We start from the raw sequence: 144,179 nt of genomic DNA, 5'->3' as shown, positions 1-144,179 counted from the left end.
TTTACATTTAGCACCAAAGCTGGCTTTGTACTTGTTCCAGTGGATCAATTCACATTTCAAAAACTTCAAGGTCAACCTCTAAGCATTGCTACTCTGTTGAACAACTAAATGTTTCATAAAGTTTTCCCTATGACTGCAGCACTTGAAAATATGTGCTGGACACTGTTTACTTGTTTATATCTGCCAAAATGAATACAAGTAACTATTGTTCCTCTCTGCTAAAATTAAATGACAGATATAGAGCTATAAAATCCAAAGAATTACAATAAAATGAATAAAGATCACTATTTTAACACAAGGAAAAAAAAGATTCATTTATTTTCATTAATAGCATTTCTAAATAACAAATAATTACTATTCAATTGGCAGCTGGTTGTAATTTATATCAGGTCAAGAAATAACATTTCATGGATGAAAATGTTTATTAGCTCACTACATGTGTATGTGCATTTTTTGGTTTATGATTATGCAAATTCTATACTTCCTAGGAAAAATTCTAATAGTTGTATGTAAACAAAAAACAGGCAAAGGCATCTTTAGAGAATAGCAGAATAAATATAGTCATGACAAAACACAAAATTAATTCGCAGCCATTTAATTTTTATCCTCCGTAGAAAACTGGGTTTTGACAAATACTAGGGCTCATCAGTAGCTGATGTTAGTTACATTTTTTACTGAAAATTTACTGGAATTATCTGTAACCAATCATAGCATTGGGGTAGAAGCTTTTGTGCTTGTGACAATTTCCTTAAAGGACAATAAAGGGAAAAGGAACTTTTAGTAACTGACGATTCCTTTATTTTTTAATTCAGATTCTTCAAATTAGGAACTTCAAATGGAAAAGATAGTATATATGACATATAAAAGTATTTTATTGGATGAAGTTTCAAGAGCTTTTTTTTTTAATTTGGGGAATTTCCTATGCTTTTGTCTCATTTAATTAAGCTGTAGCAATATGTTGCATTAATTATCATTGTCATGAAGTTCTGCAGTAAAAATTAGCAGATTGAATTATAATTTTATCCTCTGATATCTCCTGATCCTCATCATATCCTTTTATTATGTTAAATTTATTCTTCCCCCACCGCCCCCCCCCAAATCTGTGCCATAAAGACTTTTCTATCCTAGTCCTTACTTCAGACTTCCCATCTGGTACTACTACTTCACCCTTTACATCTAAAACTATTTCTTATCTGTATCTCTACCCATTGTTCTACTAAATTAATGTTTAGGCATTTCTCAAATCAAAAATGGGTTTCATCTGAGTAGTTCACTTGATTAATCACCAGAAGTCAATGAAATGTTGATCTTGGGATAAACATCTATGCCATGGAAAATATATATGATACAAATATAGCAAAAAAAAAAAAAAAATCATCTGTTCTGATCCTATGAACCTTAATTTCAGTAGTACTGGGGAATGCCTTCATTTCATTTGAGGAACTACAGACATTACAACTGTCAGTCATGCTAACAAAGATGTGGGGAGTACACAGACAACACATGGTCACAACTATTTCTGCAGAAATCAGCCTGGAAATCTTATAAAGAAAAGGTTACAAAATCTCAAAAAACCTGTCTGAAATGATGCTGACTTGAGTTATTTATCTGTTCTAGATTTGATATTTTGCCACCCAAACCCATACACCAATCTATATTTATAAAACCTTGAGCAAATAAGGCTCAGAGTAGAGATGACTGTGTCATTCAGGAATGTGTAATGGCCTTGCAAATGCACTGCACAGAGCCTTCCTTTTCCATAGCTCTATCAGCAAAAATAAATATAGGAGATGAATACTAGTGGGAAAGCATGGATTTCATCTTATTTTTGTTACATTATTATCCAGGCTTACAACAATATTTATCATCCTACGGTTTGATTTGTTATAATATATGTTTACCTTTTATCTTAGAAGAAAAGAGTATCAGCCCTCCAAGGATAATGGAGAAGCAATGTTATTTAATTATTCCAAACTATCTAGTGCTTTGGTACACAAAAGATAACAGTCAACATACTGCTACAAGTGTGCTGATATGCAAGCTGTGGTCAAGATAAAATATTTAACAGCAGAAAAATACACTTTATAGTGCAGCTGCTATAATGGGATTTTAAATAAGGAGAAACAATTCTGTTTATTCTCAGTTTTGAAAATATGTACAAAGCTAACTACATTCATCCATAAATTAACTTGATAAAGGCTGAAGATTGGTGTATAATGGAAGTTGACCGTTTAACATGCACACACCAAACAGGTGCCGGAGAGAGAGCACATGCAGGTAGCTGTCAGCAGCACACTATCAACACATCCAGAAAAAACCTGATGTTATCATGGAAACAGTGAAAGTAAAGCTTAAAGAGCTTGCACAATCATAGTGCCCCAAGGTTCATTTCCAGACTCAGCATAGCTCCACCTGTACATGGTGCATGTATTTGAATGTTTAGGAACAGAAAAAGAAGGAAAAAAATTAAAAATAATAACATGGACCACATTCTTGTAAACTGGCATCGCTCCATGGAAACAAATGCAGCAATGCCAGCTTGTGCCATCTGAGGATCTGACATTACATGGAAAAATCCTGAGGCACCTGCAGTTCTGTGGGGGTGAATAATTTATGAATACATGCAATGTTCTCAATAACATATTTTTGAATATTTTTTCATTCACTCCATCCTAGTTCTTTCACAGCCCATGTTCCTTAAACCCATTTATTACAAGCTTCACAGTAGGATTGTGACAATGCCAATTATTTGGCCAATCCCCACCCGTTCAGTTTCTTTGCCTACTGCAGTTTTTCTGGGAGGTGAGGAGGGGTTACTATTTTAGTGTATTCTTCTTCTGGCAATTCTTAGAAAGTGATAGACAAAGGATAGACAGGTAATCCTTCCTGATTAAGAGGACAGATACAGTCTTTTCAGGCTTCCCTAATACCTTTGGCTGCCCTATAAATGTTGTTTCAGACTTTTCTCAAATCCACACTCCATTTTTACACCTAGAACCTATTAAATATTAGATATTTTTTCCAAGTCTGCTTCCCCTGACAAGTCAGAGAAGGTAAAGGTAGAAGGCAAGGCACAACATGTCTCTAACTGAGCACCTCACTAAAATCCTTCTCCTAGGTTCCCATATGCAAGTTTAGAGATTCATAACAAAAAAAGCAGTACCCAGCACTACGCCAAAATTCATTCTTTTTAGAAGAAGGGTCTACCTGTTGCCTATGCCAAGGGCCTGCTGCCAGTTAAAACATCACACATGAAGGCTGGCCTTCACCAGATGAGGAATTCACAGCCCCAGTTCACAGCTCATCCATTACCAATTTTCTCAACAACAGCTGAAATCCTGGCAAAGCCTGGGCATTCACTCCCTCCAGGTACAGCTCCTCTAGGACAATACTGCTCAGGGGGCCCTGAAAAACAACCAAGAGACTCACTAGAGCTTATTGCATTTCCAGATGCCAGGATACAATGAAGTGTGCTTCCCAATGTGGAAGCATAGATGCAAAACTCTACTGCAGCAAAAGCATTCTGGCAGACAGGATTTTCATTCCCTTCCTGCACACAAACACTTTTGTGGATTTGTCTGTAAAATGTCATGTGAACCTCCTTAGACAGCCAATGTCCAAATTGATGCTGCCTGTAGTGGATTTACTATCTCAAGTCCAAACTTGAACAGCTCCTTAGACCCCCTGTGTCCCTGCTGAGATGGGCATGAACAGATTGTGTTGGTCCCTCCACCCTGCCACAACCACCCATGTGATTTGCATGTTGGGGACACACACACACCTGCAGCAGAACCACATCTTTTTCTGGGCCATGTGAATCCTACTCCAGCCCCTCAAGCAGAAGCCTTTATTCCCATTGCCTCCCTTTCATCAAGAAATCCTGACTCTTATGTACACCTTTACAGCAGTGCTAGAGGAGCTGTGCTCTCCTTGCATGTGCACAATTTCCCATTTGTCTTCCTGAGATTTATGTATGCATCCAGGGAGGAGAATGGCCCTCTATTAACGTTTTAACAATCAGAACAATGAAGCATTGTGCATCAGACTGTTAAAAATGTTTCTAAACATTGTGTTCAATACACACTGCTTGATTTCCAAAGCTACTCTGGACAAAAATAATTTAGAAAACAACTCACAAGTAAACTAAAGCTCTTCTAATAAAACAAATATTTCACAGTTCATTTAATCTAAGATATTGAAAAGAACTGCCAGTACTCAGGTACGTGACCTGAAGCACAGAATTTTATTGCTTTCTCCACCAGGGATTAGAAATGTTTGGAGTAAAACAGTTGCTGCTAGGCAGGGCTCCTTTAACCTAACAGTCATATCCCAGGAACACTTATCCTTTCCCTAGCAGTCGGTAAAAGAAGAGGGGGAAACTGAGGTCAAGAAAATGTCTTTTTTTTTTCCTTTTACCTATCACATTACAGAAAAAATTCCAAACTCACAACTAAATAAGAGAAATACTTTAAATAATTTACATTTGTTAGAATGTACCAAGGGCTTTACATTTTCTCACTTTTTTTAATTCTTATAGGAAATGTTCTACAAGACACTTTGCCTTGTTGGTGCATGGTGGTCTCTTCCTTTTCTTACAAAAATTCTCTCTCTCACCTTTTTTCCTCCAATATTCCTCTATTTCCCCTTCTCTTCCATTCAGGGAAATGCTTGTTCAGAAGGCACAAGGCTGTCATTAAGTGGTCAGTCTTCAGAGTCCTGATGGTCATGCACCATGTTTGCAATAGATGAAGCCCCCAGCACTCAGACAATATTAGTGAGCAATGCCCTGGATATTTTGGGGGCAGTTAGGACTCAATAGAGCTTTCAAGTGTCAGGCTAGCCACACAAAGTATACATATGTTTTCAACAAATTGACTTTTCAGGGAGTAGTGCAGCTAGGTGTTCTTACTGCATGCTGTAATCTGTTTCACATTCTAGCATGCTAATAAAAATCAAATTACATTCAAGGAACTACATCTCTTCTGCATTAATCACAGCAAGCCAAGGATTTATCAAAACTCTCTATCTCTAATCTTTAGATGAACTAAAGACATTTTGCAGTCTGAACTAATGAATGCATTCACAAGTAAAAGAAAGTTAGTCAAATTAAGTATTCCTCAATTTTTTTTTAAATTATCAAAAAATTTAATCTGATTCTAATTACCAGCATCCATGCTGTCTGTAAGTACATAAATTGCACAAGGTCAACCTCAGCCAAACACATCACAGCTCTTCTCCCACCTAAAGAAGGAGCAGATCCATGATAGTATCCTTTTATTATATTAATCTCCAGGGACTGTTGGGAAAACCCTTGCAGAAGGGTGTTCTCATGGAAAATACAGCTGCATATTCCAAATATAGATGTAGCAATGGTGAAACTTCTGAGGATCTCACCAATCCCAAATAAAACCACACCTCTCCCACTATTTTTTCCACAGCATTAATGCTGCCTATAGAATTCACTCCATCAGGAGACTCAAAGGCTGTTGCTGTTACTTGCTCATTGTCTTCTAATCAAAGATAATTTGACTAGTGAAATTATATTAAAAAAAATCCAATAAAACCTAGTCCTCTGAACTCATGTAGAAATTTAATTCCAATTTAAATCAATGGGATTTATGGGCATAAGTGCCTTTGGGAGTTTAAATCTTAGAATACCTTTAATACAATGTAATAATCAATAGTTCTCAAAGCAAAAGGACCAGCAATGCTCCAGATCCCCTTATGAAGATGAGGGTACTTTTTTATCAGATGTCTCTGAAGACACTGAAAATAATTATTTGCTTTCTTAATGATCATCAGAAAAATATTAAAAGTTAAACAATTTTCTTTTAATAAACACATGGGAATGAGAAAAGTGTCAATCATTGGTTTATTCATGTTTATCAGATATAGTCACTGAGTAAATCTGTCTTGTTGGGAGATCCACAGACAGACATCCATCAACAGCATGGATTATCATGAAGCATTAGCCCTTGCATTGAGAAAATACATTGAAAGTTTCACAAGACATCAATAATGCACAGTCTTAAGAGAAAAGAAAATCAAGTAAAATTTATCTTTTCCATGTTACATTAAACAAAAATTTATAGGGACAAAAACTTTAAAAAAAAAGGAATATAAATTACATTAGGTAGAAGCATAAAGTTTATCTTATATCTAGACTCTACATAAATTTTCTAGTTTTTATTATTTGGTATACTTGTATGGTCAAATGTGTAAGACACTAGGATATTTCAGTAATTAATATAAAGTAAACCAAGAATAATAGAAGGGCTTAGATTTACTTGTTCAGTAGGCAAACTGCATCATGTCCCTGTACTGTTTTAGTTAAAAGAATAAGAAATATCTATTTGAGAAAATACTTTGTTTTTCTAGTCACATTACCTATTATTTACACTGAACTCTAGATAAAACCTTAGTGGCTTAATTTTCAAGCACTTGGTATAAGGAGTCCACATTCTGACAAATATGGGAGTTTTACTACAGAGCTCAGCTCTTTTGAAAAGCAGACCTTTACCCATGTAGAAATTTTGGGTATTTATTTTGGTGGATTTTCCACCAAGTCATTTCAGTTGGAGCAACCTTCATAATTTTGAAAGTCACATCTTGGCAAATTTCTTTTATACACATCCACACAAACAATGCATTGCCTTTGGACATGGACACTAATTAATCAGAAATTACATCCATCCATTAGTGTAAGAACATCTAAACAAAAAGAAATCAAACAAAAAGAGCACTGGTTAGGGAAACCTCTAGCACTTATCCTGTATTAAGAGCTGATTCTAATTGCTAAAAACAAATTTGAAATTGCCGAATTTTCAGTGGAGTTACTGGGCCAAATCTGTTTCCAATATAAATCTAGATAAATTGATTTACTGCACCAATAACTGACAACAGTGGTGTTTTACTTACTCCTCTATATGCTTTTCATCTCAATTATTTTCAATTTTCTATGGAACACTGCTAATAAAGATACATTTTGTATGTTTTAAATGTATTTGAAGGCCTTCTGGAAAATAAAAGGCAGTTTTAATAAATTTTAAACTTCCATTCCTACAAGTGATTACATTTAGAAATATATAATCCTACAAAAAATTACACTGCATATGTACAGAGTCAGAAAAAACTATGAGACTGAGTAAAACCTTGTAAAGTACACAGCATAATTATGCAAAGCTGCAATGTGAAGCAATTTATGCCATGGCCAATAGTGGGGGCTAATACTAAGAAGAATTTAATTTAAAAATAGCAGAAAAAGAAGATCATACACCAGCTATTCAAACAGAAGCAACAAAAAGCTTTATTTTGAAGGATACCTTTACATAAAAATTCTGTGGTTTCTCTTAAAAGAGATCTTGCTTTTGTTTTCCTTAGTTATACTTGGGATAGAGTGAGGCAGCCTCCACGTAGCACCTCTTGCCACCTTACAGGTGCTGCAGTCACAGGCATTCTTTGTGGAAAGTTACTCTGGATTCCTCAAGTTCCAGCCTGGCCAAGCCCACCCAGCTCAGCCAACTTGTACCACACTGGCATCAGTCTCAGCACAGACTGCATGAGCTCATTGCACACTGAGCATTTATTTATGTAGAGACACATCAAAACAGGTTTTCCACACAATTTCAGTTTCAAATTCTTGTACTTCTTGAAGGAATAAATCAAAACCAGAAACCACTTTGACTTATGCTTTGGATACTGCTCAGGGATACAGCAGCTCTCTTGCTAGACTTTTTAGTGATCTTAGCAGTTTAAACAATCCACCTGGCACCTCACTTTCCACATGTAAAGGAAGAGATGTGTGATTTCCTTTTTTTTCTGACTTGCCTGTTTATTTCAGAACAGTGAAAAAGATACATCAAAACCACAGACTTCAGGGAACTTTAATCTGTCAGGCATATAAGAAACTTTACCCCTAATCAAAGTATCTATAGACACTATGATATTTCAGTATATTGAAAAGGCTTCTATATTCTGTTGTGATTAAAAAGAGGAAAAGACAACATCCATAAAATTCCAGTTAGAAAATTACTGATTCCAGGAGAGACGAGTCTGGAGAATACACCTTTATCAAAAGGGATTTATTAAAGAAAAAACTCAAGACAACTCTACCATGTATATCAAACCAGTCTGTCCCCCACTTCCAAATAATTCTCATTTATTTTTGCAGCCTACTAGCAAGAGCCACCTTACCTTATTTATACTGACTCAGAAAACCATACCAAAAACTCTGTATTCAATTCCAGCCAACAGTAATGGAAAGTGTAACCTAAATTGCCTTACAAATACTTCTTGCATCCAGAAGTGAATTAAACTAAACTTCTGGGAAACCTGTCTGCTCAATGCTATTGTGCAAAAGACGAAGCAGATCTGAGGCAGGAGCAGGGATGGGGGATATCCCATTTGCATAAGGAAGATAGCTCCTTTGTAAACACTGATACAGAATGGCAAGTCTAGCAATGACTTTTTCCCCCCTAAACTCTCTCCCCTCTGACTTACACATCCTTGTAATATATACTGCTGTTTTGACTTGAGCTATGCACCCAAATAGACTATTTGTGGAGCATTTGTGATGCACAGATCTATTATGCACAGCTATCAGAGGTCAAACACAGAGCAATTCTATACCTCTGATGTCAGCCTGAACAGAAGCATTGTTCTTGGCAGTGACAGGAAAAAGGCACCACATCCAAATTACTGAAAGCCTTCTCATGCCAGAAGAAAAAGCTGTCAGTTTAACAGCTGAACACAGAAGGTTCAACCAGTATATATCCTTCTCATTCAAGTAACATGAAACCCTGGAAAAAAAAAAAAAAGAAAAGAAAAAAAAAAAAAAGCTGGAACTGTGTCAGATTTTTTAAGTTGGAAAAGCTCTTGTCAACGCTGAACAAAGAAAACCAGCCATTTGTGTTGCCAAGACAGTGCTACTGAATTACAAAATAAAAGAGAAAGAAGGAGCCTCGATATAAATATATAATGTGCATGTCTGTACTGAGAGATAAAATATTCTAAATTTACTATAGTTTCATATTTACACTGCAAAGTAGGCTGCAAACTGTGCGAATATCTGTTAACATGCACATTCACACATAGGTATATGCTGATCTATAGTAAATCTATAAAATTTGTCCCTTATGTATATTTCCCTCCTCGGTATTTCATTACTCAAAATAAAAATAGTTCTCTAATTACCACGCTCATATCTTATTCATGCTCAGAGTATGTTCCTTGAACAGCATCCCCAAACTGCACTGGTTGTACTTAAAGAGAGGGGAGACATCTCCCTGCCTGGGGTGAATGACCCCTCCACACATCTTTGACAAAACAGACCTTAGCATGTCAACAGCTATCCAATAATGACACAAGAAAGAATCCTCTGACTCTGGGCTGTATGAAATCAAGGTGTGGGCTGTGTCACACCCTGAGGCTACAATCCCCTCACCATTCCCCTAGAACAAAATGCTGCTCAGTGTAAGGGAAAGCTGTTTGGAACTACAGCAGTGATTACCAAACCTTCACTTTTTCTCCTCTTGGTTTTAAAACATACACTGGGTGAACAGCAAGCATTTGTAAGAGTTAAGTACGTAATCCAGCTTACAGGCTATATTTCATTTTCTAATGCATAAGTAAGAGAGATTTAAAATTCCAGTAAATAGTTCTAACCAGCTACATCAAACAAGTGAAGCATTAGATGGGGAATGTGCACAGATCTGTCATCTGATCTGCCACATAGTCCTTGAAGAAATATCAATCCTGATAGGTGCTTTACTGGTTTTGTTTTCCACTGCCACTGGATAAGCAGTTTAAAAAGTGACGCTAATTTTTAGCAGAAGAACCATGAGAAGTAATGCGAGGAGACAGTTGTACACAGTCACAGGATGAATCCAGAATATTAACATGTTACTCTCTGCCAACATTAAAGAGAGAATTGAGGTTAATTTCATTCCTGTGGGTTGCTCTTGCTTTTTTGTCAATACAAAGCAAAAATAGATCATTTTAGCTGATTAGAAGTTCCCATGTTCTTCTTATTTATCTCACACTTGAAATCACAACACTCAGTTTGTGACAACGTAATTGTCTCCATAGAAACTGGTTCCCACGAAAGGGAGCATTTGCACAATATTTGGACCCTGTTTACTGAAAACCTGGTAAAAACGTGTACTGCACAAACTGTCACCACTGGCAGATTTCACAGAAACCCACAAACCAGTTTAGTAGGGATTTATTAAAACAATATTGTTTTCTACCTCTAACCAGCCAAAAAAGAAATCATTCACTACATGAAGACTAAGTAAACTTCTCAGAATCAGGACACATGGCTCAGTGTTCTTTTATGCTCAGGTGTAGCTCTGCTCAGCCTAAGCTGTGCTTTAGGTGTCTGATTACTAGGAATGGTTGACACATGATACTGACTCACAAACCAAAGTAAACACTGTGAATACTCTTTAGAGTATAATGATGTATACCAAGTTTTCTGAGGTTAAATTCCTATTACCTTTATTTTTCATCTGCTTCTAATTTTAGAACTTTAATCATCATTGAGGGTCGCTTTAGGCCCAGCTTTGAAATCAAACTAAATTTCCAAAACCTCCTCAAAACCACAATTTTTATAAAAGCTTTTAGGAAATAGTGGAATTTTGAAATTGTCTTTATTTGACTGCAATAACAGTTTAAGTGAGGCTGTATTCCTTTGCTATATCCATACCTGGCACTGTTTGTGCTCTTAACAGTGAGTGGGATACATCTTGCCTAATTTCATTCTTTGTAGTCCCTGTACAGCAGTCAGTAGGTACTGGCAGGTAACAACTCAATCTGCATGCTCAAAACAAGTATCTAAGAGTAAGGTGGTGTCTGGAAATGAAGTCAGAGACAAAATTTTAATTAGCCTTCAAACTAGAGCACATCCTCCTGTGCCACTGACCTGTGTGGTCACCGTGACCATCCATCCATCCTCCTGGAAGAGGGGAGGGCACTGCTCATCAGCATTTCCAGGGATTTAGAAAGGTGAATACAGGAGAAATCTAGTGATACTCTTCCCAAACACCTTATTTAAATTTTTCATTTTGTCTAACACATAACATTCTGCTAAACCGCTCAATAGAAAATGTGTCTTGTGGCTTTTGGGGCAGGGAGAGTTTTTTGTTTGTTTTGGGATGTTTTTTGGTCAGGCTATGCAAAAAAAAAAAAAAAAAAAAAAGGAAAGACAGAATTATTGAACATCTACTGATCAGTACAGCCTGAATACCTCTGGACCAGCCATTTACATGTAGGATCCTACCATTTGAGGGTGTCTTGCCAGAAAAGAAACAGATGGTGACAATAAAAAGCAAAAATGAACTTCATTCTTCTATAACATTCTATAAAAAGGCAATAAACCCCAGCATAATATTATTATTTTCCATAAGTCTGGTCTTAACACATCGGGGGCAAAAGATGAAAAAACTGAAAAAAGAAATCTTGTGCTTTTGTTCCAAGGCTTTGATGTCATCACTGTTGGTTTTTGGAAAAGAGCTCGCAAAACTCTAAAAATCCCTTTTAGCCTTTAGGTTGCTCTGCTTAGGGATTTAGAAAGGATGTCAGGGAAGGGTTACAGACCAGATGACAATTCTCTTTGCTGCCAGGTGTATGCAGGCTGGAGGGATAAATAAGATGCATGGAGATGAAGTTTGTAGTTATCTCTTTTCCCATATATTGACAGAATACATTTCACTATGCACTGACTGAGGGTTTTTAAATTTCTCTCCTATCTCTACAATCCCTTGGGTATGTGAATGTTTTTCTTTCTCTCTTATTTCCCAATTGTGGCTTGCAAGTTTATCCCACACACCTGCAAGAGCAGGATCTTTCAGTCACAAAGAGCTGCCAGAGCTCTCATGACAAGGAGGAGACATAATTTGGAGCATCTTTTTCAGCTTCATTAATAACAAAACACCTGTGAGCTAGGGAGTTTAAGAGATTGTGTCTTCATCATTTATGAATCTTCCTCCCTGCTGTGGAACTTAGTTCTTTGCCAGCTCAACCTGGCACAATTCCTCAGCATCCAAAATTAAAAAAGGAAAAAAGTGCACTTTTGTCTCCAGTGAAAGCAGCATGGATGGTGAAGGCAGGGAGAAAACGCCACCAGGAGCTGCAAGCCTACCCTTGCTAGAGCTGCTAAGAGTGACAAGCCTTGACACTGCTGCCTATTTATTCTCCATTTGACACTTTCCCGTTGTTGTAAGAAAAATAATGGACAAGGGAAAATACCATCCTAATGATTCAAGTATAGCTGCTCCTCTCCTCCACAGTCCCATTGCATACTTACCATAGCGCATAGAATTTAAAATTTTATTGATGAATAAAATAGCTGTGGCAAAAGCAGAGAACAGCTTCTAAGGCTATCTTTCCATAATACATTTCTAAAGGGAAGAACTGCCATGAACACATTCTTGCCATGAAAGGTTAAACCCTATCAAAAAGATTTATTTTTTTAAGTCATTGTCTCTACTGGAAAGCTTGGATGAACACTCTCACAAAATGTTCCATTCTGAAGCACTACCAAAGGAAGGACATTTGATTTGCAACCAAACTAACAGCAGCTATACAACATGGTGTGGTTAATTTGACCTCTGAGGACACTGGAGCACTTTGCAAACCATCCCAGACTCCCAGGCACTGAAATGGCCTTTTGATATCATCTGAGTTATTGCCATCCCCCATGAGCCCTTTGAAATTCTCTCAATACAAGTGTTAGGACCCAGGAGTCCTTTGGTAGACAGCATAAATGCAAGCCAGAGATCATGGTATAAATCAATTATTACATCTCACAGTGTTGTTCAATAGGATTAAATAACCTGAAGATCTGATAGATATCCCTATCTAACTGCAGCAGACACAATACCAACCACCATCAAAGAATTTACCTGATGTTATAGTATTAGCATCAAATCTTGGATGAGAAGCATCTTTAAATGCCAGAGTCACTAAACACAGAAATGAATGACCAAATCTGTCTTTTGTGCCTTTTAAAAAACAAACTACAGCTTCTGAAATTGCTTTTGCTTTTACTTTGGAGATGGTGCAGAGGTGCACCATCTTCACACTGATCCTGAGTATGCCCTGCCCCTCTTGCCTTTTGTACTATACGTGAGTAAAAACCTCAGATTCTTACAATCTGAGAAATACTTTTTATTTTAGCATATACAGATTTTGCATGCTGTGTTTTATGTACTCCTTGCAGAAGAAATATAGTAAAAACTATTATCTGAAATGCAAAGCCTGAGCAAGAGCTGATGTGCCATAGGTTTCTCTCAGATCTACTAATGGACCTCCATGCAACTAACAGGGTTTTTCCTTTTTCTTTAGCAACTCATTTCTGTCTGCCCTTGAGTTGTGCCACTCTGTGATATAATCACACATTCTGCAAGCAGAAAATGAGTGCATCTGTTATTCATACTCTGGTGCTCCATCATATAAACAATGCCTTGAACCTGCCCCATCAGGGCTGCTGTCCCAGCAATGGGTGTAGCCCTAACAGGAGCAAGTGTCTCTCTGGGATGTTGTGCCTGACTTACAAGTTCAAATTCAGACACAAAGAAATGCAGCTGAGACCTTTGTTCGTTTCTCATGTGGCAAGTACTGGAAACCCCACTGGGAATTCAGAAAGATAGATACCATAGGTTTCCTCAATGCTCAGTGCTTGGAAAACCAGGTTTCAATAACCCTCACTACAGATTAGTTGGTAATTTTGGAAATTCATATATTAAAATTTCACAACAACAACAACAACAAAAAACCCCAATAATTTGAGAAACATGCTATTAAAAAATTCACTCAGTTCATATGGTTTTGAATATTCCCAAGCTCATTTTTATAGCATAACTAAGACATGGACAGAAAAACTGAACTGCTTTTAATGGTAGGACATTCCACTGCTGTACTGGCTGAAAAGTATAATTCAGAGAGCTTATTGCTTCATTCTGAGTCACTGTTTTAGTCTAGCTTGTAAAGAAAACTAGAAACTTTCTTAAATATGTATTCTTTTGTGAAAAAAATAATTTAAAAATCCCTGCAGGATGGAAAACACAGAATCCTGGCTCAAAGACTAATATCAAGAAGAAAAATATTGAAGATATAATATATTGAAGAAAAAAAACTGAGACATATACAGTGAAAAAAAAGGATGAAAGAAAACAAATGAGTAAAAAAAATGGAATGCGAAGGAATTTTCTGCTTATTGTTGTGTCTCTATTCTCTCACTCTAATTACCATATACTTTAGCAAATAAAAAGACAAAATAAGCAGATGAGATCCACAAGAGCAATAAGCCTCACTCACAGATTAAAAGCAGGTGGCAGAGTGAGAGAATAACATGAATGGGGTAGGACTTCTGCTCTGGAGGAGAAAGAGGACGTGGACACAGCTCTCACAGCCTGGGCTCCCAGCACCTCTGGGGAGTGGGGCAGCCCCCACAGCCAGGCTCCCACAGAGAGCCCCAGCTCACAGGGCAGCACTGGCCAGGGCTTCTTTCTCACTCAAGTAACATGAAACCACAGAAAGCAAGCTAGAACTCTCAGATTCAGTGTAAAGTTACAAAAGCTTTTGTCAGTGCCAAACAAAGAACACAACTGAGGCAGTGCCACTGAATTAATAAATAAGAGATAGAGTTTCAGCTTGTATTTATAGTCTAAGTATACAGTCTGCTACCTGTGTAATGCATATATCTCTCCTTACCTTCTAATATTTACTTGCAACTAATATATTTAATGCATAAGTAAGCATTACATAGAAAATATAAATTCTATGAGTACAATATGGATCTCCCACTGAGTACAGATAATCACCCTGCTGAGAAGAGTGTCTTTACATTACAATCTCCTATGCTGGCTTTTCTACACTCCCAGCATATGAAGGTCTTCCTAAAGCCAGCTCAGCTCTGACAGCCCTGCAGCAGGGTGACACCAGGGGCCTGTGCTCAGGCAACTCAATTGGACTGTTAACATTTAGAACCACAATCAACAACACGTAGCAAGTCATTTACATGTAATGGTGTTGAGTGGCTTCTAAATTTAAAAAACTGAGCATATTGCCCACTCAAAGGGGATGTTCCTTGTTATTTTGATGTTAGATGTGATTTACAAGGCCAACAAGTTAACAGCACAACCAATAGCTAACAAATCTGTACCATATGGATGTGGCTCTACAGATGACAAACATGCTTTGACTCACCTGCAGTTTATTTTCTAGCATACATAGATGCCTGCACTCAGGCTTTATTCAGACTCTTTTCCAGTACTGTCAACAGATTAAAAATTGAGATCAATTTCAATCAAGAGTTTTACAGACCAGCACTGTAAATAGTCTTGGGAAACATGACATCCAACTCTTTCACAAGCACTAGTCATTAACTTATATAAGCCTATGGCTGGAAGGGGAGGAAGGAAAGAATAAGAAAAAGAAACTCAAGTGCAACCTTACTAATTAACCAGAATGGTGATTAAAACAGTACACAACACCCTTACAGCAAGGAATTGGTTGGGCCACTAGTAAGTGCAAAGCTTGACCAAACTATTGTCTCAAATAACTCAGAGGGTTGGAGGGAATAACTACTTAAAGGGAAAAAAAAAAAATCTATCAGATATCTCTCTTCTGTTTATATTATTGACCTGATCACTTGGCAGGGTAGGTGAACAATGTTAAGTCAAATTCCCAAATGGTTTAATTCAGCTTTAATTTAGCACAGTTTCACTGACTGCAGTCCAGCTGGGCTGATTTATTCCAGCTAAAGGGTTGGCCCCACTCTAGTGTAACTGGTGAAAACTATTATCCACTGAAAGCATGATCATAAAGAAAAAGGTATTGAGAGGCATAGTATGAAATACAGGGTGTTGATATACTGAATGCTAACAATGTTTACCGCAAAGACAGCTCACTCTTTCACGGCTGTGATTATAGTTGCCTTTTGTTACAACAGAGCAAAAGAAGGACATCTTTATTGCTTGGAAGTCCATGTGCTCCTCCTATTTATCTTGCACTTGAAATCTTTACCCTTAGTTTGTGACAACATAATTATCTCCATGGAAACCAGCTAAATTGTCATGAAATAGAATACTTACGTAAGCCTGGACCCTGCTTCTTTCCCAGCCAGCACAAGCACTGTACAGCCTGACCTGGGCACATCTACACAGGCCTCTCTCCCCCTTGCAGAAATGCCAGAACACACTGCTTTGCCTGTGCAGCCAAATTATACCACTTACTACCTTAAGGATTCATAAACAGCTTTCCTAAAAGGCTTCATTAATTGTTCAATGCAATGACAAATTACTCTGGTTTATATTCAGGTATCTGTATGTCTACCTAAGCTGGGCTTAGGGTGATTTATAGAACAGTACAGAGTATGGAAAGTGTCATGGAAAACATCAGTGCTTTACAAAACTGAATTTCCAGTTTCACAGTCCGAAGACACAAGTCTAGCAAGGCAAGTATTTCCTAACATGAGTTAGAATGTTCATATCATGGAAGCTTAGCAACAATGAGAAGATTAAGTATGGGAGTTCTATTAAAGTATTTTTTCCCTTAGTGCTTTTGAAAATCCCACTGCACACTATTAGCTGCAACTATGCTGGGCCAATCCTATTAGCTCTCTCCATTAAGTGTTCACAACTTTCCCTGGAAGATGTATTCTTCCATTTCAGCAGATATTTTATAAATTAATTGCAGGCTTTTCACAGTTAAATTGTATTCATTTTATTTCTAAATTCAGCATGCACTGATGTTTGTATAACATTACAGAGAGACCCTCAAATACTCCACCATGTTTAATAAATAAATAAATGTGTGTACACAAACACAGACTTTTCTGGGGATAGAAGAGAGGGATAGGAATTGTGTGGTAACATACCATGCATTTGTAACATATTGCAGATATCTAAAGGCCAAATTATTTTTATCCCTCTTTCCTAAAGAAATGACTCTTTTATGCTTGTGCCTCTGCCTGTTCCTTTGATTCTGCTGGCCAGTTACTCTCAACAGACAGGCAGTATTATCAGAGAGATTATTGCTAAAGATGTCACAAAAGCCAGAGCCAAACTTTGTCCTCATTAAGGAGATGCTCAGAGGACTTTGTCCCTGTACATTCTCACAGGATCTCTTCTGACTGCTCATGCTGAGCACAGGCTCACTCTGGACTAGCAGGGGTATGTGCTGTCTCTGTCCCCTCTACACAAGAGCTTATGAGTCATTGGGGAGCAATTACAAAACACAGAGTTAACTTCATCAGGAAACAGGGCTGAAACATAGAAAAGACTCTAAGGTACTGCCACAGAGAAGACTTGATGAAGAGAAATGATGCTGATGCCATGACAGAACATGTGAAGAAATTGGACAGAAATCAGTAAGACTTTATTAGGGAAGGCTCATATGGGAGCTGTTCCTGGAAAAACAACTGCTCTCTTATTGTAAAGCAATTAACTGGAATTCACTGTCAAAGGTATTGCAATTTTGCAAATTATTTCAAGAGAACAGTCATCTAAACTTACTAATGCTTTCTGTTTCAGGTGAATACACCAGGCTTTCCTCCCCCAAGCTACTCATTTCTGAAGCTGTCCTGTGCTCCAACAGCAGCAATTTCATCCCACATTGTATTTAGTAAATTGCACTGAACTGCATGAAGCCTTCCCATAATCTCTGTAAACATGGCTGTATATCTAAAGGCAACTCTTACATATGGGTCATTATCCATTCTAGGGCTTGATAGCTCCCATTCATGGCCACGTCATCTCAGTAAAAATGAAGTTGTTCTGCATTTAGATGCCAAGTAAGATATTCTAAAATATATAAAATATAGGCATTTCCATAAACATAATTTTCTCTACATAGAGTAGATTGTATTATTCATATAATGCCTTTAAAATAAACAAAATACATATCTGGAGATTTAAAGAGCTCTACAAGCACTAGGTATTTTGCTTGAAAGCATCATTACCTGTATACCTATATTGTCTTCTCCTGGGCAGTGGGAACAAGTGAATCTGAAATGTTAGGCTGCTTTGTCACCCATCTGAAGTTCAGTATAAACTGAGTCAGGAAAACAAGAGGCCAGACACAACAAATTTCCTGAAACTAGGGTTGGTGAGTAACACAGCTTACACATATGGTGTGGCACCTGGTGCTCATTACATACAAATCAAACAAGCTCATCATTCTTGTAAAGCATTTCTCCAATATGAGCCTGCTAAACCCCCTTCTCTTCTATTTCTCTCTCATTTTTAGGTGTCATGGTCAAAAGGTGACAACCACTAACAGCAACATAGCAGTTTGCCACCAGGGAATAGGCTGCAGCTGAGTTCCCTGTTCCTAAAGACTTTCCTTTTGTGGTCCTGGAATATTAGGGCACATGACCCACCCACACCAGCTGAGAGCACTTAGCAGTACCCCCCCCCTCATTCCATGCTATGGGATGCATTTCAGAAGCTCTTGACTGGACTGAAAAAAACCCATAGAACTCAAAAAGAACTGACAAGAGTAGCAGAAAGCCTGCAAAAAGCACATAAAATAGAATTGTTAATAGCTCATATTTGAATCAACATGATAGAAGCATTACTGCAAGAGTGGGGCAGCCTCAGCGGTTACCCCAGTCAAATGTACCAATTCCAATTCAGAATATTCTCCAATGCTGTTTAATAAAATGTGGCCCCAGAGTGTTTCCATAAGAGAGGATGTGTGCAGTGCAACTACTAAAGGACTTTGGGCTTCTCCAAGTTCTCCCACAGAGTTTCCCATAGCCTTTTCCTTAGTTTGCAGGAGGCAGAGCACATTTAATGACCTAACAATTAACAAAGAAAAGATTTAATTATATGACCATTTAATGGCTGGGTTAGAGAGAGCTTGTGTTATGAAATGAGACGTCTTACAGGAGCACTCTGATGAAGTGCACCTCCAAAATAGATCCATTTTTATCTGCATGTGCTTTTTGGTCTAGAATACCCGCTGAACCCTGCCAAAATGACCAGCTGATGCTGTGGCAGCCTCGTGATTGTACCAAATAGCACAAGGAAAAGGAACTATCCTGCTTCTCTGAGCAGCTGTGGGAGCCCAGCAGCTCTGTAGTACAGCATATCAATTAACCAGTAATTACCCCCCCCCCCTCAGATTCCTGTAACATCAAAAAAAAACCAAAACAAAACAAAACCACAAAAACTCAAACTTTGCATCTAGGTTTCATATTGAAAATATGATGCTGGAGGGAAAGAACAGCATTTTAATAAGAGTTCTTTTTTCCTAAAGGTCAGAGTCTGTAAATTTTAACTTGTATAAGAGTTTGGATTCACTAAGTCTTCTGAAACAGGTCAAAAATAAAAGTGGAGTCAGGCAGAGAATAGTAAAATAACAGTATTCAGAATAAAGACAATCTGAGATGATACATAAATCTCTCTAAGAAGCTACTATCTAACAGTTTAATTAAAAACCTCATCATAGTGCTATTTTGCAATATTTTTCAAAACCTACTTCTTTTACTGAAAGAAGAAATATTGCATTTTTTTTACCATAGAAACATCTCATTGCACTTAACTATGATGTGAGGGAAAGCAGTTATACATGAGTAATACATCATCAAAACCAGAAAAATAAAACTATTGGTAGCAATTAGCTTTATGAAAAGATTTTGTGAGTAAGTGAACATATATTTAATCTCTGCTAATGTTTTCCCCCTTCAGCTTAGAGAAGGAGTTTCTCTGTCATTGCAACACTAAAGTATCATCTATCATAAGAGGAACAAAAGACCAAAGCACTATTCAAAGATGATAACATGAAAGACTTGGAGAGCCTTTCATGCCTCCAGTCACATAGTCCTGAATCCTCCCCTTCTCTATTATTTCTGTATATTACTATATAAAACCATGCATCTATCCAATGGAAGATCTCATCTGGAGGTCAGAATTTAAAATGACACTTATATAAAACTACAAATTTTTAGTGTGCTTTCTCAAATTAAGACTCTTTTTTTTCCAGTTTTCATAGCAGTTATACCAAACAGGTGAAGGGATCTGTCATTTTCCAATCTATCCTTCACATCAGAGAATTTAGGCCCAGTTGTAAAATCTCTATAAAATAATACTTCTTTTCATGTCTTTAGTACTCTTCTCTGAGGATCTCAAAGTATCGCAGAAATTATAATCAACAATTTCCTAATCAGATTCATGCTCTTCTTGCCAACAGAAACATAGGCATTTTTTGCAACTTTTTTTAAGCCTTAAAATAAGCCCGTGGCAGAGTTAAGAACAGAACCTATTATCACAGATGTCCAATTGCTTTGAACACAAAAGCATTCGTTCAGAATGTGTCTTGTTCTTGTTTAGAATTGTTTTCTATGCTACGAATTTTGTAGACAAAATGCAGCAGAGCAGTGAAGTCTTTCAGGGGGTTTTGTATAGCCATAGGTACATGAAGTATTTATTCACATGTTGACATGAATTGTTTCTATGTAGCCTATGAGAATTCTTTCTTACTCTGTTTTCTTTCTACTACGTCTTCAATTTTTCCACCTCTCATCAATCCTCCAGAAGTACAGCACATGCATTTTAATGGAGAATACATCAAAGGTCGACAATGATGCCTGGCTACTCAACAGAATGCCAAACTGGTGAATCACAGCTCACAGGCTAAACAAAGACCAATCTACACACTCTACACGGGCTTGATTTTTAATCTCTGCAAGCAGGAATAAACTCGATGTATTTGCCTGGGCTCAACAACATTTAGGTCTGCTTCTACCATTCACACACAGTTTTGCAGCCTTCTAGAAATATCAGCAAAATCTCTAACACCTAGATCTGTTAAAAGTTTGTCTTTGCCAACCCTCCTGAAAGTATCTTTAAACACATTAAAATTCTACTTGAAGAATTAAAGCAAAAATTGAGGTGGAAGGATTTTTGCAGGAGAGTGTACGAGAGAGTTAGAGTCTTTTGCTTGCAAAAGAGACTGTAAAGGGAAACCAATTTATTGAGAGGAAATAAGCTATATCTTAGATGAGGTCATGCTTATACAGCATTGTTTGTTTGTCTGCTGGAATTAGAAGCAAGGATGAATGAATGAGATGGCATGAGGTGTAAGACAGCTCCAGAATTTCATCCATATCCAATATGTGCCATCCATTCAGTAATAGCGCTGTTGTTACAGAGTGCCTCTCCCCTCTGTAGAATCATTTCATTTTTAATGGAATAAATACATAAATTTAGAACCTGAAAGCTTGCCTGCAGCCATTAGCAGCCTATTGACAATGTCCATGCATTTCCAAAAGACCCTTCCTTATATCCCTCAATACTGGCAAGTCAGAAGGCAGAATAAAATGAGTAAAATGGAACCAAAAGATGAAATTCAAATTTCTAATGCATGGAAATGTTGTGCTACCTCAAAACTGTGTTGAATATTGTCCCTCTTCACATGATGACTACCAGCAGAGCTCACAGTACTGAAGATGACAGTTAGCAAAAAATAAGACAACTCACATCTCCAGGGCACCTCAAGCACAAAAATCTACATCTTTGGGTGATCAGAAATGGCAGAAATCTACTGAAAAAAGTCATTCTGTAGCTATTTGACTTAAAAACAGATGGGCTTGACCCAGGGTTAATACATCAACACCAATCCTGTGCAAACAGTGACCATAATCCCAACACTCCTCAGCACTGCTGGAGGTGTGGAAGAGGGACAGGTCTGTTCCCAGGACAGACAGTAGGAACGAGGATTCTGGTGGCTGGGTCACAAATTCTTCCTCCCTTTGTCTCATGAGTGCCACTTACTTCTCCTCACTGCTGCCCAGAGCACCAGAGAAGGCTTCCAGGATACATAGACCCAACAAGCCTAGCAGAGTTCTGATGTTATTTGTGCATCACATGCTGCAGATTCTGTTTGGTCAAAGGCTAAAAGATATTTATTTCTAAGGCATATAGCCTGTCAGGAGCTGTTTGGACCTGGAAGCATGAAGTATCAGTAGAAAAATGAAAATATTTACATATTTTAAAGTGTTTAGAGACCAGCAGATGCAGTTGCAGCCTTCCTGCTCGCAGACAGCAAGGTGGACTCACACTCATTCCCATTTTCAGCCCAGTAAATACCTCAGCCCACTGGGAAATGAGAGGGGTAACCAGAGCTGAGCAGAGGCAACAAACCCAAAACTTTGGAGGAAAGAAATTTGTAAGAACTTCCAAAGTCCTTCTCTGAAGACACACCCACATATGACACTGTCATGAAGACAGCATCCAAGCCAGCCAGAAGTAAATAACACATTAGAAATAAGAGTGCAGGGAGGGAAAAAAGAGTTGGATTTTTTTAAAAATTAAATACTCTTGCCTAGTTTTCCTTAGCTAATTAGCATCCCTTCTTAGCGGTTTAAGTAACTGCTCATTTAGATCAGTGAATGATTGCTCTGAGATTAGGGTGTGGGAAAAAATTTTCTGTTGGGAATAATCTACTTATGCTACTGTTTATTTGAAGCAGTGATAAACATAGAGATTTTCCTTCCATATGTGCCAAGTATAAGAGAAAGCAGAATGATTAATGAACCCTTGCATTTTACCAATAAATTGCTAACTTCAGTCACAAATTTATAGTTTTCATTAGTACAAGTTTCATTAGTTTCATTGCAAGCTACTCTTGCTTTTTTTTAAGAATGTTTATATTATTTCCCTTTGATCTGCTGGGAATGACATTTTGCACACCATTATTTATAATCTACAAAAATTAATTATGCTTCTAATTAACAGTGTGAAAATAAATTAATGCTCAAGGAGTTATTTATTCAGTTGCAAAGCAGGAGCTTTAAGACTGTATATACATATACACATTTCATTTGTGCTTATAGCATTTTTTCTTTCTTCCTTTCTGTTTTACTTATTAATTTCTTCCCACATTTCTGAGGTCCAGTAAAGCTTGGCCTTTGTGAAAGTTTGCAGAATCTTAAATTTGCCTTTTCTTCTTCTTCAATAAACAAGAACAGAATATACAATTTGATACGCATCCCCCTTCCTATACAAAGGCTAAGACATCAAAAGTGAAACTACTTTGGACTTATTAACGTACTCTCTTCTCATGGCCATTTAATGAAATTAGCAGCTGTAGAAAATGCTAAAGGTGCCTCCAGAGGCTGACATCTTGTCACAGCACATGCCACAGAACACACCACAGTTGAGATGGCCACAATGCACAGAATATCACCATACAAAAATTCCAGAAGGCTTTAAGCACTCCCCCAAACAGAGTAACACCTTACCTCAACAGAAGGCTTCAGGTGCTGCCCATACAGAGTAACACCAAACCACTCCAGAAGGCTGCAAGCATCTGCTCCTCTTGTTCTTTAGCCCAACCTTTTATCCCCTCCTGTTGCTGCCCTGCCCCTGTGTGCCCTCTGCTCCCTTTGGTGCTGGTCAGTGCCCCTGGGCACTCCATGGCTCATTGCTGTCAGTGCTGCTCACCTGCTGCTCACAGCTGTGCCCATGGGGATGGGGCTGGGCCAGCCACACTCCCAATCACCACAAACTGGGTACCTATAACATCTGATTATCTAGAGAGCACAAAAATGGGACCATCATGATGCAAACTACTTTTTTTTTGCTCTCCAATTTTATTCAGGTGCAATTAGGAGTCACCTTGCAGCACAGGTAGGACACCCTGTCCCACTCCATTCTCCCCTCCTTTTTTCAGGTGTCAGTTTGTCACTGGACCTGGTGGCCTGTCCCTGTGAAGTGGCTCTGACAGCAGCTATCTCCTCTCAGAGCCTCCCAACAGCTGCTGGGTGACAGAAACTCTCAGGTACAAAAGGGCCCAGCGACTGCAACCACACAATTACTGTGCTTGTGCCTGTTTTCCATACATTTACAAGTTAATGGTAGACACGGTCATAAAAATATTATGAACTGATTTTGCAGAATATTCGGAGAAAATGCTCTTTAAATCATAAATATTCATTCACCCAAATATTAAAAGTATTCCACACAGGATGTCAGGGAAATTGGTGGTGGTGTTATGTCCAGGAATACCACCTCCACTTTTCAAATGTAAAGAGCCAGAAAGCCATTTCCAAACATTTTATGAACTGCAGTATGCTCACACAATTCCTTTCAAATAAGTGAACCCAGGCTGCCTACTCCCAGACACACCCATTTTTGAACTGTTAAGCCAGACATAACTTTTTTCCAGAAAAGATAACTACCAACTAGCAAAATAATTTACCTGAGATTCAATTAATCCTTTTTAGCCTTTAAAAAATAAGGACTAAGACATCTAGTACAGTTTTCAGCAACATTTCCACGGTGTGTTTTAAACCACGGTGCACACACGCATCTGAGAAATGAATATTGCTTCACCACAGGCTGTCTGGATTTGTCTTTCTGCCCAAGCCCCAAATCTCAGCTGAGGTTCAGCAGTTCAGTGAAGGTGCACAAGCAGTCCCTGTGTTCCCTGCAGACACAGTCCCACCTGTTCCTGCAGAGCTGCTCTCTGCTTTTCCCTTTCCCCTGGGACAGCCAGAGCCCCCCTCTCTGCCCCCAGGTGCTGCTCTGCCAGGGCAGGCAGGGCTGAGGTGAGCACTCCGTGTCCCTGGCAGGGGACTGCCCCAGTCTGCCCAAAGCCTTCTGCAGGCTGGTCCTAACACAGACCTGTCCTGAGCAGGCTGCAGAAGCAGCTCAAGGCTTTGGGACACGGCCACAGACCAAATGAAGAAGATGATTTAAATAAAGCAGGTTTTTGAAAGAAGCAGCCTTGTATTGATAGATGGGGCGGTCACTGCTGGAAAAGAATGAGAGGCTATCAGCAGTGAGGGGTTTGTGCATGGCAAACACAGCAACGACTGAGGGTGACTGATCCCTTCCACCAAAACATCCAGCAGCTCCTCCTCTCCCAGCCCTGCAGCAGGCTCCTAGGGGCTCTATTTCCCAGGGAAAGCTTTTATTAGCTGCCACTGTGACTCTTGCTTCAGCCCTGGACACACACCAGGGACCTCAGCAGGAAGGGGAGCACAGGGTGCTGATGCATCCAAAGGAAAGTGGAGAGTGATGGCAGCAGTGTGAGGGGAACCTGCTGGCAACGAGAGGGACAGGAGAATCAGAGCCTTCCATGGCTAAGCCTTTGTGAAACTGCTACACACAAATTCCCATGGGTGAATATTATTTCAGGCTTCCTGCACCTGCTACGGGCTGGAATTGTGGTGGGGATGCTCCTGCTTCATGGGAGGCTTCCCTCTGCAGAGGGGAGCAGGTGCAAAGCCTCACTCAGGGGTAAGGGAAGAGGCTCACCCCAGATGTACCAGAGGACTGGCAGGACAAGACCCAGCAGCTCTGTTTTAACTGGGGGGCAACATGTGGAATTACTGAATGTAAAGCACTGCCAAGGACCAAATGCACACAAGAAGGGTCTTGTAGAACCACTGAGCACTATGGCACTAAGACCATCTTGATCTGAAGATTTACAATAATGGGGCAGCACTTTTGCTTTGAATACACAGCACATCCAGAAGGGGAAGCCTTCCTTTTCAATCCTGGTCCTTAGTCATCTGTTTTTTTTTTTTCTAGTTGCCATGTGGGTCATGTTGAAAATGTAATGAGACTATCAAAAGGTATGTTGGACAGTTTAATAGAGAAGTCTCAAACAGATGTTAGTAATGAACAGCTACCAAATAGATTAACATATCTTCTTTCTAATAAAATGTAATGTAAAGTAGATAGATTGTGATACTCAACAACCTCAGCAGTGGAGTTAAAATTGAATTATATGGAAGAAAAACCAGCTCTGGTCTGATTTCAAAATTATGATGATCTACTATTATGATCCATCACTAGCAGAGCAGTAGGTGAAACAATAATAAATCACTTCTATTTATAATGCAGCAAATCATAATAAGTATCAAACGGAGTTATAATTCATTTTCACTTCAGGTCATAATTAGACATCTACTGCATTGTATTTTTCCATAGGTATATCCCTAGCTCAGTAATTCATATTCCATCACACAGAACCAAAACAAATGTAAACTGAGTAAAAAACTATTTCTCTCCCCAATGTATTTAACATAGGTATTAAGTAACTGCAATAAGTACAGCTGTGCAGTACACACAAGTGATATGCAGTATATTTTTTTTTTCTATTATGCTAATATATTTCAGTAATTCTTGCAAAATTCCCTAATGGCTTTTGAGTTTGAGGACTTATTAAAAACAACTGCATGCTTCCAAGCATATATTTACCAGTTATTTGCCAAGCTGTTTGGATAACACAGGGGGTGATTTGTCAGCCAGATACTGGCTGCTGCTTTCCTCTTAGTTTCTAAGTGCACAGCTATTCAAGGGAGATTAGTAGCAAACTGGTATAAATTTGCATTTGAGGGAGAAATTCAGTTATTTCACCTTCTCCCTTTTCTTGTTATTCTCCCAGTGTGAGAAATTTTGCTCCATGGATCATGCAGGAAGTGCTGTGCTGCTAAAAAGCAGCAACTGTGATACACACCTGCTCAGATCAGTGGAGTTTATTATAGGAAGGATTAGAGAGTCTTAGGCATATTTACAAAGAATTTCTCTCCAAAGCAGAGTGAAGCCCATGTAGCTTATTCTTCACAAATAAATACCTTTATTTAAAAAAAAAAAAAAAAGGCAACTCAAGATTAGTTTGGACACAGAAACCTTGTGTTTTACTTTGAGATAGTGTGAGATCAGCCTTGCTGGAAGGAAGGTGTTGTCTTCTGGAAGCCAGAACCAAGCCTCCAAAGTCCAGGGCCAGCACACTCTTTTTTTAACATGCACAAGGCAGGGGTTTTTGAGGCACAGGGACTGTTTATTCAAGATGAAAATAGGACACTACATTGTACTTCTCTCATTGGCACAGCCAAGGCCGACGGGTATCCTGCAAAACCCCACCAGATGCAAGGCACAAGTTCAGAAACAGCTGGTGAAAGTTACAGCAAATTGCTTAAACTTCCTATGGGTTGTGGAGCTACTGCTGCCCTGGGTTACTCAGCTTGTCACATTTCCATCCTCTCCTGCTCTGACCTTTTGCTCTAGCTCTGCCCCTTGACTCGGGCTCCTGACACTCTGACCTGCTCCCAGCTGTGACAAACAGCACATTTCAGCCCCAATTCACAGCTGGCTGAGGTCAGCCTTTAACACCTCTAGCCATTATTCTACAATCCTGTTGATTATAAAGTTATTCCATGAGAACATCTGTCTTCCACTTACAACACATCCTCCCATTATTTTGTCCCTCCCAAGACCACAGCTGGAGAAAGCAGCCACCCAATATCAAAACAAGGCAACTTTGGAGGAGCACTGTAGGAAACATGAAGGAGAGCTGTGCATCAGCAGAGTTACCTGTACTTCACAAGCCTTCAGCCAAGGAGAGGTTATCAGCATCCTGTGGTGGTCAGGGCATTCTTGGGCACAGCTCCTTCAGCCCACACAGGTCTTGGAGCCAGCAGGGTTAAAAACACCCCCCTGCCATAAATAAAGCACCAGGGGCAGGGGGGGACCTGCCCCTCTGGATCTGTGCATGCCAGCTTTGGTAGAGACATCTGTCTGATAAATAGCTCATTTCGCAATCACTATCATATAATTTAGTATTTTGACAGGTGCATAAACTTAACATGAGCTTTATATAAATATTAAACAGTCTTTCTAAAAATGAAAGCTCTGAAATGAACACAGTTCCCTAGGCCTGCCTTAATAATTATTCTGAGGAAAGCTTTTGCTGAAGAAAGGAAAAGAGATTTCTCTAGTGAAAGAGCACTGGAGTCATTTGGTGATATTGTAGCTCAGCTTTGTGACTGTCATTTTCAGGTGCTATTGAACCAAGCCCTTCTACCCTTTGTTTTGGGATTCTTGGTTTTTTTTTTGTTTTGTTTTGGGACTCATGTTTTGTTTTGTTTTCTAGTGGGGTTTGGGCTATTTGTTGTTTTTATTTTAATTTCTTTTACAGTTCAGACTTATCTCTTGCTCCTTATCCTGGAGGGAGATGTTTACTATAAATTAGCAATGGTATCACAGAATGGGATCAAGGCTGAATGGACACATAAGAAGATTTAAGAAAGCAAATGCATGATAGAATTAATGAAGATGTTCCCTCCTGATGCTCTTCCTGTTGTGATACCCCCTTCACCCCACGATAGCCCCTCTATTGTCCACCTCCTCCTTCCTGGCCACTGTTCCTGCCCTTGCTGGGTAAGGCTTTGTTCCTGGAGAAGCACTTAAAGGATAAATCCTGAAGCCTTTGTGCTGCTTTTTATTGTTTTGGTTTTTTTTTTTTATTTTTTCCCCCTCGCAGACATTGATTTTACCAAGAACATACTCAGCTCTCAGCACTTAGTGCAATCAACATGAAAATAGTGTGGTACCCCTTCTGAGGGTACCTTTCTTGTCTTGTGTCCTGTTACAAAAGATCATTTAAAGTGAATGATACAGCTGAAATCTGCTGCTTATCTCCTTGTGAAAATGTTCTCTTATTTTTCATCCTTAAATACAGTATTTAAAGTCACCTTTTATGAGGCCTTTCTCCTGTCATGAGGAAACTAAAAAACAGTGAGCTAAATATACTCCTGCTATGTCCTACTAATGACAATTAAAAGTTACCCAAAATGCATGCCTTATTTTAAAGATTTTTTTAAGGGTCATCAAATAAACAAATTGTCCAACAACTGAGAGAGCCAGTCTTGGGACTGAAAATTCTGACCCACGAGATCCTGATTCCTAATTCTCCTCTGTGGTTAAATCTAAAGTTCTTAGCTAAAAACAGCATGCGTGCCTCAAAACCCCAACAGATCCTGTCCAAGACACCAGAAACCTCAGCTGGAGCCACAATGTAAATCACACAGTTTCTGACTTCTGCCTCCATTACTTTCTTGTCCACCACTTTTTAAAACACCACCACATTCACCACGACATAATTTATCTATTAAGTAGATGAGTAAATTCTTTACATCCCATGCTACATTGGTTGTTTTTCTTATTTCTTACTTTTCCACTATAGGGAAACATTTTTGGAGTAAACTTAGCTCTGTGATGAGGAGTTCTTTTTTTCCCTCCTATAACTTCAGCTGTATTTCAGTCTTTTATGCCTTCACTGAAATCCCTTGCAGATACAAAGAGAAAAGAAATATTCAGGCATCACTTTTATAAAGGATTAAATTCTGCTGGATATGACACTGAAGGTGAAGTTTTCAAAAGATAAACTTTCCCACAGGACTGAAGGACATAATTCTAAAAATGCTTTCTTAAAATGGCAGTTTATTAATAATGACTTTATGCAAACAGTTGCTGTGGAGTTTATTTTTGTGACACATCTGAAGTAAAGCAAGCCCATAAAATCCAGGATGTTCTTTTCTATTGCTCTTTAGTATTCAGACACTGAATAGATTTTACTTTTTTTTTATTTTTAATTTTAGACCAGTGAGTTTATCTGATGAGTTGATTCCTGATATCACACTCCAGAACCATCTTCCTTTAAGCTGCAGGGCAGGGCTTTGAGGATGCACTGGATATGTGACTCTGCAGCTCTCTGTTGAGCTGACAGAGTAAATGAGGAAAGCCCCTCTGAACTCTGCTTTCAGAGTCTAGTAAAATTAACCTAGTGTTTAATCAATTTAGTTTGTTATTTAAAGGGAGGTGTGAGCTGCTTTCCTCAGGTTTAGGTCTTGTGAGTGCTACTTTAATGCACAAAAAGATCTCATCCATGGAAAAGGGTGAATTAACTAGAAATAAATTTCACTGTAATAAATTAATATGCATCACTGCTCCTTGTGTCACATTTTAACACCAGAAAATACAGCCATGGGCCCAGAAGTTGGAAATCTATACCACCTATAAATATAAGACACTTTGAATTCAAAATCCAGTTAATTTAATGCAAATACCAAGTACCTTTACCAGAAGTTTTCAGGAAAATCCCATTCTTGTAACTACGATGGCAAATCAATTCCAGTTGCTACAAACCTCTTTTTGACTATTTCTGTACCATGTTACCTTTCCCTGGTCCTTATACAAACAAACCCCTGAATACCCTTATAATTGTTTGATCAGAATAATTCAAAATAAATAGAATTTACATGTGTTGAAGTGACTTTTAGAGACAGATTTTTCCAGTACAATAATATGGACCTCAATACAGTAACTGAGCTCCCAAAATATTTAGCAGTGGTTGTTTTTAAGACCCATCTGAATTTCATGGACAGGTTTTATCATGTGTGATTTCCATTCCATTTTCTTCATCTCTGTTATAGCATAAAATTTCATCAAGTGTAAATGTCAGATCTTTTCTTTATTATTTGCTAATGTCATAAAAAGCTGAATTGTTTGCTTTGTTAAAGGGCTTACTGAGCATTGACTTTTCTTTATTTGTATTTTACTACCAAAAATGTTTTAAAAAATAAAATAATAATAAAAAAAATCCCATCTGAAATGGAATTTAAATAACAGAGCAAGGTTTGCCATTATCATAAGTGTATAAAGTGCTTTGTGAGTAATAAAATGGATCATGGATTCTGGATAATTCAAACTGAAATGTTATGTTCAGTATCAAGATTAGATTACATTAATGTGGTTCATTTTAAATGGTTTAAAGGCCATCAGATGCATGTGAAAAGAATCTGTATCATAACTTAGAATAAATAGACTGAGACATTTGTTTATAATGTCAGTGCTAAACAAATCTATTACTACATTTCTGCATGTAACATTATGTTTCCACTGTTATTAAACAGGCAGAGGATGAAGATAAATTATAGCTTTAATTATAAACATTACCTTTGCATATTTATTAATTTAAAATGAAACAATGTTCACTAACCTCAGATTATTTATCTTTTCTAATATTTTAATTAACTTTGGTTTATTTATATAACTTCTTTGCTGCTGGTCATACATTGCCACTTAACTTGTGTAAGCTAATTTATCACACTACATAATATCCAGGAGATCACACAATACTGTCCTGGTTAGCTTTGCTGCAAGATACACAGAGGAAAAGGAAGAGTTAATGACTGATGGGAACCCCCATTTAAGCTCACTCTTAGATATAAACTCCAGTCTTGCCTTTTTTTTTTTAAATTACACCCATCTAAACAAGATTCAAAGAAAACTCTGCTTATCCTGAAACTACTCCATCTGACACTATGCCCTTGATTCAACATTGCTAGCATTCATTCTTAAAGAGATTTGGGGAGGAAAAAAAGTCCTTGAAGGACTCCATGTTTATTATAGCTCAATAATGAGCAGATAATGGGCAAAAAGGAGGAATTAAGGTCATAATGCAGCCTGAAAATTTTCTTTGCCTGGTTGAAGTATTTCAGAGGAAGAGAAACTGCTGAAGTTTCAAATCCCTGGATGAGTTTCAAATCCTTCCAACTTCCAGCAAGAAAATAGGAAAACAAGCTTAACAAGTGAAATTCTTACTGCTGCTTTACAATGAATGTCTTTAAAACCTCCAGTCAGCCAAACTTAGCTAAAGTCAAAATAGGACTCAGATGACTTCCCCAGCAACTCTGGCAGGCCCACCTGCAGAAACCCCGTGGCAGGAGGGATGGACAGGGTGGGTTTTGCCTGGCTCTGATCCCACTGACCTGATTAAGGCTCTTACACAGCTTTTCTCTTAGGATAGATGTTTATGTGTGGCTGGGGAAGTGGCCAAGTGATGAAGACATCCCCATAGAAATTCTTTCGAAATTCATGTTAAATACTATTAAATATTGGCTTGTTCTTATATGGGTTCTCTTTGTCCCAGATATCTGGGTGAAAATTTCTTTAATGTTGATTCCATTTTAAATATTGGTTTTAAATCTTTAGAATTTATCATATTTTTTGTAATTAAAAGTTTTATAAAATAAAATTTATCAATGCATTATCTATCTTTAATATTAAAAAATCTTTGCATCAGAAATGTCTTTAAATTAAAGTAAATAACACATTTTTATTGTATTCCTGTCTCCAAAGACAGAGTTGCCTTAGTAACCATGAGTCAGAGACACTAAAGGGAACCAGCTAAAGAGGCCTTAGAGTGGAATGAAATACTAACACATTTTTAATATTAAATAGAAAGCTTAAATTAAGTTTTAGAAAGGCTTTAAACTCTGTGATGCTTATCTTTCATATGCTACAGCATCAAATATCCTGAAAAAATAGGAATCTTAATATGCCCCGTTTTCGACATGTTACCCTGCCAAATGTTACCTGCAAAATGCTGAGTGTGAGTGGAATCAGCACCAATCCTGTTGGGATGTAGCCAAATTCAAAGGGAAGCCATGGGTGTCCTCCTCCTCACATCCAGGTGCATCATCAGGACAGCAGGGTTTAGGGCTCTGGTCAAAGCCTATCCCATCTGAAAGGAAATAAAGAGAAGGAAGTCCAGCTCAATCCCTTTTAATAGTGGAGTAGCAGAACAAAATTGAATGAGGTGGGCCAGGGGGAAGGGGCTTGAATTATTTCTAAGGTTTCTATTTCTAAAGAGTTGGACACTTCTCCAAAATTTCACTTCTCCAGTCATAATGTAACTAGTTGACCATAAAGCCAAGATTCTACTTTAAGAAATTAAGTTGTTTTTTTTTTGACTCTGACTCCCAAAAAAGGGGATTATGCATTTTTAATTGTTGTCTTAACTACAAGTAAATGAGCCCAAATGTTGTCATTTTTCTGTCTGCACCCAAAGCCAAAATTAGACCTCAGTCTTTATCTAGGACCATCTAAACATCTGTGTCCTTAAAAAGTATGCACCATACTGAATTACAGACCTAGCAATGACAAAAAATAACCTTCTTAATTATAAACCACCCCTTTTCCAAAAGCTAATCACTAATCCAATCTAAGAGCAGTTGAAACTTTTTAGTGAGATCACATGTTAATTTCAGATAATCATCACTAAAACTGTCTAATTATTCCAATTCATTATGGTGACTGAAACCTCCTTTGTCAGCTCTTTTGACCTCTACAGTTTTATTATTCTTTAAATCATTTATAGCATGTCTCTTGCCATAGCTGAAATTGTAATTAACCTTAGCAATATCATCAAACATTTTATCAAGTTCTTCATCCAAAACTTTGGAAAAGGTTAAGAGTAGTAGGCAGAACTAAAAATAAAATGTCCTCAATGGTGGACCTTGTTCATCCAAGTTTGTTGTGAAATAATGATGTAAACCCAAGGTTATATATGAATGATGAAGTAAGAATCATCCCTCTTCCTTTAAGAAAATATTGTCTTAGTTCCAGCATAAGATGACAGTATTTTTAATGGTATCCAATTAAACTCAATAAACCAATTAGCATTAACTCTCAGGGTAATTACATCCCTGGGCTTGACAAAGATCATACTTCAACCAACATGCTAGCAGAGCTTAGAGACTGAATAAATGTGTGGTTTACCTCACAAGGTCATCTCCCTGATGTTATTATCCCTGACAAAGGAGTCAGCACTGCAAGAGCAGAGCAAGATGGCAAATGTGCACACTTGTCTGATCAGGCTCTTGCCCAATTTTCTTGATAGGCAAGAAACATCTCCTGGAAAAGCTCAGCAAAACTCTGCACCATTCCAGCCCTTCTTAACAAAAATGGAGGAGAAAAGCAATCTAGCCATGCAGAAATTAAAATAGGAAGTGCCAAGATAATGCAAGTTTGCTTTGTATATGCTGGAAAGGCTGGCAGAGCAGAAACAAAAGCTATCCATGCGTGGCGTACCTGGGGAGAGGCTGCAACTGTGAGACTCTCGTATCTGCCTTAGAAATGGGGAGTTATTCAACTCTCAGGCTGCATTTACCAGAAATTCTATTCCTGTGCCAATGACTTACAGGAGAGGAAAAGACCAAAACCTTTTGTGCTAATTCAAAAACAAATTCTGCCAAGTTTATGACACCATCTTAAAATACCTCCGAAAATGTTTGAAGATTGAACAGCTATCAGCTTCACTGAGCTTAGTTCCAATTTCAAGCAAAAAACATTTTCTTTAGATTTTATTTAGCATTGATTTTGCAGAATCATTCTCCTACTAATCAAACGTGCAAAATGTTATTAGGAAAAGACAAGGAAAAAGAATGATCTTATTTTGATCCATTTTCTACTCCACAAGAATGATTTATTACACAGCTCTATAACAGTTCCTGCTGGTGTTCACAGATGTCTTAAAATGCAAAACTGAAAAAGGTGATAGACATTTATTACTGCAGTGTATATAATAAATTTATTTCTGATTTGAAATTAAATTGATCCCAAATTTAGTTGTATTTTCTTAACTACTTCACCTTTCTCTAATACCTTCACTTGCTCACATCAAGAAACATTAGGAAAAGCATTTGAGAAAAGATAATAACAAATCTGCTGTGACACATTTAATATTATGCCAGATTTGACAGCTGGAAAAGAATCCTGTTTCCAGCATGAATATTTCCATTGAATCTTAACCACAAGATTTGACTTTAAAAGATGTTAAAAGTGACATTTGAACTTCTGTGGCCAGTGCTTTATATTTGTGAAAACAGAAGAGATGAAGCAGTGCTTGTGCTTCTGAAGCCCCAAACATGCAGGGTCCTGCTCTGAAATGCATCCAGCCCCAATTCCAAAGGCTGTTGCCATTTCCCTGGCTCCAGTGGGAGCCTCCCCAGTGGCACAGCCTTCTGAAGAGGAAAGAGGAGAGTCACTGCTGCACCTAAGCGCCTTCCACCCAGGTCTCCTGCTGTCATAAATAAACCCAGCTGTCATAAATAAATCCAAGATGCACAGGGGCTTTGTTATGTAGGTGGGGTGACTTGCAGGACTTGCTCAGGCCAGACTGTCCAAAGCTTTGGGGTTTGTATCCAACATGGGGGAGCAGCATTTGCGTGGTTGAGACTCCAACAAACTTCTTTTTCAATTTCACAGCACATATCAGAGATGCTGTTCCACGGATGCTGTGTATATAAACTTACTAAATCACCAATTTAATCAGGCCTGCCACAGTACCTTAGCTATCATTTAATTGAATGTGATTTATATCTCGCAGATTTAATAGCTATGTGATTTACCCACTTAACCAAAAAAAGACAAATATTAACAAATGTTCTACTGTGAACTCAAATTAAATATGATGGGTTTATTTCTCTGGACTTTTTATTGTACTAAATAAAGCTCACAAGCTGAATCTGTGGAGGAAAAAAAATGTTCCTAATTATACCTTTCTAGTTTCTATCAAGAAAAATCAAAACATCATTGCTGATACAGCTAAAAAGATCTCATTAAGTCCTGCTCATCCTTAGCACCAGATCTTTTTCTAGTAGCAGGTGATCCTTTATCTCCCCCTTTTCCCTTCAGGTTAACTGCGTTTAACATTTGTCCAAAAGACTGCAACACATCTTGTGACATCTCATAAGCTTTATAAATTCCGTTTTTCCGTTTTACTTGTTTCCTCTGGTAGTTTTAGAGCAGTTTATCTCTCCCACAGAGCAGAGGTCCTGACCTGACACGGACCTTTGACCGCCGCAGCGCTAACACAAGAGCTCACTTATCAGATCCGAGTGCCTTGGAAACCCAAAGACAGCTGGCACTTACTGAGGCTGGGAGCTTAGTAAAATTAATGATGTTGCACTGAAATGCACAAGGTAAATATTTTGATATGTTAGAAGAGCAGATATTCCCATAAACCTCATCCATATGGACATTGCACAAGGAGGGCTGAGCCGGAAAGGGAGAAGCGACGTTCAGTGCCAAAAAGTGGCTGCTTCCTCTCCAAAACAAGTTTGATTTTTTCCTCCCAGATTTCTGTTTTCTGTAATTGAGCTTTAAAGTAAAAGGGAGGTCAGTCTATTTATCCTGGGCCTCCTTGGAAAATTATTGAAAGTCAGATATGTGGAAAGTACCATGACCTCTTCTGCACACCCCACGAAGGGGCAGCCAGGTGAAATTTGTAACTCAATTTGTCATAAAACGTATGAAAAACACTTCAACTAATTAAAATTTTTGAGGAATAATATATCTAAAATGAAACTTTGGTGTGAAACGCTAAGCAGAGGCAGAAGTTATTTTATCTAGAACATCAATTTGTTTATTTTCAAGAAAATTAGGAAGTAGCTGCATTTCTTGCATGAAAAAAAAACCTACCAACTTTCAGAATTAGAACTTAAATTTAGAACTTAAGTTCTGAATTTAGAATTTAAGTTCTTATAAAACCTAGGAATACACAGCATGAATGTTTGGAAATTCCCTCAATTTTTACCACTGGAGAAAAAAAACCCCACGAACTAGAATATCCACAGAAAAAAGGAAAATCCATTTGAATTATAGCTCTATACAAGTTTGCTATTGCTACCACAGTGATCATGCTTGCTAAAATGCTTTCTGTGTATCTGAAGGAAATTCCTGGATAGCTGTAACCTTGAGAAATTTAACAGTGACTGTACGAAGCAAAGTGTCACAGATGCCCAGGCAGGTGCAAAGGAGAGCCCTCTTTTGCAAAAACCAGGCCTTTTTGAGAGTTAGCCACTTACCAGTTTACAGAGTTTTAAGGCACAACAAGCCCAAGTCAACCAATCACCACAACCAAATGTTAACTGGGATATTAATAATACTGGTAGTGTTGTTAAGATTCCAAAGAATATTCTATTTTTTTAACAATATAATTTTTTTCCCTACCCAAAGGGTCAAATTTAGCAGAATCACTTTTCATTTACAAAAAAGTTGTGCATGTACCTTAGTGATAAATTTCTTTTCTCCTGAGCACAGGGAAAAGATCAGGCCCTGATATTAACAGGAAGCCCTCTGGCTCTATTAAACATAGTGGCAGCCTTGCCATGGGCTTCAGTAAAAATAAATACATAATCAAACTTTCAGTTCAATGCTTATATGTCCATTCTACTTTTCTTGTTCATGAGGCATGCTCTAGCTTGCTCTATGAAGTTCATATTCTTTCACAAATAAATACTTCTTTGGCACTATAGTGTGGAAATGGACTAATCACAGTTTAGAAAATCAATGATGGGAGCATAAATAAGAAAGCATCTCTTTCCCCCCTCCCCCTTGTTCCATCTCCAAGTTTGACTTTGATTGGAATGGGATTGCTGGTAGAGCTGCACAGTTTACAAGCTGTCCCCAAAATCCTGAATGATGTGTCTCTTGCTGAGCCTCTGCCCCACAGGATCCACCCAGCAGACATCACACTAATCCAGTATTGAACTATTCAAGCATGTGGGAGTTCGAGCTGTCAAGAACTGTAAGAATCATGTGCAAGAAACTCAGCTTTTTCTCTCTTTTTCTTGCCCATTTCATATATGTAACTACATTTATCAATATGTTATGTGTTCATCTCACCACTCACCTGTTTTGATTTCTTGCTTTGAAGAAGCCACTATAATCAATCTCAACCAATCTAAACAAACCAATGAGTCTCATATGTTCACTTCAGAAAGAGCCTCTACGAAGAAAAGGCTCTCCCAATTCAGGAACAGATGAATGCAGGGGGAGGCAGCTGAAATGGGACAACTCTCAAAGTGCTCACAGGCTTCCACTGAGCCCTGAACAACAACTAAACCTCTTTTTCCCTGAACCTGCAAACATGCTCAATATGACATCAGGAACTGGACAGTGTTACAATCAGGAATTTATACAAACCATTAACACCCTGATTTCCCACCCTGCCCGAGTTTAAGGACAGGTGCCCATCTCCTGCAGTGGGATCTCCAGGCTGTGTCTGGCTCTCTCTGGGCTCCAGTGCCTGCAAAAGAACCAGCATCATTTGGTTCCAATACAGGGCTGGGCATGGCTTTAGGGGAACTATACAAAATTCTGAGAAATTCCTCAGAAAAGCCTTGACACAGATTTACTCCTGGGTGACACAATGTAATCGACCCAGCACTTCTGAGAAAGGTTTTCAAGAAGGAAGAAAAAAGCCTTGAGCTTTTGGCCATGCTCAGCATAGAGATGGCTGTTGTGTACTGCCCCAAAAAAGGTTAAGAAAAGTAGATCAAGAAAGCAGACAGTTCCTAGAGTTATGGCACTCCATGAATGGAAAAATCCCAGCTTGAGCTCTCTGTAGAAAAGTGGGCAATATCTATTTCAGGAAAATGTTTTTATCATTTATTATGTCATAAGCAAAAGAGCAAAATAAACTGTTTATTATCATGTATAAAATGCTTTTGACCAGCCAACTGAAAAACTAATTTCATTTTCTCATTACACTGCCTCAGGCATCCTTTAGCGTCAATTTTTATTACAGACAAAGAAGGGAAATTAAAATGATCAGTTACAGTGGGAGAAAAAATATTTGTTTCAGATTTTTAGAAGTAAGACTAATAAGCACTGAACCTGCTACTCATTCTTGGTAATTGCCATTATTTTTGCAAGAAACAGAAGGGAAGTCCTAGGGATCTGTATTCTAATGCCCCAGGAGGAACTCTCCAGTGTGGAAGAATTAAGGTTTCCAAGAAAATTTGAAACAGTAAAACCAGGAGTCTCTGCAGAGACCGCCAGGTCTCATTGCGCTGGAATAGGAAAGTTAGTTATAGACATTCTCCCTAAAGGAGAATTAGAGGCATTTTCTTGCTTCTAGGTGGAATTTATTGCTCTCCTTTGGGTATGATTAAGGCTCTCCACCAGCACAGTCACGTGCCTCCACATCTTTTCCACTTCTAAACTGCACCGGATTGCAGCACTCTTACGGACGTGCCAAACACGACAACCACAGAGCCTCGAGGGAGGTGCCCAAAGCCCCCAGCCCAGCGGGGTCATCTCAGCCCCTTCCCTCCACAAAGGCATCACAGCAGTGCCAGACTCAGAGTGGGACCCATGGGGGTCCCTGAAAGAGACACAGGAGGATCAATAAATATGTAAATAAATATACAGGTGCCAGTGTCCCAGTAACTCATTCTGTGCTGTGGCTTTTCACCAGGTGTGCAGCCTTTTTGGAGATAAATGTCTCGGAAATTGCGAAGCAGCAAGACTGAAACAGATGACATAAGTATTTACCATTTTTAAATTTTTTTTTTCTTTTAGTTACTTTGGGGTTTTTTTCTTTGAAAGATTCAAATAGTGCTATTAAGCTCATCAGCATGCAGAGCATGTAGCAAAAGATTTCATCATCTGGAGCCTGCAAGACCTTTCCTGTGCTTCAGCTACTGGGGGCTGGCAGCAGGGAGGACCTTCACAGGTAGCATCAACTGCGCAGTGACACCCAAAAGTGATGTACTTCTTACAAGGATTTTCTGCCATAAACTCTACCAAAGCAGCATGCTCCAGCAAAATAACACAGTAGGCCACTCCATAAGCAAAGAGAATGTCCCATCTTTTTGGGTAATAATTTCATAGGCATTTACAAGCTACTGACAGATCTAGGAATTCAGGCTATTCATTTTCCTGAGACAGCTTTAGGAGCCATCCTGTTTCCTTCCCTTCCTTTTTTCCATTTTTCTTTCTTTTTCCAAAATCCTGGACTTCACCATGAATGACCAGTTTCAAATGATGACAGAATGTTACCTTAAATGACCATGACTATGGAAAAGATTCCAGGGAAGTATATTTATAAATATATGATGTTTAATTCACCTATATATTAAACAACCATCTTAAGACAGTGGAGCTGGTGCTGGATGGAGGAATGAAGGCAGAAGTGTGTGCTATGGATGTGGCCAGCTCTGTCACTTCCTGGATACAACTACAACCACAAAAATCCATTTAGCAACCTCTTAAACTCTGCTAAAATGGTAATTATTAGGGGTCATCTACTTTCAAAGCATCCTCCAGGACAGTCCTTCCTGGGATCCAGGTGAGAAAAATTGCTCAGGGCAATTCAGGCCTGATCCTCTGTTCTTGGACCGTGATGGAATTACTCTGATTTATTCAGTAATTAGGCCAGTTACTACCAGTTCATAATACACTTTGCACAAACTTGTTTGCAATGTCATTCATAGGACAAAAATGTCCTCATGCAGGTCTGAACCACAGATGGTGTTTTTCTCTTTTGTTTCCTGAAGTTTGGTTAAATATTTTAGGCCAGGGCTTGAATGATCACCAGTTGAAGCTAACTCACCATCTCCTTTCCAAATGACATGTTGATTTAGGACTGCATGGTACATCAGTTATAATATGACTAAGCTCACCTAAATTATTCTTTTACTTAACTCTACATATTATCTGTAGGTGTTTCTGTCAGGCTAACACTGTCACTGTGGCAAGTTCCCTTCACTTTAAAGCTCTTCTGGCTTTTACCAGGCAAAATTAATGTTATTATTAAGCTGTTGAGTCCTAATGTAATTTAAAAACAGGCAGCTGCAAACAGTTGGTGCATGTGAAGATGAGGAGCAAAGCTTGCTCTTACTGCACTCTCAGGAACCCACCACTAGCTAATGGCACCACAATAGGGTTTGCTTGGGTCTGTAAAACAATCTAGGCAATCTAGGACATAAAAGTAATATAAAATTGGATTAAGGGTACAAGAGGTGCTAAAATAACATTTCCAGAAAGCAAGAAAGACAGTTAAAACAGAATGTATTCACTATACAGAGGTAAATACAGAGTTTTGAGAATACCTTCTATTATCCCTGTGAATATTCTCAGGAGGATAAGGAGGCTTTATATCACAGATAATTAAATGCAGGCTCTTTACTATTATATCTGTTGTATTCAAGAGAGCAGTAGGTTATAGGGCAATAGACTGAAATTAGATTTTAGCAGAACATGTGTCCTGACCTTTCTTTAAAGCAGATCTATTTACTTTATAATGCAGTTCATCTTGTAGGAACTGATGTACTCATAGCCAGTGTAAAGGTTAAGACATATGCGACTCTTAAACCTTCTTGCTTCTAACTCTGACATAATTCTCTTTGTTTATATTGTGCAAAGAGATATTTTAAATAGCCAGCATGGAAAATAATCTTTCTTTGTGGCTATGTTAATTTTGCCTATCGCAACATTTACACATCCAGTGGAGCAAATGCATTTCTGAATTGCAAATCTAATGGGCCTGATCTTCCCAGTGTAAATCAGAGCAGCTCTGCTGAAACAAATACTGAAGCCAATGAAATTTCACTGATTTATATCTAGGTGCCTAACTTGGAGCTTAAATGGATTAAAGCCAGATCTACATGATTGTAAGCGATAAGATCTTGGCCTTGTGTGTTTTGCTGCATTATGGGCCAGATTGTGAACCCCTTATGTCAGTGGCACAACTTGCATGAGAAAGTGCTCACCAGTGTGGCTGTGGGCTGCACAATCTGGCTCTGTATTACACAGATGTAAACAAGTTACCAGGAGAAAGTTATTAAGTGGCTTTGATGATCTCATAAATAAACATGTCATGACACTTAAGTAGCTTTAATAGTATCAGAACCACAAGAAATATGAACAGTACTACATTACAGATGTCCTGTGTTGTAGTCCTTAAACAAAATTGATGAGAGTTGATTCAACTATATCATGCCATGATTCTGGATACCATTTGGTTTGCAGAGAAAAAACAGCATAAAATATGACAATGTCATACTATACAATGAAAATAGAAGGTTTTTCCCATTGCTCTTATTCCTCTTACTATTGTTGTCTATTTATCTCCAAAAATATTCTTCCCTTTGCACGTGATTTTATTTTTCCTCTTGATCTTATCTGCCTCAATGGAATTCACCTTCACATTTTGCACATTTTGAGTACTTTTTTTTTTTGCATTAGGTACAATTCTCTATTAATTTTGCTATTAATTTAACATTAGGTCATATAACAGACACTCTAAGTGTGTGTGCATGCATATTTCACTGACATTAATACACACATATTAACAAATCCTGATTCTATGTATATCACATTGACAAATTCACAAGAAACATGGTCATAAATTTAAGCAGTGACAGCATCCAAAGTCATCAGAGGTACACCCCAAAATGCATGGCCACCTGTGGAGCCGCTACTATGGCTTAGCAGGAAAAGGCATTGGGATGGGATGTTCTGCATCCACTCAGGCCCTGTGCAATCACAGTGCCATAACACATCCCTGACCCAGCAGAAGGTGGCAGCTTATTGAAAAAACTCATTTTCCATGTCTCTAGCTGCTAACCACTAAACACTGCATAATAACACTCCTACCCAAATGTGTGGGTCTCTCTAATAGCAGCATGAACAATAAATACAAATAGCATTTTTCTTTCAGAAAAGTAACATTCAATTTAGGGAAGTTTCCATTGCACCTACTCTGTTTGACCATTTGGATAAGGATCCAAATTTGCAGCATGCAGGGATTACTACTTGAACCTTCAGTTGGTTGGGAGGGGAAAGCAAAGGACAGCACCTCAGCAACTTCTCAAACATTGCTGCAAGCAAAGCAAAGGAAGACTTTTGCAAATTAAGCATTTAGAAACAAAAGAGCAACTATGAGATAGGCTTACAGAGCCTCCTGGAGATGCTGTGCACTTCAAACTCATCCCACCCAAAAGCTGTTTGTCCTGGACCAGGAATCAGCCACTTCCCAAGTACTCAGCTCAGAGCACATTCCCCAGCACTGGCACCTCATGGGGCTGGAAATACACTTCCCGAGGAGCATTCTGTTTGTCTCAACAATTACTCTGAAAAATCTGTTTCCATTTAAGTCAAAGGACATTCCAAACAATGCTAAAGTAACTGGAACAAACAAAATAGAAAAGCAGAGGTGTACTGTGTTGTGCATCTACACAGCAACACAGAACTTGACCTTAATCTTTTCGAGAAATATAAACAATTATGTCTTAGAGAAATAATTATCTTTAAAAAAAATTCCTTCTCTTAGTTTTTGTACTTCATATTGTGATTTCCCTCATTCATAGTGTGGAATGCACACAAATTAGAGATTCTAGTCTTTTAAACCAAAGTAAAAAGCAATAAGCAGTAAAACGAGGAGCAGCTTTCAAGGGGAGAGCGTGGACCAATAGCTCTGTTCTGACATGATATGATAAATATCGATTCACTGGGCTGTTAGGCCTTTCTACTGGATTATCCCAAGTCAGTTTTTATTACTGTGTGCAGAGACACACAGAGCTGTGCCACAGGGCTCCCCACAGTTAGCGAAGAGCAGCAGCGCTGCGGAGCCCCAGCCCTGTGAGCGCTGGAGCCTCCTGCCCAACCTGCTCCCTCCCAGCAGAGCTGGGCATTGCCACTGAAGGCTTATGGCAAGACCAGAAAATTCTCCTCCTAGAAAATGCAAGCCCATATAGCACCTGAGATCATGTAATGATCTGGTAGTGAGCCCTACATGCAGGCACACAGAGAAAAAAGGGCCAGGGAAGGGTGCTTGGCAGGAATACTTGCTCTCTGCACATCAGCGAGTAACTGGGCTCAGCAGCAGCTCCAGTTCCTCTGACAGTCCCATCTTTGTCACACTTCCCTCATTTTATGGCTACTCACGTGAAGAAGTGTGCCTTGCTAATGCCCTTCAAGAAAGAGGAAAACAATTCCAGGTTTCTATGCAAGAGCCAGGCTTCAGAGAAAACTCTTAAATGTTTTGATGGAGCAGTGCCTCTTACCAGCGATACCACCAGGATAAAGGTTTCTGATGGTTAATAAATACAGCAGCAGCCTTACCACTATCACCCCTGCTACAGAAATGGAAATTTGGAGGCCTGAAACTGTTAATGTTTCTCTTGATACCACGAAGAACTGAAGAGAGGAGCCCTAACAGCAACACACAGGGTTTTCCTGCAGCAGCTTCTCTGGCACTTAGAGACACCAAGGCTACTGGCATGACCTTTAACTCTGCCCTGCCACAGGCAACAGGAGGCAAAACAGCAGAGAAAGAAACTCCCTCTTTTCCCTCCGAACAAAGCTTTGCTGCAAGAGGGATGATCTGTCCTGGAGTGAGAGAGCAGCTCTGAGAGGAGCCAGCCTGTGCCTGCTGTCTGAGCCCATGGCAGGAGTGAGAGGCAGCAGCAGCAGCACACATGGCACAGGGCGCTCTGTGCTTCCCCACCCTGCTGCTGCTGCAGGGCACCAGGGAGATTTTCCTGGGAGCTCCCACCAGCACAGGCTGCCTGGGGAAAGTTCTGGCAGCCCCTGGCACGGGGGACTCTCCTCTTTCCCTCCTCTCTCCTTCCCTGACATTCTCCTGGAGTTTCTGAACTCACCCATCCTCCTTCCTCAGAGGAAGGCACACAAGGGCTGCATTGTGCGCTGGGAGATAAGGGAAATGGTGAATCATGAAAAACAGTAATTAATGCTGAAATGCCATATGTGGTGGTGTTTTTAAATACGTCGCTTAAGATTTGTGTTTTCTATAGATATTTTTTTTTCCAATAAAAGTCTAGGCTTTCTCTTAAAGCTAAAATAAAAAGCAAACTCTGAAACAGCAGCAAAAACCACAAGCTTTATAATCATTCTCGGTAATGCAATTTTGAGTTCCACAAAAATTTACTTATCCTGGCAAACTCCTAAACTGTGGAGTAATTACCACTGGCATAAGGGATATCTGCACTGATTTTAATGTGAGCAAAATGGCTTCTGCAGTGTTCTAAGAGGAAAAGTAGATATATTGTGGAAGAAGCTTTACATAATAACCTTTTTGTAAAGCTTGGATGGCAAGATGATTCTGTAAGACACTGAAGTCACATGTCATTAATCAGAAATGACAGTCTTTATTCACGTATATTTGACTGAAACTGCATAATTTTAGCCTCCAATAGCCCTGAATAAATGACCTTAAGTATAGCACTTTTTCAAATTGACAGTGATTGATGATGGACCAAAAAATTATGAACACTTTAGAAGTAAACATGAAAAATAGACAATCCCCTTAGTATCACACAGATTTCTTGTTTGCACTTTTCCAATTCTTTCACTCATTTTTATCTCTATAACCTTGCTCATCATGCTTTAATCATTTTTATACTGCTGCATTTGTTACATTTTGCCTGCAGTGCCCCCACACTAAACCCTGAGCTCGCTGAAAGATTCATTCAGATAAATGGAATTGATTTCATATTTTCCCATTCATGAAAAGAGTCTTTAAAGTTAGAAACTCTTTATGCAGAATGAAACTAAAGAAACTGATTACTTCTAGGCAGCATTTATCTACATCTCTTGACAAAACTACCGAGCACTTATTCACGTGAGCAGCATTCCTTACACGAGAGGTTAACCAGCCTCAGCAGAGCTGCTGCAGCAGCCCTTTAGCTTCCAACTCCCTTTTACAAACAAAAACCACCTGACTGACCATGGGATAAATAATGTAAACAATGTTCCCTAAGTAATTAAAACTCCACCCTATTGATCCTTTTACAAACCACTTTATGCTCAGACTAATTGATGAAACAGTGAAGAGAAACCAGAACCTAATTAAATTCGTTGTGCATAAACTAGTCCAATCTGCAGCAGCATCCACTGCTGGAATTAATTAGTGACCCCACCTCAGACCCAGCACCGGCTGATATTCCCTGCATGGAGAGGACTCAGGGCTGAGCCTGGAATTAAGCACAGTTTTTATACCTTCCCCAGAGGGTCTGCTTGTATGGGACCCCTAGTTCATGGGCTGCCACCTGCACTGGGGACAGCGTGAACAGGAGCACTGGGGCAGAGGGGGCTCACCACTCGCTGATAGCACTGGTCTGTGTCTCTGTGCCCCACCAGGATGGGGCCAGCTGGGAGATGGGAGAAGGGCAAGTCACTCAGCAAGACACGGCTTCTGATTTCAGATGGGCTCTAGCTGGTTTAGTCTACAAAACAGATTTCAAGAGGAAAGCTGGCGGCTTGCAAAATATCAAAACATTTGGATGCATCTCGTAATTCACCTCCTTACAAGAAGCTTTAACATCTAAAGATTAAATTAGGAATAGGTGTGGCCCCATATTTTTTCCCTCAGATCAAGTATTGGCCAAGTAGGAGTGTCACCCAGAAGGGACCATAGCCCTGCTGTCTGTCACTGGGGCTGGTGGTTGGGCTGATCCATCACAGGGGTTTGATCTCCCTCACAGTCCACATGGCTGAGTGTGTGGCAGTGGTTTGTCGTCCTGGCAACTGAAACACGGCTCTAGATGCTGCTTTTATCTGGTGCTGTACAACAACACAAATCCCTTCTGCCAGGCTTAAATGAAAATTTTGGGGGTTTTGGTCAGTTTTCTGGGGGGTTTTTAAGTAAAAAAATTCTTGGTTTTACTAAGAGCTAGCAGCTGTTGTGAAGGTAAAGGTGAACTTTAAAACTTTCAGTTGGTATTAATTCACCGTATTCCAAAGCTTTGAACTGATTCCGGGAGATTAAAATTCTGCAACATTTTATTAAGAGCACACTCATGCACGTGCTGCTAGACTGTATAAAACGAAAGGCTTTTATTAGCACTTTTGCCTAGCATGAGAGTGACTTTCATATTGGATTAATACAGCTAATATTGCCACTGCATTATCACTTTGTGAAAATTTGCTAATGAGATTTGAAATTGCTTAATGAAAATATCCCAGTTCTTCCAAACACCTACCCTGCCGACCACCTGCTGGAAGCTGGACTGCAGGGCCACTGCAGGAGTGGGGAGCGAGCACCTGATGCCAGGGGAGGCCAACTTTGATTTTCTCACGCTCTGCAGCATGTAATAACATTGCACATCAGGATCCCCTGAGCTCACCACGTCGGCCTCGCTCAGGGCTCCATGCAGTGTGACAGAAGGTGACACGCTGGAATCCAAAGCAGGGAGCTCTGAGGAGCCTCCTGCCTCATTAAAGCACTCATGCAACAAGGCTGGGTGTGCTGTGATCAAAATTCCTGGTCTTCTGAGTCCTGCCCTCACACCTCTCTCCAAACTGGGGTGGCCAGACCACGCTGCCACCATGTGCCCCCAGCAGCCAGGGCCACCAGAGTTAGTGGGGACATGCCCTGCCAACAGGTCCTGTATTTCAAAATAAAAATCAAAACAAACAGAAAAACAACCCAGAACCAACAGCAGCAAAAGTTGTTCCCTGCTGTTTTCTTGGAACAGTTTCCACTTTGGGGTCTGTTTTCAGTTTTAAGCTTGGCTCGTCCCACTTTGCTTTTCCTTGCCCAGAGAAGCATAACAATGGCTTGGGCACTTGCAGAAGGAGCTGCACTTCTGCATTTGCAAGAGGGAAGATCTTGGAGACATTCATCAGTGCTCAGGAGCTCTTTGGGACTAAGAAGCCATCCATACAAATATACAGCCCAGGTCCACAGATTTGCAACAGTTCCATTAAAAAGGAGCACTTCTCACTTCTTACAATAATTACTGAAGGCTCTCTGACTCCTCTGCTAAGCAATAAAGCTCTGTTTTTTCCCTCTCATTTCCAGCTGTCACAGTTTTCTACCGGGCCATGAAGACAATGAGAAGGAGAGCTGGAAAAGTCTTGGTCATAATTCTGCAATCCCTGGCACATTTCTCAGCTGTGGAATTACACAACAAAGGAATCTGTCCTGGGGTGTTGCTTTTCTCCTGCCATGTGTCGTGGCTGGTATCACTGCATCCAGTGCCCAGTGAAACAAAAGGAGCCCTCACTGTAGGAGGCATTTGGGCTGCTGGTAGCAGAGTGAAGAGCTCTGTGCAGGCAGCAGTGCTGTGCTCCAGGAGGTGCTGGATGCCAGTGTTTATCTGGCAGGAATCTGGAGCACCTGAATTTCTCCTTTGGTTTCTGAGTCTTTTATTTTTTTATTGATTGATTTATTGATCTATTACTAGCTTTTCATCCAAGTGAAAAGCTTACAGGAAAGAGCCACTATGCAGTTTAAAAACAGATTAGTGAGCAGATGTTCATCTAATCCAAGAACCCACCAGGAATTTTTGTTTATTATTGGATTACATTTAGGCCACAAGAAAGATAAAGCTGCTACTAGAGTGTGCAAGCATAATGCATATCAGAGCCATCCTGCTCCAGGTTTTAATGGAGTAACCCTAATTTTGGACACATAACCACAATAATAATAGGAAACCCTAGGTCAAGTAGTTCTACTTTCAAACTCAGCTCCTTGTGCCACTCAGATTCTCACTAGCAGAGATTCTCCAACACCCCAGAAACATCTGATGTCTGGCTGACAGCCATTAGGACTTGTTTCCAAGATTATAGTCCAGACCATTTTAGATTCACTCTTTGGTTTCTTTTCACACCTCCACAGGTTGGTATGATTTCACAGCACATGTTGGAAAAATATACACCTTGATTTTAGCACTCTGCCAAAGGCAGGTGGTTAATTGGTTATGTCATTAAGTGGCCAATCCCCAGCACAAAAGGCACAAACAAAGTTACATGAATCAATGTTAATGAAATACTAAAACAAGGACTCCCAAACAGTCTACATGTATTGATCAGATATGGAAAACCACAGAACCAAGCAAAACCCCAGCCCCCTGAGCCAACTTCCAGCACGGCAATTGAGGGACTCAGAGCTCCTTATCCTCATTTACACAAAGGTTTCTGAGGCATCACTCTGGCAACAGAAAAATACCTCAAAGGGGATATAAATATTCAATCCTTAAGGTCCACTTACATTGCTGGAGGGGTATAAAATGGCCTTAGGGTAAAAGAGAATTCAGATAATAGATTTTAGGGGCAGAAGGGATCCCTGTGATTACTTAGCCTGACCATAGAGTTTTACTCAATAATTCAAGTTGATGCCTTCTGGTAGCAGGAGAGCATCTCAGTACCACAGGTACTTCCTGCCCAGTGAGCCATGAGGAGATTTTGCAATGAATATGCCAAGGCTGCACAGTGCAGTGCTCTCGTGGCCTCCAGACATCCCATTTGTGAGAGCTGAGTCCCTTCTGTTTGGCTAGAGCCCACCAGGCTGGGGGTGTCCAGGCTGATAGTGCCATTTTGGCTGGGGTACAACATCAGGACAGACATGCAGGGAAAGTTTATAAGAGGAATTCTTTCCTCAATAGTTAAGGCAACTGACTTCCCACGTCTGCAGAAGTCTCTGAAAGCAGAGGCTGTAGTGACATAAATCCCATTGTTCTGCTGCTGCTGGTGGTCATGGTCATTGGTGCTGAGAATACAGGGCTGAGACACAGCTCCAGCAAACAGTGGGAAGACCAGCACCAAGGTGGATGCAGTAGTTCTACTCTGAAATACAAGAGGACGCAGTCCCTGGCACTGGGGCTCATCTCCCACCCTTCAGGGTAGAGAAGTTCTCATGCACAGTGCTGGATCAAGCTCTTTATGCTCTAGATGAACTGATTTTTAAAAAATTGGGTTCAACATGCAGGCTCTTGCTAAAAAAGCAGATGCTGCAAGTGAGCTGAACAATCTCGGGTAATTAAATTGTAATAAAAAAATTGCTTCATTCATTAACTATGGTAATTGACCAAAAAGCAATAGGACACCTGCTATTTTCATTATAACTGCCCTGATATAATTCAGGGTGCAATCTCCATGTGGAACAGGTCATTTAAGTTTAACATGTCTTCAGATTATTGTATGAAGCAGCTCATAAATATGCTCACTTTTTATTTCCAATCACTACTTTCAACAGAGTTTGACCAAAGCTGAATCATTAGCCCAGGATTTATAACAAGCAGCACTTCATCAGATTTCTAAGAGTCTTCTCATGTCCTTTTGCCCATTTCTCTAGGGCCTATCCAGCATGAAATGTGGTCTCTGTATATATTTCAAAGGTCAGTGGGTGTTGCCTCATATTGTGCTTATTTGTTATTTAAATGTGATAATGTATTGCCTTATTGCTGATTCTATTTATTATTTCCAATACATCAATAGATGGAAGTGTCTCCCCTGAAGAGTGCTGTCTGACAAACAGATGCACTGGAGATGCAAAAGAACACATTTATTTTTCCAGTACAGGGCTTTTTTGTTTGTTTGTTTTTACATCCTGCAAAAGAAGGATTTATTGTCTAACTGTATGGATGTCAATGCTGAGCCAATTCTGCAGCCCAGATCAGACAGGGTCCTTACTGCAGTAATATATTTACCCAAATAACAAGCATTGTGGCAACTGGTTGCAAGGATCCAACCAAGCACATTTCTCAGAGTTTTAATTTAAGTAGTAATGGAGTATGAATAAATAACAAGAGCAGAAAATAAGATGGATTCATATAAGGCAATAATTTCAGTGAGTTTTTTACTGTAAAAATTTCCCCAGAGTTCCTGAGTCGTATCTTGAGAATTTTAGCTAAGCTGCTTCTTGGCCGAGTTTTGTAAGGGCTCTGCTTATTTTCAATTTCAGCTGTACAACTTGTACAGCACATTGAATGATTTAACCAAGCAGATTTAAAGTTCAGTAGACAGTGTTCTTTGTTAGATTTTAGTCACATACCAAATTCAATAGACTCTGCTGCAGGCGTACGTCAAAATGCCAGGAAGGCATGAGACATTGTTGAGTATGTTGGAGTTTATTGTTTAGAAAAAATTAAACTTGGTCTCTCATTCAATCTTTTGAATTAAATAGTCATACTCTAAACCTCAAGGGACAAAGGAAAAGAGAGAATAAAGGCAGTTGTTCTGTAAAACACAACAGATATTTCTTTATATCTGGACAGAAGAAGTCAGTATATGTCATCTTCCCCAAATATAAATACAAGTATTTTGGGTAAATGTGTTCCAAGCTATGAATTACCATCACTACTACAAGCTATCACCTGCATAAGATCATGAACAAACAAACAGCTTTCCTGCATAAATAGAGCTTTGTTTGTTTCTGCATAAGAACTGCTATCACATTCTCTGCTGGTGAGTTTTGGAAAACAAGTCTAAGCTCTCAGAGAAAAACTGAACAGCCATATGTGATAGCTAGCTAGAAACCAAGTCATTTTTCTGTTCCCTGTCTGCAAATTTGTCCTTAAATATGAGCACTGAACAGACTGCATGCTAAATCCCAGGCATGAGCATTAAATTGCTTAAGCCCAGAGAACTGCCAGGATGCTGCCAAGCCTCTCGTTTCAAGGAATCCACTCAAAGGCCACTATTAATAGTCTGACCACAAACCAACCACTGGATTCAGAGTGGGAACACTTGAAAAGGGCTCCCAGTGTGGGCAACCACACCAGAGAGCCCCAGCAGCCTTTAACTCCGTCACCCCTGCCATGCTGGAAGGATGTTCCCTCTGCAGGGGTCACGCTGGGAAGAGGTTGCTGCCAGCACAGTTATGGCTTTGCTTTCTAGGCCATCAAAGCAAGATTTTAATTTCAGACCATCCATGGGGTATGGGCCTTCCCACTCCCTGCCATATTTGCCCAGACAGTAATGCATGTCACCAACCAACATTAAAAATAACGATGGTTCTGGCTGCTCCCTGCCTTTGAGTGTGTGATCATCAAAATAACAACAGAAACAATAAATCTCATTTATCCCAGTTAATGCTAAATTGTGTGACAGAAGTGCTTAATTCCTGCAAATGTAATGAGAATGAGAAGTGGTACAAGTTCTAAGCCATTGAATTACAATCTTTAAACTGTAATCCTGTTTTCTTCCTTGCAGACTAATTCACAGTAACTTGCAGCAAATCAATCAGTAACTCTTTAGATTTGGCTTCTTAATATTCATATTCTCAATTATCTATTTAACACGGGTAGAGATAGCTCATTATTTCTCTTACAAAACATTTTCAAATGCAAAATGAAGTTTTACAAGCTTATAACTAAAACATGCCCTATTTTCTTGTGCTCCAAACTGCCCAGTGAGTAAAGTCATCTGATTAGTGCTGATCAAACAGCAGCCATGGACTTACAGGCAGGAGCCTCCATCTGCTCCCTCTGAGAGTTCCTAGGCCTGTGGGGCAGAGCAGCTCAATGCTGAGTGTACACATCTTTAGTAGTACTCAAACAATAAAATAAGGAAATACTTCTAATGTATCTGCAGTTTGAGAAAGAAGGAAAATTATCAGTTACTGCTCAGCGTTTGGCAGTCAGGCCTAGGGCTTAGAAAAGACTGGCTTAACCAATACAGTAAATTTTCCCACTTACTTGCCTTCCCACTCTTGTGAATTTTGCCTCTAGAGTTTGTTCATGAAAATAAGCTTTACCTTCCCTATTCTGAAACTTTCCAAAGCCAGAGTAACCTTTACAGTGGTTTTAAAATTCCCTTTAAAAACTCCATTTAACATAAGACATAAAAATAGGGGTGGCAAAGGTTTACCCAGCCTGGTCTCCGGTGTCCAAGATGAGCTGCTCTAGGATGAGGGTGAGCACAAGATGCACACAACATCCTGCTTTCCCAGACTGCCTTCCAGTCTCAAACCCATTTCATCAGAGGGCTGCCCAAACCAGAAATGATGTCTGTGTTGAAGAAACCTGAAGGGGTTTTCCTTGATGATTTTGACCAGCCCTGATGCAGCACATATCACAGTTGAGACAACCACAATATACAGAGTATCAGCATACCATATCAGAAAGCTTCAACCCATACAGAGCAACACCTGACCTCACCAGAAGGCTGCAAACATCTGCTCCTCTTGTTCTTTAGCCCAGCCTTTTATCCCCTCCTGTTGCTGCCCTGCACCTGTGTGCCCTCTGCTCCCTTTGGTGCTGGTCAGTGCCCCTGGGCAATCCATGGCTCATTGCTGTCAGTGCTGCTCACCTGCTGCTCACAGCTGCACCCACTGGGGATGGGGCTGGGCCAGCCACACTCCCAATCACCACAAACTCTGCACCCTCATCAGCTTTTAGCATCCTGACAGGAGGAGTCTGACAGGTTGAGTATTCTGCAAGAGGGCATGGGATGGCTGGTACAGGTGCTGTACAGAGAAGGAGTGAAGGATTTAACCTCTTGCATGAATATATCAAAGCAGATATTTAGCTGAGAGTGTGGTAGCTATGTGGCAGTTTCTTTTTTTTTTTCAAGCAGAAGTTAACTTTTTTATTTAGTTGAACAGGTTTGAAGCAAATTCTACCAACTTTCATTTTCAAACTACAATAGCCAATAATCACTTACAATCCAGGTGCTGGGGAGGTATGCAAGAACCTTTTAAAATGTAAAATAACATGATTCTCTGACAAATAGAAAGGAAATCATTTTCAATCTAAAAGCAGTTGGAAAATTCATGATGTGTACTCATTAAAAGTGCCTTCAAGATATCAAGGCAGGCTTTCTCTGTAAACGCCAGATGAATGAGAATGGTAAGCAGCAGCTATGATGTACAACGCTTCAATGAACACAGTTGGTTTTGGTTTATGCTGCTGGGTTGGCTTTTTTTAATGAAATCTGTACTGCTTAAAAGAGTTGTATATGTACTGAAAGTAAGAAAGGAGTAGGGTAGAAAATCTAATCCCACCTCTGTGTAAAGGTGGAAAATATTGATGTTGCATTGTGAGCAAATACTGGCACAGTGGAGCCAGCAGCACTTTTTTAAGAAATACTAGCTGCTTAAATGCCTAAGTGTGGAAACAAGACTCTTCACCCTAAGGAGAAAGTATCAATTCTTTCAGCACCAACTGAAGCCCCAGATTTTGCCCAAGCTCTGTACTGCTCACAATCATTCATATAGGGCTGCAAAGGTGAGCAGGACTGTGTGGGGCTCTCAGTCAAACAGCCTTCACCTTGCTGCCAGCAGGAAGATAAGCAGAGCTCTGAGTTATAATAATTCTTTTACATTATAAAAGTACTGAAGCTGCTGTCAAGGCTTGGTCCAGTAGCTCCAAAGCCACCACGATGGATTTCAAGAGGTGATGGCTGAAATCCCAGTGATCCTAAACAAAAAGTATGGGATGGAAATTCTACATATGAAACTGTAGGGTTTCATTACTTTTTATTCAAGTGCCGTTAATTCACAAAAGGATGATCTATCTACTTTATTCCAAGGACTCAGTTTCTTACAGGCCCTGACCAGCAATCTTAGTCACAGCAGTATTTGTCTTCAGCTGCAGGTGATCAGCCTCTCACCCTCTGCTTTCCCACACAGGAAAGCCAGGAGGATGCTTTAAAGAAACAGGTGCAGTTATCAACATTTAAACACCACAGATGTTAATTAATCACCAAGAATGATAGTGACCTGGTTTAGCTTTGCATGAAGCCACCTATTTATTCTGCTACTTCAGTTTTAACAAAAACCCGTGTAGCAAACTTTTCTTCTTACTCCCCTTGTATAGAATGAAATCCTTAAAAGAATCAAAACACAAAATAAAATTAAAACATGAAATTTTTGGGAAGCCTCATTATTTCTATTTTCAAGGTCTGGAGAAAGAAGAGATGGATTATGAGCAGTTACAGGCTCTTCTACTGTTCCTAAATCTTAATTGTGTTTTATACTCTGCAACATACTTCATAAGGAGCTTAACTTTGAGCACGAGCTTAAGAGCCATTGAATCCAAGGAGAAGAAGGCAGCCTGTAAGAATGCTGGTAATCAGAAATGGTCTCTTGGCAGGCCACAGGTATCATGAGCTTATCTCCAGGCCAACAGAGGCCATGGACACCTGTGGGAGATTTAGAATGGTTTGATTTACCTGGACTTTTACTGGTGTTTATTTTTCTGCTGTTTAATTTTTCTGTCATTAAAACGCATGAAATTTAGGCAGATTTTTACATCTGAGCATGTGCTGAATCAGTACAGTCCAACTGTCAGTGGGCCTGAAGATTTATCTTTGCAGTGCACAGTGAGGGCTGGAACAGAACCAGGTCAGTCCACAGGGACTCGTGTCCACACCCAATCCCAATCCCAATCCCAATGTCCATCACAGGATCAGCCAGGTGAACTTCTCTGTGGTGATGCTGCACTTCTCACCCACCACACCCGGCAGGGAGGATGGCAGGGAGCTCCTGGAACCACTGCCTTCTTGTGGGCATTTCCAATCCATTGCACCAGCCCCACCTTTCTCCTCACTGCTTTGATCCCAGTCACTTTTCAGAGATGTCAGAGACAGATCAGTGCCATGTTACAACCACCACAATCCCAAGAGCAGTAGGGGCTTTGTAACTCTATCCTTGACACCAAGATGCTGCAATTTAAATAGTCTTGTGTCAGAAATGGAGAAACATTAAACAATCAAGCATGCAGAATCACAGGCTGGAAATCATCTCTCCTGCCCTTTCCTTCTCCCCAGACCTTTAATCTTACATGGGATTTTTTGCATGTGCATTAAAATACTTCCTTCCCTAAATTAGTATTGACTGTAGCTCTGGATCTTCCAGTGAAGGTGTTTGAAGGCAAAAGAATCACAGCATCATAGAATGGTATGGGTGGGAAGGGACTGCAAAGATCATTTCATCCAGGGGATGGTTCCCTCCTGTCTCAGGGATTTTCGGTGAGGATCTTGAAAGTCACTTTTCCATTTGGGCTGCCGGGCTGGCACCGGCTGGCTGTTGAGACCCAGCAGCAGGGACTGATGACATGGCATAGAAATGACAGTCCTGAACCAGTGGCAACAAGCAGAAAGCAATGTTTGCCCTCAAGAACAAGGCTTGGACAGTGCCTGTGTGTGCACTGCGCCCTGCAGGGACTCTGCAAACCTGTCATGTTATTCCCAGTTGCCTGTTATGAGCAACAAATACAGTTCTGGAGGAATTTTCTGCTACACATGAAAGCTCATACAGTTTGTAATTTTGAGAGTGTTGTCTTTGGGGTTTTTGTGGTTTTGTGTTTTGTTTTTGTGGGGGTTTTTGTTTTTTGGAGGTGTTTTTTGTTTTGGTTTTTTGTTTTGTTTTGGTTTTTTTTGTTCTGTTTTTTTTTTTCTGATACTCTCAACCTGAATGCTATTTTATTTCTTCACTGTAAGGCATTTTGACTTATTCAGCTTTAATTTTCCTGTGCTGGCTATGAAATGTTTCTTGTTGGCTGAACCAGATTATGCTAATACAGAGTTCTCATGTCCCCTTTCATTTCCTTGGCTCCCAGATATTGACTGGAGATCTGTGTAATTAAAACCACGCTTCCCCACATAAATCCCTATTTGGACACTGTTCTGAGTAGGCCAGCAACTGCTTCTTGTTAGGGTTTCCTAAAGGTGCAAATTGTCCCAGAATCCATAGTATATGTAGTTTGTCTCAATTCATATACATGATCAATTCTCTTGTCATCTCCTTTTCTTTTATTCTGTTTCATGTCTTCAGCAGCAGAGGGCAGGGCTTGTGCAGTGCCCACCTCCCACCTGGAAGTACCTGAACTCACCCTACACTTGGGAGCCAGGCTCCCACAAGGATTGTGTAACTTTCCAAAGAGGTGACCTTCCTCCACTGGTCAGGTTTCTGTTCTCAGTCCATCTGTTTGTTTGGTTTTCTTGTGCTCCTGGCTCCCTTGGAATGGCCCTGGAGAACTGAGTTAGTACCCAAGATAAAAAAGATAAGGCCAACAGTCTTACCAATGTGGATGGAAAGGATTTGAAATCACCTTCACCATTTTTCTAAGTTAACCAAAACTCCTGTCCCGTTAGGAATACTACGAGCATTTTGCATTTTTTACAAATAAGGTTACCTCATACTGCAATAGCTTTTACAAGTATAATTGCACTGTAGTTCCATAAAATAAAATGTAATGCAAAACTTACACTTTCCAATTACACAATAGTAATTGTGAATAATTTCAAAAAATCTATGGCCTTTTATATGGCTATTTCCAACCCTGAGCTTGTGCACACTATATAAACACCATCTGTAGAGAATGTAAGACAACTTCTGTTGGAGCACAGATATACAAAAGTGTATCATCAACTTTTCAGTGAGTGTCCAGTTAAACAGCTATTGTCTGTACCTTCTAAACAACATCCATTCAGCAACTTACCTTTTGGACTCACACTCCTGCTTTATTGCATCCAAGCTTACAGACCTTCTGTTCTTTCTGTTTATTGCCAGAACATTTATGCATGTGCCCCAAATCCCTACAGCACCTCCATCCCATCCTGCCTGGGCACGTGCACCTCACATCCTGCCCCAGCCCCTCCATGTGCAGCCTGATTATGCACCAGCAGTTGACACAGGGCAGTGGTTTCCAAATTCTTGCTGTGAAAAGCTTTTGAGGTGTTTCAGTAGAAGGCTGCTGGTTGTGAATACGAAAGCAGGGGCTTTCCCCTGTGCAGAGGCCCCTTCTTAAGTATAAAGTACAAACAATGAAAATGAAAAGCAATAAAAAAAGAAAGATCTGGGCTTTGAATGCTTCTTAGGGTCAAGCACTAAACCCTCTTTTGACAGCTACACAACCCACACTTGTTCTCCTCAAGAGAATTTGACCTCAAGTAAGGAATTGAACAAAGTGCATATTTTGTCTACAGTGGACAAATACGTTGTTCTAAAGCAACAAACTGCAGATAAAATATACAGATAACGATAAGGGAAAAAACCCACACTCCCTAAAATGAAAACCCACTATAATTTATGCACATTTAAAAAAAATAACAAAGTGTTTTTTATTTCACTGACTTTGTATTGCATGGCAGAAGCTTATTAAAGCATTGTATTTCTCCTCTGTTATTGATTAACCAAAGTCAAATAACATTATCATTTTGCTTAATGCATTTAAAGCACAAATATTTTCCCAGATGCTCTGCACAGGCACTTTGCAGATTTCAGTGGAAGTTGTTTACATGCTGAAACACTGAGCCTGGATAGAAACACTTTGCTGTGATAGCAACACACACCCAACAGTTTTCATTTTCTCAATTCAGAAGGAAAATTGCTGTTCCTCCCTCTCCTTCAAATTCTCTTTCTCCAAGAAATATTCCTACGTCATTGGAAAAAATTACAAGCATGCTCATAATGGCTGCATTTCTCTGCCCATTTTCAGCTACAGCCTGGTCGAAAGTATCCTGAAATCGCTGGGATTATTTTTACAGGCTTCCTGGGCTCTTATTTAGCCCTGAGTGCACCCCAAAGCTATTTTAATTTCCGTAGTGCGGAGCTCAGTGGCGCTGCTGCCAGTGGGCCCCCCTGGCACCGGGACATCTCCTGCCCCAGCAGAGAATGAAGCTGCTCACCCCATGGCCAGGGGGACCAGGGGATGCAGTGAACCACGGTGGGCTGCTCTGTTCCCTTTGAAATGATCAGTTACACCTTGCTTTGGCATCTGACACCAGTGACATGAGATGAGAGGAGCATGGAGCCCGTGCCGCACCCACGTCCCGCTGTGCCCGGTGGCACTGGGACCAGCACCCATTCCCAGTGGGAGCTGCCTGGTGTGCAGCTGAATGGGCAGGGATGCAGAAGGGATGCAGAACTGTGCATCTGTTCTTTCTTTTTTTTTTTTTTTTTTTTTTTTTGATCAGCAGCTTTGAAAATGGAAAGAAATAATTAGAACAAACTCCACCTTCAGTTTAAAGCCAAGTACAGCTACAGGAAACATCAACAAATGACTGTGAAAGTATCATGATTTTTGTTCAAGGATGTTTAATTTGTCCAAGCCTGCTAGCAAGTTCTGGTCGTTTTCTGAAGTGACGGATAACTTCATTTGCCTTGGGTTAAAGTAAGAAAGGAAGAAAAAAAGAGATTGCCCAGTCTTTACAGAAACACAAGTATCTAAACCGACACTCAGAATTACATGTATTTCACCACGGGCTCAAGATTTGCTGTAAATACTTGTCTGCTGTAATTGACCAAAACTCTTATAGATTTATCTGCCACCATCCTATAAGGGAGAAAGTCTGTTTACACAAGAATGATAATTATCACCAGCTTCATCTATATTCTGTCAATGCCAAGGCATGCTAAGCAGTAACCAAATCCTTTGACAGTCCCTGCAGCAAAGCACCTAACATGTTAACCCCAAAATCCCCAAATGCATGCCTAGATTTATGTATATTTTAGACATTTGCCACAATTAAGTGCACCCATCTGGACATCTCTTTAGTAAAACAAATATGTATTGTGTATGTGCACAATCTATTAATCTCCTTGTGACCCACAGGAACAGGAGGAACATGAAGGGGGGGCTGAAAGAGGAAAAGTTCTTCAGGACAAGCTTTCCACAGGTGGTGAGCAGATAGGAGCAGGGTGCAAGATTTTACTTATTTTATATAAATATATATGTAAACATGCACATCAGGGCAGCAGTGATAATCCCCTGATCAGTGTTCCATACAGCAGAATTTTCCAAAGTGAGTTGTGATTACCAGATACTGAATATTCTTCACTTTCAAAATTAGGAAGAGGAAAGTAAGAAAAGGTACAGCTACTTACTATTTTTTGAAATTTCATGGTCAATTCTTATGATTCCTAGGATATCAAAACCAATTCCAAGATTAAGTACCTTTAACTACCAGCAAGAAGATTGTGACACAAGGGGTGTATTATGTATGTAGTTAACTTACTGTTTATTATGTTATTTATGAATGCAATGTATATGTTTGTTTTCAGTACAGTATGGGCTGTAGCACTAAAACAAACCAGCCTGCAGTAAATACATCCTTTAGGTTTTACAAATATTGCCAGCAGGTACCCTGGCACTTTGTTTGCCTGCATTTACTTCTCTGTTTTGTAAACACAAATATTTGGTTAAGGCATCTGCTCAGTCAAGAGCTGTGACTGCTGATCCAGGTAGAAGTTTTCAGACCTGTGTACAGTAGAATCCCTTCTAAATGACTGCAGGTACAATTCATCATCAGGTGGGTAATTCTTTACACATTTATTCAGTCATTGAACCAGCACTAAGGTTAGAATACCTGTACTTGAAAATGAGACCCATGACTTGTTTTGAATAGAATTTAATAAAAGAAAATGCAGAAAATGCAAGATTACTTTTAGGTTCTGATTATTATTATAAATACTTGGATCTGTTTGGAAAACAAATACAATGTTTTGCAATTAGACTCCTGACCTAGAAAAGCACTTGAGCAACTGTGTAACAGAGCATATGAGTAGTCACTTCAATGAAATTACTACCTTTATACATGAATTATCAGCTCATTTTAAATTATTTTCTGGATCAAAGCCTCTCTTTTACAATTAGAACAGCAGAGCTACAATGATGTAGCAACTCCAGTTTGGAGAAAAATAACAGACCAAAGATAACTGCATCATAAAAGTACTCCTGGAGAGGAAGAAGAACAAATGATACCTGGAAGAAGTGTCCACATAACTGCAAGACAAGTATAATTTTCTGTTCAACTTTTTTTACCAAGAAGATTAAAAGAAATTTAATTTCAAACCTTCTAAGAAAACTCTCCATTGCTTTGGCTTGTTTAGGGCCTGAAGATGTTAATTCTCCAAGAACTTGGACAAAACCCACTGTTTAAAATACCACTTCTGGTTTTTAACTGAAGTAAACAGAATGCATTCTAAATCTCCAGTGTAGGCTATTGAAGTGTCACAGCAGCTCGTTCAAAGCAATACATTCACTTCTCAAAGATTTTCGTATTATAATCGAAAATTCTCTCCCTCCGATGCACCTGAGAAGCATTAACTTCTCGGTGACTTTAAGAACCAAATCCTTTAATACAAACCTAGCTTTTCCCACAGGCACTTGAAAATATTTAGCATTTTTTCAGTTGGATGCAATTTTCATAATAAAGTAGCTCACTTGGCTACCTGACACCACAGACAAAGACGCCGAGCGAGCAGCTCCTGCCAACTCAGAGCATGATCGCAGCCCTCAGTCACATATTAAGTAGGCTTTGAGACATCCAATTGCTGTAACAATGCAAGCAATTTATGTCTTAGATATTATTGGTATGTATTTTTTCATTACTCATAACGTGTGCATTTTCTTCTGTAAGGTCCAGGCACAAGTCTTTCACACCCCGTGTCTTTCAGTCAGCCTTAACAGAGCATACAATAGTTGTTCTATTTACGTAACATTTAAATTCCACCTCTCTGACCAGTTTTAGATTACCAAAGCAGCCCTTTGGTATTATTCTGAATGGCACTGGCCCATCCCTATGGATGCTGCTCCATACATTTGTTTAGATTTCACTGGCAATCCTCACAGAAATGTGTGGGAATGACAAATATTTTTTTCTGTGACAAAATACTCAGCCCCCGTCTATCAAATCAGAAATGTTCATAGTTAACTGCATTTCTGGCAGTTTCAAGGGTACAATTGTAAAACTACAGTATATTTTGTCAAATCAAACCCTACAATGATCCTGGTTTACTTCCATCCACTTAGCCTATTAATGCAGGCTAATACTGCATGTTCTTGTGGCAGCAAACCCTAAAGTGTACCAGGAGACTCCAGTGATAGATTACATGTACATGCTGTGTCATATCCAATTAACTCAAATTGACTGTGTACTGCATTATGCTGTTAGTGCATGGAAGATCAATAAATATGGAGAAAATCCAACGAGGCGCTCTCCATTCCCATCCAATTCTAGTAGGTCTGAGACAGATCATGCTCCTATGATGTGTGTGCTGCTGCTGAAGAGGGCAGGTGGTGCATAGACACCATTCAAACTTGGCCTATTCAATCTAAACTCCTCTAACTCGCCATTCATGCATAGCAAAACACCATCTGGTCCTATTTTGCCTCCAGCAATCACAGCTGACCAAAAACGATAATAACAGCTGTTGCAAAACAAAAGCCAAACAAAGGGGGGAGGGAAAGGTTAGAATGCAGTCCAGTGCTGCAAAATACTCCATGAAGTGAGAAATGAAAAAGGAGCCATTCAAGTAGGAATCCCCATTGAAAAGAGTCAGTGCAAGACTTGTGGTTAAACTTGAGATATTTAATCCATCTGTCCTGCAAACCACAATGGTCAGGTGATAATATAAAATTGAGATTATGTTGCACAGAGGTATTTAAAGGCTTTGTTCTCCAAGTTAGAAACTAATGACCCTGTGTCAGCTAAAAATTAAACCTCCTTATGTTCTTTCATCATGTGTCAACCTGGGTTAATGTGAAAGTAGAATGTGGTTAACCGAGGTGATAAAGCATCTGAAACCTTGGGAAAAGAAGGGAGCAGTTAAGTGCTTGTAAATGCTACGAAGGAAAACATTCTTAAAAACCATGCACGACACTGAAACCATACAGATTATTGCATTTTTCTTGTATAAATTGCATATCAAGCGATTTAAACTAACAGTTTTATTTATGACCTATGATAGCACAGTTATTCACTTAGATTTAGGGAACATGAACACAAACTTGCACAGTTTGGAACACAAGATGTTCTGCAATATGCTATTGTGGGTAATGCAAAATATAATTTTGTGGCAAGCAGGGAGATGCTCCAGTTTTTCAAGATTCAGATTTTGATATTTAAAATGTACAGTCCTGCTTGATGATTAATTTTCTTTTTTTTTTTTTATTTTTTTTTTTTTTAGCTGCAGTAATTAAAACTATTTTTCCTGGAATTGAACATCAGTAGTTCAGCATCTCTTAATCAAATGTGATAAAACCCAGGATTTATGAAATCATTTAATGAGTGTAATAACACCTGCTTCTCGTTGCAAATAGTTGAAAACAGACTTCAGTTGTAATTAACTCTTATCACTTGTGACATTTTTCCAACGATACTTCATAGGTCTTCAAAATGACAATTATAGAACTAATACACAATTACTGTCACATGCAGTTTAGCAATTATTTCTGAAGACATTTGTCTAAAGGTTTCAAAAGTGACTATAAAATGGTTTCCTTTGTTACGTAACATTAGTTAAAACTGACACACACGAAATCTCTCCCAACCAGCCTCTGTTGTGCCATTTCTAATGCAGACAGGCTTCCTTGCACTTGGAATAAACACCCCCCATCCCAGGCATTATTAGATATCATGCTAAGGCTATTAGGAGCATGGGTAGCTGTCAACTAACACCTATTATGAAAAGCTTCAATTTATATATGATTTTTTTCTGCTCCACGAAATCTATAAATTTATAATTAGAATCTCTTGCTGTTCAATATTTGTACATAATAAGCAGAGTACCTGAGGATGATGAAATATTGAAAGATGAATTCATTATGAAGAAAATCACATGGTGTAGTACCTCTTCCCTCAAGTCTAGCTGCAACTTTTTGGGGATCTCTATTCCATTATTTTTGGGTTGTGCTCTGAGCATGGTAGCCATGCCTCAAACAGGATTAGGATTCTGCTCAGGCTTGACACTTGCTGTTTTTAATTTTCATTTTATCATAAGCAGTTTAAGATTGTTGCCAGTGGTAATTTGCAATTTTTATCAAGACCTCTTCATTATAGCTTCTGACAGGACAGATGCTGTAATTAATCATGCCAGACAACTGGGGATAGTGGTCAGACTGCACTCACAGCACAGATACTGCAGGAGAAGAAGGAAAACAAGAAAATAGAGGCTCTCTCCTTTCTGTTCAGAGCAAAAATATAGGAACAGCACTAATAACCTGACAACACACTGGACTTTAATGTTTCCAAAGCCTTCATAGGAAAGAGCTGCCCCATCCATCCTCCCCACTCCATCACATTCTACCTTGACGAGACAATAAAAGTCAGACAGCTCAGGAGCAGCCCAAGTCAAGAGCTGGAGGCTTACAGAGGGAAGCCCACAGCAGTAGCTGCCTTTACATCTGGAACTCTGGGATACAAAGAAACAATTTGTGCTGGTTTCCATCTCTGAACATTACAGCTGAGACAGGTTCACTTCCCTGTTCCTGCAGCTCATCAGCACAGGGCACCAGGACTGCTCTGTGACCCCAGCACTTTCTCTCTCTGGAGTCACAGACACCTCAGAGAAGTTGCCCACAACTCTGCAGCAGAGCATCTTGGAGGATACCAGAGCCAAGTGCTTGCTCTGTTCCCATTGGTACCTGTTCATCCAGAATGTTTGATAAAAATCCAAAGGAGTTTAAAAATGTCCAAGAAAGCATTTGCAGAAGGAAACATTTCTGGTTTCTCTATCAAAGACTTACAGCTCATCAGTTTTACCGAAATGTGTTTATTCTATAGCAAGATAAAAGCATTTATTTTAGATAAGCAAAATACAAACAACTTAATTGCTGCTATCATAACTCATAAAAAAGTATAAAACAGCATAAAAACACAATAAGCAATGTAGCAATTAATAATTCATGTTACCAGTGTTTACATTAAAGCCTCATTTATGAAAGCTTTACAACACATGATATGAAAACTTACAACTTTTAAAGAAAATATTTACATTGATTATTCAGTTGTGGAGTTTCATTTAAATATTCTACTGGTTTTACAGCGTATTAATAACTTGCATTTCTCATCTTAGCGTTCTGTAATAACAGTTTTATTTAAGTGCATTTCCCTTTTAAAAATACAGTGTATTAAATCTGAAACTCATCACTTCGACACAGAATATAATATTCACATTTGTTCTGTAATTGGAATTAACGTAAGAGGGTAAATGTCAATATATATTTTCTTACGAACTATGGCAGGTTTATTTGGAGAAATGAAGTGAAAAGTTGGGTCAAACATTTACGTCCAGTTACTTGCATTTGTTTTTCTGAAGACATTTAGGAGAGAAAAAGAAAAAAAAAAATAAGAGCTTTGGCAAAAATCTGTGATTTACTCTATTTTTTCATGACAAAAAATGCCATCGACTAACTCATGTCATACAAGTATGATTGTATGAAATCCAATCATAATTTTACAGGTAGTTACAACTGTGCTTTAAGGGCTTCATGAGTTCATACTGCCTTGAAGTGCATTACTCACTTTTAGAGAAAGAAGGGCTATAGCATATAACTCTGAAAGGCCATTTTGCAGTCATAAGGTCCAGGTATTTTTTAGGCCAGTTGATTCACATATTGTAGGTAAAGCTTAAATAAATTAAAAAGGCATCACATGAAAAAGAGAACAGCATTTTTTCTTTTAAACAAAATGATTTATAGTCAGCTAAAAGATGATACACAGCTACATTGTAGTTCTTTATTGCCTATCTAATAGACACTTTAGAGGATCATTTGATCTGTTATGCATCCCTGCATAACTACCATCAACAATTTACAGTTTTCAGCCAAATATGGTTTACCCCTACCCCTCCATCAACACAAAGCCATGTTGCAAGATCGTTTATCTTCAGAAAATACTGACCTGTGATAATACTTGAGTCTGTGTCTGAGATTGTATTTGTGACTGGTGCTGCTGAGGTGCTGGCTGAGGGCTCCCAATGGCAGGGATGGGAGAAGTGATCTGGGGGGCTCCTGGGGAATGCTGCTGCGGAGAAGGCTGGGACTGGTGTTGCATATGCTGCATTTGCTGCTGCTGCATTTGCTGAAGCTGTATGTGCTGCAGTTGCTGCTGCATCTGCTGTTGATTAATCTGCTGCTGGAGATGCTGCTGCTGCTGCTGCTGCAAATGTTGCTGCATGTGGTGCTGAAAATGCTGCTGCTGCATTTGCTGCTGTATTTGCTGATGCATTTGATGCTGATGTAGTTGCTGCTGTTGCATCTGCTGCATCTGTTGCTGCTGGAGCTGCTGCATCTGGTGCTGCTGGCTTTGCATGGAGGGGCTGAGCTGAGACGAAGACGGCGTTGCCACCATGTTGGAGCCCATGGAGCTTATCAATGGAGCTGCAATGTTTGTTGGCATGTTTGGGGCAATGGTAACAGAAGCTACAATCTGGTTCATTGGCAGTCTCATGGTCAGGGGTTTTGGAGCAATGGCTCTGGAAAGGGGCTGCTGAAGAGTTTGGGGAGATGCCGACACCGTCGCGTGTTGAGAAAGAGAACTATTCAGAATGAGGGAGGAAGACAAATTTGTGGATGCCAGTGTTTGCTGAACAGAACGAATTGTCTGGGCCTCAGCAGATTCTGCAGCAGCCTGTGTTTGGAAGAGAAATTAATTGTCTTTTCAACAGAAAAAACATTGTTACTGTTTACATGGTAATAAAAGTAACAGCTACTCAGGGACCTTTGCCATCTTTCGTTTTCTATCAGAAAAGATCAATCTGCAGTCTGAAAACCATCACTGATCAGCAGTACAGTGCATCACCTCTTTATCTGCCTCCCTACATGGTACCTTCTGGTCTTACTTTGACAAAAAGTAACTTGGGCCCTTGATCAACACCAGAAAGTCACAGATGTCACATACTTTTTGTTGCTGAAAGAGTTAGAACAGGCCCAATGTATGTAAATGTTTTTAGAAAAAGCCCTGCTCTTTGGGAGTCAGCAGCATACACACTCCCCACCCCAGGAGTTACCAACCAATGAGCAATTAACTGACACTCTTTAGACATTTACCTGAGAATGCAGTAAATTGTGCTGCACAAGTCTCTCTCCCATCCCTACTGTGAGCAACCATCTCATGTGAAAAAGCTATAGCAAGGATGTCTTAATTTAGAGGAGATGAGATACAATGACTTTGAGTGTCATTTCCACCTGCAATCTGCCCAGAAGTTACTTGGTACTCCTGGTCCCATGGATTTGGGGAAAAAAATATGATTTCTCATCATTCCAAAAAGGGAACTTAAGATTCACAAAATAATATCTCTCAAAGGTATTTAGAATCCTGTGGATCTTGAACTTAGCATTATGATACAAAAGGCTTTTAGAATATTACCTAAGTCCCAGAGGCAACAGAAAAACACAGCTCCTTAACATAAGAAGAAGAAATCTTCCAGCTTTCAAAAGCACATGTATAATTTCTGATGTGGTATTTTTCATCAATAATTAAAATACACAGTAACTTTCCATACAATTTACTAATGTTCTGCAGCTGTACATTCAAATAAATATTCTCAGGAGTTAAGACATCATCACCCAATGTTTTACCCATATTTTAGATGCCTATAAGCACATTTCCATTTCTGATATTCAGATGCAACAGAACCACAACCTGCACAGTGCTGCTGTCTAGAAAGGTAAATTCTCAAGTAAGACAGCAGAGCTTTGTTTTCTTCACAGGTTTTATTTTAACTCAGGATCAACTAAAATACTCCTTGTGGCTCACTGCCAGCTAGTCCATTTTTTAGTACTCTCCAAATTCAGAGCCACCACACATTTCCTTCCCCTCACCTGCAAAAATACTTAAGCTTTGTCACACAACAACTGCTCTCCAACTCCACGCAAAGCAAGCCTGTCCTTTGAGAAGCAGCACTTGAGGAAAAACAAACCTCTGCAAACAGCTTGCAAATATTAATGCCAAAAGGTCAGTATATTTTTCATGACTGAATTTTATTTTTGTGCTGAAGTGCATTACTTTGCCTCCACAGCTCAAGGAAGATTTACAATTGCAAAGATGGTTTCTGGTAATCATTAGTATGCCAGTAGAGAGATGAAATTATTTTTGCAGAGACTAAGCAGGGTTCAAGCAGCAGCACAACATCTTGTAGAGCTGTATTACAGAAATGCCATCATTCTACTTCTGTTGTGCAAAACATCCCCCCCTTGTCCCAAATATTTCAATATCATTGGTAAAAGCTCACTTGCATTATATCAAAGGCAATATTAGGCTTACCTTAGAAACAAGGCTTGCTCTGTAGGCAGCAAGTGCCTTTAGGTATTCTTTTTTGGCAGCTTCAGTTTTTCTTTTATATACCTATTAAAAGAGACCACAATTTCAACAACTTCAACTACTAAGTTTTGGGGTTTTTTTTGACAGAATGCTCTCAAAATCACTTGCACAGAAACAAAAAACATAAACCAAAACCCCTGAAAACACTCTACTGTTAGATGTGCTTTTTCTTCCTTGAAAGTCCTAAATACTCTTGCAGGTGGTTACAGGCTTCCAGGGCTACTTGCTGGACTTGCAGTACAATTTATGCTGATTATCAGGAATAACAAAAGGCTGCTATTCCACATCAGTCTGAGCAGCAAACTAATTGACAAGACTACCTATGCACTCTTTTCTTCCCCAGAAAACAGTGTTTTATCGACTCCAAGTAGCAGGAATATTAGAAAATTGGATATTACAAATGCCAAAATGTATCAGCAGTAGACTAGAATAGCCGACTACATCTGTGCATTTTTTTTTTCAAAACAAATATTTGAACTACATACTAAAAAATCTGTATGCCTTTAAAAAAGATGGATCAAAGAGCTTGGACTTGCCCCAAAGCCAGCATGAGAGAATTCCACTGCGTTAAACAAGAAATGTTAGGCAAAAATTACTAAATCTGTATTTTTAATCATGGTTAAATTTAAAGTTCACCTTTAAATCATGTTCATTATCATCTGTTAGATCAGACTAAGAGTTTCTAAATGAATTTCAGAAAAAAGTACCATTCATCTCTTGCCAAAAGGTGTCCTATCTGGGAATCTGTCCTCCCATACAAGCTTCTATTAACTGCTACTGGGAACAAACAAAGGGTATTTTTAACCCCCTTTAATCCATGTGCAGCAGTTCCATGTGTATAGGAAGAAGAATAACCCTCAAGGAAGTACAAAATTCATCACTCTGAACCCAGTTGGAGTTGGAGATAGTATTTCCCACACAACATTGTAATGAGACTCAGAGGATTGGCTTCAAAGGTTAGAAATCAACACGCTTTGTAACAAATTCATAAGGCAGATCAAAGGAAATGGTAAATATGCTGTACCTTCCTCTTTTCTAACTTATTAATAGGAAACAAGGGCTTTGAAATAGGAATCATCAAAAGATGGTTTTAAGAGACTCTAGGACACTATAACCTGAGCTCTTTTACAAACTGCCCTTTAAAATTTAAAGACAAATACAATCATTTAACACTACCTGTCAGTTCTCACAAAGAAAAAAAAAACTAGATGCCAGGTCTTCAGCAAGTTCAAAACTCAGTTTAGCTCTACAGAGGTGGAGTTCTACATCAGCAAGTAGCATGGTCCACTCAGAGCAGAGGTAGGAGGATTTTTTTACAAGGATTACTATATTCTTGTGAGACAACCCTGCATCAATTTACCTGTTTTTGTTCTTCTCCTAGACTGTCCCACATGGATGCCACTATTTTTGAAACATCTCCAAATGTAGCATTCGGGTTCTGTCCTTTAATTGCAGCTTGTGTGTCCCTGAAGAAAAGGGCATATGCTGACACTGGCTTTTGTGGCTCATTGGGGTCTTTCTTTTTCTTCTTCTTTGGGGTCTTGGGCTTCTTGCCAGAATCTGGAGCAGCTCTTTTTTCTCCAGTAGCCTAAGAAACAGTAAGAACAAGAACAGTCAATAAATGCATTAAATAAGTCATATAAATTGCAAAACAAAAAAAAATATTTTCAGTCAGTTGTAATATTATATGGATAAAGCTGTTATGTAGGCAACATTTGGGAGAGACCTGTTGTGCAGGCCCTTCTCTCTAGCAAAGAGTACTTAGGCTCAGCATAATCTCATTGGATCTACTGGAACTAAATGCATGAGTAGTTGCTACTCATTCTAAGCATGGCTCTGAGAGCCACATCTTACAAGTTTGACCTAAAAAAGGACACCCAAATGCTAGTTTGTGTTTAAAAATATTGAGTTCACCAAGCACCCGTGGGGGAGAACTGGGAGCTCTGAGCTCTGGCCAGGCACCAACAGCCCCTCTCTTCCCTCTGGGATGGGGATCCCAGCAGCTCTGCTCCCTGTGTGTGCCTCCTGCCCTGGACCCTCTGTTGTTGAGCTATGCACAGATTATTGCAACAAGGGGATCAAGTGGCTCTAAATGTGACATGTAATAGGATACATCTCTCTATGATAGTGATTTACTTTGATATTTTGAGGATCCTGTACAATGAGCTTTCCACATGTATAACTTCCATCAGCTTAATGAGAAAACCTTTCATGGAACAGTCTTAAATTAGGCTTTTACATATACTGCTATAACAACATTTGTTCTTCATTTGGTCAATATTTTTTCCTTTTATAAGAGATTTATTTAAAGGAAGATATAAGTTAACCAAAATTTCAGTTAGAAGAAAGCTTATCTTACTTCTCTCTAAACAACACATCCATGTTTTACATGACTCCAGAGAATACCAAAATGACAAAACTGTCCAAGACTGATACCTGAAGAGAGTCAACAGATCTGAAAACCTGAGTCAAATTAGACCTAAATAAATAAATAAATTTCTATTCTTAGGTTCATTATTATGAGGGTAGTTTGCAAACTTCTTAAGTAAAGAAGGAAATCAGCAAACTAATCATATTCCACTTTACTGTAACATTTGTGTTTTAAAACATTTGTGTTTTAAATGACCACATTGCAGCTGAGCTGACACTGCCACCTCCATGAAAATCCAGCGTGTGGATGTGTGAGGCTTGCTGCACATGGAATAACTTACTCTGTTTGATTCATCTGCATCTTCCTCATTGATAGAGCTAGATGGGGAAGGAGTGGCTGATTTACTTGCAGGAGGGGAGGGAGAAGTGTGTGGCAAATTAGTGCCTCCTAAATTTAGCCCCAGCTGCGCACTCAGCTGAGACTGGTTAATGGTGGTGAGCTGGGACGGAGCCATAATTCCCGAGTGAGCAGCATCAGTCATGTGGACAATGGATCTCATGATCAGAGAGTGGTCCTGGCGGTACTGGGAGACCTGGCTGTGACTCTGATCCTAAAAGAGATGGAAATGTTGGTTAGATATTAGCAGTTACCACACAGCACTAGCAGGTGAATTGATTTTCACAGGCTTACAGGAGCAACACTGTCAACATGCAGTTTGCTTCCTTCCTTTTTCATGAATTAAACATATTTTTAAGAAATTAAGTGCAGCAACAGTTATTATAATTGCCCCAGACTTCACTTTTCCCCAAGTGCGGCTGCTTATTTTGTTCTTTGACTAAGAAATGCATTTCTCTGTTTTTAAACGTTTTTTCTCTTGATGTAGGAAGAAATACCCACATAAAACAAAATAGGGAAACAGGATGACTGAGGATTCAGGAAAACATTGCAAATGAGGAGACACAAAGTGTTGTCAGAAAATAAACAAAATTGGGGTGGGATGAGGGGATATATATATATAGAGAGAGAGAGAAGCATCTTCCTTTACTGAGTTTCAATTATTCTTGGCCATTACAAGTAACAGCAGTATATATAAACCAGCCCTGTCTGGGTGGGATTTTAAATCTGTTCTAGACACAGAACACTGTCCTGCCTGTGTGGAGTGCACTCACTGCAGCAGGCTGGAGAGCCAGTCCAGTAATCCTAAACGCTCCTAAAGAGCCCTGTTGGCAAGCAGCACATAAAACTGCACATTTTTATCTTTAATCCAACAATCAAACCTGTGGAAGGAGCAAAATTTGTAGCAAAATCGATGTACAAATCACCAACTTTATTTTTTTTGTACTCCACATCTCAGACACACGAGCACTTGTGTGGCTTTGTTTCTGCTGTTTCTTGAGGGCACAAACTGTGTCTCCTACATCTGCACAATATTTACCACATTTGTAAATAAAAAGAAGCAAAACCCTGAAGGTAAAGTCAGCTGCAATCTGCCTATGAAAACTATTTTTTTTTTTTTTGGACCACACACAGATCAATACACAATGAAGGAACATGTAAACAGAAAAGGAGATTTTTTAAAAAGTTAATAAGAGAATAAGTAGCTCACAAATTGATTCAGCAACCTGATTAATCTACAGTCATTTTTTGAACAGCCAGAAACATGAGAAATAAATTAGATTTTGAAAACTCTTTCATTATTAATAAGCCACATTGCAATTAGTAGTAGCAGGTGCAATGATCCTTAATGAAATGACACAGAACAAAACAGCAATTGTGGGAGCCCACTGGACTTCCACAACAGAGTCTGACCTTCCTGGTCCTCTCTTATTAAGTATAGATAAGTACAAACCAGTTTTCAAAAATCTGTGTCAGCATGGAGGTAGAAGTTTAGCCCAAATGACTTTCCCTTACTTTTCATAACTTTTCCCTCAACAGAGGCAGTGGTTCTGTGCTCCTGGAAGCCTTTCCTTGGCTGGGACAAGAGTGGCCATGCAAAGAAGCAACACGTGTTAGAGAAGATGCACACCCTGCCTCATGTACCTTTCTACACAACTACTGCAGCTCACTGTTTCCCTGCAGCAGTAAATCATATTCATTCTGAATGTGACAGTTGTGTCACTTTCTGCTGAAGCCTATGCAGTAGAAACAAGTCCTTCTTTAGCATAAAAATGCACGTGCAGCTGGGTCCAGTACAGACCAAGTTAAGCTCACAAGCTCATGATGCAGATCCTGTGCCCCAGGGCTCACCCTCATTTTCCCCTTGCTTCCCCAGCCCTTGCCAGCTTGGCTCATCCTCCATACCACACCACACCGCTTTTCCTACTTCTTAAATGCTTTTAATATTTTCACTAAAGGACTGCAGTTCCTTAGAGATGAGTGTGTGTGCCAAAAGTGGAGCACTTGATACAGAAAGATCAAAACATCAGACTTATTGGCTGAAATACCCATTTGCTTCAGGGCACCTTTCTGTGAAAATTTACTGCTGTTAACTACAGGGTCATTTTGATTGTGACTTGTATAGGCAGTGGCATCTGGAAGTCATTCAAAGTCTTTTGTGAAACGATATCACTCTGCCTATTACTCCAATCATTTTAGCTTACAGACATTACTTTATTGCATGAAGAAAAACTCTGCTGGTTGTCTCCAGCAAAGCTGAAGATGATCAGAATAACCTTCTCTCAGAAAAACTAACTTTCTTCGTTATTGTGCGGACAGTATTTTCTTGGAGGTGTTCTACCCCTGAAAGCCTTGCTTTTGTTCTCTCTTTATTGCTACACAATGCAGGCCTTTCTGGCCTTTACACTGAGGCAACAAAATGTGATGACAAGGGTTACAAACCATTTACTCCAAGTCTTGTCATTTCGGTTGCATCTATGATTTTATTGAGACTAAATTCTCTTGACTTGCACTGACCCAGAATCTAATTTTATACACAAGCCCATGAATTCTTAACTGTCCCTTTTTCTGATACTATCTGATTCTTGTGTGGGTTTTCTGCATCCACTTACTTAATTTCAGTTTTTCTTTTCTGCATCTTTTCCTGATTTCTTTAGCCTTTTTTTTCAATCTTAAGAGCTTCAGAAAAATCTAGGAATGGCAACAATATTTTGTAACTGGCCATTTAGAACTAAACTGATAAAACATATTATATGAAAGAAAATGTTTCATATTATATCCAATCCCTTATTATTCATATGTCCATATGAAAACAAAAACCAATGTATTTTCTTCACTTTCAGTTTAACTTATATGGCTGATCAATATTTAAATAAAAAAGGAACAGGGTTTTCATTTTTTGCTTTGTGGTACAGTGCTGTGGCCCCGAACAACCTATGGTACCTATACCAGAGCTTTCAGACAAAGAAGTATAAGCCATTTTTTATGTGTGTACAGTGGTTTGGAAAGAAGGCAGGGAGGCTAGTTCATAGCAATATTAAAGTCCATGGCATTTTCCTATAGCTCCTGAGCAAACAAAAGTCTTCTAAGAAGGGAGCTAATATCAAGAAAACAAAATTTCCACCAATTGTCTTTACTCTTATTTTTTCCCTGATACTACCAAAGGCCACTACCAAACTGAAAGGATCAGTAGCATTTCATTATGCTTGAGATGTTTATCAAAGAAATGTTTAACAACGAAAATCATCCTATTTCAGAAGCACACATGGAAACACAAGTGCACTGAAGCACCCACATGACATCCTAATTACATTACTATATGAAAACTGAAAAGCTCACAAACCCAAAAATAACCCACTGAGAAAACTGGGAGGATTTTAGAGAATATCACAAGCTCTTCCACATAGACTTTACCCAAAGTAAATGTGATAAACAAGTATTAAAAGCATTCAACATTTTTATAACATTAAGCGAAAACAAGAGATCGGTTCTGACAAAAATTCATGAACTCCTCAAGCAGACAGCATCAAGTTTTGATTGAACCTGATCTGCTTTACAGCCTGAGATTGAAGTTAGGCAAAACCTGGTGATCTTAAAACAAGTCAGGCAAAGCTCAACCACTGCTTTACTCAGCAGGATAATCAGACAAGGACGTGACGTGTGGAACCAAACCAAAAGAGAAATAACTTGTCTCATTCCTCTGCAGGCTGAAATGGCGTTGACTCACATCAATCTGTTGTCATCCTACATGAGGGCTACAAACCCCTCAGGTACAGAGACACTTATTGAGGGCAGCACTGGGCACCTCTCTGGGCTCTCCAGCGACAGGGCGAGGGGGAAGGCTCTGAACGGAGATCAGGGGGGTTTGGATGAGGGGTTAGGCAGCAATTCTGTGATGTGAGGGTGATGAAGCCTTGCACAGAGATGCTCAGGGCCAGGCAGGATGGGGCCCTGAGCACCTGGTGTGGTGGAAGGTTCCCTGCCCATGGCAGGGGGGTTGGAACGAGATGATCTTTAAGGTCGCTTCCAACCCAAATAATTTTCACCCTTCTAAGATTCTGATTATATACCTGGATTTTAAAAAAGCAAAATATAGTCCAAAATGTTTTCCCCTTCTCAAAACAGCTGTATGGTGACCGTGTAGGCAAAATCTCTTCCACAGCTGTCGCCACCCTGTTGCACACATGATAAAGGCATTCAGCACTTGGTTCATAGAAGGCCTCATCAAGGGAACCATAAAGATAGCTGCCCATCAAACTGTCCTACTCTCAACAGTTCTAATCACTTTAGACAGTCATGCCATAAAAGTCACATTTAGTCCTATTGCTAAAGGACACACCTCACAGCCTATGACAAATATACAGCTTATTTTACATTCATTTGTAAAAGAACAAGTTCTCAAAACTATATAAAATATCAATGCATCAGCAGACACTGGAAAGCAAATAATGGAGTAAGGAGATTTAAAAAAAAGAAAAGAAAGGAATGTGTAAACTCCCATGCTTTAATTTATCAAATTAAAACAGTTTTATCAAAGGTGTTTTCCAAAGTACCATGGTGTACTAAGTGAAAAAATTATATTAATAAAAGATAGTTTGCTCTTCTGTTAGCAACTCATTAAGCATCCAGTACTTAGTATAGCTTGTAATAGAGTTAGTATTTATTTTGACAGATAAATGCATCCAGCCATTACATTGAGAGATGTCCTAATTTCCACTTACTTACCCTGCATTTTAAGAATCATTTCCATACAGTAATTCTATCCTGAATTCCTACCCTGATATAATTTTAATCTCTGGGAACATTCAACAAGGCATTTAAAAATATAACTAGGAAATTACTTTTCAGAACATTTTTGAGCAATGCTGAAGTCTTGATTAAAATCAATGTCTACAGCCTTCCAATATTTAAATATGCAATACCTCCAGTGAGACTCTGGTCATGTGAGGACTGATGGAAGTGCCCCATGGAAGTGCCAACAGGAGGATATAGGGCTGGGATCCCACCCCACACTGCATGAGATAGTTTTAGGGAATTGAGAAATCTGCCAACCAAAATTACTAAGGAATAACTAAGCAAAACCCAACATTTATGGTTATGTTTATTGTGCCCTGGTTTCAGAAGTTGACAAACTATTATATATTCTATTGCCTGAGGAATTCATCACTGTCAATGTAACATAAGCTGATGCAATATTTTAAAGGATGTACTTAAGTTGAAGCAAATGCACTGCAATGTAAAGAGTGAAATCCTCAGTTGTCCCTGACTGTAAATTACTCCCTTTACTTTTAGTCATGTCAGCATATCTCTAGAAGAAATCCTCAATATTCTTTTTCTCCACAAGTAAAGCAGAGATAAAAGAATCCATTAATCTAAATTTTTACAGGATTGGACTTCACTGCCAATCAAAACAAATCAAACTAACAGGATGCTTTTCTCTGTCAGAGATTAAATCCTTACTTAATAGAATACAAAACAGTTGCACTTGGTACTGCCACCACTGAAGAAGTGTCCTTCCTCCCCCCTGCACACACACCATCATCACTAATAGAGCTGTCAAACTGCAGTTATCAGGAGATCCTACAAGCAGCAGCTTCTTTTCTCTGGCAGTGAAAAAACTCCCATGTTCCACTTCATGTCTCTGTAGAAAAGTAAAGTTACCTAATTTGATTCCTAAAAAAAGTGTACAAGAGACAGTACATGACAATTTGTAAAATAAAAATATATCTTCATCTGGATCTAAGAGATGGGTTGGTGACAAGAGGTTCACATTTTATTGCCTGAAAAACATGAAGAATGTGCCATTTTTTGGTCTGTGTGCCCATCCAGTCCCTCTACTCTCTTCTGTTTACACATAAACCATAGAAGAGACATGAAAAGAAAAAAAACCAATAAAACAAAAAAACCAAACCAAATTAACTTGAGGGCCCACTGATTTGTTCCTTAAAACTGAACAGCTAATTTTGGGGGTCATGGGGGTCATACAGGATAGGTATTCTCAAAATCAAGGCACTCATTTGTGGTACAACTTCTTGCACTTACACAGACTTGTTATATAACATACTGCATAATCTACTGCATATATATACTGCATAGATAATGGAACCTGGCAATGCAAAATATCAATTCTGTGCCTGCCCACCCCAGGCCTGGAATTCTGCCCCTTTTTGGTTTGTGCATAGGCACCTGGGATGTTTCCTGCAGCAATTTTCACCACTGAGCACTTGCAAGGCACACACTGCAAATGTCACTAACGCAGGGGTGACAGGGCTGGGAGGTGCAGTGTGAGACCAGCAGAGCACAAGTGAAGACCCCTTCTGTGGAAGCACACTCAGGGGTTGGGCAGGAGGAGCACAGTGACACCAGGCAGTGCAGCACCACCTGCATCACCTGAGATGTGGTTCCAAGCAGGAAGGTGCCAGGGACAGGGCCAAGCACCCAGTACCTGCCACACCAACACCCCTCCAGGTGCCAGGGCTCACTCACTACCTCTGCAAGGTGGTGCTGTGGCCTCTGCTGGACCCAGTCACTCACAGCACACTCAGCTGTGAGTCTCTACCAAAACCCTGTGCTCCCTGGGGAGGAAACACAGCTCACAGCGAGGTCAAAATCACACAACTACCAAGGACTTGTCTCTGAAATTCTTACAATTCTTTATTCAAATTCTTACTGGAGATGCCCCACCACCCTATCCTGGAGTGTTTTCTCTTTGGGAACTTTGTTCTTACCCAGTTACTTTCCTGTGAGCCTGCAGATTGCTCACATGACCCCAACCCAGGCTAGAGAGGTCGTGCTTCTTGGTTGCCTCATTTGCTATCGAGTCCTTCTGCTCTTGCAGACAAGGACAGGCTGGCCACAGACCTCCACCCCTCCACAGTGGCTGCTGCTGCTGTTTTAGCACCCCCTAATTCACAACTTCTTTATAATTGAATATTGACACCATTTTGTAGAGGCATTTTAAAACAGACTCCCTACTCTCTTGCTCCCAAGCTTCTACCATACTTTAAAGCATCTTGAATCACACCCCTCTTGGACAAGGCACCCACCAGCACGATCACAATACATGTGTGACTCAGATCACAGATCTGGGCTCTGCTCTGATGAGTCTCTTGGCATGAGGAGCTTCTCTCCAAATTAGCAGCACAAGTTTAGGTCTGCTGTGTGCAAACAGTGACGACACATTGCAAACAAATCCTGGAGAGTTGAAATTAAGTCCCAGAACGTCAGATAAACGCTGTTAGCAGTTTTGTTACAACCTCCACAGCTCAGGTGCTTCAGCTCCCAAATCAAAGGCAGACTTCAAAGGTCCTTAATATGCAGTAAGGAACGTGGGGAGAGAGTGTGAGGGAGCATGACAACTAACAAACATTATCAAAGGTAACAAGAATTGTGCAAGGAGCTGCAGAGGGACAGACTCAGGGGTTACATGGCATTTTTATGTTTAAAAATTGCTACAAGTGTTGGTAGCGATGTTCAGGGACTTGTTTCCTTTAGGTTTTGGGTATTTTTCTTTTCTGTGAGGCTTGTTTGTTTAGTTGTTGGTTTCTGAAGTAAACCAGGAAAGCAGGTCTCATTATCTTTTGTATTATCAGACCCAGGTATGTTTTTCTTCCCGCTACCTGACCACACGGAGTAATTAAACACTCAAAAAAGACTTCACATTTCTTCAACGCTTCCAAACTTGAAGTGGAAGCTGAGTATTGGGTAAGCTGTTCAGGGGGAAACATGAGTGGCAGCAGCAGAGAATAGCAGGAATTTCAAAGGAAGTTTTAAAATTACCCACGAGCGAGGGTGGCTGGACCCAACAAAGCCTTTGGCCAGGTACAGCACATCCAGACCAGCTGCCTCATTCAGCTCGCTTATGGAAACAGCACCTGATTTTAGAGTCCAAACTCAGGATGCAGAATAGCTTACAGCCATGGCCTAGGCTTAATGCACAATTGGTGTCCACAGCCATATACATCTGAGTTCCTTCTGAGCTCAGTTCTTGGGAACATCAGACACTCAGCTTCCGCTCCAATTCCTGACAGCTTTCCCAGTGAGCCAGATCCTTTCCCCCAGATTCATATGGCACCTCACAATGTTTTCTGGAGCTGATGGATCTTGCTTTAGGTACTTTTATTATAAAATAGTCACATTCTCTTTTCCCAGACTGTTCCAATGTTACTGTGCTTCTTTTCTTTTATGCAGGAGTCCCTCATGACTGCAACAGGCAATAACCTACCTGTTTCAATTTTTATTATTTTTTAGTTTAGTTTAATGCCTGCTCTCCAGTCTTTGGCAACTGCTGCCACTTTGTTTCCTATGGACAGGTCCTCTCCAGTAGTTACTATGAGTGGCCTATTTTCAAGAACAGCAGAAGACATTTCCCTCTCTCACTAACAGGGGACCCATTCATTGGTCAATGAGAAGAGAGCATGTCTCAGAAAAATGGCTCTACATTATCCACACTGAGAATTACAATGTCACTGAGGATATGAAAATCTTCACACTATGTTTAGCAGGACAGCACCATCTTCCCATCAGGCCAAAGCCACAGCATGGCCCCGTGCCAGAGCCTCTGCTGCCTCCAGGGCTCTCAGCCTGTCCCCCACCAGCCCCCAGGTGCTCTGGAAGGTAACTGCAAAACACCCAGCTGCCTCATCAGGGGTAGGATAAAATATTCGATTCCACAGCAGACAAAAAGGAAGTACTTTGTGAAGACTCTGAAGTTCATCCACAAAGCACCCAGCCCTGAGCTGTGTCCCAGCCAGAGCTGCCAACTGAGACCTAAAGGTCTCAATTTCCAGAGCATCCCTCTTGTTCTGTACATGGCCAAATGTCACTGCTCAGAGCTGCCCAAGCATCCTTTAATTCAGGGTTGCTCGAGATTAATTTGTCCTGGTACCACAAATTCTGCAAACCAGTGGCAATAACAGCTGCCATTTCTGCTGGGAAAGGCCAATACAAGCCAAACTAACACTGCTGATTTAGAGCTTGGCAACTCACCACAGCAATACAAGAAAAAATAGAAGAGAATCTCTTTTTTCTAGTAAGAGTAATTGCTACTTCTATAAACTAATACCCAGAAACTTGTGAAATTTGTTGTACATTTTGCATCACAGATGACAATAAACACATCCATAACAATAACAAGGGCTTGTTTTAATAAACCATTCCAGGCGTTAAACACATTAATGGCCCATGAAATAACTGTTTCATCTGCAACACATTAAACAATGTTGTTATAACATTTTATTAATTGAAAACCTACTCCATTCTCTCCAGATAGGAGATTACTGACTGGTTATTAAAAGAAATAAGTTCCTTTATAAAGGAAAATGAAAACTATAAATGACAGGTACCCAATCAGGTGAGTAGGGAAATAACTATCTTTTGCCAGTTTCAAAGCAACATTTTTAGCTTTTAGTTTTCCAATCTTATGTTGATCTATTCACTCAAAATTCATTAGTAATTTGGGAATTTAAGCTACTAAAAAAGATTATGAGCTGTAAGTAAAAGGCACCACTGTTCTGAAACATTAATAATATTTCTATTGTATGCAGCCTTCAATAAGCTCAAATTTGCACCTCATCTCTTTAAAGCCACATTCTTGAGATGTTTATTTTAAAAGTCTCTTCTTCAAATAAAAGCAATAGTCACAATTGTGTCTTTGATTTAAGCACAGTGCCACTCCTATGGAGTAATATAATTAAAGATGAACATATTCCACTACGAATTAACCTTAACTGTGCAGAATCCTGACTGCACTAGCAGCACTGCAACAATTATAAAATATAAACAGGCTCAAATCTTCATCAAATAGGAAATACATTTTCTCTAACAGCATAAGTAATGTAGTGAGCAATATATATAAAACTATCAGTCTGTTTCTCTAACAATTGTACATTTTTGAATAAAAGAAAAAATCAGACTGAAAAAAGACAATTATTTTACTGTCTGTTTCTTAGATATCAGAAAGAGAATTTTGAAATTCATCAAAGCTAACCTTCTGTTATGTACAACAGGCTAAGCTGAAAAGAATGTTAACAAGTTCAATTTTCATTCAATCAGCACTACTGCTCTCTGAAATGTTTCATTGCAGGAAAGAAATAAAAATAATCTATATGGTAATTATGAGGATGAATCCCCCAGTAACTTTCAGCTACATGAAAGGTCAGTTCTATTCAAGATATTTTATCAGTCCCCTGCACATACTCCTGTCCTGTCATTTTAAATCTGAACAGCATTTTATTTTCCCATTTACAGCTACCTGCAGAATTAAGTACTTAAGCCAAATAAGAAAAAAAAAAAAAAAAAAAAAGAAATGTTGAATGCTGGCAAAGGCTATAATAGCATGGAGATAAATCGTTCAGCTGCTCTCTCTCAAGCCTCTGGGGCTGCAGATTTTTCTTCTCCTGGTGCACTGTGGGTATTCAAAACTTGTTCAACATGATTTCATTTCATTTCAGGCACTGCCTGAGAAAACTAAATTACAGAATCAATCATACAGAAGGTCAGAGTGAGACTTCATTACAAGTATTGCATGCTTGCATGAATATCTTTCATTTATGACTGACCCAATATGTCACAATAGCTGTCTAGTAAAAATAATCCACTTTCTGAAATTGATGTACTACTGATGTCAATGCTACTCAGCAGGCTGGGCAGATTAGAGAGAGGTGTTAAAAAAAGGAACCCTCAGGAGCAAAACTTGTAGTTTTATAGAATTGCCACAGTTTGCAGATTAAAATAATTTTTTATGGGCAGCTCAACAGAAAACAGAGCATTAATATAAAATATTGGGGGTTGATTTTTAATGAGGATATTGCTGTTGATTTCTGCTTATTTATATTCAAGTATTTATAGGGATAATATTTGCATCATGTAAATCCGTGCATTCTTTGAAGTCAAACGTACATCAACACTCCATTTTTCAGTGACTCCTTTTTGAACATCAGAATTTTATTTGCATGTTATTAAAATATTAAAATTAATCAAACTGCCTCCGTTTTATCTCCTCTTTTTGTTGCTGTTGACTGTTTTTAAACGTTAAAAAATGCTGGAAAGATAAATGCGTTGTGTTTGTTGCCAGTAATAATGAAGTTAATCAGCATTGTGACAAATTGTCACTCTTTCCATAGTACATATATCAAAATAGCATAAACAATGGTTAACTCACCAATACAATCTTTAGTAATTGCTAGGTCACATTTATGCTGAGAATAAATATATAGATATCTTTCTTGCATCATGAATTCTATTTTCAATATAATAGTACATAAAGAATATGTTAAACCTTTTTCCTTTCTCTTTTTTGTTTTCCAAGTGTGTGTCTTCCTGTGAGTAATATGTGAGATACTTGCAGAAGCATTATGTGGTACCTAGCCAACTCCATACCCTCAGGGAGACATAGGAAAACCTTGACATAACCTATTTTTAACCATGCCTCTGGCGATTCTGCATTCAAGTTTATAGGTGAACATGTCAGGTAGTACATAGAAAAAAGCCAAAGACACACAGTATTAATCATAATTCTGTCCAAGCCCATTTTATTTTTTCAACATTTGTGATTTAAAATCTCATGACATTTCTCAAGGTGAAATTCTTCTAGCAGGCTTTGCAACAGGGTAGGACTACATTTACCTAAATTAAATATTGCTTACAGCAAAGCCCTCTAATGCTTCACGAGATAAGCAATAAATTCAATGCAGTCAATATTAAAATTATGTAAGTTTGTATTCAGCTCAAGAAGCTTTAGTGATTAGCAGTACACCATTAATACAGTGTTTAAATAAGACTATCCCAGTATCGCTGGATAAGAACATTGCTCTGTAAGTGTATACGAACATCATAATTATTTTACAACCCCATCTTTAGTTCTTTCAGATATAGTAAATTCAATTGACCATGAAATGAAATTTCATAGTCAAAATGCCTCCTTTACATTTTTTTATTGCTGCAATAAAGTTTTTATAGCTCCAAGGCAAGGTAATTCATGAAATGTCTAATTTAAGGATGAATTCTAATATTATTAATAAATATTTACCAGTTTAATAAAGTGCACATTTTCTACATAAAATATGATATAATGTTTTCATTTTTTATTTTTGAAATACAGATTAACTGCTGGAAAATTTGACTGCTGAAGAGAGCTATGTGAGTTCAGGGGAAAGCTATGTAAGGACCCTCTGTTAATGTTTTTTTTAAACTTCCCAAAGCTACCTAGCATTTATAAGCAGAAGAGAAAAAGTCTACTGAGTAGAATACAATGGCAGGGGCCACTCCATCTCACAGCATGAAACAAACCAAGCAGTTGTGGGGAATGTCTGACATACAAACCTCCCTATGTGGCTCCTCCATATCAAATCACACAATTCCTCGTCGATTCTCTGCAGCGAAACTGTGGCACACAAGTTCCCAATCCATAGCTTTGAACTGGAAATCACCCTAAAAATACCACTGGACTACTGGGGTAAGAAGGCAGGAGCTTCTCTGCATCTTTTCACTGACCTGTATGGGAACAAATCTTACCAATGCAGTCAGTGCAAACTGTGCCATTAATTTCTACACTGCACAGTTGAGGGAAAAGGCAAATATTTGAAGCCTCCCATTCAGCACCAGAAGAGGTGAGTGAAGGAATAGATAATCTAGAGGCCTCTTCTGGTTGGGAGTGTTAAGTTGACAGCATTTACTCATGGAAGAATCACATTCAGTAAAAGGTTGCAAAACTAAGGGAAAAACTGGATAAGGTTACAAACCACTGGATAACATTGAGGGGATACTGGGACACATAACACCAATCCAGCCCACAATATTTTCTGACCAGTTTCGTTGTATTCAGTGCACACAAACTCCATTACTTTTGTTTTCAGGCACAACATTCCTAACTCTCAGGTTTTATTAATCTGATCTTCCTTCAGAAATTACCCAATATGTACAGTGCAAAATGAGATCTAGAACAAATACCACATCCTTCAAGGCCTGTTTTAGGCAGTGCCCATTTTGGATCCCCAGAATGACTAAATTCTGTATCTCCTAAGTAATGAAGCTTGTGCTTCACTCTGCATTAGTGCTAGCTACTCTTCATGACCTCCAAAGAAATATTGAAATTTGCAGTGAAGTCAGCAGCCTGTAGAATTACAGAGAAATATTTACTGCCTGTTGGTTTGTAAATCTTTAATTAATTTTCACTTGCCAGAATAATAAAAAAAGAAATCACAACATAACGACACAACCTTTATTACAGTCCAGCAGTAAATATGTATTTTCACTATGCCAAGTTCAGCAAAAGGTCCTATATAAAAGAGCTAATCAGAAAAAAATACAGTTGATGTAAAATATCTTTTCAAGCTAACCATTCACTCGCTCTTCAATGTGCAACACAGAAACTAATTCTAATTGTAAGCACTGAGTTTAAAATGCTGAGTAGGATAAACTGGCTCACAGCTGTGTCTCATGGCTGGCAGTGTGGATGTTCCTGCACAAAGCTCTCAGAAACTGGGAGATTCCCTGAGCCCACAGGGAAACACTGCAACAACATGGGAACTGCCCCACACACCTCCCTTGGAACTGCAGCCCTACAGTGTCTACAGGCTCTGGAGGAAACTCCACACAGCCCTGCTTTTGATTGCTCTAATTAACTCCCAGTCCCCATCACTCAGCTCTTGCACACCCAGATCGTGCCTCCCTGTTCTTGAGGGCTCAGACACAGCCCACCAAGAGACCACCCTGCCTCAGCCTCTGTGGCCAGCCAGAGCACTGGACAAAACAAAGCCTTTTATGGCCCTCTATTTCTGAGTGTTGTCATCCCTGTCACTTCTATTATGAGTTTAAAAAAATGAAGTAATTCCCTTTTATAAAGATTTAGCCCATGGAATATACAGGATATAGGGAAACACGTTGCTTTTTCCCTGCTGCCATACTGTGTGTGGCTCTCCTTCTGAACTACTGTCAATACTGCACTCTCAAAATATCCTGAAGGATGTCAGATGTGGGTCCTACACTTCAAACATAGACAATTCATTCTAAATGTTGTAGTTCACCCTGGCCAACACTATGATCTTTCAATTCTAGATGCCAGTGCCAACTGTGTAACACATTTTTGAACTTTAGGAGCACTGGGGATGCACACGATGCCAATGGACATGGGCTTCCAAGTCCATTCCAAAAATGAAAATTCTGTGTTTCTAAAGCCTGACCTCTTTTTCACAAGAGATCTGTTCACAAACCATACAGCATTGCACTGTACATTAACAAACATGTTTATCTTGCTGAAACCACCAGTATTTAACCCTTAACCATTTGGCAACTGCCTTAGGGAGCTGAGTAATAACCAATCACTGTTTGCTGTGTAACAACACGTGTGTCATCGTTCATCCAGAACACGCCTGTACCACGACACAGAACAGCGGCAAAACCTCGGTCAGGCACCCAAGGAAACACACAAGTCTTCTGGGGGGTGAATGAAAACTGAGAGATGGCACAGACCTACATGTGACAGACACCATTAGGCAATGGGAACACAAAGAGCCAGACCTACCATATGCAATCCATTGCTGTGGATGACGCCGTCCTGCTCCACGAGATTCCGGGATATTGTAATAGAGGGAAGATCCAAGCTCTGGGGGGGAAACTGAGGCGTGAATTCATTTCCTTGAGCAGGCAGCTGGTCACCAAGGCCCTGAAAGGGGAGCAGTATATCTGCCATGCCCAGTGAGGGGTCTGACTCTGGCGGGGGGGTAATGGGTGGGATTTCAAACTCCTCATCGCCAAGGCTCGGCGTATGGAACGTCTGCTGGAAAAGGACAGGACAAGGCAAAGAGTGTTAGGGCACACAGGGCTCAGCAGTCACCTCCACACCTGAAATCCAAATCTTAGTTTTTTCTCAAAAGCAAAATCTATAATAACCAACAAAATTTTTAAGTCTCATATGCTGAGTGGGCCTGTGGATCATTCTGATTAAAGATTTAAGTCTCATTATCATATGGCTTAAGTGGAGTATCAGTATTAACAGTTTTTTAATGTGTACTTAATTAGCAACATCTGTCCGTTGTTAGTCCGAATATCAGCTACATCAGATTTGGCTGAATAACAAACTGCCCCTTTATTGATATGTTAGTAAAACAGCACAAACAGCTTACATTACTCTCACGCTTCATAAAACACACACTGACAATTTCGTAGCACACACACACAACAGGAATTCAGCACTGACCATTTTACATCTTTTGTTTGCTTTTATCCACCAACAAACATGAAATACGACCATTCTTTATTTCTTTTCCATCCCCAAAATACAGTGAAGCCTTTTAAACACAGGTTGCAATTTGGAGGAGAGATGTATGAAAGCGTGAGGGTGATTACAGCAGCTTCCAGTGCTTTCTGAAGCAAGCCAGCTTTGTTTGAACAGTAGGTTTGTTATGAACTAAACACCTGTTAAGATGCCTTGAGCAAAACATTTACTGCCAGTTATCTTCAGGGTTTGTGCATGTTTGTACGTGTGCATGTGTCTGTCAAAGATAATCTTTATTCAGAGGCTGTATCTGGCTTCAACGTTGCTGACTTTTATTTAGGAAACAAATGAGCTACGCTTATTCAAATTTTTTGAGAGTTAAATGAACTTTCATGTATTATTTCAGGTCCACTGCTACTTAATAATAGAAATTCAGTGCTTGAAATTAGGCCATTTTAAATGTACCCAAATCAGGACTGCCTTGATCAAATTGGGCAGTTGGCAATCCTAAAATAGGCACTCTTGTCTTGTTCTGGACATGCAAGGCTGCTCTGGGATTTGTTTGTTTGCATTCGTTCAGGATTCAGGTTGGGGCGGAAGGGAGAATTGTTTTATGTATTAATTACATTGTTTGAAAGAGTGACTTAATGCCAGTTAATTTAAAAATGATAAGTTCAGTGAAAGATCTCATTAACTGCTGCAAATTGTCATCCTTCAAACTGTTAATGATGATATAAATTAATAACCGCTTGAGAGAAGATGGAAACTGAAACACAAGAAAAACCTTTGCTTGCATATAGAACCTGTCAGCTGTCATTATTGGTCTCACACCAGAAATGATGGGGTCCCAGATTGCTGCAGTCTGCAGCACCATCAGAGTCTGCTGAGACTGTGCCCATCTCCTCCAACTGCAAGGCTGTAACTCAATTCAGGATGTGAAGGCTGGGCCTGGATTAGGGAGATGTTTGACTCCCCCACTGCTATATTACAAAAGGTGTGAATTTTTCTTCTCAAGGACCCCGTGATTCACAAACACAAAGGATGGATTGGCCAGGAGAAGTGGTTGGCTAATGAACATAACCCTATGGCTGCATTTGCAGTTATTTTGGCACTAATGTGGTCTAGTAACAGATGCAACTGTAATTTGTGACTCATTTGCTACCCCATTACTGCTTAATGAAATCTAACATATCACATTAACAATACGGATAAACACTCATTCTTGATATGTGGCATTTGGCTGTTTTCATTACCACTGTAATTAACACTTGAAATATTATTTCAATAAATATTTAAGGTGCTTTAAAATGAGTCTTAGTAATCATGACATAGAGACAGAAAACATAAAGCAATTGTGTGGCTTCTAAGCCTGAATGTGCTCTAAGATTACACTCTTAAGGCATTATTTACAGAAATAAAATGGGATTCTAGCTCAGCAGTGCTCAGGCCCAAAATAATACCGAGAAAGCTACATTCATGTTAATGCAAAACCACTATAATTAAATACATTGTAATGCAGTAATTGCAAAGTAAGGTTCATGCTTTAATACAAACAGTAACACTTAATCATATTTTTATTCCTTGTTCAAGCAAAAGGGTTCAGTGAAATCAGTATTATTATGGTACATTTGAACCTCTCTTTACTTGACATATTTATGAGATATTAGTTATTATAAGAACTGGATCTTTTTTCCCCATCTAACAGAATAATTCCAGAACAGCTGCAGAAATATATAACACATCTAGATAATAATAAATTCTTTTACTTAGGAAGGTAGCATTCATCTTAATACTTACAGCTTAATACTTATAGCTACAAATGGGAGAGTAAATTGATGAATACATTAACATTTTAAAATCTGAATTTAATTCTGAGTGTGTAATTTATCCGAATATGTATATATCTTTAAAAAAAACAACAAAAAAAACCCTAACATATAACAGACATAAGATTGAGAATTAAATAGATGTAATCTAAGAAGAAAGCAAGCCCCTTAGTGAAGTAGCCTTAAATCCAAATCACTGGGCTATTCAGTCTGTAAAAAGAGCCTGAATAGTATGCAATTTGGGACTGCAGAAAGGTGATGTTATGACCAAAAGATGGTATAACATTTGTGAGATTTATCTTACCAATCACATTTTTTAAAGTTATTAACTTTTCAATTATTTATATCTTACACATATATTAAAATAAAAAACCAAACAAAAACCTGTGTGCATGGTTAAATGCCATCTGTACTGAAATGTTCAAAACATTTGTTCCTTTTGATAAAAATGCAAATCTGGAGAACTGTTGTATCAACATATAACAGCCAATGTCTGACACGGTGAATTATCACAGCTGGAATTAAATTGTCTCTGAACAGCTGCTGGCAGCAGAGCTTTCATCAATGTTTGATTCAAATGTAGGAAAGAAATTCTACAGAAAGAAACATCATGTTGTCATTACAGATGGGGTTTGTGTTCATTATCACAAATAACACTAGAGCTAGTGCCAAATAATATTCCCTTATCTAAGCAGTCTTGCTGGGTAAAAAGAAATGGTGACCATTGTATAAATGATTCATAAAATCCTACCCTTAATTCCAACCTTCATACTTATTGTTACACCTTTCTGCTTATTTTCTCTGAGGTCACTTTTAGAAGTGCACAGGAATACCTGAGACTGAGCCCCAGTTACAACACAAAAATCAGGGCTGCCTGGTTTTTACCCTTCCCTCATGCTGGGAAGATCATTTATGACATGCACCCTCTAAACACTTCTTGTTCTCCATATTGCTGTGCACATGCTAGTAAGAGCTTGGGTTTTGAGGATGAGCAAAGGCATTTCTGTCTGGGCTTGGGGTTGGGATCAGCGTGTTGATGTCTTTTAACTGGTTATAAGGTGGCCCCACCTAGCAGATACATGGAGCCTGCAGTTCCCACACTTTCTCCTGTTTCCATTCTCAAAGGCAGTGATCGAATACATCATCTCCACAACCCAGCCAGCCTCCACCAGCCCAGCCTCTGGGTTGTTGTGGACCCTGGATTCAAAAGATTCTTGATGTAGCACATACACTTCAGGCAACAGGGCTGGCTTTGGTTTTCTATGTCATGTGAGTATTGAGAACCCAAATTAAACCATTTGTATCTATAACAAAAATTAGAACATTAGCTAGTAATGACTATTACTAAGCTTGCTTTCAAAGTGTACACCTACTGTGCCTTTTATTTGTTTCCTTCTGTTCATAATTTTTTTCCATACATAAAGCAGATTTGTTTCTATTGACATGCTATGTAAGTAACAGCCTTATGGACAGCTAAATTGACTGGTAATGGAGAGCTGTCAGGTTATTTTCTTTCTCATTAAAGTCTTTATTTTGTGCTCCATAAAACACACAGAAATTCAGCACTTCACTCTTCATCCATTCAAAGTCTGTTAAATTATCACCGCAAACAGCAGAATATGAGCATAGATAAAAAAATAAAAACATCTACCTCATTTGCAGCAAGAAATGCATTATTTGCCTCTGCCATGTTCATGTAGTTGTTATTGTTTCCAAACTGAAAGAAAAATAAATATTTGGATTTAATGTATGCCATGATAAACTTTTCTTTACCCCATCACTGGCATAGAAAAGGTTGGGGGAAGAAAACAAAAACAACAAAACCAAAACAACAAACAGATAAAAAGTATTTGCAGATGTTCTTTGAAGTCAGAATTCAACTGGATTCAACATCATCATCATTATTATTGTTATTGTTATTATTGTTATTGTTATACATTCTCTGCATCCCCCCAGTCTTTATAAGGAAGATATTCATGTGTATCTCTCCAACATTTTTTGCCCATGCAGTAACGCCACCCCAGAGACCTAAAGGTGGCTTTGGAAATTAGGAATCTGTTAGGAAGACACCCCCAGGAAAGACATTTCTACTCTAGTACATGCTTTTTGATGCACATTACAACATTTCTGCCAGTGATCCTGACCCAGAGGACTGCTGCAGCCAGAAGTAGCTTTTGTATTCCTACTCCAAGCAGACCTGGCTCCAAAGAGCTGAAGGCCAGTAAGGAGAAGAATGAGAATCTGCAATGCTGTTCCTGAAGTCCCACTCTTTCCACAAAATTGAAAAGCCAAACAATCCCCCTTTGTTTATCTTTCACTCCAGTGGAGCCCCCACTCTCCCAGTGACATTAACCCCAGAACATTTTGCAGATCAGAGACACTGTCTGACACCGAGGTGTGCCCAGTGCCCCTTGCTCCCACTGAGGAGCGGCTCTCATTCCCCATGCCAGTGATCACAAGGGATTTCCTTTGATGCCAGTCATTTCCAGCTTTCCAGTATGAACATTTGTTGAGGAAGATAGGTACTTTTACTTCTACAGACTGAGCAGAGACAAGAAAGAGAATTATCAGCATAATACTGTGCCTTATGCCCTTGAACATCCTTTCCAAAGGCATGTAGGCTGGTAACCAGTCCTGCACATGTTCCCAGAGGAGGGAGGCATCCAGAGCCTTTGCTTCAAGGAACAGACAGCAGGCATGCCAGGCACCCACAGTAAAACAGGCATTTCCCATGTGCACCTTGCCCCTACCAGGCACAGAGCACAGAGCAAGGCAGAGTGCTAAGGGAAGGAAAAGCCCCCGTGCCACCCCTGCCACATCACTGCTGCTAAAGCCACTCTGAGAATTCCTCCCCCAACTCCCATTTTCTAGTTTAATAAAACAAATCTTTTTAGGAAGGCTTTGTTTTATCTTATCTTGCCTGAACTTGGTGGACCTGCACCCCCCTCCTCAGCCCCACAACAGCAAGCACTCCCAACAGCAGCACAAGCTCTGCAACCAGTGTGTGGGCAGGGGGGACCATGAGCTTGCACAGCTTGTTCTTTCCAAGCAAGAAACTCTGGTGTGCTTTCAGAGCAGCTGAACCTGTCCTGAAAGGAAAACCACTTTGCTTCAGCTCCATTTGCTACAGCTGCACTTGGTGCCTGACTGCTTTTAGCAGTGAAATGTTTCAGACTCTCCAGTTTCTCACTGGAAGGACCAGTGATCCTTTCAAGAAAGGCTCTTTCCCTGAAAATTCAAACATTCACTTCTGGCAATAAGATAAAGTTAAAAGGAGATTAAAAAAAAAAGAATTGGAGCCTTGTGTACCTGATGAATTGTCAGATTGACTAAACAGGACATCAACCAAATTAGGAGACACTCATAGGGAGGGAAGGAATACAAAATGAGATCCTTCATTCTCAAGTAACAAATTCCATTTGTGTACTTATCATTCTGAATCTTTCAACCTATAACACATGTTAAGCAACAGAGGCCTTAGCACAATATGTAGGCTGCCTCATAGCTATTAAAACTCTGTTATCCCCAGCTATGCAGATACTCAAATAATGTCATCCATTTTTTAAAAGCCCAGATGTCACCCATGTTTGGAGATTAAAAAATTCAAGTAAAATTGCACATTCAAATGACTGTTTTGGCACATAGGGATGTGTGTGTGGATTTGTTGCACAAAGACACTGCCTCAGCTCAACAGTGCGATCGACAGGATAGAATTTTTCATGTCACTTCATGGCAAACTAAGAATGATTTACATGAAAAACTCAAATGGCTCAAACAGAGCTGTTCTTTCTACAGGAAAAAAAAAAAAAAGGAAAAAAAAGAAATCAAGTTTTCAAAGGATACCTAAGGGCAAAGGTACATTAGGCAAGCATTACTCTAACACTGGATGAATAAGTGGGGACAAACCCTACCCTATTTTAATGGCCCTAGCACCCTAAGGGCTCCAGTGCCTCAAAACAGAAAAGTGGCTGATATTTTCCTTGAAGAATAAAATTCTACATTGTTTTGATGGACATATATTGCTCCCAGCACAGTTACTGCTTTCTGATTGCCAGGGTAGTTTTCTTCTTTTTTGTTTTATTAAAGTAAAACAAAGGGGGAGAGTGACAATTTAATTTTCCATTTTATTAAGACTGTGGAAGCAAATGATGTAACGAAAAATGTCAAAGCTAAAAGTTACAGGTACATATCCTTCAAGTAATTCTGTTCTTAGGTTAATATTTAAGAGCCCAATTTGTATGACTCAGGAAATGATGTCAGAAACTGGACTATTTCAGCTTTTGTAAGGATGGATCACAACTAATATTCTTCACATTTATTTTTTGTCTCTGAACTAGAAATTCATTGAAGGCACATAACAATTATCAGTGAGTATTTCTAAGATTAAACTTCCATATTATCTAATGGTACCTATAACAACAAAAGAAAATAAAATGGTTATTATCTTAAGGACCTAAACAATTCAAAAAACAAATTAAGCTTAGAGTGAAATAAGAACTGGGTTAGAAATCCTCTTCTGAACAGTTAGTCTGCGAATGTAATTACTGAAGAAACTACAGCTAATCAGCTGTGAATTGTATCCATTAATTAGTATTTGCCCTGGAGAAATAAGAAAAATCAGTAACAATGTTAACACTGCAATGCACTGATGAGTACTGAAACACAGGGCCCTCAGCATTTAGTCAAGCAGGTGGCTCCAATGGTCCAAGTAATTTAAAAAGCTCTCACCTGAAGTGCAGAGCTGGAATTACAAAGCACTTCTTGCATATCTTTGTATCTATATAAGGCTATAATTAATGGCTTTTAATTTAGAAACACTTTGTGATCAGCTGGGAACAGTTATAAATCATTCTAAATAGAACAACGGGTTCTTGCCTATTTTAGTAAAATATTTTTTTGTGGAAACACTCTTGTTGCAGACAGTATTTTTCTCTGTTTATTTTCTTAAGGATCCCTCGCTCTGACCCCTCATGAACAGCTCAGAGCATTGCTATGGTTGCCAACAGGGATCCAAATGAAAGGGGAGACCCAGCAATTTGGCCAGCCCAGGCAGGCTCCAGAGGCTCCCACCTGTTGGGTGTCCCTGGGACAGAAGAGGAGAAGGTGCAGCACCCAGATCAGCTGGCTCTGTTTTGGGATGGAGCTGGGATGCTTTGCAAAGAGCAATTAGCAAGGTTTTGGTGAAACTTTTTCATCTGAAGAACTCAGAGCTCCCTTGCTCTGTAACTAGGAAAGAGTAAAATGCCTCCAGCTTCCTTTGGCAATACACCCCATTGCATTACCATCTTTTTCATTTGATTTCAGTTCAAACTCTCTCTTCAGTTTTGATGAACACATTAAGTGGGAGTACCCAGCTGACTGCCACCACCAACCCATGGAAACCACAGGCATCTGCCCATTTCAGGAAATGAACTGCACACAAACAAAGCCTCTTCTGAACTTGCTGTGAATCACAGCTTCCATACTTCATGCAAATCACTGCATTAAAACTACGACACTTCATTCCCCTGCTCTTGTATTTTGGAAGGGCACCTGAATCTTGGCACTGCTGAAATCCCTCTGGACAGACAGGAGGACTGGAATGAGACTGGATGCCTGCTTTACTAACACTTTGTAAAAAGCATGTCCAGAAAACTCATTCATTCTAAAATAGCTGGTTGAAGCTCTTCTCTTTTCTTCTCTTTGACTGCCAGACCTGAAGCCAAACACCTGGTCTTACTCAGCTTCTCTAGCAAGGCTGTGTGTTTGTAATGCAAGGGGGAAATTCACACCTCTCCTTCCTCACCACATGCCCTAATGAAGCCCAAATCAACTCCTGCCCAGCACTGGGATATAAAAACTGTATCACTGCCACTCTTCTACCAAGTGTGTGTTCTTAGACCAAACCTCTGGGGCCAAATGTTAGGCTATTTGTTTGTAATCAAGGGATAAGGCACTTGGAACTGGCACAGCACAATGCTATTTGGGTTTTCAAACTACCCTTTGTACTCACCAGAGCTTAAAAATTGGTTGGTTATGAAACTGAGACTAATGAGCAGTTGTTTTAAGGCAGAATTCTGATATGATGAATGCCACAGAAAACCCTTGGCAGCTTGGAATAAAAATCAGTGATTAAATGTCCCCTGAGTCTGAATTCCAACTAAAAAAGTCTTCAGAAAATCTCAAATGTTGAATTGTGGCCACTCTCTGGGCTCTGGCAACTGTGATTGACTCATCATAGCAAGAGATGAAAAAGACAAAAGTGAACTTCACACCACAAAACTACAATAATTTTTAAAAAGCTCCAAGATCAAAGCAAATAAATTTGAAGCTGTTACTATTATGGACACAAAGAATAACATTTTGAACTTATAAAAGTTTATCAGAATTTTGCTACTGATTTTCATGGAGAAATCATTTTACTTACAATGTTCAGTCATTAGTATTATTTACAACCTGTCTTTAAATTGACTGACTTGTGGTGCAATTCTAATCTGAAAAATGATAGAACTCACATCCAACTTTCATTTGCTCAAGAGGTCAAATACAGAAATACACAAGCTACAGAAAACCACACATAAAGGAGCACAGACTTTTATCTGAGCATCTCAACAGGACAAAATTGAATATTTAAATAATAATATTTTTACACTCAAAAAATAAATTTAATTCAGCAGACAATTTTGTTAAATATGCCAAATAATTATTTTTACAATACTGATGTTTAATAGTGCAACCTCAAGGAAGAACCACCATTGGAAAGATTATTATTCCAGCACAGGATAACAACAAAACCATGAAGCATGAATAAATCTCCCAAATGAAAAACTTAAAATATATCCAGAACAGGAATGAAACACATTTCACCATCTACTCATAGCTAATCCATCAACTTAAATTTTACTTAAAAGGAATGATTGCAATTCTATACTCAAAGAAAGACTACATATCATATATCTGAGAATAAATTTTTTTAAATGTATAGTTATGACAGAACCCACTCCCTACTACCTTTTTTTTTAATTAAAGAAAACCTTATCCCAACTGGAAAACAGAATTTGGACTTAATTATCATGACACCAGCAGTCCTTTCATAATTATTAGTTAATGACTAGTCAAAATAGACATTTAAAGTTTGTCAGGATAGTATTTCTATTCAAAATTCTCACTGCCTGTAGAACAAGCTCTAAACCAGTTCTGTCACAGCACTACTTGCCCTCTTGTGTATGTATTTTAGGCAGTTACACATCCAAATTCTATTATTTCTGATGCCAATTTGCTACTTATGAAAAATGGCACCCGCAAATGATCACACAGTGTTTGGGCAGTAGAATTAGAACCCATATTCTTCAAAATATAGCCATTAATAAAATCATTCTTTTATGTGTGAGCATAGTTGGGTTTTTCAAATATCAACTAGGATAAATATATATTATGGCAAGAATCTCAGTTTTATCTTCATATTTGGCAAATTAATTCCTCTGAGGTTACACTACCCTTATGAGTAAAATGAAAGATAACAATCCCAAAAGATGTAATTACAGACCAAAACTAAATTACTTTGCAGGTCTAAGTACTGTATCTTAATAATTTCACTGGAGAACATCTTCACTGCATTTGGGCAGATTTGATTTTGCTGCCTGACCAATAATTACAGCTCTGGCAAATACAATGTCTGATAAGGACATCAATTAAGAATGAGCATTGTGTTATTTAAAAAAAAAAAAATTCATCATGTTCACAGCCTGTCTGATTGAATGAAATGCCAAATTAAATTAATGGAGATTGCTAAGTCTAGCTGGCTGGTGGGGAACCATGCAGAAAGTGGGACAGCAGAGACAATAAACTGTCTGTAATTAAAAGATGAGAAGCTGGACTAATGCTACTTCAGCCTGATTATTCCAAACAAAACAATATACACTAAAATTATTCTGGCAGAAGTGGAAGGAGTGGGAGGAGGGCTGGGACAGGGGACTTTTTCTTTTTCTTTTTTTTTTTTACTAGTATTAACTATCACCATCTACAAACAGCAGTGTCCTCACCAAACGTATTAAATTAAATACTGGGGGTGTTTTCATCAGAAAACACAATTTATTTTCTCAATGAACATAAAAAAACATACAAGAATTCTCCAATCCTTTCTGTTATAGGTGGATATCCAGCTAATCTCTGTAGAGGCTTTACTCCTAACTTATTATGTGCTCATAGGAGAGCAGGAAGTTCTTTTCAGCAAGTCATTCATAGAAGTTTCAATACTTCAGGAGAAGTAGATGGTATCCATATTATTTTATAAAATACAAGTATTCCATTTTGATTTTGCTGCTAGAAAAAAGGAGCAGAATGTTGAGAAGTGCCACAACAGCAACATTGTTAAGTACTCATATCATCGTAAGTGAATGAAGCATTGTTTTAACCCTTGCAAATGAAGAAGAAATTTTATCTCAGGATGAATGCAAAATGGTAGCCTTGATCTTAACACTACATCAGTACCCACAGAAATCTGGGACTCACTCCTCTGGCAGGATGCCAGCGATTCACCACAGACAACAGGCAGCTCTAGGAGGTGGTGAGTTGAGTCACTGAGCAGGAAGGAGATGGAGAGTGGGACCAGATGCAGGCAGAAGACATTTGGGTCAGCCTCTGAGCGTGGCAGTAAGCACAAAAGGTATCCCAGTTCATCTAAGAGCAAACTGCTCTGTGTGTGCACACACAAGGGTAGGGACAGTGCTTCTGTCAGCAAGAGGCACCATCATTTTGGAACACTTCCATGAAATACCGGACCACTAGGTAACGTGTGCTAGAGATGCCAAGTTTATACTTGGGACTTTCTGTTCTTCATTTTAGAACACATTTAAGTTTAGTTATCTTTATAGAATAGTACAGCAGCAATCTGCTTTCTGAGACAGATTACAGTGTTTTCAGTAGTTCATGCCTTCTGGAAGAGGTTTAATTTCCTGCTAGGTTCTGCCTAGAAATCTGCTAGGACATGTCTTCATGGACTTTTGGAGAGCCACCCAGAAGCGTCATCCTTGGTGACTCTGGCCACCAGAACCTGCTGCACAGCAGTTATTTCTCTCCATTTCTTCCCCATCAGGATTCTCTATCACTATCTCTATCACTCTATCTCTATCAGGATCCTGCAATGGCCTGCAGGGAATGCAGGCCCTGTAGAGAGCCACAGGAGTTCCTACAGGGGATTTCATGCCAGAAAGCTGCATTTGCTTACAACCACATCACTTATGATCAACAGGCCAACAGACAGGAGCACAAAAGTTTAAAGTATGAAATACCCATCTCTGCTGTCACATTCTCAATCCTGAATTTTAGGCAAATGAGTAATCTCATTAGTGTTTCATTAATTATTGAATCTGTTCATAAATATGTGTAGGATCATACATGTGATGGTCTTTTGATATTTAAAATCTAAAACCTTTTAATTCAGGGGACCATTGAGATTCCAATTTTTGAGTCTCAAACATCTGCCACACTAATTATTATATATATCCTTATATAAGTGAGGCTATACCTTTATATATATGTACACATATACATTCTCGAACTCTGCTTAGAGCCAAAAAAAATCTCAGTGGGATAAAACACTTGAGTAAGATCCAAAATAAAAATAGACATTTATATATTTTTTTTATATAGTCTCAATATCCATCAGACACACTGTTTGCAGACAGTACAGATTTAAAATTTTTGGAAAGCAATTAGAATGGAAACATTTGAAGTTACTTTAAAAGCTTTCAGCCAGCAAATAAAAACTTTGACAATAACAATAAAAAGCACTGACTTAATCTCTGTGATTCCAGCCAAACGCTTTAATATGAACTCCTTCAGTGAATTCCACAGCCAAAAGCTGTAACTGAATAATATTTAGCAAAGTGTGATACTGAACGAGTCTTAGGAACAGTAGAGAAAGGAATATTTAATGGTCTCATGTTAGACATTTTCAGATCTCTTAAGAAGGACACATTCTATAAATGTTTTTATATGCAAGAAGTAACTTTATACAAATATGCACAGTATTATTCTGCTGACTGACAGTCAAGGCAATTCAATATATGCCAGACTTTTAATGTTACTTATTCCATAGTTCAATGGATGCATATTTTAAAATGGCTTAAAGACCAGTCCAGGTCCTAATATTTATATAAGATTAAAGGTGTTATAAAATTAGTCTGAATCTTGATAATGCTCTCCAAGACAAACATACTAAAAATTTTGCTGTTACATGTTTAAAGAGTTTCAATTTCCTATTTTGACTCTTTGTAGACAAGAATATCTGTCCACAGTCTGTGCAGCTGTGCATTCAAAGGTAATAAAATGGAGACTCAAACACAGATTCTGGGTATACCTCTGTGTCCTCCTACATATGCTAACACTACTCCTCCTCCGTTCAAGGATAATACAAATATCAAACCAAGACCAACTCACTGAGTTTCACATTAAAAACACCTTACAAGATCTACAGATGTTAATTCCCATGGTTCTGACATACATTACCTATTATCACACCCTGTTGTTGCCTGAAGCTTGAAACAGAGAAAGATACCAGATGTTAAGATATTCAGTTATAAATCCAAGAAGGGGCCACTGTAGTTTAAGTCTTTGTTTAAAAATATATGAATATATAAAGAATTTAAAGAACGTGTTTTCTTGCTTTGCTTTCTGACCTAGATGTGTTTGCAGTGATGAACTACAAAATTATTTTCCCAACCACTCTCATGAGCACATACTTGTTGCTACAATAAACCAGATTAGGCATAAATGTCATGGAAGGGAAATATTGCTAAAATGCAAAAAGAACTTACTTATATTGCTCCTGTTTGTAAGTATTTTTCTACAACTTTGTGGCAATTTTGATTCCACATGAGCAAAGGACTTCTGACGCACGCAGTTTTCACATCACCCATGTGATGTATGTATGATTTTACATCACTGTAAACAGCTGAAATTCTACAGATTATTTCATTTCTGATGACATCTGAGGACATATGGCAGTTACAATATGCTCTTTTTACACAGCTGCTCTGTAGAACCATGCAAGGCTAAAGCACATCTGAGCTTTTCCATGGTCCTGCGAGGAGATGGAAACGGCTCCTTGCTGCATGGCATTTACCAAAGGAAGATGGACAGCTTCCCAGAATGGCCTCCAACACACCTGCAAAATAATGTGAGAAAAGGACCCAAACCAACTCTGTGGACCTGATGCTGGGGCTGCCCCAGCTATCTGGTCCCACAGAGGTTGGGACAGGAGCACTGGTGATGTGGTGCCCTGGTGCCATGGAGCCCTGGTGCCATGGAGCCCTGGTGACAGGGAGCCCTGGTGCCATGGAGCCCTGGTGACATGGAGCCCTGGTGACATGGAGCCCTGGTGACAGGGAGCCCTGGTGACATGGAGCCCTGGTGACATGGAGCCCTGGTGACAGGGAGCCCTAGTGACATGGAGCCCTGGTGCCATGGAGCAATGGTGCCATGGGGCCCTGGTGCCAGGGAGCCCTGGTGACAGGGAGCCCTGGTGACAGGGGGCCCTGGTGACATGGGGCCCTGGTGCCACAGCTGCAGCCACTGCCCCACGCCCAGCTCAGGGACAGGAGCCCCCCAGCCTCCCCAGGACCCGAGAGCCAGCAAGGTCCCGAGGGAGCAGCCCCAAGGCACCAAGGCCATCATCAGGGGCCCTTCTTCACCAGCCCTCCCACACCTCTGAGCACACCTCTACCCCCAGCAGTTCAACTGCTGCAAGGGATGTTCTTACAGGGAGTTTTGTTTGGCCGGGTTTTTTTCAGGAGGTAAAAGCATAACCACAGGTTTGGTTTTGCCATATGAACATTTCTGTTTCACTTCCCTCTTCGAGGCATTAAATTCATACAATCAGGCTGTTAATCATGTCTACCCTCCCTTTATTTTGTACAAACTGTCTAAGCATTGAACCTAAGCATTTCTTAGCATAATGACAGCGTTTTATACTTAGGATCCCAAGAAATACTTTTACATCACTGTATTCGAGATTACTGTAACGTTTTCGCACACGAATTTAAAGTGATGTGATTATACTGCAATTGGGGCTGTAAGTAGCTTTTCTTACAATCTTATATCAAATTTCACTCACTTCAGTGAAAATTGTAAATTCCATTCTAGACTGTGAATCCGCTCTACTACACTAGCAAATTATATCAAGTTTTAAATGTAAAATTGATAGAGAAAGGGTGAAGCAGATGTAGACATTTTATAATAATCATAATGGAGGATCAGTCAAGATACTTTCAGTCTAAAATCAGTACATGCATAAAATCTTAAATATCTCAACTCTCAGACAGCCTGATACCATGAGTTCCTGCATTTTTTAATGAAATTAAATACTTTCCACTTTAGAAGCACTAATCCTACCCAAATAGATAAATAACATTTTTTTAAGGTCTCCGTTAACTCTACTTCACCACGTGCAAGGCTGCACAAAGCAAGCCTTGCAAAGACAGCCCGTGGGAGGTAACTGCTCTCATTAAACACATATTCCAAGGAGAAGCTGAGGGAAGCCATTTAGAAATGCCCCAACCCCAGCACCAGATCTGGTGCCAGTCACCCTCAAATGTTCCTCAGGTGACGACATTTTTCAGTTTGGAAAACTTACATGTGTTAGTACAACGTAGATCACAGATGTATTTTGTAAACAGGCACATAACATATCACTTCCTCCTGTTCCTTTATTTCACATCAACCTCAAACCTGAAGGATTTCTCCACTATTTTTAGCTGGGGCATCATTACAAGTCCCACAGCAGGGAGGCCTCTGGAGAGTCTTCAGCAGCACCTGATTTTATTTAAACATTCAAGATGGAATTGGATGCAATGCTCTGAAATAACAGTACAGGAGAATTAAATTTAAGAGTGGAAAAATCCCTCATGGAGGTTTGTATTCCTAATTTATGCCACAGAGACTAATCAGGCTTAATTTATCTATCTTTAGCTTCCCACTGTTTCATTCCAACCTAAAGGCAACATTTTGGGCAGCAGAAACTTTATTTTGTAGGTGAGTAACCTACTTTAATTGCATTTTCATCCATTACTACAGTGTAGAATTTTCTTCATTTAATTGGGTCACTGTATTTCTTCTTGAAAGTGGGCACAGAAATTACTTCTGATATTGATTGCACCCCCGGGGTTCAGCTGAGAGTTAAGGACACACAAAGTGTCCACAGCAAATTCCATTTATGACAAATGAAATAAATAAACTTTCAGTCAAACCTTTATATTAGTAAATTCCAGATGTTAGAATATGGAGATTCTCTATAAAGCATCTCACACAGGCAGGGCTGGAAACACCTGGCACCATCACAAAACCAGGCTCTCAAGTCTTCAGGTGATCTTCAGCATCGGTGTGTCAAAACACTAATGAGCAGTGTTAGAATTAAGTGCATATTAAAAAGCACACCAGCAATTCCTTCTCAAAATTTTCAGATGCCACAGAAAAACCAAAGTCTTTAAATATAAACCTAAAATTGGTAATAAAACCTCACTTGAACAGTCAAGTACTACCCTTCATGTCTTGATGTAAGCAAGCACAAGCTTTGATACATGCAAATTCTTGCATTTCTTTTTTGAAGTATGAGAGACACCAGATCCTAGTGGCATTTCTGCTGCCAAGCTGTTCCACAGCTCACAACTCATACTCTGAATATATTCTCCTACTTTAGTGGACTGAGATAATTCAGTCTTATGCTATTCATATCAAAGATGTGCAAGAAGTTGAACACTTCTTAGTTGAATTTAAAATGATCAGATGTAGCTTTAGCATGAATTCAAAGTAGATGCATGAATTGTAATCATGATCAGTGGATGTATAAAAGCTGTAATCGCTTCATGAACTTTCTTTGTCTGAATTTAGAAACTATGCAGCATATTCCTAGGGATACCTGCTAATTCCAAGCCAGGTTGATAACTGGATGTCAAATAAAAGTCACAAGCCTATATACATGTAGCACTCTTTTTCCTTGTCAGCTGGTGACATGACCTGAGCTCTACCAGAAACATTTCTTTGGGTGTCTCTAAGATAGTATTTCTGAAACAGAAACCACTCTGACAGAACCAAGTAATACTTTGCACCATAACCACATGCTTCTGGCAGGCATATGCCTGCCACAACTAACTGCAAACTCCTGGGAGTTCTCTCAATTTTATTTTATATCTTGAACCCTACCATTCCATCCCACTTTTAGAATGGAAAATTCCCCAGAGATCAGAAATCTCTGGGCACTAGAAGTGAGTCCTGGAGTCAGGGCACTCTCACAAAATCCTGTAAATTCAGGGTTTTGTTTCCCAAACACTCAGGGCTACAGCTGTTTCATTACTACATAACATTCTGGATCACACAATAACTTCAGCCAAGTTTTACAACGCAGACATTGGGGTGCTTCTGTGATATCAGCAGTGTGTGAAGGTTCAGAACTTCAAATCCCACGTCCATTTCATTTCTAGTGAGCCAATGAAATGATACAAAGCCATGGAGGGGAGCACAAAACCTGCAAATGGCTCTGCCTTTTCACAGAGAGAACAAATCACAGAAATCCATTCAGCTGGTTGCTCATCACTTGTCAAACTGGGGTGACTTTGCTCTACCATGAAGTTTTCAGTCACTTTTTCTACCTGAATTGGGAAATGCTGCACAGTGTTACTGTTAATGTAAGGCAGGAACAGGGTAAAGGCACATGATGTTCTGGCAGATTTTTGCTACCAAAAGAGGAAAATGCTAACAAAGGGTGGGAAAAATAACTAATGTGTCAGTTAAAAATAAAAGGTATTATAAATAATAGCTTTCTCTTCATTTGTATAAGCATCCAGAACAGTTTCTGATAATAATTGTCCGGTGATTTTAGATTTAGAAAATCCCAAAATAAAGCCATCCTCACACTAATGGTTTTGCCTGTAATTGCTTGCCTGATCTGCCTTGGAATTATAGCAGTTCTCCAGTGAAAGAGATTTCCTTTGGTAATCAAAACAAAGTTGGTCAACTGTATTTTCAAAACTGGTGAAGAACAATAAATGCATTTTAATGGAAGAAGTGAGTTGTCAAATACAATATGCATAGTATGGCTTGAAGAGGAATAAAAAGATATACAAGTGGTATGAATGCAAGTGCTGGGTACTAGGAGGCAGAGAAAGTGTGGAATAAAGACCCATAGAAAAGCGCTGTAAGACAATGATTATCAGAGCAGGATAATAAAAATCTGCTTATCAGACAGATAAGGAAAAGATAAACTGAAACACATAAGAGATTAAAGTGAGATTAAGATAACTTTTGAAGAAAGATTAACACAGAAAGAAAAAAATGTTCAAAATTTAATGAAAAATATTTCTATTTTGTAATACCTTGTAAAGCATGACTTTGAGAGCATCTAGTAACAATTCAAAGGACACATTTTTACACACATTTCATATTTTGAAAAAATGGACAGCTCATAACAGCAAATATGAAATTTAAATTCATCTCATAATTCCAGACCACCAGTAAAGAGGTCTGGGCCAAAGAGGTCTCTTTCCTTTGTCTCCCAACAATCTCCCAGTTCTTCCTCCTCCAGCACATGAACAGTTGTCCATGTCTAAGTTCACAGACAGCCATGGGAAATTCTGGGTAACACGCTGTGATGATGACCTTCACACATTTCCACAGGGGACCTTCCTTAGCACCAGCCAAAGCACCAAGGACAGATTCCAAGGGACACAGGAGACAATTCAGGGCTGTGACCTCACCTTTGTCCAACCTTACAGACAAAGCACTGACTGTAAGAAACCCTTCTGCTTCTGTGTACACACCCCAAATGCTCACACCTCTCATCAAATCAAAATTCAAACAATAATTTGTGTAAGAATTACCCAGGAAAAACCAGAAACCTGCTGTGGTATTTACCAGGGAGAAAAACACTGAAGGGTTATTTGCCAGCATAAATCAGGCTGTGCCATTGATTCAGATGGTGGTGCTGGTTTTGTGCCATATTCCAGTAAATGGAGTATCAGCTGTAGCTAAAATAAGTCCCATAAAAAAATAAAAGGGTTATCAATTTTCATGTCAACATATAAATATTTCGTCTTCTGAGACGAGGAAAAAGTTTTTGCATATTGTTACACCATGCATGTGTGAAAAGGGGCTAAGGAGTATAAACCCTTCACCATTCTCAATTGTGAATTCTCTTTCTACAGTGTTCACTCTTTCTGTGTTTCCCTTCATAAACACAAATTTAGGGAAATTCAGGCCCGTTCCCAGTCTGTTCCTCCCCTCAGAAGCACAGCCCATGCCACTGGCTCAGTAATCCCTGTTTGCTTCAAGATATGGAATTGTGTTCAGTTTGAGAATATCACAGCCCTTCAACTTTATGACTAGATTTTTTTATTATCAAAATCTTAAAGTGACAATTTCATACACTCCCCACGCCAGGGTCATCTGAGCAGAATCATCAACATTTAGAATGGTCATCATCAACAAAGGAGATTCACAGCATTTCCTGCTTCCAGAAAAAGGTTATATGCCATGTAACAATTAAATGGTTATATCAGCAGCAGTGGGAACCAAACTAAAAGACATTGCAGTGACTCAAACTCCTGATGCCAGCACTGCCACCAGCAGAAATGATGCTAAGTGACCTCAAGTGCCAGAGAATATCTCAGTGTGCATCATGCTTCAAACCTCCACCCGCTTGCTTATTCAGTTATTTGCTCTATAACTCAGTACACCTTTGCTTATGCTGACACAACTTATTTCAGGCCCCGCTGCAAAAAATGAAACACTGAATTTGGGGAGGTAAATGCAATTAAAGATTCTTTTTCACCTGAGGCAGAAACGAAGAGCAGATGAAGGAAAGCACTGAACTAACAGTAGTGACAAACATGGCCCACTGTGAAACCACACATTTATTCACCAATAGAAATGGTAAAATTTTAAGTGTTCATCTAACTGCCATCAGGGGACTTTTTTAAAAAGTCAGCTTTTACACCAAAGCTGAATCATTAGAGAGATGGCCCAGAAGGGACATGCTGGATGTGCAAATCTGACTTACTGAAGTACATCAAAAATTCTGTGTACAACTGAGCACTGAGTAAGGAAAAAGAAATGCACATGACCAAATGGAAGTAGTGATTATTAAGATTTATATAACCTCTAGATAAATTATATTTTGCTCCCATGCACTAGCAAGAGGCTTACAGGACAGAAGCAGAATTAGTTCAGGACAAGGGAAATTATTCATGTAACAGTTAAAGCTTAAGAAAAGAGATCTGGCTTATATCAAGTTGAGGTTTCAGATAAGAGACTGCATTATAACAGGTTATAGTTGCAAAAATAATTTTGATTGGCATATCATTTGTACTGACTACTGCTTGGAACCCACCCAGAATACGCAGCATATTATAAACTGCTAAGGAAATATATCTGTCTATTGTTCAATATTTACAATGTGCTTTATTTTGTAAATATAAGACCTGGCAGGAAAATTGGAGAGTATTAAAAATAGTTCTGATTAAAAAGAATGTCCCTTTTTCCTATAAAAAGAAGCATTTCACTAACAGTAGTTCATAATTTTGTTCAAAAACGTTCACAGCGGAGCTAAACAAACTTTCAATGAGGAAAATTTGATTGCTTTGTTCAGCTGCTCACACAGATTTCTATCTGTACTTATTTGCATATTTCTGAATATTCTCTTACAAGCCCACACCACTTTTGTTAGGAAAATCAATTTTCTGTTGGACAAAAAGTGAGATTTGCTCTAAAGATTTTAAGCTTTTAAATAAACATGAACTGAATGGTGTAAAGAGCTCTCCTTTAAAGAAAAGATTCTTGCTGTTTGGAAAGAAAAGAATTCTTTGCATTCACAGGTATCAATTGACAGCAACAGATTTTTACATGAAGAGAGAAAAAATATACAAGGGCAAACCAAAAAGAGCTGCAATGTAATTATGTAGCTGTAACAGACTGATGCTACGTTTCATTTTTAAGGAATGCATGTCCATATACAAAATATTAAAAATATTAAACTCTGATATAAAAGCTTTATTATTAGCTTTATTATTGATTTTCCAAAGCTCAAAGAATACTTATGATTATAAAATTGTATCCTCTGCATCGGAAGAGAAGGATTGTTCTAAAATCCAACAGTTCTGCAGAATCCTCAGCAAACACCAAGCAAACACAATTTTTTCTAGGTCTCTTCAGCTCTGCTAATAGTTATTGTTTGCACAACTGTAACTAAGTACATTACCAACTAGTTGTTCAATCTATATAAATTTAAGAAACACACATTGCCAAGGAGTGACTCATATATCAGTCTATTATATGCTACAGAGCTGACTGTATTAAACAAATCACTTTCCCTACAGCTGAAGAATAGAAGCTATATACAGAGCAGAGGTTATTGTCTAATTTAAATCTTGGCTCCTTTCCCAGAGCTGTACAAGATTCCAATTTGTGGAAATGTTACTCTCTGCTACTGCCAGAAAGGCTACAGAAAATGGTATTGGGTGCCTTCCAGAAATATGTCTGCAAAATGCCAATCAACAAGTCACTAAAGATTAACAGTATGACTGTACCAAATTAATTTAAATTATAGAAACATATGGCTAGGATGTTTGCACTGCACTTAACACAACACCTGCTTCACAAACAGCTAACTTTTCTTCCACAGTATAAAATAATGTATGTCAAACACCTTGAACCCAATTCCTATAAACGAGAAAAAAAAATAAGTTCATAAGCAGTAACCACAGTGCACCACCATCAGCTACAAGCCACCATTTTGTCATGGTTAAATCCCTTATTTATTTTAAATTCTACACCAACCCAGACTAGGCAGTCTTTTCCCATCGTAGAGAAAGTAATTAGCAACAATAGAAATAAACATCTTTATATTCCCTTTTAGAAATCAAAATATTTTAAGTTGATTTTGCTAGAATAATTCCATACTTATAATAGTCCTTGAAATACAGTGTTATTGTGCCTTGTCTCTCCCCCTCATTGACATTCTTAAGCAAAAGCCTCTCCTGAAAGGCTCTATAAGCTCACAGAAAGTTAAAAGATTAACAGCCACAACCAAAAGTTAAATATTTTGTATTTCTTCAATGTGTTTTTTCCATTTTTTTTAAAAAAGTCCTCAATATATATGATCATGTCATCAAATAAATAAAAAAAATTTAAAAATCTGCGGCAATCTCAGAAATATTTACACATTAGGGTAAGCCATATTTCAGCTGAAGAGGAAGGGAGCTGTTTTATGTTTCTCTCCACTGCTTTTCTATTATTGCCTAGCTAATGGAAATACATCAAACAAATGTTCTACAAGAGCAATAAATATTAAAGTTGACCTATCCATCTGGAAGATATGAGAACAATACTGCTCACTTTTAGCCCAAATATGACACTGATAAATGAAGCTGTGAGATTCCATCACACTTTCAGCAACCTGGGCTAAGCGCCCACCACGTGATTCTTGTACCAGCAATTTTCTCCATTCATCTTCATTAGGCAGTCACTTGACCTGCCTCCTAACATCCCTGTCAGATCTGAACCTTTAGGGGGCTGCTTGGAGTTTTTAACAACACACTCTAAAAGCTTTACTCCCTTCTGGAAAAAAAACCCCAAACCCTCAGATGAACATAAAAGAATATATGAGCCATTTATTCTGGAGAGAGAACCATGAGCTGCTCGTCACAAGTAAAGCAGGAGGACACAGCACGGAATGTGTGATGGCAGGAGCACATTGGCTGTTGTGTCCTTACAGCCAGAACCAAACCACAGCCTGGCAGGAAGCACAAGTGAGCAAACCATCACCCTTTCAGCCATCAGAACACAACTGCATGTTGAAATCAGAATGTGTGTGACCTCGTGCCACAAACAGAACACTTCTTCCCTCAATCACTGCTTGAAGAAAGCTGGAACAGGCAGCCAGAACATGTTTTACCCAGCAGAGTAAGAATGCTTCATCACATTAGCAGTGTTACATTACATCCTCATTATTTCCTTTTTCAACTGTAACAGCACAAATTTGATTATTCTGTAATAGTGAAAATGAATACCAATTCAACATGAATTTGACAGTGTAATAAAAAGCTCCTAACAGGATTTTTAGCAACTTCCTTAAAAAACTTCATAACTTTATGATCACTTAGGGAAATCATTAAGGCTAAAAGCACCAAGAGGCATTAAGCTTTTGACATTAAAACTATCTCAGACATTCATGCAATTGCAATACCTTCATTAGGGTAGCTCTGCAATGTTTATCTGACAAGCATCTGATGTATTGACTCTTTTCCATTGCATACAAGTAGCTTATCTTTCTTGTTTCAAAGAACTCTTTAGAATTATAAATATTGTAGACTGTCATGGTAATGCAGCAATTAAAATATACCCACATAGATTTCTTTTAGGCAGTAAGTTCTTCAACCCTTTTTCATGTTGATCAGGTCTTACATGAGTGGCTCCATGCAGCTGCTAAGCACACCAGGGACTTACTCATCCAGGAACACATTGCTGAATTCAAGGAAAGACTGCAGAATCAAACAGAAGATAGGTACTCCTGATACAGGGATGGATTTCACTGTGATCACCAAAACAAACATGACTTTTATACAAACCAAACAGAGTGCCTTCATGGACAGCTACTGCAGTCATGCTAAGCTGGATTTAAACCACTACTATTTTTACTTTTCTTTCTAAAAGGAATCAGGTATATTATCCTCTGTCATAATTTCAATGGGTTCTGTAAGTATCAGAAATGTTGCTGAAAACCTGAAAGTATTGCCAAAAGTGTGGACAAGAAAAGCTACTGAGAGATGTGCCATTTAAAATCGAGGCCTCATACAGGTGTATTTGTGGTAGGTACATTTGACTTCTGACCACAGAAGACATTACAGGTAATGAGTAACTGCTGACAAGGTGTTGTGCTTCTATGCACAATCCAAGGAATGCCTGAATCTAAGTTGGAATGCTGATCTCAGCTTCTTTTTAATCACTATTACACGTTCCTACATCAGCATTACAGCAATTGCACAACAATCCCTGGCAAGACTTTCACCAGGCTTTTTTGAGACACAGACAATTCACAAGAAAGCCATCAGTGGCATGAGGTTTCACCTGAGCCTGTCTTACATTGTACTGGTATTACCTGCCTTATCATCTGTACCTGCAAATGCCTTTATCAACACACACTGAGCCTCTCTTTGGAAAGAAAATAATGGGATGGGCTCTGTCTTGCTTGTCTGAGAACTGAAGATTTCAGTTGCTCTGCATCAATTCCAAGCTCAAAGTTTGCCACGTTTCCTTCACTGATGACATGGCCTCTGTCATTTTCTCTGAATGAACAGATTATTCTCAAGAATGAACAAATGTCTCTGTGATGACAGAGATCTTCACAGGGCGTTTTCACAAGTGGGTCAGTCTGTGACTGCTGCAGAGAGCTGATTCTCAGCACAAAGCAACTTGGAAAGATGAGCTTGTAGATCCAATGGTCTTCAAAATCACCCACAAGTCCATTATCTGCCAATTCTCTTTGTCTGAGGTGACTTCCTCCAAAAGATTAACATCGAGTTTATAATGGAAACTGCTCTAAATGGAGTCTCAGTTTACAGGATGATAATGACTTTACAATATTTTACTGTAATCAGTTCCTGAAGGGGACTTGATAGTGACAAGATTGAAAAAATAGTTTTGCCAAGGTTGGGAGCTATAAAAATCAAAGCACAATACAAGGAAAAAGAGAGGACTGAGGCAGTTTTCAAAGAACTTGCTAACAAAAACAAAAGTGAGAGAGATCTCAACACAGCTTTAAAGATGATCATATGTGCAGCAAGAGATACAATGTACAATGCTAAGGTACAGCAGGGAAACTATCCTTAGGTCTCTGAAGACCTAAGAAAAAACAGCAATCAAATAATCTGTTACCAAGAAGACATACATACCTACATTCATACATACATACATACACACACACACACATATATATATATGAAGAATTCCTATCTGTTGGAGTTGAGAGGGGAAAAAAACCCAAGCAAACAACAGATATTCCAAGAAGGAGAGTCAAGGAAGTGAAGCATATTTTTATCTATAGCTGCTGTGTGCTGGGGAATGTCTCATCCAAAGTGATGATGATGTGCTATGATAATGTTAGCTTTACCAACACCATCATCTGTCATGCCAGAATAATTCCCTGGCTCTTGGTGAAGAAGAGGCTCTTCAGTTCTTCAAGACTGAGTGACACTGAAGCAAGCTGCAAAAGTATTAGCTGAAGACCTTCAGAAAATGAAGTAAAAGTGTTCTACATTGCATTAGGCTATGCACACATTAGCACAATATTGTAGTTGGAATTAGTCTTTCTCTGAGTAGAAACTTCAGGAAGCAGTTGTGCCTTGACCACAGGCAACTCATCTTAAATTTCATTAACTTTTTTCGAAGCTACTTTCTTAACTTTATTCAGAATGCCCCTTCCAATGCAGCTCAGTCATGAACTCTATCATTCACAGTGCAGCATTGTTTGTGTCGAGTCTTTGCAGCAGGGTTATCACTACAGGTTAATGGATTTGTGTTCTGAGAAGCCATGATTAGAATAGGTGACCTGTGTTCTGCATTATACAGTGAAAAACATATCTAGCAGCATGATTGCTATCAAGTGTCAAAAGAGATACTGAGAGCTGTGTGTGCAGACAGCACTAAACTCAGATGGTTTTCTTACTCCTAGGTATTTTGCAGTGGTTAAATTTGACATGTACAAATTGCTGAAGTGAAGATTTGCAAAGTAACAGTATATATCAAGGCTAATGGCTCAGTTAAGAAAATGATGTGCAGGATTTCAAGCACAGCATGAATATGCATTTAAAATATTTTTGACACTTTAATGGACATTTTTATTAGCAGAGGTTATAACAATGGCAAGAATCTGAAATTTTAGACAAGGAGTGATGTTATTAAAACAATTCCACAAAATTCAAAGAGATAAATTCTTCCTGTTGGAGAAGACATTAAAATTAAGACCCTTGAAGTCCCCTTCTAACACAGATATTCCAATAGAAAAATCAAGTACCAATAAAGGAATAAGTTTTCTTGTCCCTTCTGTAAAATGTTTCAAGCACTATTCAGTAGAAAGTAGTAGAAAACTTAAGCTGTCATGGCTTTTCTCTTCCTCTTTATCATTACAATATATGGGCTAACATCAAGGAGAAAAACCACAGAAAACTCATTCATACCTAAAGTGGACTATAGAGCTGCTTGCTATGCTAGCAGGGCATCAGCAGTGGCCATTAGGAGAGCATTTAATAGTAACTATAACATTAGAAAGAAAAAGTAGCACATTCAAGGGAGAAGGCAAACTAATCACCCAGTGAATTCTAACTTCTGTCAGAGCAAACTGCATATATGATGCAGTCTTGGACCTTCAAACCATTAAGTATGCACAGCAACAGCCTTTCCTTCCTCAAAATTGGCCTTTCACACATGACTCTTTTAGCAAATACTGTGATAGTGCATTATGACACTGAATCCAATCAGTTATGAAATGTGCATCAATAAAAAAAGCTGCAAGGAAAGACTTCAATGGACACATTCAAAATTTAAGCACTTTCATAGCATTGTGCCTGGAAAATCATTGACTTTCATGAGAGCTATACCTAGCATGTTTCCAGTTCCTGCAAAGGAAAGAATTCTTTCCAAGTTATGTTCAGTATGCTTGGAACAACATGGGCTACGAGGAAGAGTGAATTCAGCCTGTCTCCATCATTCACAGATGTGGCTTAGAGAAGCCCAGATCTGGACAATTGTTTGTCCACTATTTCAGCTGTTGGCAGGCAGGCTTTGCTGCACTCCCCAAGAGTAGCAGTGATGTTGTGTTCCACGTGTACACCTTCTGTCTACACAGCTGAGTTCTAACAATGACACTTCAAAATTCAGGTTCCTTTTTTCCTCCCCAATAATCAGCCCTGAATCACCAAACCAGTTAGTTAAGCCAAATGTTTATTACACCTAAACAAAATTTTAAAAAAATAAGAACATACTGCTTCCCTTTGGAGGCAGTAATGTATTAGCATCTGAACCAAGTTGTCCTCAGGATACAATTTTATTGAGCATCTCTTTCTCATTTATTGTAGTAGCTTAATCTGCCTTAGCTCTTGTTACAGCTTGTTTAAAATGTTCTCAAGATTTTTTTCCTACCTAACACTTTCTACACTGGCTGTAGAATACTTTTGACATGACATGCTGCGCTAGGAGTTGCTGGTGATCATTTCCAGGGCTGTCACTGACACAGTGTTTTCAGTAATTCTCATAACAGCACTTTAGAGGGAGCTGATCAAAAACTGCTAGAAAAGGTCCTTTGTCCCTTGCGTATTTTTTCAGCAGGGAATTGGACTGGTGTCTGCATGAAGCACAATTGGCAGCTTTGAACCAAAACACCTGTTTATGACTTGCCAAGACAGTAACTCCTTGAAGCATCATCTCCCAGACTTTGCAATGTGAACCTCTTCTACAATGAAATAATGATCTCTGGGATAATGACTCCAAAATAATAACCTCTGTGAAATACTGAAAGACTGAGCCATTAAGTAACTGTCTCAACTTCTGCTGTTACCACAATCAAGTGAACTGCCCTAAAGGTTCTATTTTCAAAGCCTGGAATTTGTCACACCGCAATTGGTGACAATGTGTTCACCATCACTTGCTCAATGGGATAGGACAATTCAACCCATTCCACTCCAATCAGCACTTTCAGCATTCTGTTCAAAAGTCATTACACTCATTTCTGAAGCAAAGATGGTAAGTACTGTCTACAGAAGAGCATCTTTCTTACTTGGAACCACTCTGTTTTAAGAAAAAATAAAAATCAATGTCAGTGATGGAAAATTAAGGCATTTGGCAAACTGAAGCACCAACCACATAAAACTTTTATTATCCAGATATTTCCAGCCTGAAAAGGCCCATGACTAAAAACCCATAGACTAAAATTTTGATTTTCAAAGGGTAATGTATTTGTCTTCTACTGCTTCAACAAAAAATCTGGTAGTTCATCTCTCTATTTTGGAGGAAATGAATTTGCAACTTATTAGATGCTAAGATCTGTTCTTGAAAGCAGATGGAAAAAAGAATATTAAGAGCACCTAAACAATGTCCAGTCCAAGTAAATGTACTTTACTAAAAGTACAAATACCCAATGAGAAACCCTATATAACTTTCCTAATTTGACTCTGTATATCTACATATGCTCATTTTGAGCTTTTTTTTCTTTAAACAATGATAAGTGCCATTTAAGTTAAAATCATATCTGAAAGTGTTTTTATCCTTGAGCAATAACCAAAAGGAACATATTCCTGTGCATTTTTAATTTTTCTGGCACAAGAAGTACTCTCACATCTGTGAGGACTGATTTGGAATCACTACTCTTGGAAGACAGATTATTTTATTTATTTCTCAACATGATTCCCTGAAGAGTTAGAGAGGCTGCAGAGCCACAAAAGGGGTAACCCAGCAAAACCCCAACCTGTGCCAAGGGACTGGGGGAAATAGTTTTAACACCACAGTGCAATCTCCTGAGCCCAGGGAACTGTAACCAGCCTGGGGACTTTTACTGATTACAGTCCAAGGCAGCTTTTTAATTTCTTCTCTGGAAGCCACTGATACACATTTAACAATCTCAGTGGAGTTACCTGTAGATTTCTACATCTTGCTAAGAAACACTCACTAGGAGAGGAAGGATGGAATTACAGCTAAGAAAATACATGTACAATTCCTGGTTCTCCCACCTGAGTCTGCATGACCTTGATCAAGTTACTTAAGTTCTCTGTGACTCTTGGCCCTGAGCAATTAATGAAAACAGTAACATTTCTAACATCACAGGATATAGATTTTAGGTAATGCTAAAATGTAAGTAGGAAAACTTAAAGGACCATTGTTCCAAAGGCAAGGGGAATAAGCCAAAAGCACCCAAATCTCTAAGGATAAGGATAAATGGGGGTATTGCTGCCTATCTGTAGAACACAGGAACTTTTTCTAAGTATAAAGACTTTTGAGAAAAATGACAAGTTCCTATGCCTATGGACTGAAGGGAAAAGAAAACTGATGCAAGAGAATTTTAAAGCTCATACCTCTGGATTTACACAATTTCTCTCTAGACATCAGTCCAACACACTAGGATATAAACTTATAAACCATTTAGGTTTCTAGATGGTAGAAAAATTATTTGGTTAATTAGTTCTTTAGAATCAGCACTCATAACAAGCAACTGATGGATTTTATTGTGGTAACTGACCTGTCTGCCTCAATTAAGTTAAGACTTTTTTCTTTTTTCCTGAGTACAAGGATTCAGGATATAAGGATATAAGGGAATATGAAGCTCTCTTAGCTATACATGCAGTATTCATGTGCAATTCAATATCTCCCCATATATATATATATATGCACTGAGGACCAACTGCTGGTGCTGCCTATGGTAGTCCTGGAGAAAGCCAAGACTGAAGATTTATGTTCTTTAAATATTTGCTTAATTCTCTTGAACAGAGACTTTTTTTCCATTATTCAACTTGATGATTTAAAATAAAAGTGATACTAGCTCTGCACTTTGAGTTAGTGAATGTAATAAATAGTTTATAGAGCTTAAGAATGGCTGCTCCCTTCGAGCCAACAAGGAATGAATGTTAACACTGGGGTGAGACCACAGTCAATGTCCACAGCCATTACTTCATGCAGGTAAGAACTCCAAACTCACTTCACTACCACTTAGTTCTATTCTGGTGTGAAGCTGCTGGCATTATGTTAATCTAGGAAGAACAAAAATGTCTATTTCCACTGCACAGCCCTGCAAGGAGAGCGCACAAGAAGTCATGCACGTTCAGAGTGAGATGATGTTTGACTCTAAAGCCATGACACTGGCATGACATGTGCTATCTACTGCCATGGATATGTAAATGCTGGCATGGGGGCTCTCCTCGGGCCAGGAGCAGCTCCAACACGCCACATTCTGCAGATGAAGGCAAAGCTTGCCAGGGCCAGGAGCTCTCCTCTCACTCCTGTCAGCTGGATAAGGTGACGCTGAAACTTCCAAAAGGTTGGCGAGGACAGAGGAAGGAACAGTAGAAACTGCTGTGCTGGAAAATTGCACTGCAACAGAATAAATCATAGGAGAGCCACAGGAGCTGCTTTTTTTCCTTCCCTTTTTGCTAAGAGAATGAGACAGAGCTTGGCCCAGGAGACAGACACCAGACACACTCCTTTATCTAAATATGAAGACTCCAACACTTCAAAACAACTCCCTTGTTTTAAGATGTGAGAAGTTGGTGTTTTCTCCTCAAAACTGACTTTATTTGTTTGGAGACAATATTCCCAACTGTATTTGGAACTAATACTAAACACAGAACTATTTACACTGCTCTAAATCCTTGGCTTACCATGCCTGTTTCCTTTTTGAACTACCTTCACTGCAAAAGGAACGTTGCACAAAGAATTCTTCCCCAGGAAAAGCAAATCAGAAAGCACAAAAGATGCTACCTTTGCAAAAAATGCAGCATTCAGAGAGGAGACTATAATTAGGTTTCTATTCCAAGTATTTCAATGCACAGTTAACCTTAGATGACTGTGCATAAACCTTTTAATTAGCATGTTATCTTTGGAGCAATTAATATCTTGTACCTCATATGTTATCTTCAAATTAAAACTTTCACTTGCTCAGCATTATTAATTAATCATTGTGAATCTGAGATGAAATAGACATCACTCAAGAGAATGCCAGTGTTTTTGGAATGTCACAGCCACTGACATTTCAGAACAATTATTTAGCTGTCTTCCAACAGCACAAGGCTATTGCCTTTAGCTTACACTGTCTTCATAGAACATACACAAACCCATGACATACATAAATTACATAAATTGTTTTACATCTCCAAACACATTTTATCATTGCTTTACACAAAACACCTAACTATTGCAGTCAAGATAAATCATAGTCAAAAATGCAAAAGTACATTTTTTAAATCCTTAATAATCCCCTCAGTACAATCACAAATCTTCCCCTCTATCAGGGCCTGCAGTAGAGCATCTAGCCAGTAGCAACAATTCAGAGTAAGAAGCAATATGACTATTTGACCTGAAGATATCAATATAGATGAAGATCTTTTATAAGCCACTGTGCCAACCTGATCTACTGTGATGAATGAATAAATTCATAGCCTAATAGTTTGTCTCTATACATTTGATATGAGACATTAAAAGAGGAAATAATTTCAAGAGGTGAGTGCCCTTATAAAAGAGTTTAAACTCTGGAATATTGAATTTTTTTGTATCACATATCACATTTAATAAAAGTAAATACAAACCAGTGTAATGTGGCTGCTCTCTATTAACAAATAAAGCAATCTTTTATAACAATAAATTTCCTGTGCTTAAGCTAGAAACTGTCTTATGTCTGTTTACAAGCAAATAAATCTTCATCTATATTGCACCAAAGGAAATTAGTATATTTCAAAGAAAACACAACAGGAATCAGTTGCAAAACACTGTGTTTTCTTGAATTGGCTCAGACAATCAAGAGCATGACCTATAAATATTTAACAGACAAGATGAACATTTTCTTAGGGCTGCAGCTCAACTGATTCCCAGTTTTCTTCCACAATCATTTGACCCTGCACAGACTTAAAAATGAAAATTTTCCACAGAAATAAACATTCTGAGTCAAAACACCTGGGGATTTATGAAAAAGAATTCTCTCCTACTCCTTACACCTTTATTCTACTATAGTCAGTAACAGAAACAACCATTTCAGTAGTGTCAAAAGATGCCTCATTGGTGAGCTATAATTATACAGGATTGTGGTGAAACCTGCTGGTATAACACACCACCCATACATATATATCTCATCTAGGCCAAAATATATTATGCACAGTTATAATATTCATGAAATTGTAGAAATGCCTGCAGAGCCCTACACAACAGCCAGGAGCTGAGCTTCAGAGTACTACCAGGAGGTCCCTATATATCATCATCATCATCATCATCATCATCATCATCATCATCATCATCATCATCATCATCATCATCATCTCTACTTCCATAGAACAAGTCAGTGAGGGACAGGCACCACAAACAGTGCCCAAGGTCACAGAGCCATGGGATAACTGAAATTATTTTAACAAATACACAGTGTTTCTTCACCTGTAGTAAAGGACAGATACAGAACATGCATTGTTTTAAGAGAATACATTTCCTAGCTTGAAGTAATCAGGTTTCAGAAGTTTACTTAGAAAAACCTTAAACTCCATTTGGAAATGTAGGACGAAAAAAGAACAGGACAAAAGACTAATAAAAGAACCACCATGAATTTGATAAGGAGTGAGCAAGATGTATATCACATCCACATCAATGCAAGTCAGTGATTTTTTTTTTTTTAAAAGATACAATTGTTCAAGCATAAAGACTTACAAAAAGTTTTACCAAAATTAATATCTTTTAACTTTTCTACCAAGAAACTAGATGGCTTTCACTAGATGCTCATAATAAAATGCAGAGGAATTCTGATAGTAGTAGTTTTAAATCAAATATAATCTCTATTTAAATGTATTTTCTTTTAAAAAGTCACTCTCTTCACACAATAAACCCTCAGAAATACATTTCTTGCTGAAATTACTCCCCATCTTTCATGCCACAGGGAGAAATAGAAGTAGAACAGGACAAATGTAGTTCTATTCACTTAAACCACAACTAGCAAAGCCCAGAGCCTGAAGGTCACTGCAGTGCTGCCTCACACCCGTGCACACCCAGAACTTGGTTTGGATACTGCTGCCTTTCAAACATCCCTAACCCAAAATTGAGGATAATGGCTTATTACTAATTACTACAGCACAAAATCTAGATTTTCAACTTTTGTTTCAAAAGCAAATCTATTTTCCATTGACTTAATCAGTACAGGTAGCAAATTCCACATGTAACTGAAGGAACCAGGAGGGCATCAAAGAAATGTCTTTTGTGGCCTTCCAAAGGAAATTTGTTTGGAAGAACCAAACCATGAAAGACCCGAGCCCTGCCTGCTGTGTTTTGGAGCATAACTTGCCCATGACCCACACCAGAACACATTCCACCAAATTCTCCTGTCTTTAACCCTAATCAGGAATCTTCTCCACAGTAGCAGTGAAGATGGATAGAATACTTGGGTTTGCCATCACACCTGATGGTTGGTTTGTCTATTTTCAATGTTTAGTGAGAAAAATCACTAATTTTACATGGCTCCAGCTTTGAAATTCCAAAGACTTGTATCACAAAATAACAGGAGCTTCATCAAACCCTAAGCTATGCCAGAAGTTACTCCTTCTCCTGACACACCTATAAACTTTTCAATTCTCAGCCTAGTGAAATTATCACATGCAATAATTGAAATCTAATCTTAAACCAGTGCCGAACTCTGAATGAATGGTAGACATGATATAAAATATTTTAATTTTATTTTTTCTTTATTTAATCTGCAACCATTATTCTGTATTTTCCTTTCCAGAGACATGATGACTCAGATTAAGAAAAGAAATTTACAGAACTTTGTAACAAACAGTTTTCAATTACCTTTAATAAATCTTTGGTATAAGTGTGAATAGCTTCTTATACAGATGAAGAGCATTAAATAATGAATTTAATGCTACTGAGCAAATGTCATTAACATTTTTAGAAGACTGGATGAACATTAGCTTTGTTGGTAAATGACATTTTGAATATTTAGGGTTTTAGAAAGGTGGTTCACTTCTTTATACAGCAACAAATCTTCAGACAGCACTTGTGTCTGGTTGTAGAAAACTACAATTGATATCTTTTCCATATATACTTAACCTCCTACAGATTTATTTGATTCTCAATAATTACTATTCTCTGGTAAGAGGCATATGTTATTACAGCACACTGCACTCCCACAAGCTGTCCACTCAGTGTATTTTAATAAATCTCTGCCAAAGCTGTATAAATTTGATCCTGTTTAAATTTAATAAGGATCAGAATATATCAAAGCACAGATTCCCATGAGAGAAATAGATATTTTGCATAGTTATTGAGTGCCCTATTCATAAATACAATGTGTAAGACCTAGACCATCAACCTTGAATTAAAAAGAAAAAGAGATTAATGTGTGCAAAGCCAGCTACTTCTTAAATAACTAGTGAAATTAGTGTTTAATAAAACATTTTCCCCATACAACTGTTAAAGACAGCAGCACTGCCACAGTTTTACTACTATGACTCTAACACATAACTATTGAATTTCTGCAGTATTGAAACATAAAGAATACCTTCTCAAGTACCTTCTACAAATCTTCCACTGAAGATTTACCTACATAAGGACACAGATTCCTAAACATGCCACCAAATGTTCCTCTTTGGGGCTGTGCTTCACCCTTTTCCATTCCTTGGGAGCACTGCCTCAGGCAGGAGGCAGATCAGCCACCCAAAGCCACGGCTACTGCAGAACCTGAACTACTTTAAGACAATGAAGAGCATAAACACGTATTTGACATCCATTTCCTTCCATTTTCTGGAAGCATGTCTACAGGATGAAGAAATTCTCAATGCTCTATTAATTCTAGGTAAATTTCACTGATATTATGTAATAGCCTACAAAATTTTATGTTCTATTAAGTAGCTCATGTTTCAGAGCCTGCTGTGCCAAAATACCAGGACACATAACTGTGCTATTACATGCTGATGTAGCAGCTTATGAAGAGTTTTGAAGATCACTGCCATAAACACAAATACAGCACGTATTCCAAATACAAATGCATTTATATAACTTCAGATTTCAGTGTTTTCTTTGTTTTTGCTTTAAGGAAAAACTGTTTGCATGTAAGGAGAAAAAAAACCCCCAAACACCTAAACCAGATTTCCACTAACACATGTAGAGAGCACACCTGATAGCTGCTAGTCACAGAAAGAATTCAACAGTCTTCTACTAGAAAATTGCCTTCCTCATCATCAGTTTCAATTAGCAGTTTTGCATATAACTATACATAAAACCTACCACTTTCAAAATAGCTCCACTTTCTTTTATCACCTTTGATGTTTACATGCTCACAGGTATGGGAAAGAAATCAGATTGTATTAAGCCTGAATTAAAATTCATATTTTCAGAGTAAGAGCATGAAAGTCAAAAGACAAATCATTTTACATAGAGTAAAGCTCTTTCCCAAGGGGAAAAAAAAATGTACTAAATCAATTTGCCCATTGTTTTATAAGTCAGCTACTGAGAATGAAATTACAGACGGCTGAAATTAATGTGAGTTTTGCCATTGACTTCAACAAGCCAAAGATGTCATCCTCAGTGTTTTACCACACACAGCAGCCTGATGTCAGAATTGGTACAGCTTTATGAAGTACATTACAACATAATTCAGTCCATCAGAGTGAAGACAATCATACCATCACTCAATCACTGGTCCCATTCACATCTGTGCTAAGATTCATTCTCGTTTTCTTTTTCCCTTACCATCATCTAAGTGTTGGAGCTGGGAAACACCTCAGCCATGCTTGCCAGCAATATTCCTTTAGTCAACATTATGGTGAAAGTGCAGGTCTAAAAATTCAGCTGAAAATTCAAACTATACCAGCTGAAGTGTGTGGAAGCCACAGCACAGGAAATGTAGCTTTGCCAGAACACTGTCACCAAAATCATTGCACAGTAAGTCACATTGGTGACTTACCACCACCAAAACCACTGGCATGATTACTTCATACTGTGATCCTGCTTGATCTCAATTCAGCTACTGATCCTGGGTAAACACATGTCCAGGCCTTCCATGCACCACCTGTAGCACAGGTCTTTGTTTCCAAGAATTTTTGAAAATTTTAGAAAATCCTGTTGGTTCCACTCATTTAAATATTCAAAGTTTAAGTACAAAGATGCCGAGTTAAGAGTATGGTGACTTGATTTCTCTACTTTTACAGGTTTGGGTCTTTCAACTTTAATGTTATTTCAACAAAGGGCCTTGTATTTATTATGGAAATAGTTTGTTGTATTTCCCTTTTCTCAGTTCATGAAATTTTCAATATAACAAGAAAAAACAGCTCAAATTCTTATTTTAAAAACCATATTGTCATTTTTATTCAGCCTGTATTTTAATATAGCATCAATATTTAACTACTTCATTAAATGAAGTGTGACTTTTATAGTGAAAATGTCAGTCTTTGCAGTTCATTAAATTCATTTAAAGTATAGCTGCTTGATTTTTTTTTTCTGAAGGAATAAAAGACATTAACTGAAGGCATAAACTTAGCATTAGCATGTACTTTTTTCTTCAAATTAACATTCAAGATTTGCAACAGTCTTTACAAATTTAAGAGATTGTTTGTATCCTTTTTGCATTATCCTTGTTTTCATAATAGATGTCACTTTTATAGCACATACAACTGTTTATCACAGTTGGATATGACCAGTAGGATGTCACAGAGGATATTAACACATCACGTGCTATTATGAATCTGTAGACTCCTTCAAGTAATATTAAAAATACATTACTTTTAACTGTGGCATCTGGAAAAATAAACTGCATATGATGTAAAATGTAATAATTCTTGGAATCCAACAGGGTTTATGAGTTCTCTTTTTCTGTTTCATAAAACACTCTTTGATGAGTATCCTGTTTCTTTCAAGGAGGTTTTCTATTAACTAATACAAAAGAACACAGGGAAGGCACCATTTCCACAAAGGCAGCACCATATTTTTGCCATATGTAAGAAGCCCTCATCCATGTTCTCTAGGGTATGTGATTTCTGTGACTAATGTCTTTAAAACTGCAAAAGCTAATTACATCTGATTAATAAATTGATGTGATTATAAAGTATTTTCATAAGAATAAAAAAGTTTCTTTGAAATGTACTGAGATATAAAGGTGGTGATATTTCTCTTCAACCTACTACTCCTTTCAATGTTTGGAGCAAGTCTTAATGACAGTGAAATCTTGAGTTTTGGAAGACTATAATGAGTTATTTTCCATTTCAGTGTTTAGGTTCTGTCCTTTCCTGCCCAACAAAGCAATTTCATAAGGCCACTCTCTTGTAGTAATGGCCTGAATCACTACCATGATGATTTCAGACTAACTAGTCAAGGCTCAATTTTCTACAATACAGGTGGTGACTGCAGGAGGGGGTTTGGGCATGTAACATTTTAAAGGACTGCACTGCCATAACCATAACATCCAACCTCTGAAATCAGATCCTTTTCTAGTGTCTTAAATGTAAATTCCAAAACATCCTCCAATGAACATTTTGGGTACCATGACATACCACAGAGATTTCGGTTGGAACTAGGACTTTGAAAAATACCAGATTATCCAATGTATGATTTTAAAGTTCAGCACATTCCCTATTCCTCTCACACGTGGGCACTTTTGTCAGTTCATGCAACCAGCACCTGGCACCAGCTACGGAGGAAGAAGTGTAGAATGCAGTAATTAACATCTACTAAAGTTAAAAGCTTCCTCCAAAAACCTTCTTCCAAGAATGCTGTGCACAATAAAGTTTTATTTTCTAGGAAAACTACTTGACATCTCCAAATTTGTGCTGCTACTGTGATTTGTTTTTCTGTGTATCAAAAGCAACAGGGTTTCTAGGAAATTCTGATGTTTGAACTACCTTCCTTTAGATGAATTTCTCTGAAGAGTACTATAGAGAATAAAAACTGAGTTATCATGTGGATGGAATTGTGAAGAAGGAAAGAAGAAACTCTAAAATTTTATTATAGAAGCAACAGCCAAGTCACATATATGAAAAGCTAACGGGTACCAGCAACACCTATTCCAGACTGGAGTTTCAAATAAAGTCTTTACACACTTTTTTCCCACACTGTAACAACTGCCAAACCAAACTGATGGGCTCCATTTTAGAAATCCCTTACAGCAAGGTTACATGGAGCTAAACAAAAATTGCTTGTTTTACGATGTCAGGAGTTAGCATGCATCTACAAAGGCAGGGGGATCCAGGCAGCTGCACCAAATCACCGTGGTATGACAGGTCACAGTGACCTGCTCACTGCCCCTGGAGAGCCAGCTCTGGTTATCCCAGCAGAGCAGGGATGGTTATCCCAGCAGAGCAGAGATGGTTATCCCAGCAGAGCAGGGATGGTTATCCCAGCAGAGCAGAGATGGTTATCCCAGCAGAGCAGAGATGGTTATCCCAGCAGAGCCAGCTCTGGTTATCCCAGCAGAGCAGAGATGGTTATCCCAGCAGAGCAGGGATGGTTATCCCAGCAGAGCAGAGATGGTTATCCCAGCAGAGCAGGGATGGTTATCCCAGCAGAGCAGGGATGGTTATCCCAGCAGAGCAGAGATGGTTATCCCAGCAGAGCCAGCTCTGGTTATCCCAGCAGAGCAGAGATGGTTATCCTGGATGTGCAACAAGTGCTTCATTCTCCCACTGCAGGGCCCTGCCAAGCAAAGGCTGAGGCAATGCCACTTTTCCAGAGCTGTTTTTCTACAACAGAGCAAGGAGCATCAAATTGATCTCTGCTGCCTATTCACCTTGTGCAGCCCTAGGAAGGAGCATCAGGAGATCTCTAATCTGACCTCTGCTCAAAGTACAGCCACACCAAACTGAGAAACTTCTGCTTGGGGCTTTTCTTCAGTCCGGTCTTAAGAACCATCACGGATTTTGGGCAACCTCTTCCAGCACTCTGTTATCCTCAAAGTGATTTTTTTCTCTTTTCATCCAGCCTGAAACTCTCATTTCAGCTCATGCCTGTTACCACTCAACCTCCAAGCATGAACCCTTGTGCAGAGCTGTCTCATCTCCTCACAGCTACAGGGGATGCTGCCAACTCCCCTGAAGTCTTTCCTTCCCCAGGCCGGTCAAGCCCTGGTCCCTGAGCCCCTGCTCACACAGGGCAAGTGTGTCAGGGACTGACCACTGTGCAGGCTCTCACTCCAGGTTTTTCTGTTTCAGTCCACCACTGATCCTTGCTGAGATGTGCCTCCCTGCCAGCCAGACCCCAGCCTGTATCTCTCAAACCAGTACCCCAAAATCAGTGTTTGATGCATTAGGCCAAGGATAAATGCTTTGTCATCAAGCTTCAGGGGTCTAGGATGCTAAAAAAGCCCCATGTATTCCCTTTCCTAAAGTTCACTTAAGAAAAAAATTATCTTTCTTTCAACCAGATAAAACACTTCTTTACCCATTCTGATGCACAAGCATAAACAAATAAAATCCCATTATTAGTACTTAGCAGCCAAAGTAGGAAGAATAATTACTTTGGACAATTGGGTTTTGAAGAAAACTTTTGCATCAGCTACAGTCACCTGCTTTCAAGTTTACTTTTGAACTATTTCAACCTACTCTTCAAAAAGGTTAGAATCTTATAGAAAAAAATCTACACTGGCTTTTAATCACATTTTAATAGCACAGAAATAATATAATTGTCTTGGGACATATTAAGAAATAGCAGCAATGAAATTTGACAATAAGATTTTTGCAATTAAACTGCCTTATAACCAAGCAGCACATCTTCACACTATATTTCAGAGCTCAGTAATTCCCACAAAATCATGCTGCAAATGCAAATGAGCAGCTACCTAAACATGAGGCTACCACTGTTCAGAAGGAGCCATTTAATTCTTAAAACCTCAGAACTAGCAGATATTTACTACTGCTAAATTTTTCTGAACTTCTGAGATTAATCTACAGGTTTTTTGAGTCTAAAACATAAAAGCAGTTCAGCCAAATGCTCACTTCCAAAGACAAACACCAGTGTGTCACATCCCCAGCGCTATGAATGGGAGGCTTTCAGAGATCTGAGATCCACCAGGTCTCTGTGCCACACACTTGGGCTCTCCCTGTTGGAAACAATAACTCAACTGATTCCACTCCAGCTGAAGAATTCTCAAGGTACTGTTTGCTGGCACACAACTTCTGCAGCTTTACCCTTATTTCATGTGATTTTTCAAACAAAATTACTTGGATGAAGTTTCAATTTTATATACTCCAACCAGAGGGCCATTTCAAGGAGCCAAAAGATAATCTTTGTTTAAAATGAAAAAACCCACCACCCACATTTTTCTATCATGTAACAGGCCTGGAAAAGGACATGCAGAGACAAAAATCATTACATCAATTAGAAAGATATGATGTTTATAATAATGATGGCAATGGAGCACAGTAGAAATTTCCCTGAAAGAGCAGATAAAAAGTATGCTGGTTTTTTTTTTTTTTGTACATTGAACTAAAACTATAATACAAATAAAGACCACAGGATTCAGTACAAAACATATTTCCTGGGAATGCTGTGTTCTCAAAAACTGAGGCAGCTACCAGTTAGCAGAGCATGGAGGTGAGGAAGCAGATGATTACCTGATGTGCACTTGCAAAACACCCACATCAAGACAAACTATCTAATGATTTAATACCACACTTCTAGAGACTGTCAAGGCTCCAGATGCCGATTGTTCCACCACTTCAGATGCTTAAAGGAAAAGCTCACTGCTTCTGAAGGAAGAACTGAATAGTGTCTCCACATTCATTAAGAGATCCAATATAACTCCCCACCATCTATAAATTTCTAATTGTTTCCTATTATATAATTAGACTTCAGACATGAATTTTCTTTACTAGCTGTTATGCAATACTCCAAAGTGTGTAAGTAACTATCCCATCTGTGGTGGCCTTGTCCAGTCTCACAGACTCCCTCTAAGACTCACAGAGTGCATAACACAAATTTAATATCACATATTTAGGAATGTAAAGATGAAACCTAAAAGAACAACATTAAACAAGATTAAAAGTACAGCCAACCCCATGGCCTGCATTTCACCCAACCAGATGACATTTAGCATCAACCCTGAGCCTTACAAGTGATGACTGCTCCTTCCCTATGCAAAGGCTGCCTCCAGCTCAGCCCTCTGGAGAGAAAGGCTCTCCTCTCCTTCTCAAGCTAAGCTCAGGGCCAGGGTTTATACAGCCATGCTTGGAACAACACTCTTTTCTTTCTCACCCTGCAATAATTTTCCATTATTACTGTTAGGTTATAGATACTGTCTCTTACATTTTCTACCTGTAAAAAAAATAAATTCTCCAGTATAAGGCACTTAAAAAAAAAAACAACCCTAAACTTTTTTGCCAGACCTGAAATTCTGTGTGTCAGTTCTTTCAAGCTTCAGACATGAACATTATCTACACCTTCTGAGCTGAATGCAGCATCTTCCTTCGTTTTTGTTTGGCAGCTAAGCCAGAGAAAACATCATAATCATTCATTTATTTAGCAAAAGTAGAGACAAAACCAGTGAGATGTGCTGCTTCTGGTCAGGATGAGAGGCCCAGCAGAAGAGGTGTTTCCACCAGCCAGAGTCAACACCAACACTGCAGCCTGTCCTCACATAACGGAGCAGCAGCAGCACACACTCCTTTGTCTGGCCAGCAGGTACAAAGAACTGCCTTTATCCTTTTAGGAAATGAGTGCTTCAGTGCCCAAAGACTACTATTTCAAAATACACCCTCTGAGCTGAATTTTTCCCAGCAAGTTTGTGAAGCTCAATTCAAAAGCAGATAGAACTCTTGTTTAAAGATAGTATATTCCTTTGTGCAAGAGCAGGATTGCACCCTTTCCTTTTGAATCCACAGAAGATTTTCTTACAAAGTAAAGATGAGAAAGAAAAAGCTGAATATGTTTTAAATCAGTTCTTACATGAAGTTCAGTTTGTTTCACTGATTGATTATTTTTTTTAAGATAAACATAAATCAGCTTCACAGGGAAAACTTCAGTAGCTGGGATCAATAAGCAACTGGCCTTGCTCTAGCATACATACTGAGATTCATCATCTAAAATCTTCTTATTTCTTACTTCTGCATTCAAAGTCCCCTGTATACTTGAGTTTTGGGGAAAAAAAGCTGCAGATACAAGCTCCTTTGCTTGGGTGCCATAAACAAACTGAACCAAGAAGCAAAGATGAACTTGCCTCTTTCTTTTGATCAAATAAGAAGCAAAGATCCATTCTTTAAAATCTAGAGAAAACTTTTTAATGGGAATAAGAGGTATTTTCACCCCCTTCTAGTCTTGCCAACAAAAGAAAGAAGTTTAAGAACTCAGAGAGACTGAAAACACTCGATCCTCCAATTGTAAATATTTAGCAGTGTTCCCAAGGCACTATTCCCTCTTTGTCCCCAAGGTGTTTCACATCCCTTTTTCTATCCTTTTAAATCAACAAATGGCCATTTCCTTTGGCAACAGATAATGCAAAGACTGCTTCCTACCACAGAAGTGTGGAAGACAAAGCACAACTCTAAGAATGAGCAAAATAAGAAGAATTGAGAAAAAAAGTCATTAAAAATAAGAAGATCAAAGATTTCTCACTGTTAAAATTCTGTGTCAGACTGGTGGTGCATTGGTTGTACTCATTGCAGGTGCAAAATACCAATCTGATTTCATGAGCCTAAAGGTACAGAATAACTTTCCTCCACGGATATTGTCCCTTCCACTTTCACATTTATTTTAAAAGAAAAAAGGTTACATCTGGGGGAGCAGAAAGCAAAATGTATCCTTTGTATCAGGTCTCACCCACAGAGAATAAATGAAACTCAGAAGATCTACAAATGCTTTATTTAGTCTAAAAGGATATGGACAGATACTTTTACTATTATGATTTCTAGAGTTTATCCTTTCATATGCATTTAAAATACTCCATTGACGTCATGGTATTTTAATGGAGTCCTTTTTGAGTCACAGAAACACTCAGAATGAGGCAAAACAACAGTGTTCACCTGCAGTTAGTCATAATAAATCAAGCTTTTTATCACTGTCTCTCACTTATGCCTCATGATGGAATAACCTTAAAAGCTTCTATTTAGAAATAATTCTGCATAAACACACAAATGACATGGAATATGAGGCAGAGTGCACTATAATGGATCTCAGTTAGTAAGCAATCCAAATGTTACAAGCCATCATAAGGAGCCCCAAGATCTCCAGAGAAGATGTTTGTATACTAATGTAAGTATTCCGTGCAGGAGCAAAGCTCCCCTCCCCACACTTCCCAAGCAGTGGAACTCTGTTAGAAGTGGTGCAAACCAAAACACATTGCCTGAGCTTTAAAAATGTGTGACTGTCCAAGAGTCACGTTTTCAATTTCACATTTATTAGTTGCATGTATTACAAGAAATAGCTGCCAATTTTCTTTACAAAATCCAACACAAACATAAAAAAAAAACAAAAACAAACAAACAACAAGAACAACAAGAAAAACCAAGCCCTTTAATATGTTATCAAGTGAAGAATCAGGATTCTTTTCTGGTATGTAAACTCTCCACCAGACTATTAACAGAAGGGCAAATTCTGAGACCTCCCTTGAAAAATTTCTATTTACTAGAGACAAGAATACAGGAGATAGGCAGCATACTCCTATGATATGTTATCACCAGCAATATATTTGTGCTGATAGAAGTCAAAGCCAATCTTCACCATCCCTACTCAAACACTTTCTAGCAGAGAAGACAGAAAAAGGCTGCTATCCTATCACAAGTTGTTTGCCAACTAAATTTAGAAAAACAGTTTTCTACTTAAACTGGGCACGCTATAGCTTCAGATTGAGGCAAAATAAACACAGAAGCTCACACTCCCATTCTAAAGCTGTTTGTTGTGAAGAATTACAGGTAGAAGAGCAAGATTGATCTCTAAGCTGCACACTGGACACACCGCACACCTGTGTATGCACAACACTGAAGTGCTGTTTGTTTGCCTGCTCGAGTAGGTATTTCATGAGCATATTTTATTTTCATATGATCTCTGATTAATCCCTCTGAATCATATTTAGCCCTGTCTTTCCCCTAATTCAGTCTGAGCTGCACAGACACTGAGGTCCTGTCCCAGCTGTGGTGGCTCCAAGCGTGTCAGGTTTTTGGTACCTTGAGCTGCCATCAGCCAGCCAGCCCAAGGCAGAGCAGGTGGCAGAGCCACGGGGAGATGAGAAAGCCACCCAAGGAATGTGCTGAAGCAGAGCACTCTCCAAGAGCCCTCTCACAGCAAAGGCCCCCACAAAGCTGATTCCAGGAAGGAGAAATCTCAGAACCAACCATTGTTTCCATCAGCAGAGCAGGGGGCACTGAACCCCTGCACTGCAGCCACCGACACACAGGAACGGCTGACTCAGAGTGCTGGAGGCAGAGCCAGGTGAGACAACCCTGAGAGCTGAGACTGCACACACTGAGGGCTTGTCACTTCCTTGAAACAACAATTACAGAAGCCATACAATACCCAATGCACCTTCCAAGCATCACCCAAGACCCCAGCACAGAGCTATTGCATTAAAAGTGGCTTAGATGAAAAGATGAGAATGAAACAAAGGCACTTCTGCTCTGTCATAAACAGCAGGTAGATCTCTATCATGGAAGCAGTGATGCAAGCCACTGTTTAGGAAGCCTGGCTGCCCTGTGTGACATAACATCTGATTTACCACTCCACATGCTCTCCTTGGGTCTCAGCTGCACCACCACGGGAGCATAAAGATAGCTCTAAGTAGGATTTAAAAACGTCAGGAGGAAAGGACAGCAGAAGCATCTGTTAGATCCTTTCATTTAACAATATCCTGAAATTGCAAATTATTTGGAAGGACAAAATAAACTGATACAAATGACTTCATCTTATCATTTGCAACACAGCAATTGGACACCTTCATAAAAACACAAAGAGAAGGATAGGTCACATAGGCATAAACATTATTTACTCTCATGATTGCTTTGTAGTGCAAACCTATCCTAAGCTCTTGTGTTTGCACCTCACAGTGTATTTACATCTATGGTCCGGTGTAGTTTTGAGATCAGTCTTGTTTTTACTTCAAGTTCTGCTGTGAAAAAGAGCAGAGAATGCATCATAAAATACTGGGGTTTTACCACATGTACAGAATAGGGTTTTTTTAAATGTAAAGTATACCACATATTTCAAACTGTATCAAGCAAAACAACAGGAGAAAAAGGAACCATGATTGGTTGTGGTAGGAAGCCACAACTACCAAGTTTTTGCTACAAAAGATCAATAGCACAGCAGCCCCATATTTACATGGCCACCACCCATTATCGTCATCATTTCAGCCACATGCTTTTCAGGAAACCACAAAAGTAACAGCATTAACCTATTAAAGCAAACAAAATGGTTATTTTTCCTTCATTTAAAGAATTTATTTAAATAAAGGACTGTTAATCTCCTATCAGGTAAACAGTTTACTGATAAAAGTGCAGTTTAACAAAAGCATTTTATTAATAACAAGTTATGAAATACAGTATCTCAAACCATTCACAAATTCAACTATTGGTGTAAGCCTTACAACCATAAAGAAAGTAGCATAAAAAGAACAGCAGACAAATATGATCTGCTCTGAAAATAAGCTACTCCAACATTCAGCAATTGATTTTTGCATAGTTTTAACACCATTTTCTTATCAAAATTAGACAGTTAATCAATACTGAGGTGTTTAAATATGTCCTGAACCTACAAACCTTTATATAATTCAGTGACTTTGAATACAGGCATTGTCCCATTGGGATAGAAAGGATGATTCATGAAGCTCCTGTTGTTTCCTTGCAAAAAAAACGCACAAAACCCCCCCAACAACAACAACAAACAATCAAAGCCCCACCCCAAAACAAAAACAAAAACAAACAAACAAACAAAAAACCTAAACACCTACTTTATTGACTTGGATGTGTAAAACTATTTAGATTTTATTCCCATCTAATTTCTCTCATATTAACTGCTTAGAGAATTACAATACTCACTATAACCACTTGGAATGCCAAACACAGCAGAGCTTCTCTTGACAAAATTTCTTAAGGAAATCAAAGGGAGAGATGAAGACACCTCGCCTCAAGTGATCTCAGCCATCTGCACCTCGACTTCATTTTCCACAAATCCTACCATGCTGGTAATTTTATGTATTTCCAACCTTTGGTTAGGTTGCCCAGTTGATCAGAACTCTTCAAAATATTCACTGTAAAGAAGGAAAATCCAAATGCAAATGTATCTGTCTGAGAAATGTGCTGCTTTAACATAATGATTTAACACAGCCATCACTTCCATCCATGGTAAAGCAGATCAGAAAAGGAAGGAGATCCCTGTGCTGCTGCCTCTGCAGCTCTCACCACAGCCTGTAGCTGAGACCTCTGATCCCTTATTTCAGAGGTTACCAGTCCAAGTCCTGCCATTTCACCCCAAAACACCCTTTGTTTTTAACCTATGTCACTCTTTTCCGTGTTAGCCTCAGCTCTCACAAGTCTTTGGCCAGGAACAATAACATGTGGCTCTAGTGACCCAGACAGTAAGGAGGGCTGTTACTTTAAAACAGTGAAAATTAAACATTGAATGGATAAAAATTTCTCCCATGAAATACCAAGGTCAGGCCTGATCTAATGCACATGCAAGAAAGTGAAAGATGCCCATGTTGAATGGGTCTTCTATGGATGTAGAAACCACTTTGATACAAGGCATTCTTTCAACTTTGATTTTTTGAGAATGGATTGCTTTTCTTTCCCCTCTTGATATGGAGCTTTTCAACCAAATGTGGCTGCTGGGCAAACTGGTTGTGCAGGAATAAACAGCAAACACTGATGCCAAGAGCTGGAACATGAACTATACAAACAAACTGAAAACTAGATGAACTGTTTGCCTAAAACACTTTTCAATGACAAACTAACATTGTCTAGTTTCAGGAGCACACCTTTTCCAACACAACTCAGCCTGCAGCACTGGTCAATCGTACTTGCAGCACTCTGCTCATAAGACTCAGTTATTTTTAATGTGATGAAAATAGAATTTTCAGCTAATCTGCCCATTACCATGAAGAGAATGAAGAAGTTCATTAAAACATTTGTTTGGATATTCAAGGTTACCCATGGCAGAAGCAGCTGTGAAGTGACAGTCTCCCCTTTTGGTTTTAATATTTCAGCTGCCCTGTAATGCCTGTGATTTTGAATACATTGTTTCAGGTATAAACAGAGAGAATACATTCAAAACAGGATTTGGACTGTTTTGACACATGCTAACATCAGTGGAAAAGATGTGAAATAGAAATCTTGTTACAAAAATAAAAAATGAATAAGGTGGCAGCAAGCATGATCTCATCTAAGTCTTCATCTGAACAGAGCACAGAGGCAAAGACCAGAAGGCTCTTGTGTGACATTGTTATCTAAAGTCCTGATTAGATTTTCACCTCAGAGTTCTCAATTTTGGTAGCAATCATCACAAAGATACTGTGGTGACTGGCACTCTATAAATACATCACACAGACAGGTAACAGTACAGAACACAGCTATCAGATAAGAGTGTGAAGCATTTGAAAATTCAACCCTGCCATTAGGTCTGTATAACAGCACTCAATTTTACAGCAGTAGAAAAGTGATTACAGATAAAAAGGTGGGATTAGTGCTGTGCAAATTCTTCTCCTCTTAAATTTGATCATCATCGTTCAGTAGCATTACTTAGGTATTTAAGGAGTATCAGAATTCAACAAATATACAGGCATGTATTAACTGTAAATTTAATAAAAGCTGCAGCACAAACCACAGGTCACAGTTTGACTGGCCTCGCTTTGTCAGACACTGCACAAAACTGCACAAATGAATCACACAACTGAGAGCCTCTCTTGAGTATATGCCAAAGAACAGAGGCTGTTATTTCCTGTGCTTCTATTGCAGATTTTATTATAAATTAATATTTTATTGTAAATTAATGTTCATTATAAATTTGAATTGATATTATGAGGTTAGGCTGGACTGGGTACCTGTCTGTGAAGTACAGCGTGGAGTACTATGGGTGGTACTGTGGGAATGAGGCTCTCGTCATCCCAGGGGATTTGGTCAATGTTTCCTCCTCCAGAGCCAGAGGTGCAAAGTGGAGCTCCATGTCCATGGCACACACCCCCCAGAGCTATGATTGCTACAGAATATCGCTGCTTTAAAAACCCCACCCACTAATGATTGCCATACATATCCTAAGTACTCTAAATATCTCCCAAGCATTACAATCAAACTCCTCATGTATCACTGTGCTCTTGCGAGCATCTTACTGATATGGCTGTAACCCACTGCAAGGAAAATATCTAAAAAATATTTCTAAAAACTGACTTCTACAAAGTATATATTTTTTTTATACAATCAACTCTCGACCAACAAGTGGTACATTCAGCAGAGGAGCTGCATTCTGTGAGCAACAGAAGAAGTGTACACTGCACAAGCCACTCAGCATCCCCATACAGGTCCTCATCCTGGGCACCACAGTTCTTGCCCAGTTGTGGCATACAGGGGTTTCCTGTTTCACAGCCAGCTCTTAGCTACGTCAGAAAACCTCAGGGGGGACCCTGACTGCAAAACAGCAGAATGCAAGGCAGGGTGATGATACAAATTGTAATTTTCATTCTGGTGGACATACTGATATGATCATTTTACTTCCTCTTCCAGGGACTAGGAATTATATATCCAACAATTTTAGTGCTGGACTGGACAGACAAATATTTTGGGATTTTTTTTGCTCCCTAGCAGTGGCTGCCTACCTAGTCCTGAGGTTTTGAGATATCCAAGGCAGGAGCTGGCTGTTCTGTGAAAGAAGCAGTTGAGCACACTTGCCACATGAGCCAGATGATCAGTGGAAAATACTGGTGATAAAATATCATTTACTGACATGGAACAGAAAGTTCCCAATCCCCTACCTAAGTTGTCGCCAACAAGGCCTGCACTTGTGTCTCTGCTACACATCCCTACTTTTTGGGAACTGCCTGGTGCTTTGTGTCCCTCTCCCATCAGCTGGGGCCACCTCTGTCATGGTCAGGCTGTGGACACAGACAGGAGCTCAGCACAGAGCAGCAGAGACTGCCCCTTCTGCACCAGAGCAGAGCCCAGATGTAAACAAGCATATTTGCAGGGCAGCTGATGAGTGAGCATGGAGCTTTCTATCTTAGCAACATCCATGCACCCATTGTCTCCCACCATCTGCTGCAGGAAAGGAAAACCTATGCATATAGAGCCACACTAAATTTCCAAGAAGAGTAGTTTTAAATTATTTGCATAACTGTAATCCACTTTTTCCTAACAACACACTCTAATAGGAATGACTTAGAGCCCCAGTTTAGCTGCTACTAAACTACTGCTGTCTTTGCTTTACCTCTGGAAGAACAAGATAAACTTCCTGAGCTTCCTTTGTAAAATGAAAAATATTTCAGCCAAAAACATCAAGCTCTGACAATCTCATATGTATGGTAGTGCCTAAATTAAGGTATGTATGTTTGAAATTTGTATCCTTCAAGGACAATCTGTGTAGTAGAGATAAACGTTATAAAATGCAGGCAGCTAAATAATGAAGTAAGGATTCTGGAATTTAATATGATAACTCAAGCACTGAGCTGTATGTATTTAGGTTTTGGAGTTTTCACTCTTTCCAAATGGCATTATAAGAATTACAGCTCCTTTAAAAAAAAAAAAAAAAACAAAAACACATGTATATGCCAGGATGAATACTAGTTTCCTAAATATTTTTAGTACAAGACATATAATTTACTCAATAAGTGAAAAAGTTTGTTTAGAAAAAGCTGCTCAACTGTACTGAATGTCCAAAATCATTCTCCATCTGCAGAACCATAAAAGGGCTCAAAACAGAAGCAGAATGTTTTACAACAGCTGGTCTCTTTCAACTTTCTGTAATTTTTATAGCTCCTTTTTGGTGATTTTTTTTTTAGTATACTGCAGCAGGATTCTTCTAGAAGCAGGCAAACCATGGCTTCACTCGTGCAATTCCATGAAGCAGAAGTGGATCCCTGTTATCCCGAACCAGGCACACACATGCAGGGCCAAGCAATGTACTCTCACATCAGGGCTGAAAACTTATCAAATATGGCCCTGGTCCAGCAAAGCACTTAAGCACATGCTTTACTTTAAACATGTAAGTAATCCTATTAGAGCAAATGAGATTCAGCATAAACCACTGGACTGAATCTCAGAATACCTTGGTTGTGGCCCTGATTATGGCAGTGACCGACTGTGTAACCTTGGACAAATCACTGCACTTCTGTGCCCCTGCTTCCTGCCCTCTCCATGTGCATGCCATGCTGCACCACCTCACCAAAAGCAGCCCCAAGGAATCTGCCAGAAACTGCTGCACTGCCAGTGGTGGCAGGGATGTGGATGCACATCAGTCCATTTCAAACACCTGTCATGCACTCAGCGCTAACTCTTCCCCAAAACACCCCCAGATGACATCCCTCACCCTCAGGTCTTCTTATCCAGCATTGAGCACCAATTTCAAAGGCACAACGTTGCATTTAGAAAGCAGCTGAGATGGAATCCAGCCACAGGCTACCTGCAGGTCAGGGCCAGCACAGCTCCTCAGCATGCCTGGCTCCAAACCCAGGGCTCAGGATGCAGCTCTCCTCCCACCTCTGACCCCTCCTCACAGGGCACCCTGAGATCCCAAGTCCTGCCTGGGGGCTCATGGGTCAGTCTGCCCCCTTCCTGCCAGTGCTGCATCCACTGAAGGACAAAAACCCTGCAGTCCTGGGAAATTCTGTTCAAAGCACGCAGGTGGAAGGCAGCATTATCTCACAGGGTGCAATGTATTTGCACTAAAAGGCTTTAAATTTGGTATTTTTAGACACTGTGATGCAAGATACCATTTTCCACTGGCAGGCCATACGCCAACAACTTTGTGTCTTAATGATCTTGAGAATATTTTCACATAAATAATTCTGCTTTTGCACATATATACAACCACCTAGTCTGTTTACTCTTGCCATCATGCTGTTTCCCAGCAGTTGTCACAGGCAATGTCACTGTCACAAGGAGAATACGGATTCAACTCCTAACAATGAAGCAGGCATGGATGAGTGGGCAGGACACTCAAATGAGTTTCAGAAAGACTTGAGCTGAAATACTGTCCCTAGTGAAATCAATAACAGTTCTCACATTTACTTCAGCAGAGTAAATATTTCAGCCCTTTTTTTCAGTGCCTTATGGTCATCTCAGTACCTAACAGAACAATCATTTATTTTCCTTAGAAACACAGGGAAAAGGACAGAAGACAAGGAAAGCAAGGCAGGGAGGCAAGATATCAAAACAGATGTACTCTCTTTATCAGGATAATTAAAAACCACAAATTTACAATGACTCCTATAACCACACGTTATAAACAATGCAGAAAATGAGATTAGATTAACACAGTTAGGCCCATCCTTTCTAGGAATTCATTCACAAATTCTTCTTCTGTCCTTGAAACACCTGTACACCACGTTGCTGTTTTGCCAGCTGAGCCAATGAAGAGCTCACAGCAACAGCAACACAATTCTGCGTGTGTCAGCCTGCTCCGGATCAGGCCTTCTGCATACAAAGATATCTATTATAAGACACAAGCATCATGAGCTGTACTCTGTTAATTAAAATATTTTCTGCTGCAGACTGGAAGCCTGGCCTACGAGGTACTTGCCAAAATCATGTTCAGGAGTACAGCAACTGAAACGTGTTTCTGAATAGGCCAAAAGTTAGTTACTTTTGACTTTTTCTGAATGCACACTCTGTTCTCTTTCTACAACGATGGGAAATACAGTCAAAAGGTTATATGTAACTGTGCACTAGCAGCAAGTTAATGGAGACGAGAAACTACCGGCATTCAGAAGATATTAAAATTTTCGGACGTACAAAAAAAATTTAGAAAGAGCCCATAGAGTAACCTGCACCTGAGCTTGAATTAAGCGCACGCCCTGCACCACACAGGAAAGTCACAGAACAAGTGAAATTTACAGTAAACACGCCGGCTGCCAGTAAGCGCTGCAAGTTTCCAAAATTAGCCGGCTTATCAGCCAGCGGCGGACATTTACGAGACATTTTAGAGCTGCCGGAGTCCTGAGCAGCGCTCGGAGTCGGGGCTGACATTTCATCCCGAGCTCCCGGCCCTGCGCGCTCCGCTCCGCGCTAACAAAGCCGCACAACGCCGGCCCCGCGCGGGCGCATGCGCGGGCCGCGGCCGGACGGACGGACACGGGCCGGACAGATGGACACGGGCCGGACAGCTGGACACGGGCCCGACACCGCGCCCCGCCTGCCCAGCTCCAGCAGCGGCGGCCCCGATGGACATCAGCGTGCAGAGCGACACCGGAGTCCACCCGCGACACCCAGCCAGGCGCGACCGCTCTAGGAGAAAGTTTTCTCCAGCTACTGAATCTATTTGAACGCACGTTACTTCTCCCTCTGAAAGTGAGCATTGTATTTCAGCAAAGTTTATCTCTTCGTTTTGAAAAAAACAGGATTTAGCTTGAGTTCAGGCTTCATGTAGCACCCTTCTTTTCCCCAGCATCTCATACAGTGCCTCACAAAAGGCCCCAGAGGTTGGACAAACATAGCACCAGGAAAAACACAGCGTGAAAGGGATCTTTATGTGCATGTGTGAGGGCCCAGTGCTAATAGCTCAATGTGCTATTGACACATCACAGTGCAAACAGCTAAGTCTTTTCAAAATAGCGTGAGTCACAGTGTCATTCTCAACTTTGGGTAATTTGTGGTAAATCATCCCCGTATTATTAAAACATATTTCTGTAAATGAAGGTAAGACACTGGGAAATGACTATTGCTTCTGACTCTAAGGTTTACTCCAAACACTGCACATGCCGCAGAGGTGTGAATAGACAGAAGTGGTACTGCAACTTCTGTGACAGCCTCGCCAAAGCGAAGCGTTAGTTACCCTCCTGTACCAGCAGCGGATGCACTTTTAGATAATCCGCCCGTTTGGATAATCCTCTAGTTAGGAACTGGCCACAACAGAGCCGCGCTGAGCCGAGAGAAAAGAGCAGAGGGAAGCTCCATCCTCTCCTCTCAGGGCCGTCCGAGCCCACCGCGCTCGGTCCGACGCGCCGGGAGCCGCCGCGGCTCCGCCCGGGGAAAGTTCGGCAAGTCCCGACCCCAGCGCGAACGCTGCGCGCTCGGGACGCGCCTTTGTTCGCCGGCCATGGGGAGCAGGATCGCCTCCCCGAGCTCTTCCCGGCTGTCTGCCGCTCGCACTCCTCTGAACCGCCCGAGCACCGGCCCGAGGGCAGGTTCCCCGGGCGAGCCCCGCGGCGGCCGCAGCAGGAGGAGCCGCCCGGCCCCGCTGACCGCAACTTTGCGGGGCCGGGCATCCCGCGGCCCCGCGGAGAGCGGCGGGCGCACCGCGCCGGGTTCCGCGCATCCCCCAGCCCCGAGCCTCCCCGCCCCGACGGAGCCCCAGCTCCGGTCCGCGGGCAACCGGCCCGGGCAGCAGCACGAGGAATTAGCACCCGCGGGAATAATCACCTTGTTGTAGTTGTAGTAACCCAAACACTGGGCAAAGTCCAGGTTGGAGGGGTCTCCGGGGAGCGCGCTGCCCGCCGCAGCCGGGTAAAATCTTACATCCATGCTGGAGATTTGGTCCACTTGGAGAGACCGCCGGGAGGTTTAATAGATCCACCTTCAAGTGCCTTCCCCGGGGTAGGGGCACGGGCAAACCGCCGAGGGAGCGGAGCTGCGGGGCGCCGAGCCTGCCCGAGAGCGGGGACGAGGGAGGAGGGACAGCGGAGGAAGAGGCGGCGGAAAAGTGCAGGTAAACAAGGAGGAGAAGAGAGGAGGATGAGAGGAGAGGTGGGCAGCGGACCCCAGGTGGATGCCCGTCCACCTCGGCGGGAGGAGGGGAGGGGAGGAGGGAGGGCAGGGGAGAGGGAGAGGGAAGGAGGGAGGGAGCGCTGTTGTTTTTTAAAAGCTCAGTGCCAAGCCACAAGCTTTGCCTCCGCATTCAGGAGCAGCTGCTGTACACAAAGGAGCCACGCGCCCGGCGCGGACGGACTGACGGACGGACCGGCCGCCGCTGCCGCCCGCCCGACAAAGGCGGGGGGACCGTCACCGCCGGGGGAGCGGGGCACGGCGGGGCCGCGGCCGCCCCGCGCTGCCGGGGAGGGGGCGGCTCGCCCGGACTCGGTGCAACAGGGCTGCGCTGGCCGGGCGCGCTGCGGGGCGAAGTGCCGAGCGAGCGGCGCCGCGCTGGCAGCGATCCCGGGCGGAGCGGCCGGGCCCGCGCCCCTCCCCGCCCCGCCGCGCCCCTCCCGCCGCTCCCCCCGCCCGGTGCGCGCCCGCCCGGGCCGGAGCGGGGCAGGCAGCGGCCCTGCCCATCGCTGTCCTCGCTCCCGGAAGGTTCCAGGTGAGTAACTTTCACCGCTTCCACCAGTTTTCCGCCCTTTTTTTTTTTTTTTTTTTTTTTTTTGGATAATGCACTTTATCGATTCACACCGCTGCCTTGCTGCGTCGGGTTGGTAGCAGAAGAAACGAGATTTTTCTAACGTGCTGTCAGCAGCAAGACTTTAAACCACAGTAGCCTGCCTTGCTTACAGAAACCTCCTCACACTCTCAAAGTCTCCGGGTGATGAGTCAAAGGAACCCGCTAATAACCCAAATTTGTTTTGTCAGTCGTAGGCACAACCCAGCCGTATCTGCTCCCTTGCACGGAGCTTTGCTGACCCGAAAATCTGCTCCAGAACTTTTGGAGAAAACACTAAAGCAGCATAAGGCCAGTTAACCTCACGACTTGAGCCCTGCAGACAAGGTGCAAGGAAGAAGGATGGAAACACGCCCTGGACTCAAGGCTCCAGTGACAGAGAGAGGATTGCCTTTTGGGTCTAGGGCAGATCCCTGGGCAGTTCTCATGCAGCTGAAAGTATGCCCCAGATGGAGATTCCTCCATTCAGCTGCAAAATAGCAATGGTAACATAATTGTACAAGGCTTAACTGTACAACAGCAGCAAGACCTTCTCTGAAGGACGACCATCCTTGGGCCCTGCCTGCCCCAGGAGCTTAGTGCCCCATACTTCATCTCCAGGCATGATTCTTCACTGTCTAAAAGCATCAGGAGCAAACTGCAAAACAGTCAGTAGCTGCATCATGTAGAAAGGAACATCTTCCCAGTTCCTTTCCTAGAAGTCTTATGTTCAATATTTCTGGTGGCACAAGTAGCTCCTGGTTGCTTAGGACATGCCAGATCACCCTTATTCAGGGTATTGATTCTGAATTACCACACTTTGAAGCAAACATCTCTAGCATGGTATTTTGGACTAAGAGACATAGCACAAATACATATTTGTATTTCCATAGAGTATTGAGAATTTAACTTTCTAGAAAACTGTGTATGAATGGGTAAATGCCTCGATAGCAAAGATAACAGGCATACACTGTCACATACCTAATCCAATTTCACATTCATTATGGCAACTGTTTTTAACCGAAGGCAAAAGACTGCAAAATGTACTCTGTTACCGGGAGAGGAATGGTTAAGGCACGTACAGCACAGAATATTCGCACAGGCACCCCCCCGTATCAGTGGCAAAAAATTACTTATGCTCCTGAGAGAAACAAATTGTTCAGAAAAAGACAATGAAACTGTTTCAGAATGCAACATCACATTAGAGCATTTCTCCAACACAGTGATGGAAAAGTGGTAGTGTGCAGGCACAGCAAGCACCTTTCAATTGAGGTTGAAAGTAAAAGTAGAATTCTACCCAAGTGCACGTTACATTAAACAGATTCTTAGGTGTAGGAACAGATCGTTGCCCTCAAGTTCTGGACTGCTCTGCTGTATGAACACAGCTATTTCCCACTGCCTAGCTCTGGGGCTCTGCCCTTCTCATGAAATCTGAAAGCAGATTTCCACTGAACTCAGAGGAAGCCTACATGAGTGAGGAATGAGCAGCGAATGATTCCAAGTCTGGCTTTGGTCCTGCTGCCACCCTGCAAGCAGGCACTGCAGGGCTGCAGAGCTGTGATCCATGGTCCTGGGCAGGGCAGGGGCGCTGCCTGCCAGCACTGCCCAGCTCTCCTCTCCTGTGCCCTGCTGGAGCAGCAGCCTCTGCTGCAGGCTGGCTGCAGGTGGGAGGCACAGAGGTGCTCCCTGGGACCAGCAGCTACTGCACTGCTTCGGAGACTTGGGGTCAGCACATGAGCAGATAATGGTGATGTAAATAGCCATGGTTCTAAGTACTCTGCTGTTCCCAACACAGGTCCTTCTGAAAGTAATACCCACAACAGTAATACCTCAGAATACTCCATTTTGGCATCACTGTCTCAGAAAGTTAATGTAAATCAGAACAGACTCAGTCAGCACTAAAAAAAAAAAAAAGTCATTACATTCAAGCTAGGCAAAACACCCCCAAAGTACTATTTGTTGAAAAGTTGTGAAACACTCTCTGTTTATACTATCATGAAAATAAAGCAGAACTTCAATATTTTCAACAATAAAAGAATTACAATTCCTGGCTACAATCTACTTTTGTCACCTCCACCTAATGCCCAAAGTAAGTCTTTTGCAGAACTAGTATGACTGCAGTGAAATTAATTAGTGATTTAAAATGATCTCAAGAAAAGCAGAAGAGAAACTAGCATATATATGCTAATTTATTTTTCTTTTTAAATAAAATATTATGGTTTATGTGATATTATACCAGAGAGAATTGTACAAACTAAAGAATTAGGCAAGTGTGTGTTTTTCTTTCTCAACACCTCTTCAATGTAGTATATTAAATAAGTAAACTTGAGTAATCTCTGCTATACTTTTAATGCACATACATGACGTCATTACGTGGTTTTTATTACAGTGCATTTAAATGCATTTCTCTCAGGAGTACCTTAAAGATTAAAAATGACCCAAAGTATTTATAACCTTCTGTACATGATGCTTGAAAGAAGTCCAACAAATTCTTCTCTCAAGCTATTCTCTTAAAAGTCCTTCAGTAAAACTATGGCTTTGAAAGTCTACTTTTATCTTTTTTTTTCTTTCAGAGTAGATGGAGTATGAAGTATTTGCAATTTTGAGTAAGTATTCTTTTTTTTCCCTGCTGGTATAATAAAAGTAAGTATCTATCTACAGTAAGTGGAGTACTCCAGTAATTTCCCTGGTCCTGAGTAGCCTCGATTTCAAAGAAACTTTTCAAAAAGCCTTGTTTCATAAAGGTTTGAATGTATGCCTACTGATGCCAACAATTATGATTCAGGAAGCAACACACAAATGGTGACTCTGTTCCATCTTCAGCTATACTTTCTTCTGACTCATCATCACAATTCAATTTTAAAAGCCATTAAGAACACTCAAACTGCTTTTCTGATGTAAGAACAGAAATTGTATTGAGTGAATCAGTCATATACAGACTTGAAAGTGTGCCTGCACAAATTCTCACTGCTGCCCAGAAACCTTTCAACTTGCACAGGTAAATATGAATGCCTGGCTGATTCCCACACAAGCCTTGCAACCTTTCTTTATTTTTATTTTTTCCCCTTCCAGGCCAAACTTTGTATCCTTAGAGCCTTTGCAAACCCTGTGTCAGTTCAGCAACATGGAAATAGTGTCTGAGGCTCAGTAACAAAGGCGCTGGAAGATTTACTCCAGCAAACCACGGGGTCAGCGAGGGACCCCACCTCAGAGGTAAGAGTAAACAGCCAGATCTCTTCACACCCAAATTCTCAGGTAGGCAGCCAGGTCCTCCACCAGGACCACACCTCAGCAACCCCCTGTCTCTGACCACACACTGGCAAAGACAGCAGCATGGAGGGGCGGAGGGAGAAGGGATGGAAGGAGCCAAGGCTGGGCTGAAGCTCTGTGCTCCAGTTTTCCAGTGCAGAGCCAACATCACCGAGAGCTGACGTTCCCTTGCACAGTGCAGGGTGCACAGGGTCTATTGCTCCAGCCCTCTCCACAGGCTGAGGGGAAGGCAGATGGATTTATCCTGGGCAGTGCATGAGAGAAACACCCACATTCTCAGGAGGTTCAGCAACAACTTTTACTCACAAACCTTAGAAATCTTAAGTAGAGTAAATTTTAAATTTGGCAAATTTTAAAAGATCCAGGTGAAGTCAGGCACTTTGCAAACTTTTGACTCGGCAAACTTTAACCTATCCAGACACAACAAGTACTTCCTGGAAATTTTTGGTTCAGCTTTAAGAAGAGGAAGGTAGAAGAAAGAGGGAGAAAGAGAAAAAAAAAGGAGAGAGAAAGGTAAATATTCAGCATCCTAGGACCTGCTATTCCTCCAGTCTCTTATATTATCTTCTGGCTTCTGTAAGAACTGTGAGGAACAAGAGGAAAGGGAGGAACAGGACATCTCTCCTGTCACCTGTTGAGACTGTCTTAGCCCCTTCCCCCAGAGCACACGTGGAGGATGGAAGGGCACAAAACAAAAAGGGTGAAATACAGAAGGAGAAAAGAAAGAGCACCAAGCAGGTCTGGTTTAGAAAAGAGTCTAAAGCTTCCTCAAATCAATAGAAAGTCTCTTTAATTGACTGCAATGAGTTTTGAATGAGACCTATATTCTGCTTATCAAGTACAGCTGCTGAGAATCAATAATATTTTGACTAACCCTTCAAAGCAACAACTGCACTACTAACTTCTGGCTAAGAAAAAGGACAATTAATAGCATATTAATTCATTAGAATTTATCCCACTGAAGTCTCCTTCTCATCAGGTGGTAGAGTCAGATGGCATTTAGAAGTGATCACGCATGCATGAATATCCCACATAAGTGAGGCAATAAAGAAAATACTTTTGTTCTTAACATTAAGTCAGATCAAATATTCATTGATATCTACATCTCTTAGCAAGTATCTCAAGCAGAGATCAATAAACACTTATTAGTCACTGACTATGTTTCCTGCAGTAAAGGAGGGAATTTCAGCCAACACATCAGAGAAGCCAAACAACTGGGGGAGCTGGAGTTCAGTGCTTGCCTGCCAGATGATCATTTACCTTCTCATTGTCCCAGTTGCCACATCTAGAGAACTGCAGATCAAAGGATTATTTTAAAACTATAGTCATTCCTTTTAAATACAAATCATTATTTCAAAATACAAGTATGGATTGTTGCAAGGTGGAAAAAAAATCACAACTGCAAGATTTTGGTTTGTGAAAATTCTTTCAGGCCAAATCAGGAAATACATTACTTTGTGAAACTGGGAATAAAATAAAATTAAAAAGATTTACATGTGCCTCTTTGATGCTTCTATGGGTTGCTGAGGTCTCTTATCTTACCCAAAGTATTTTAACACCTCAAATCACACACAGTATTTCAAATAATATTCTACCAGACAACCAGATCTTTGAGTTGTTTAGAGAGAAGAGACAACAACCATTAACACTGTTGAACTATGTTACAGCAAAAAGGTTTCTGCTGCTTTAAAGAAAGTATTCCATAACCTTCCAAAATAACCTGTGTGTAATGGACAATATAGGATTACTTTTTGGCAGAGGGAATATCCTGTGGCTATTGACTGCAGTGTCACAGTATCCTCACACAGCAGTACACAGTTATTGTGGCATAAAGAGCACGTTGAAAAACAAACTGATTGCAGCACTGAAAACAGTAAAGGAACTGTCCAGTAATATGAAAATTCACTTCTTTGGGAGAACAATGACTGGAACGGTGTCACTTCTAGATTAGCATTAAAGAATAAAAGTTTTAACTGAAACTAAGAAATTAATGCAGTGCATTCCTTTCTTCCAGGGATGGTATTTTAAAGAAGACAGGAAAACTTGGTTAGAGATGGTGCTGTATATGGTTTATATATATATATATATACACACACAGAGATATATATAATTACATGTACATATATATAGTTTGTATCATCTGTTGATATAAGCTGTGTGGTATGTTTTTGGTTTTCTCCTCCAGCTCTCTCCACATTCATACATTTGTTGAATTTAAACTGCTGGAACTATTATGAGGGGGAAAAAAAAGCCACTGGCATCTACATTTTACAGGGAATTTATAAGGACAATGTCTACAGAAAGAAAAATATGCTCACCACAAGCAATCCAAATTCCTCTCTAAATTTCTCTGTTAGTCTAGAGGAATGTGATAGGCAGAAACTTTCATTTTACAGTAGAACCAAATCTCATTACTGAAAGAATTATTTTAATAAAAAGTCTTAGTGAGATACACTGAAGAGTTTTTCCAGGTTAGAAAGGCTACATTTAAATCCTTGTATCTGCAACAAATTCTCTCATGCATGTTTCTCAGTTTTAATTTCATCCAATGTCCTTTTAGCAATGGTCTGAAACATCCACATATGACCTCTGCTATATTTCAGGTGCACACATTGAAATGCAAAGCACCCAAAGAAGGACGTGGGGATGTTTCTGGAGTGATCAATGAAAGATCTTTCTGAGATTTTGTGAGTTTAATTCAACAATGCCCATCTCAAGGGCATACTCACCCTTGAAAGGTGAGCAGCAGTGGCTGTCCCCAGGGCTGGGGAGGTGGC

The 144,179-nt window shown here is 39.5% G+C and overlaps 2 protein-coding genes across 2 annotated transcripts; one reads left to right on the top strand and one right to left on the bottom strand.

The window, feature by feature from the left end:
- Positions 1 to 63,858: 63,858 nt before the first annotated feature.
- On the bottom strand, positions 63,859 to 138,160 carry TOX3 (TOX high mobility group box family member 3). The gene is made up of 7 exons (XM_084214911.1): positions 137,202 to 138,160; positions 88,625 to 88,690; positions 84,455 to 84,709; positions 69,878 to 70,147; positions 68,527 to 68,754; positions 67,110 to 67,190; positions 63,859 to 65,474 (listed from the first exon to the last, which is right to left on the bottom strand). Exons 1-7 carry the CDS (start codon positions 137,301 to 137,303, stop codon positions 64,731 to 64,733), a joined length of 1,746 nt encoding a protein of 581 aa, XP_084071037.1. The 5' UTR covers positions 137,304 to 138,160; the 3' UTR covers positions 63,859 to 64,730.
- Positions 137,309 to 140,739, top strand: LOC311159041 (uncharacterized protein). Its single transcript, XM_084214912.1, has 2 exons — positions 137,309 to 138,078; positions 140,706 to 140,739. The coding sequence occupies exons 1-2, from the start codon at positions 137,514 to 137,516 to the stop codon at positions 140,708 to 140,710; spliced, it is 570 nt and encodes a 189-aa protein (XP_084071038.1). The 5' UTR covers positions 137,309 to 137,513; the 3' UTR covers positions 140,711 to 140,739.
- The last annotated feature ends 3,440 nt before the right edge of the window (positions 140,740 to 144,179 follow it).

This window comes from Fringilla coelebs, assembly GCF_963513975.1.
Source record: "Fringilla coelebs genome assembly, chromosome: 14".
In the NCBI taxonomy this organism is placed as follows: domain Eukaryota; kingdom Metazoa; phylum Chordata; class Aves; order Passeriformes; family Fringillidae; genus Fringilla; species Fringilla coelebs.
The sequence above is the reverse complement of the archived record's forward strand: the minus strand, read 5'-3'. Positions and strand labels throughout refer to the sequence as shown.

Excerpts from the sequence above, each read along its gene's own strand:
- TOX3 (XM_084214911.1), bottom strand. The coding sequence starts at position 137,303 with ATGGATGTAAGATTTTACCCGGCTGCGGCGGGCAGCGCGCTCCCCGGA. Across the intron at positions 84,710-88,624 it reads CATTTCTTGCTGCAAATGAG|CAGACGTTCCATACGCCGAG; the intron begins GTAGATGTTTTT and ends GTCCTTTTCCAG. Across the intron at positions 65,475-67,109 it reads GAGCAAGCCTTGTTTCTAAG|GCTGCTGCAGAATCTGCTGA; the intron begins GTAAGCCTAATA and ends TTCCAAACACAG.
- LOC311159041 (XM_084214912.1), top strand. The coding sequence starts at position 137,514 with ATGAGAGGAGAGGTGGGCAGCGGACCCCAGGTGGATGCCCGTCCACCT.